At 34.6% G+C, this 136,604-nt stretch overlaps 20 protein-coding genes and 3 long non-coding RNA genes across 30 annotated transcripts in view; 4 read left to right on the plus strand and 19 right to left on the minus strand.

The window, feature by feature from the left end:
* Positions 1 to 2,646: 2,646 nt before the first annotated feature.
* On the minus strand, positions 2,647 to 28,864 carry LOC124444294 (SCO-spondin-like). Its single transcript, XM_046994874.1, has 57 exons — positions 28,783 to 28,864; positions 26,656 to 28,584; positions 26,391 to 26,495; positions 25,982 to 26,104; positions 25,698 to 25,796; positions 25,573 to 25,635; positions 25,285 to 25,464; positions 24,763 to 24,939; positions 24,171 to 24,470; positions 23,896 to 24,078; positions 23,624 to 23,806; positions 23,275 to 23,457; positions 22,709 to 22,885; positions 22,275 to 22,427; positions 21,968 to 22,150; positions 21,564 to 21,746; positions 21,160 to 21,336; positions 20,806 to 20,985; positions 20,400 to 20,576; positions 20,102 to 20,278; positions 19,809 to 19,985; positions 19,451 to 19,615; positions 18,971 to 19,153; positions 18,560 to 18,736; positions 18,064 to 18,240; positions 17,771 to 17,953; positions 17,493 to 17,663; positions 17,090 to 17,266; positions 16,859 to 17,026; positions 16,587 to 16,755; positions 16,261 to 16,502; positions 15,820 to 16,005; positions 15,298 to 15,468; positions 15,044 to 15,211; positions 14,786 to 14,965; positions 14,226 to 14,567; positions 13,975 to 14,151; positions 13,741 to 13,908; positions 13,374 to 13,512; positions 12,930 to 13,174; positions 12,456 to 12,641; positions 12,203 to 12,373; positions 11,855 to 12,025; positions 11,452 to 11,601; positions 10,944 to 11,263; positions 10,395 to 10,656; positions 9,985 to 10,131; positions 9,186 to 9,743; positions 8,508 to 8,840; positions 8,282 to 8,428; positions 7,629 to 8,195; positions 7,032 to 7,154; positions 6,812 to 6,955; positions 6,170 to 6,723; positions 5,832 to 5,888; positions 3,855 to 3,980; positions 2,647 to 3,264 (listed from the first exon to the last, which is right to left on the minus strand). The coding sequence occupies exons 2-54, from the start codon at positions 26,807 to 26,809 to the stop codon at positions 6,710 to 6,712; spliced, it is 10,215 nt and encodes a 3,404-aa protein (XP_046850830.1). The 5' UTR covers positions 26,810 to 28,584; positions 28,783 to 28,864; the 3' UTR covers positions 2,647 to 3,264; positions 3,855 to 3,980; positions 5,832 to 5,888; positions 6,170 to 6,709.
* Positions 28,865 to 30,697: 1,833 nt separating this feature from the next.
* Positions 30,698 to 35,894, minus strand: LOC124444299. The gene is made up of 7 exons (XM_046994881.1): positions 35,476 to 35,894; positions 35,103 to 35,183; positions 33,746 to 34,936; positions 33,186 to 33,359; positions 32,822 to 33,010; positions 32,504 to 32,686; positions 30,698 to 32,290 (listed from the first exon to the last, which is right to left on the minus strand). Exons 2-7 carry the CDS (start codon positions 35,152 to 35,154, stop codon positions 32,175 to 32,177), a joined length of 1,905 nt encoding a protein of 634 aa, XP_046850837.1. The 5' UTR covers positions 35,155 to 35,183; positions 35,476 to 35,894; the 3' UTR covers positions 30,698 to 32,174.
* Positions 35,895 to 36,419: 525 nt separating this feature from the next.
* LOC124444295 (calmodulin-binding transcription activator 1-like) lies at positions 36,420 to 47,657 on the minus strand. Of its 2 annotated transcripts, XM_046994875.1 has the most exons (14): positions 47,240 to 47,657; positions 45,575 to 45,642; positions 44,968 to 45,013; positions 44,789 to 44,890; positions 44,616 to 44,687; positions 43,521 to 43,653; positions 41,653 to 41,684; positions 39,139 to 41,492; positions 38,831 to 39,009; positions 38,311 to 38,697; positions 38,175 to 38,239; positions 37,629 to 37,703; positions 37,076 to 37,294; positions 36,420 to 36,711 (listed from the first exon to the last, which is right to left on the minus strand). In XM_046994875.1, exons 1-13 carry the CDS (start codon positions 47,381 to 47,383, stop codon positions 37,076 to 37,078), a joined length of 3,876 nt encoding a protein of 1,291 aa, XP_046850831.1. In that variant the 5' UTR covers positions 47,384 to 47,657; the 3' UTR covers positions 36,420 to 36,711. The 2 variants fall into 2 exon arrangements, with proteins under 2 accessions (XP_046850831.1, XP_046850832.1); XM_046994876.1 differs by lacking the exon at positions 44,968 to 45,013 and having other exon boundaries at positions 47,240 to 47,278.
* Positions 44,146 to 44,391, minus strand: LOC124444302. The gene is made up of 2 exons (XR_006947933.1): positions 44,282 to 44,391; positions 44,146 to 44,223 (listed from the first exon to the last, which is right to left on the minus strand). It is a non-coding gene; the product is annotated as an uncharacterized LOC124444302 (long non-coding RNA).
* LOC124444300 (integrin-linked kinase-associated serine/threonine phosphatase 2C-like) lies at positions 47,610 to 51,122 on the plus strand. Its single transcript, XM_046994883.1, has 12 exons — positions 47,610 to 47,812; positions 48,247 to 48,372; positions 48,696 to 48,819; positions 49,017 to 49,123; positions 49,319 to 49,412; positions 49,677 to 49,764; positions 49,908 to 49,982; positions 50,058 to 50,101; positions 50,267 to 50,386; positions 50,631 to 50,712; positions 50,801 to 50,825; positions 50,934 to 51,122. The coding sequence occupies exons 1-12, from the start codon at positions 47,782 to 47,784 to the stop codon at positions 51,074 to 51,076; spliced, it is 1,059 nt and encodes a 352-aa protein (XP_046850839.1). The 5' UTR covers positions 47,610 to 47,781; the 3' UTR covers positions 51,077 to 51,122.
* Positions 51,108 to 53,368, minus strand: LOC124444301 (pre-mRNA-splicing factor SPF27-like). Its single transcript, XM_046994884.1, has 8 exons — positions 53,256 to 53,368; positions 52,755 to 52,847; positions 52,597 to 52,667; positions 52,420 to 52,521; positions 51,852 to 51,962; positions 51,659 to 51,701; positions 51,470 to 51,507; positions 51,108 to 51,392 (listed from the first exon to the last, which is right to left on the minus strand). Exons 1-8 carry the CDS (start codon positions 53,337 to 53,339, stop codon positions 51,299 to 51,301), a joined length of 636 nt encoding a protein of 211 aa, XP_046850840.1. The 5' UTR covers positions 53,340 to 53,368; the 3' UTR covers positions 51,108 to 51,298.
* Positions 53,369 to 54,753: 1,385 nt separating this feature from the next.
* On the minus strand, positions 54,754 to 57,887 carry LOC124444466 (opsin-3-like). The gene is made up of 4 exons (XM_046995088.1): positions 57,870 to 57,887; positions 57,589 to 57,757; positions 55,371 to 56,170; positions 54,754 to 54,880 (listed from the first exon to the last, which is right to left on the minus strand). Exons 1-3 carry the CDS (start codon positions 57,885 to 57,887, stop codon positions 55,410 to 55,412), a joined length of 948 nt encoding a protein of 315 aa, XP_046851044.1. The 3' UTR covers positions 54,754 to 54,880; positions 55,371 to 55,409.
* A 1,123-nt stretch (positions 57,888 to 59,010) lies between these two features.
* On the plus strand, positions 59,011 to 62,354 carry LOC124444303. Its single transcript, XR_006947934.1, has 2 exons — positions 59,011 to 59,438; positions 61,863 to 62,354. It is a non-coding gene; the product is annotated as an uncharacterized LOC124444303 (long non-coding RNA).
* LOC124444296 (rho guanine nucleotide exchange factor 26-like) lies at positions 61,026 to 71,464 on the minus strand. Of its 2 annotated transcripts, none has more exons than XM_046994879.1 (22): positions 70,685 to 71,464; positions 68,826 to 69,214; positions 67,635 to 68,706; positions 67,402 to 67,552; positions 67,188 to 67,252; positions 66,983 to 67,078; positions 66,282 to 66,352; positions 66,121 to 66,178; positions 66,002 to 66,052; positions 65,471 to 65,634; positions 65,313 to 65,369; positions 65,066 to 65,241; positions 64,670 to 64,745; positions 64,522 to 64,598; positions 64,100 to 64,229; positions 63,893 to 63,967; positions 63,720 to 63,812; positions 63,459 to 63,637; positions 63,103 to 63,252; positions 62,585 to 62,664; positions 62,115 to 62,219; positions 61,026 to 61,520 (listed from the first exon to the last, which is right to left on the minus strand). In XM_046994879.1, the coding sequence occupies exons 2-22, from the start codon at positions 69,165 to 69,167 to the stop codon at positions 61,360 to 61,362; spliced, it is 3,429 nt and encodes a 1,142-aa protein (XP_046850835.1). In that variant the 5' UTR covers positions 69,168 to 69,214; positions 70,685 to 71,464; the 3' UTR covers positions 61,026 to 61,359. The 2 variants fall into 2 exon arrangements, with proteins under 2 accessions (XP_046850835.1, XP_046850833.1); XM_046994877.1 differs by having other exon boundaries at positions 66,282 to 66,409.
* A 95-nt stretch (positions 71,465 to 71,559) lies between these two features.
* Positions 71,560 to 78,802, minus strand: LOC124444298 (protein SMG8-like). The gene is made up of 19 exons (XM_046994880.1): positions 78,686 to 78,802; positions 78,457 to 78,565; positions 77,906 to 77,941; positions 77,684 to 77,806; positions 77,509 to 77,592; positions 77,372 to 77,439; positions 77,180 to 77,294; positions 76,985 to 77,023; positions 76,860 to 76,910; positions 76,680 to 76,774; positions 76,206 to 76,330; positions 75,011 to 75,180; positions 74,797 to 74,930; positions 74,586 to 74,673; positions 74,390 to 74,479; positions 74,244 to 74,309; positions 74,001 to 74,153; positions 72,760 to 73,907; positions 71,560 to 72,632 (listed from the first exon to the last, which is right to left on the minus strand). Exons 1-19 carry the CDS (start codon positions 78,757 to 78,759, stop codon positions 72,194 to 72,196), a joined length of 3,207 nt encoding a protein of 1,068 aa, XP_046850836.1. The 5' UTR covers positions 78,760 to 78,802; the 3' UTR covers positions 71,560 to 72,193.
* Positions 78,803 to 79,959: 1,157 nt separating this feature from the next.
* Positions 79,960 to 82,908, minus strand: LOC124444618. 2 transcript variants are annotated; one of them, XM_046995233.1, is made up of 7 exons: positions 82,800 to 82,908; positions 82,473 to 82,535; positions 82,291 to 82,370; positions 82,090 to 82,220; positions 81,944 to 82,010; positions 81,764 to 81,861; positions 79,960 to 80,156 (listed from the first exon to the last, which is right to left on the minus strand). In XM_046995233.1, the coding sequence occupies exons 1-7, from the start codon at positions 82,871 to 82,873 to the stop codon at positions 80,145 to 80,147; spliced, it is 525 nt and encodes a 174-aa protein (XP_046851189.1). In that variant the 5' UTR covers positions 82,874 to 82,908; the 3' UTR covers positions 79,960 to 80,144. The 2 variants fall into 2 exon arrangements, with proteins under 2 accessions (XP_046851189.1, XP_046851188.1); XM_046995232.1 differs by lacking the exon at positions 79,960 to 80,156 and having other exon boundaries at positions 81,424 to 81,861.
* An 87-nt stretch (positions 82,909 to 82,995) lies between these two features.
* On the minus strand, positions 82,996 to 84,642 carry LOC124444617 (arrestin domain-containing protein 3-like). Its single transcript, XM_046995231.1, has 3 exons — positions 84,560 to 84,642; positions 83,867 to 84,273; positions 82,996 to 83,760 (listed from the first exon to the last, which is right to left on the minus strand). The coding sequence occupies exons 1-3, from the start codon at positions 84,633 to 84,635 to the stop codon at positions 83,101 to 83,103; spliced, it is 1,143 nt and encodes a 380-aa protein (XP_046851187.1). The 5' UTR covers positions 84,636 to 84,642; the 3' UTR covers positions 82,996 to 83,100.
* Positions 84,643 to 85,921: 1,279 nt separating this feature from the next.
* LOC124443480 lies at positions 85,922 to 86,772 on the plus strand. The gene is made up of 2 exons (XR_006947670.1): positions 85,922 to 86,157; positions 86,475 to 86,772. It is a non-coding gene; the product is annotated as an uncharacterized LOC124443480 (long non-coding RNA).
* Positions 86,773 to 86,903: 131 nt separating this feature from the next.
* On the minus strand, positions 86,904 to 88,509 carry LOC124443479. The gene is made up of 6 exons (XM_046993937.1): positions 88,173 to 88,509; positions 88,023 to 88,089; positions 87,897 to 87,936; positions 87,660 to 87,814; positions 87,476 to 87,570; positions 86,904 to 87,355 (listed from the first exon to the last, which is right to left on the minus strand). Exons 1-6 carry the CDS (start codon positions 88,353 to 88,355, stop codon positions 87,296 to 87,298), a joined length of 600 nt encoding a protein of 199 aa, XP_046849893.1. The 5' UTR covers positions 88,356 to 88,509; the 3' UTR covers positions 86,904 to 87,295.
* A 93-nt stretch (positions 88,510 to 88,602) lies between these two features.
* Positions 88,603 to 90,488, minus strand: LOC124443477 (26S proteasome non-ATPase regulatory subunit 10-like). The gene is made up of 6 exons (XM_046993932.1): positions 89,943 to 90,488; positions 89,712 to 89,835; positions 89,472 to 89,615; positions 89,202 to 89,383; positions 88,897 to 89,055; positions 88,603 to 88,799 (listed from the first exon to the last, which is right to left on the minus strand). Exons 1-6 carry the CDS (start codon positions 90,121 to 90,123, stop codon positions 88,660 to 88,662), a joined length of 930 nt encoding a protein of 309 aa, XP_046849888.1. The 5' UTR covers positions 90,124 to 90,488; the 3' UTR covers positions 88,603 to 88,659.
* Positions 90,489 to 90,564: 76 nt separating this feature from the next.
* On the minus strand, positions 90,565 to 93,885 carry LOC124443476 (ephrin type-A receptor 8-like). The gene is made up of 13 exons (XM_046993931.1): positions 93,567 to 93,885; positions 93,331 to 93,454; positions 93,080 to 93,147; positions 92,830 to 92,958; positions 92,670 to 92,746; positions 92,497 to 92,602; positions 92,332 to 92,393; positions 92,155 to 92,253; positions 91,961 to 92,065; positions 91,717 to 91,866; positions 91,562 to 91,606; positions 91,338 to 91,489; positions 90,565 to 91,124 (listed from the first exon to the last, which is right to left on the minus strand). The coding sequence occupies exons 6-13, from the start codon at positions 92,549 to 92,551 to the stop codon at positions 90,923 to 90,925; spliced, it is 870 nt and encodes a 289-aa protein (XP_046849887.1). The 5' UTR covers positions 92,552 to 92,602; positions 92,670 to 92,746; positions 92,830 to 92,958; positions 93,080 to 93,147; positions 93,331 to 93,454; positions 93,567 to 93,885; the 3' UTR covers positions 90,565 to 90,922.
* Positions 93,886 to 94,056: 171 nt separating this feature from the next.
* Positions 94,057 to 97,994, minus strand: LOC124443478. 3 transcript variants are annotated; one of them, XM_046993934.1, is made up of 4 exons: positions 97,336 to 97,990; positions 95,565 to 95,615; positions 94,629 to 95,195; positions 94,057 to 94,321 (listed from the first exon to the last, which is right to left on the minus strand). In XM_046993934.1, the coding sequence occupies exons 1-4, from the start codon at positions 97,409 to 97,411 to the stop codon at positions 94,107 to 94,109; spliced, it is 909 nt and encodes a 302-aa protein (XP_046849890.1). In that variant the 5' UTR covers positions 97,412 to 97,990; the 3' UTR covers positions 94,057 to 94,106. The 3 variants fall into 3 exon arrangements, with proteins under 3 accessions (XP_046849890.1, XP_046849892.1, XP_046849889.1); XM_046993936.1 differs by having other exon boundaries at positions 94,063 to 94,171; positions 97,336 to 97,994; XM_046993933.1 differs by having other exon boundaries at positions 94,063 to 94,324; positions 97,336 to 97,989.
* Positions 97,995 to 98,847: 853 nt separating this feature from the next.
* On the minus strand, positions 98,848 to 109,199 carry LOC124443474 (ephrin type-B receptor 1-B-like). Of its 2 annotated transcripts, XM_046993929.1 has the most exons (17): positions 108,820 to 109,191; positions 105,109 to 105,167; positions 104,176 to 104,767; positions 103,822 to 103,965; positions 103,417 to 103,740; positions 103,012 to 103,306; positions 102,767 to 102,798; positions 102,468 to 102,599; positions 102,253 to 102,332; positions 102,029 to 102,134; positions 101,534 to 101,595; positions 101,329 to 101,430; positions 100,961 to 101,071; positions 100,742 to 100,891; positions 100,265 to 100,309; positions 100,033 to 100,181; positions 98,848 to 99,947 (listed from the first exon to the last, which is right to left on the minus strand). In XM_046993929.1, the coding sequence occupies exons 1-17, from the start codon at positions 108,971 to 108,973 to the stop codon at positions 99,701 to 99,703; spliced, it is 2,784 nt and encodes a 927-aa protein (XP_046849885.1). In that variant the 5' UTR covers positions 108,974 to 109,191; the 3' UTR covers positions 98,848 to 99,700. The 2 variants fall into 2 exon arrangements, with proteins under 2 accessions (XP_046849885.1, XP_046849886.1); XM_046993930.1 differs by lacking the exon at positions 103,417 to 103,740 and having other exon boundaries at positions 108,820 to 109,199.
* Positions 109,200 to 114,317: 5,118 nt separating this feature from the next.
* Positions 114,318 to 117,044, minus strand: LOC124444210 (xyloside xylosyltransferase 1-like). The gene is made up of 3 exons (XM_046994796.1): positions 115,970 to 117,044; positions 115,437 to 115,777; positions 114,318 to 115,298 (listed from the first exon to the last, which is right to left on the minus strand). Exons 1-3 carry the CDS (start codon positions 116,091 to 116,093, stop codon positions 114,684 to 114,686), a joined length of 1,080 nt encoding a protein of 359 aa, XP_046850752.1. The 5' UTR covers positions 116,094 to 117,044; the 3' UTR covers positions 114,318 to 114,683.
* A 177-nt stretch (positions 117,045 to 117,221) lies between these two features.
* On the minus strand, positions 117,222 to 123,808 carry LOC124444209 (armadillo repeat-containing protein 3-like). The gene is made up of 25 exons (XM_046994795.1): positions 123,566 to 123,808; positions 123,346 to 123,463; positions 123,064 to 123,189; positions 122,923 to 122,991; positions 122,797 to 122,847; positions 122,604 to 122,692; positions 122,428 to 122,500; positions 122,226 to 122,315; positions 122,019 to 122,086; positions 121,573 to 121,644; positions 121,411 to 121,491; positions 121,312 to 121,342; positions 121,069 to 121,136; positions 120,859 to 120,943; positions 120,648 to 120,753; positions 120,421 to 120,530; positions 120,247 to 120,313; positions 119,952 to 120,161; positions 119,700 to 119,868; positions 119,172 to 119,272; positions 118,750 to 118,845; positions 118,280 to 118,480; positions 117,867 to 118,029; positions 117,679 to 117,771; positions 117,222 to 117,595 (listed from the first exon to the last, which is right to left on the minus strand). The coding sequence occupies exons 1-25, from the start codon at positions 123,611 to 123,613 to the stop codon at positions 117,482 to 117,484; spliced, it is 2,499 nt and encodes an 832-aa protein (XP_046850751.1). The 5' UTR covers positions 123,614 to 123,808; the 3' UTR covers positions 117,222 to 117,481.
* Positions 123,809 to 124,128: 320 nt separating this feature from the next.
* LOC124444123 (UDP-glucose 6-dehydrogenase-like) lies at positions 124,129 to 127,276 on the plus strand. Its single transcript, XM_046994708.1, has 13 exons — positions 124,129 to 124,423; positions 124,521 to 124,622; positions 124,748 to 124,783; positions 124,940 to 125,055; positions 125,158 to 125,206; positions 125,283 to 125,358; positions 125,430 to 125,551; positions 125,617 to 125,764; positions 125,830 to 126,055; positions 126,122 to 126,217; positions 126,471 to 126,511; positions 126,732 to 126,823; positions 126,917 to 127,276. The coding sequence occupies exons 1-13, from the start codon at positions 124,253 to 124,255 to the stop codon at positions 127,100 to 127,102; spliced, it is 1,461 nt and encodes a 486-aa protein (XP_046850664.1). The 5' UTR covers positions 124,129 to 124,252; the 3' UTR covers positions 127,103 to 127,276.
* On the minus strand, positions 127,185 to 129,743 carry LOC124444124 (prohibitin-2-like). The gene is made up of 11 exons (XM_046994709.1): positions 129,596 to 129,743; positions 129,230 to 129,311; positions 129,081 to 129,160; positions 128,865 to 128,989; positions 128,740 to 128,799; positions 128,340 to 128,414; positions 127,982 to 128,036; positions 127,795 to 127,898; positions 127,626 to 127,703; positions 127,475 to 127,551; positions 127,185 to 127,407 (listed from the first exon to the last, which is right to left on the minus strand). Exons 1-11 carry the CDS (start codon positions 129,720 to 129,722, stop codon positions 127,365 to 127,367), a joined length of 906 nt encoding a protein of 301 aa, XP_046850665.1. The 5' UTR covers positions 129,723 to 129,743; the 3' UTR covers positions 127,185 to 127,364.
* A 1,013-nt stretch (positions 129,744 to 130,756) lies between these two features.
* Positions 130,757 to 136,604, minus strand: part of LOC124443904 — a 6,247-nt gene continuing 399 nt past the window's right edge. Inside the window, exons 1-3 of one of the 2 annotated variants that reach the window (XM_046994452.1) lie at positions 134,125 to 134,642; positions 131,834 to 132,967; positions 130,757 to 131,603 (exon numbers count right to left, since the gene is read on the minus strand). In XM_046994452.1, the coding sequence (XP_046850408.1) occupies positions 131,301 to 131,603; positions 131,834 to 132,925 (1,395 nt within the window). In that variant the 5' untranslated portion in view covers positions 132,926 to 132,967; positions 134,125 to 134,642 and the 3' untranslated portion in view covers positions 130,757 to 131,300. Of the gene's footprint in view, positions 131,604 to 131,833; positions 132,968 to 134,124; positions 134,643 to 136,604 lie in introns of those variants that run through there. The other variant, XM_046994453.1, reaches the window with a different exon arrangement.

Genomic DNA, 136,604 nt, shown 5'->3' on the forward strand with positions numbered 1-136,604 from the left:
CTGTCTTTATAACAATGATTGTTCTTGCACCTGACTGGTTTTTCATTTATTGCTATTGTTGTTGTGAAAGTTTGATTGTTGATCTTAACGGCTGAAAGTGTCAAGCTCCACGACATGCATTATTAACCTGATATTCACATTATCTCATCGAGAAATGCTTCAAAACTACCAACAGATTTAGAAATTTGATTCTTTTCTTTACCGTTAATGACTTTACCGCAATTTTCTAAATCTTATGTCTATCGTTATATCTACCTTTATGTCTACTTTTATGTTTACCTTTATGTCTACCTTTATGTCTACCTTTATGTCTACCTTTATGTTTACCTTTATGTCTACTTTTATATCTACCTTTATGTTCACCTTTTAGGTTCACCTTTATGTTCATCTTTTATGTTCACCTTTATGTCTACCTTTGTTCACTTTATCTACCTTTATGTTCACCTTTTATGTTCACCTTTATAATTCACCTTTTATGTTCCACCTTTATGTTCACCTTTATGTTCACTTTATGTCTACCTTTATGTTCACCTTTTGTGTTCACCTTTATGTTCACCTTTATGTTCACCTTTATGTTCACCTTTATGTTCATCTTTTATGTTCATCTTTATGTCTATCTTTATGTTCACCTTTATGTTCACCTTTATGTTCATCTTATGTCTATCTTTATGTTCACCTTTATGTCTACTTTATATCTACCTTTATTCACCTTTTATGTCTACCTTTATGTCTATCTTTTGTCTATCTTTATGTTCAATCTTTATGTCTAACCTTTGTTCATCTTTATAATCCATCTTATGTTCACCTTTATGTTCCACTTTTATATCCACCTTTATTCACCTTTTGTCTACACTCCTTTATGTCACCTTTATGTTCCACTTTATGTCACCCTTTATGTTCACCTTATGTTCATCTTTATGTTCCATCTTTATGTCTATCTTATAGTTCACCTTTATGTTCACCTTTTATGTTCACTCTTTATGTCTATCTTTATGTCTACCTTTATGTTCACCTTTATGTTCATCTTTATGTTCATCTTATGTCTAATCTTCCTTATGTCTACTTCCCTTTACCACCTTTATATCTAATCTTTATGTCTACCTTTATGTCTACCTTTTATGTTCACCTTTATGTTCACCTTTATGTTCTACCTTATGTTCACCTTATGTTCATCTTTATGTCTATCTTTATGTTCACCTTTATGTCTACCTTTATGTCTATCTTTATTCTATCTTTATGTTCACCTTTATGTCTAATTTGGTCCACCTTTATTTTAACCATGGTGCCTTATATTTAATCTCTTATGTCTACCTTTATGTCTACCTTTATGTTCACCTTTTATGTTCACCTTTATGTCTACCTTTATGTTCACCTTTATGTTCACCTTTTATTTTCCCACCTTTTATGTCTAACTTTTGTAAACCTTATGTTCACCTTTATGTCTCCACTCTCTTTTCTCTGTCTACCTTTCTGTCTATCTTTATGTTCACCTTTATGTCTAACTTTAGATGTCTCACTTTTATGTTCACCTTGTTCTAATCTTTTATGTCTATCTTTATGTTCACCTTTATGTCTATCTCTTTTATGTTCACCTTTTATGTTCACTTTTATGTTCACCTTTATGTCTACCTTTGTTCACCTTTTATGTCTGATTTATGTCTACCTTTTTATGTCTACCTTATGTCCACTTTTATGTTTCACCTTTATGTTCACCTTTATGTCTACTTTTATATCTACCTTTATTTCCACCTTTATGTCTACCTTTATATCTACCTTTATGTCTACCTTTAATTTCTACCTTTATATCTACCTTCATGTAAACCTTTATGTCTGCCTTAGTATTTAATTTTATGTTTACCTTTGTGTCTATCTTTGTCCAGGTTTAGACCATCTTTATTTGCCACTTGCTCAGCAATTGAATGCATTGCTTTTCGTTGACAATTAATAAACAAATTTTCATTCATACTTTTCTATACTTTTTAAAATGTTTCTTCTAGTTGATGGATTCCATTTCTTGTTCAGTTGTTTTTATAGACATGTTAACAATTTTCATTGTGTTTCATCACGATCAATTACACCACCAATTAAATGAGACGTCTTTCCGTAATGAGCAAAAAATTAACGATTCTCGTGGTTAACTCCATTTAGCAAAACAACTTTCCGTTGCAAAACAAGAAATCTTTTGAATACGCTAGAAATTTTGCCTTTGATTAGTCTTGTTTAAGTTCATACGAATAACAAGTGTTTAATATGACGCTTGGTAGTTTGCAAAGTTTGTCCTACAAACTTGTAGTGTGAATAATAAAGCCATATGCATGGTGTTTTGCATATCATTATGTATTTGTTCCACTTGATTGTTTTAACCTTCATTGTTTGTGCTGGAACAAATTACCGGATGTCTATCAAAACTAATCCTAAGAACAATAATTAGTGTTGCTAAAAAGCTATATCATCCCAACATTAAATATATGTAAAATTCAAATGACAACTAACTATTGATTTATAGAATCATAATGAAATGTATTCAAGAGAGATGTCGTTTTCTTCAAAAAAACTGTTCATCGTTTTTAATCTTAGAATGAAAATATTTTTGTGTTCATTTACTGAAAAAAACGTATGAAATTAATTTTGGAGAATAATGAATAATTATTTTGCTGAAGAAGTAACCTTTATTGTAGAAGTAAAAATCGGGTTTGTATTGCCCTAGAACATTTGCCATAAAAGAAAATGTCTGAAATTTAGCTAAACATCTTTCTGCTATACAACATATTATTGAACAAGTTTGAATCAAAAGATACTTGTGGCGGTGATATCATTGGGAACCACTCTATTGAACAGAGCATGTTTTCTGATATGAATATATATCTATGTTAACTGAAATATAAAGATTACATTTCATTTTTAGACGTTGGATGTAAAATTATTTGTTCTGAGAACTAACCATGGAAAACGTTACATATGGTAACAATGCAGCATAATTTAAACAACAGTATAAAAGTAAACGTGAATTCTTAAAGATGTGTCTCGTATTTAGGTCACATAATCATCAATGGTTTTTGCCTAATCGTTTTTTGCTAAGATGTTTGACATATACATGTCTTTTAAAAACAGCTTTCCGACCTGCACTTGAATGATCGTTTCTCTTTTTCGACGTTTTTCTAATGACTTTGTGTATTCTTGAATAGTGGTGATGATCACTGCCGTGCTTTTCTGCCTTCAAATTTTTAGCCAAAACTTCAGATGACTCAATGATGGATCTTTTTCCTGTATCGAAGTTTAAAAAAAGTGTTGCATATCATCACCTTGATGTATATAGTTATAATAGTAATGCTTGTTTTATCTTTCAAACAACATTAAAAAATTTCAGTTTCATTGTTTTCTTTTTTGTTGAAACTGTCTTTGCAAAGCTTAATTTTTTCTACAAATAGTGTTCTCCGAACGATAAAAATTCGTTAAAAAACATGAATGCCAAAAACTTTTTGTGCCATTCCCATGAAAACACTAACTCGAATAGAAAACGATTCAGAGCATGCGAAATGCAATCTTTTCCTTGGGATGGCTCCTGAGCTAAAATATTTAGACGCATATGTAAAGGGAATATGTACAGGAGTAATACAGACGCTTCTTGGAGGAAAGGTATCAAAAAAATAAATAATTTCTGAAAATAAAAAACTATTGTTACACTTATTAGATTATTTTGATAACAACAAAAAAGACGTGTGTCTTTTTTGGCCTTTTCAATAGATTATTGGAAAATGAGCTATAGTAATGAGAGAAAATTATGGCAAAATTGCAAGTATATATTTACCAAAGTCCTGATATACAACAAGTTTCCACTGATCACAATTACTTACTTGAAAGTTTCCCGAGCAAAGCTTGTTGTAAATCTGAAGTTCCAGGGCGAATTAAATGTGTTATGGCGACTGGAGCTGCTTGATGTGTTGACAATTTTTTCACGTAAGTTGGTTGGAAGTTAGGAGCTAACAAAGTCAAGGTAAAAATGTTGATAAAGGACATCAAGAGAGCATAACATCAAAGATAGCAATAAAAACTGTTATCCTTTTCCAAAAACAATGCTGAAAACTATCAGCAACAATTAAACAACATCTACAACAACAACACCAATAACAACAACGAAATCAGCAACAATGAAACAACATCTACAACAACAACACCAATAACAACGAAATCAGCAGCAATAAAACAACATCTACAACAACAACACCAATAACAACAACGAAATCAGCAGCGATAAAACAACATCTACAACAACAACACCAATAACAACAACGAAATCGGCAACAATAAAACAACATCTACAACAACCACACCAATAACAACAACGAATCAGCAGCAATAAAACAACATCTACAACAACAACACCAATAACAACAACGAAATCAGCAGCAATAAAACAACATCTACAACAACAACACCAATAACAACAACGAAATCAGCAGCAATGAAACAACATCTACAACAACAACACCAATAACAACAACGAAATCAGCAACAATGAAACAACATCTACAACAACAACACCAATAACAACAACGAAATCAGCAGCAATAAAACAACATCTACAACAACAACACCAATAACAACAACGAAATCAGCAGCAATAAAACAACATCTACAACAACAACACCAATAACAACAACGAAATCAGCAACAATGAAACAACATCTACAACAACAACACCAATAACAACAACGAAATCAGCAGCAATGAAACAACATCTACAACAACAACACCAATAACAACAACGAAATCAGCAGCAATAAAACAACATCTACAACAACAACACCAATAACAACAACGAAATCAGCAGCAATAAAACAATCTACAACAACAACACCAATAACAACAACGAAATCAGCAACAATGAAACAACATCTACAACAACAACACCAATAACAACAACGAAATCAGCAGCAATAAAACAACATCTACAACAACAACACCAATAAAACAACGAAATCAGCAGCAATGAAACAACATCTACAACAACAACACCAATAACAACAACGAAATCAGCAACAATGAAACAACATCTACAACAACAACACCAATAACAACAACGAAATCAGCAGCAATAAAACAACATCTACAACAACAACACCAATAACAACGAAATCAGCAGCAATGAAACAACATCTACAACAACAACACAATAATAACAACGAAATCAGCAGCAATGAAACAACATCTACAACAACACCACCAATAACAACGAAATCAGCAACAATGAAACAACATCTACAACAACAACACCAATAACAACAACGAAATCAGCAGCAATGAAACAACATCTACAGCAACAAATAACCAATAACAACAACGAAATCAGCAACAATAAAAAACATCTACAACAACAAATAACAACAACAAAAATCAGCAGCAATAAAACAAATCTACAACAACAACACCAATAACAACAACGAAATCAGCAGCAATAAAACAACGTCTACAACAACAACACCAATAACAACAACGAAATCAGCAACAATGAAACAACATCTACAACAACAACACCAATAACAACAACGAAATCAGCAGCAATAAAACAACATCTACAACAACAACACCAATAACAACAACGAAATCAGCAGCAATGAAACAACATCTACAACAACAACACCAATAACAACAACGAAATCAGCAACAATGAAACAACATCTACAACAATAAACACTACTACCACCACTACTAAAATGAAAAAAATTAAATGACTTTAACAACTGCATCATCAATGACAAAGAAGCAGTGTCGTCAATCTTGAAATAAAAAAGAAACTAGAAAAAGCCGAGATTTGCACGTTAAAAACTCACTTGGTGGTGCTTTTGATGATTCTTTCCTTTCCTTGTTAACTGACGCTACAGGCTCAGCTAGAATGAAGGGATGCATGATATTTATTAATAAAAAAAAATTTACAACGTATAAACTATAAATCAAAAGAAGCAATATTACGTGGCGAAGTATCCTTATTACTACAATGTTACTGTTAATTCCTAATGCCAAAACATCGACTGCGTTTTTTCATCAATAAAATAACGTTATTAAATCCAGACATAAAGATAATAAATCATGATAATCAGGATTTAAACTTGCGGTCGTGTGTGTAAAAACAACTGAAAACGTACTTTTTATAAAACATTTGTTTACTTACCTTCACATGCACTTGTAGCAACAAGATATACGTCATTTAACAGATCATCAAATGAAACAAGGTGAAATGCACGTGATTTACTACTGGCAACCTTTGATAATACATCTCTAGAACTATCATCCATGGAACCAATGCCAATTATAATAATTTCAACACCAGTTCGCTTCAAAGCTTGTGCAGCGATTTCTGGATTTTCCTTCTCTTTGTTCTTCATGGACGACAGCAAGACCAGACCTTTAGCAACATTATCACGTGTTCCCGTAAATAAATTTGTCCTTGCCGCATCTAGAACTTTAGAAAGTGATGCTCTGCCTTTATTCTTGATAAGAGAGTTGATGGCCAAGAGTAAACTATCTTTATCAAACTGGTTGGAGAGAGGAATATCTTGAGAAACTTCACCACCATAAGTGGAAACACCAACACGTGTATGGTCTTGATGAATTTTAAAGGCATTTAACATATTTAAGACAAATGTTTTCTCGAGCATAAATTCTTTATCGATAACACCATCTGACGCATCCAAAGCAAAAACGAGGTCAATCACTTTTGACAATCTGTGATTAGAAGAAATGATGGATAGGAGCATTATTCAACAACAAGGAGTATGATTAATAGCTTTTATTTCTAAAAACTTTCTTATACCTGGACAATCCTGAACAAAACAAGCTTCTGTCTCCATCGATGGACCAGTACAATTAATTCCTGTACAAATACGTGATCTTGCACGAACCCCTTCACTACAAGTACGAGAGCATGTCTCCCAGTTGCTCCATTTTCCCCACTTGTCTGGAAATAACAGTCATAACATAACTGAAAACCATCCTGCATGTGATATTTAAGTCATAGCAACATCCTCACTTACTTGTGTGAGACGTAATCTCTGTCTTAGGTGAAGATAATTCCTTGCCTTGAGTAGGTGAAATCATTATTTTAGCTGTGACTGTCTTTGGTGAAACTGTTCGTATGTTTAATGTTTGATGTTGCGCTGCAAAAATATTAAAATGAACATTGAACATACTAGAAAACTGCTATATATTTTAGAGGAGATTTCCAAGGGTAGATCTACGGTAAGTCAGAATACGTTATACTGCATCATATTAAATTCAAAATACATGTATCTAAGAAATAAGTCTAAAGTAAATGGTTTGAACCATTTACTTTATTGCTCTGAAGATGACTACTGCTAAGGTTGTCGAAACGTCAGTCAACAACAACAAAAACATTCCTTCTCATGACTTTACCAACCTGGACGATTTACATTTAAAACATGTAGAAATAAATCTGTTGGTTAAAAAGTATAATTTTTAACCAAAATTTATAAATTTAAGTATAATTTGTTTAATGTATTCTGACTTGTGCCACTTCCGCTACTGGATACTTCCAGATTCTTTTACATACATACGATGAAAAGAATTCTAAGAAACTTCAGTAAATCAGCACAACAATAACGTTGACTCACCTTTACATATAGCTTTGACAACATCAGAGACATAAGTTCCCAACTTATTGTAGTCTGCAATCTTGAAATAATTTTCTTTCTTTCCCATCATAGACTGTAAGAGAGCATTGTCTACACCAGGTCCAACTCCAACAGCCATCACAGACACGCCATTTTGAGTCAGCAGATTCACTGCAGACGCTACATCTTTGGTTCCCTCAGTTGGGTTTCCACCAGTTATAAGAAGAAATACTTTACTTTTATGAGCTCTAAAACCTCTCGATTTTAAAGAGAAAAACTCAGAATTAGCCATTCTCAACGCCTTATCGATTCTTCGTTGTTTTCCTAGTAGTTGTTGCATATTGTCCAGAAGTTGCGAAATGTTTGATTTTGAAAGCTCTTCCAAAAACCGTGTTTCCAAATAGGGGACTGAGGAAAACGACAAAATGCCAACGTGCGTTGCTGGCTTCGAGATTAGAAAGGCGTCCACGATGCTTTTCATAAATGATTTTATCTTTAGCCAGTTTTCTTTTGGTACAGCAGAAGATGAGTCTACGGCCATTACAAGATCCACATTGTGGTTGCAAGCTAAAATTCACAAACATCAATAAATATGTACATCACTTTCTTCTTGGACATCATGAGAAACCACATTCACAATATTAATAACTCACCTAGACAATCTTTCATTTTACATAAAGACGTTTCTATTGGCTGCTGACCACTACATTTTGTAGCATTGCATAAACGAACTCGTGTTCTCTTGCCCAGTCCACAAGAGGTTGAGCAGGCACTCCAAATGCTCCAGTCTTTCCACATGCCTTCAATTAACAATGAAAGAAACACATTATACATGAAATTTCGCTGATTTTATCAACCGCAACTTTAAGAAATTACAACCTGTGTCAGGTGCTTTTGCTTTAGTAACTGGCTTAAATTTGCTTGACTTCGTTAGCAATGACGTTACATCGGTTCCTGGCATCAGCTGATCAACCTGGTTAAGTAAATTTGAAGTGATACTTGATTCAAAGGCAGGTGAAATCACATCAGATTTAACTTTAGGTACGGTATCTGATGATGGATGAGTAAATATTTCTTTGATTTGATCCCTTTGAGTTTTATCACGTGGCAACGTCTTTGAAACACGTGATACTGTTTTTAGGTGCAGTTTTGACACGCCATGTTTTGAAGTATTTAGGAATGGCTTCAAGGAAAGGCCAGTATAGACAGACGCTACATGAAGAAAATTTCGCATCAGAACTGAGTTGTACATCAAGTCAACTTAAATCAACATTCATCTACGTTAACGCAGAGTTCGCTGTTAAAATTATTTAAACAAATTTAAAAAGATTTTAAGCCTTATGTGAACGTGGATTATTTGTAGAAATAAACTTTGAAAAAGTTTACTCAGTAAGAATGGAACTACACAAGATGATAGATCACAAAAATTAACTAATAAGTTTTCAGTTTCTCAGATAAAACATTTTTTATGGTTTTTTGAAACATTATTAGAGAAACAAGAAGGTAAAAACAAAATTTCACATATTGAAACACAATGTTTAAGTTATCAAGTCTTACCTTCGCACAATTTTGCCGAAATAGCGTCTAACTTTGATGCCAGATTAGCAAAATTATTAGACGAAAAATAATGAAAGGTGCTGGACCCTCTTGGCGCAATCGTTTTAGTACCTATGTCTCCAGTAACGAGCGGTATGATAGTTGTTCCATCATTTTTTAGTGGAGACGAGGCTGCAAGCAAATTCTGACCTGTGACATCACCATAAGCGAGGAAGATCAAAACTTTCGGTACGTAAGCTCGAAGTCCATTGGCTAGTACGAACATATCAGACTGGACTGCTCTGAATGCAGAATCGATGTCTGTATTATTAAAACCATCAACGGTATGGATTGAAGATAATGCTCGTAATATATCATCTTTATTATAGAAAGTATTGAGTTTTAGTTCAACTCGTGGATAATCAAAATAACCAAGTAGACCAATATGGGCTCCCTGTGGTGATATGTACAGACCATCGATAAGTCCACGGACAAATTTCTTTGCTTCGTTAAATTCCTCTTTGGGAATACTATCAGCAATGGGAATTGCAAAGACGACATCAAGAATTGATTTACATTCTGTAAAAAAATGAAATGAATCATTTAATGCAACAAATACTACCATTATTCATGTATTTCTTTATCACCAAAACGAGGCAGATTAAACGCTCTTCATAAAACAGACCAAAAGAATGTGAAACTTGTGAATACATATGCAACATCACAAGTATCAATAAAGCAAAACTTGTATTTCCAAACTTGTATGGCACAATTGTAAAAACGAAACTCATTTCAAAAAGTGTAATGTCTAAGACCTTACCCGGACATTTTTGTAAGATACATGTCATCTCCTCTCTATCATTTCCACCACACTCATTACCAGTTACACACGATCGAGTTCGATGACGAACACCAGCATCACAGAGACGGGAACAAGAAGACCATCGACTCCACGGACTCCATTTAACTTAAAAAAATAAAACAACCAAAATCATAATCACAAAAATGTTGCAACATGTTTCCATGACATCATAAGGCTCCGATGCAAATCTAGAAATCAAATCATCATAGACAGTGGAAAGTCCTGATTTAGAGAGCATATGAAAAATTATAACAGTTGTAACAATTGTTTTACTTGGTTACGGAAAGAATTCTACGGTCAATATTTAAAAATACTCCATGCTAGTCATGCTTTGTTCATAAACAATATAAATATGATGATGCTCTAACCTTGAGGAGGCGTTGGCTTCGCCAGGCATGTTGCGTTGGCAACAGTTGCAATTGATGCAATGGCGTCATCTAAGGTATCAACTAAAATTGCATTTCTTGGATCATTTACAATTCTCTGTAATTCATATGGATTCACACGGTTACCAACGCCAACACTTATTAAAGTAATTCCTCTTTCTTTCAGATCCTGTGAGCTATCATTGTACATGGTAAAGGTATTTACTGGTCCTTCTTCAGTCAATATGATTGCAACATTTGGCACCTAGGAAAATAAGGTTTCTTTAAGGTTTATTGACAAAAACAAGGATGATTACTGTTGCTATCACAATTATGCAAGGCTGAAAAACGACAGCAAGTGTTAGAACTAAGTTAAAGGTTTTCCTCATACATTATGGTCATTTAAACACACATTAACGATGACATTATGACTTAAGTCTGTACTTCGTCTTAACTAATCAAATATTTTGGCAGCGTCAAAGTAAGAGGTTTCAGGAATCAAATTTCATGGCAATATACAATCCATTAATTGTTTACTAATACACAACTAACATTGACTCTCATGCCAGCACTAGGAACAAACAATTTATCATTAGCAAGGGCCAAAGCTGAGTCGAGGTTTGAGGTGCCGTGATCGCGGGAGACTGTTTCGAGAAAATCGAAAAACTCGTCAACATCATTCTTCTCGTCAAATTGAAGTTCGAGTTTAGGTTGCGTGGAGTACGTGATCAATCCCACGCGCGTCGTGTCATCACTAAGGAAGAATGCATTTGCCACTCCACGCACAAAAGATTTTAATCGATTCCAAATGAACTCATCTGCAGCAGTGGACCCATCCATAATGAAAGCAACATCAGCAGAATTAGAGCATTCTTTAATAAACAAGAGAATTTCTAGAATATACCAGCTTAAAATGAAACAGTGACCACATTTTCTTTCACTTATTTGTTACGATACTCGTAAAAAATGAAAAGAAAATATCTTGGAGAGTGATAGAGAAAATAATTGTCCATTTATTTGTGGATAAATATCCAATATTGGCAGCCATTACAAACATTACCTGGACAGTCTTGAAGTAAGCATTTTGTAGTCTCGTGTTTTGAGCCTTCACACCGCTGACCACCATGACAGGTCCTTGATCTTGTACGAGTCCCTCCTTCTCCACATGTTTTGGTACAATCACTCCAGAATGACCAAGCTCCCCAAACACCTGCAGGTTGTTGTAAATGTAGAGTTTTCATCACATAACAGTAAGAGAGGAAATAATGACATCGAATTTAAATAGTTTTCTTTGTAGAAATGAGCCATGTAAGCTTTCGATAAATGAGTTAAAATACTAAAATATTAGCGTTTATCATTTGGCTAAACAATTGAACGTGAAAATGCTAAAAAATACACTTTGATTACAACTTTCATGAAAATATCTTAAAAAAGCAAAAAAAAAAAGTTCATTGACATAAAACCTGGACATTCTTTCTCCACACAGTTCTGATATACAACTGAAACTCCACTACAAGGTTCACCATCATAAGCAGGTGAAGGATTGTTACAATCTCGTTTTCTAGACTGCTGACCAAATCCACAAGATGAAGAGCACTGGGACCACGCAGACCATGCAGACCAACCACCAAATACTTTGTGAAAAAGGCAATTTAAATAATGCACTCTTATATCAATTTCATACGAGGTATACACATTGAAAAGACTGACTCAAAGTTATTTCTAAAAACTTCAAATCAACAGACAGAATGTAACACAACTGTTCATTTTTAGTTTGTGATTATAATATGTAAACAAATAACAAATAATACCTGGACAATGGTGATGATTGCAAGAAACAGTTTCCAAATCTCTACCCAAACATTTTTTACCATTAAATTGTGCTTCAGGGTTATCACATTGTCGTGATCTTGTTATTTCACCACGACCACAGGTGGCAGAACAAACACTCCACTTTCCCCAGTTACTCCAACCACCGTCAACTAAACAAAAATGCACATGACTAGAGTAAAATATACAAGTTTCAAAAGAAACGCAGAGACAGACACAGACAATTTTACTGACCAGGACAGTCATTTTCATAACAGTTTTCGACTTCTTCATCACTTCCCATGTTATAACACCGCTGACCACCAAACGAAGGTGCAGGATTCGTGCAAGAACGCCAACGATAACGCGATCCAATGCCACATGATGACGTGCATGGACTCCAAGATGTCCAAGAACTGTAATTACCGTCTACTGGCTGAACTGGAAAAGAAATAGACGCCTTATTCATTAAATGTATATATAAATAATAAATTTGAAGTTGCTTTTTGCAAGATACAATTATCTGTTTGCTAAGACATGCTACGTATATCACTATCAATCAGAAAGAGATGATATTGCTTAATGAAACACAAAATAAACTTGTTAAAAATCCATTTACCGTTCACGATGAGAGTGAATGAACAACAGCAAATGGGTGTTTTCGCAATCAGACTCACCATAGGGAGTGTATAATTTAGATGATTTTAGAGATTTCACAAGTTTCATTACCTTGATCAATTGTGTAAACAAAATTCGTGTTTTTTTTGCCAACACATTTCAAATTTGGTTGTTTACATTGATTTAATGATTCATCAACACAACCAACCCAAGGTTGAGCATCAGGGGGACGTGTAAAATCTTGACGAATTCCTTGGTCACCATAAGTCTTCCAACTTTCTGGTCCTGAATAACACTCTCCGTAATGCTGGATACCAAAATATTTGTATTGTTTATCACGGGTTTCTTGCGCACAACTAAATAAAATAAAAAGGACACAACATTAAAATCATCATCTTCTCTTGAAAAAGAGCATAAAGTTCATCGAAGTTCTACAACATCAAACATTTTTTGAGTTTGTCAGAAGCACAACGCAAGAAGGATAAATTCACAGTAAATTTACGTGATATTTCCCTAAAACAAATAAAGTAATGATGTTAAAAGGTTGCTATTTACCTGCATATCATATCTGATATGAAATCTTTCCAGTTCTTCCATGATATCTTATCTCGATCACTGAACAATAACTCAGGTAAAGGCCGCGGTGCACGCTGGGTATCTATATAACATCCAACATCTTCGTATGGTATGTCACCTGGAATGAAATAAAACTTCACAAAATTTGTTTTGTGGAAACATAAATTGAATACTCAAACAGTTTAGAGTCGAAAATTCTAATCATAAACATTGAATCCCAGCAGAGTGACTTTCATTGACCCATTAAATACCTAGGTTACAATGCTGGCCTTTCATATTTCTACTTCAAATATTTCAGAAATAAACTTAAATTTAACTTGTTTTGATAAAGGTTATAGCTACTTACAGCAATCGAAGGTTTTGCAAGGCTTTGCTTCTTTGGAATTTCCAGAGCAAGCTTTTCCACCAAACTCAGGAACAGGATAGGAACAGCTTCTTGAACGAGTAGAGAGTCCCAGACCACAGGTTTGGGAGCATGAAGACCAACTTGTCCAACCGGACCAGCCACCGTCAACTATATGGAAATACACATTAGCTGCTGTTCAAAAATATCTCGTTAATGTACAAAGAAGAAGCAAACCTGGACAAGGATCATCATTACAAGTGAGATACTCGGTCTCTGGCCCCAAGCTCGAGCAGTTTAGGCCATCAAATTGAGGTTCAGGATTGGAACAAGTTCTTGACCTTATCTTGTGTCCAGATGAACACGTTTTATCACAAGAACTCCACAAACTCCAGCTGGAATAACCTCCATTGACTAAAAAACAACAATGATATTACAACAAAGCCTGTAGTTGAAATCTTCTTAATAAAAATTTCAGAAGGACTCACTTGGACAATGATTCAGGTTGCAGTCACTATATTCCTCAGCTTCACCTTCACAGCCCCGTCCGCCATGTGCAGGTGGAGGATCAATACAGTCACGTGTACGATATCTCGTAGCAAGACCACAATCACTCTGGCAGTCTGACCACTTGGACCAGGCTCCCCAGTTTCCATCAACAGGACAATCAGGCATACTGCATACGATTGTTTCATGACCTCTACCCACACAAGAATCCCCACCGTAATTTGCATATGGATTGTTACAAATACGATCACGTGTTCTAATACCAGGCCCACACTTGGCCGAGCATCGACTCCAGGAAGTCCACGAGCCCCAATTTCCATGAACTAAGATACAGAAAGAAAACTTATTCAATCTAAAATAATTACCAACAAAACATATATTACAAAAACAAAGTCTAAATACGTTTAACAAGAAAAAGATTTAAAAGACGTATATTAGTTTTATCGATAAGATAATCAACATATGACACCATTCAAACTCTTTCCAAACCAGAAACCATGCTATTTAATAAGAAACGTTTGAGTAGCAACAATAATCTTACCAGGACATGGATTTCCATTACAATGAATCTTTTCTTTACTTGGACCCAGTCTCTTGCACGACTTGCCACCAAAACGAGGTGAAGGATGAATGCATTTTCTTCTTCTTATTTTATGTCCTCTTCCACAGGAACGTGAACAAACAGACCAACTGGACCAACTATCGTATCCACCATTTACAGCTGAAGAATATATTTCAAATTAAACTGGTTCTGAACGAGGCAAAAATGTTTAAACAAGATATGATATGAAGGACTCACGACAAGGTTTGGCTACACAAGGTGAGGCCTCCACCAAGGGACCTGTGCACATTTTCCCGTTCTCCGATGGAGCAGGACTATCACAATATCGAGTTCTCAATTGCACGCCAAAACCACAGCTTACTGAGCACGGCTCCCAACTTAACCAGTCTGACCATCCACCCTTGACTGCAAATAAATAAAAGATGTTTGGATAATGTTTCTTTAGTTGATCAGGTTAGTTCAGCATCTTCTTGTAACACATTTCAACATACTCGGACAATCTTGCTTGATGCATTCAGCTATCTCTGTATCTGGTCCGTTGCAAAAATCTCCGTCATTTGAAGGGGGTGGAATCTTACATCGTCTGATTCGTGTCCTTTTTCCAGTACCACAAGAGGCCGAGCAGTCACTCCAAATAGCCCAACCACTCCAAGCACCGTTGACTATGAAAGAATACAAACAGAACATGGCAAAATAACACTGTATAAGAAGTTATTAAATCAAAAAAGTGCCTTTAATTCCTTTAGCAATATCACAGCAGACATAAGCACTTAGTTCACTTAGTTCTAAAGAACGATTATCGATACAAACGGTTCCCACATATATCAAGAAGTTTTTATGGATATCATTGAGTTCAAAGAGTTATCAATCTGTAACAATCTGAAGCCCAAATCAAGTGATGAATGGTTGAAAACAATACCTACAAAAAGGTTATTGTTTCGATATTTCATCGAAACATTTATACCATGAACTATGAATGAAGCCATCCGCCAGTTAGAATAGCTAAAAAATACCTGGACATGCTTTAATAAAACATTCTTGTGTTTCTTCCTCAGGTCCAATCTCCTCGCAATTTTTGCCATCATAGAGAGGTCGTGGGTTGGTACAACTGCGTCTACGTGAGGTTATTCCACGACTGCAAGTCTTTGAGCAAGGTGACCATGCTCCCCATGAACTGTAGTTACCATCCAGTGGAGCAACTTGAAAAAAAAATAAAAATGAAATTAAAGAGTAGAAATTTTTGCTCATATAAATGAGGTGATTCACAGAAGCGTAGTCAGATCATGATTTTACTCTCAAAATGCAAATATATTTTTTATTAATGAATAATAGTATTGGTTTAATATTTATAAAACGAGAGTGAAAATTTAAGTTAGGTACACAATTGATCATTTAATGAAAATTGTCAAAAATATTTACATGATCAAACAGATAAATACAAGAATCGCACTTACTATTTTTCAATCCATAAACAAAGTTTGTTTCATCTTGACCAACACAATTTAATGATGGTCTTTTACATCGTTTTCTATCTTTACCCAAACAACCAACCCATGGTCTTGGACCTTGGTTAGTAAATGTAAGACGTGCACCTTGACTGGCAAATGTATCCGAAACATTGAAACCAGACATACAATCACCAATGTTCTGGATGCCAAAATGACTGTAACCTTTTTCATTGGTAATTTGAGCACAACTGAAGAATAAAATAAATATGTATAAAAGTTTACAAATGCACAGCACCAACTAGTAGTATCACTTTTGTTTATAACAAAACTACCGGCAAATCAGGTTTGAAACGTAGTTGTTCCAGTCTTTCACTCCACTTTTTACGCTAATACCGCTGTAAAATGGACTGTCAGGATCTACATCCGTTTCAAGTAACTCGGGCATTGTCGATTGACTGCCTGCATTGACAAAGCAACCAAGATCTGCGTAGGAAATGTCACCTTGAGGAAGTAACATGAAAAAAATTATTGATATTTTGATCAGTTTTCCAGTTCATATTATACAATAAAATTGCTTCAAAAAACAGGGTAAAAATTCACTCACAGCAATCTCGAACTTTGCATAATTTATGCTGACTAGAAATTCCAGAGCAATTTGCACCACCATAGGCAGGTTTTGGATCGTCACATAACCGGCTTCTAACCTGTTTTCCCTCATCACACGTTTTACTGCATGTGGACCACAGAGACCATTGACCCCAAGATCCATCAACTAAGAAAATCATCAGCATAATTTAACTTGTCAATTTTGCAAATAATCAGAAAAGCAGCAGACCTTTGCATGCTTTCAGAAAACATGGCCTTGACTCCGAGTCAGGCTCATAAGCTGGACATTCTCGACCGCCAGCAAAAGCCATCGGGTTTGAGCACGATCTCCAACGTTGCTGAAATCCTCTGCCACATTTCGCATCGCACTTAGTCCACTTGCCCCAATTTGTGTAGTTAGCATTTACTTTATGAAATAAAAGTAAAAAAAAATTGCAAATGTGATCTTCATTTATGCTCACAATTTCTAAGTCCGCTGGCATAAGAAAAATTTTTGAAAATGAATATTTTACAGCATATAAGCAAAACATCGTATCACAAACATAAAGCTAGGTAGGCCATGAGTACAACTCACATGCAAAATTCATTGTACCGTTTGATACTTTTTAAACTGAAAATATAATGCTCCACACCTGGACAGTCTTGTAGGCTACAGTGTTTCTGTTGCGTCAGCTGACCAACACATGGTTTTCCACCACCAACAGGTTTTGGTGAATCACATTGACGCGAGCGTTCCATCATACCAGGACCACATGTGGTTGAACAATAAGACCAAACAGACCACGCTCCCCAACCTCCACTTTCTAAAACAGCCACGTAAATGATGATGGTAATGTTTTGCAAAAGTTGTTTATAGGGAAAAAATATAAATCTTAGATTCCTACTTAGATTTACAAAACAATAAACATACTGGGACACGATCCAAGATTACAGCTTGTGCTTTCAACTGTATCACTAAGTTTATGTACAGCACATGCCTTCCCACCAAAAGCAGGTTTTGGAGCAGTACAGTATCGTTTTCGTTGCTTCTTTCCCTTGCCACATGTCTTTGAACATTCACCCCATGCGGCCCATTCCGTGAATTTGCCATCAACTGAGAAAAAAGCGAGACAGTTTATACGATGAGTTATATAATCACGAAAGGTTTTTGATGCATTCCAGGAATGGAATCTATGATTAACACACATTAAAACTTCTCTTTACCTGGACATTCAATTATCATACAATCTTGTACCTCACTTGATTCGCCTAAGTCTGTACAATCCTTACCACCACGTGATGGTTCAGGAGAATTACATTCCCTGTCACGTGATTGATAGCCCCAACCACACGATTTGGAACATTCGCTCCATTCAGTCCACCGAGAGTAACCACCGTCAACTGACAACATAAAGTAATGGCATCAGTAAACTATCCAACACCCAAAAAATCCGTTTAATACAACGGTCAAAACATTGCTAAACAAATGTAAGCAGGTCATAACAGAGGAACAAAAAACCAGCAGTTAACCAGCTTACTACCCACGAACGTCATGAATTGGTGATTCATTGAATGCTCTCATCAATATTTGATGTAAGCGTACAAAAAGAACTTGTTAAAACGAAAAGGTTCTTTATGAATGGTTTTAGAGACCATTTAGTTATGTAAACATGGATTATTTCCACATCATTACAGACATTTCTTTCACATCCATACTAACCTGGGCAATCAGCAATAAAACATTCAATTGTTTGTTCATTGGGTCCATAGTGATAACAGTCCGCACCACCACTAACGGGACGTGGATTATCGCATTCACGATATCTTGTTTTCAGTCCTATTCCACATGTCGATGAGCATGCACTCCATGGAGACCAAGACCCGTAATGTCCATTTACTAAAAAAATATGAGGAACATTTGTAAATTTTATGAAAAACAGAGGGAGGTGATAAACTTATAAAGTGATCAACCAATCCTCTGATAGATCTTAAGTAACACTGCCTTTTTCAGATCTTTGAAATCCGTGTAAAAATCTACAATGTTCTTTCCCTTCAGCCTCACTCATAAAGTAATCTTTCGAGCCATTTTCCCTTTCTTAGCATGCTTTTCATAGGAAACAATCTAATTTACCAGGACAAGGCTTCATAAGACAACCCACGGTTTCAAAATACTTCCCAAGACCTGCTTCCTCGCAAGACCGGCCACCAAAAGCAGGAGTGGGACTATTGCAAAGTCGTCTTCGAGTTTTGTACCCGTGATCACAAGTGCCAAGGCAATTTGTCCATTCCGACCATTTGCTATAACCACCATCGACTGCGAAAGAATATTGAAAGGTAATTAACTGAAAAAACATCGATTTTTTAATGAAATAGATTGTACATTGCTTCACTAGAAAATTTACTGTTTTAAAATAACTTCAACCAATAAATGTAAATTTTTCAACTTTCGTATTTTATTAAATTCACTATCCCGTTCTTTGTCCAATTATTATTTTATATAAAATTGAATGTCTGAAAAAAAAATAACAATCAAACACACACAAGACATCACAAGACTTACTAATTTTACGAATGTAAAGACATTTTTTCATAAACAATGTCAGAAACTTACCAGGACAAATATTCAAATTGCAGAGTTGACTTTCTAGCTCTTCTTTTTCGCAAGACTCGACTCCTAACTTAGGAGTCGTACACTGCCTCTTCCTTGTCTGAATACCACCGCCACACGAACGTGTACAGTCGGACCATGTCGTCCAACCACCACATGAACAAAGTTCTATGATAAAAAGAGCAAAGTAATCCAATAATCTTGAAAGATTTTAGTTTTAGAGGCAGATCCATTGTATAGAAGAGCGATAGAGTCTGCCTTTTTGTAAATCTCGTGTATATACTTGACAAACATGATTGAGGAAACACTCCATGAGCAAATAAAATGGATGAAGCCAACTAAATCAAATTAAAACACTTACGAGGACAGGCTAATATCAAACAATTTATTTGCTCAGTTAAAGATCCCAACGACGTACAGTCCTCTCCACCATAACTTGGTGTTGGATTGTTACATGCTCTTGATCTTAGCATAACACCATTACCACAAGAAGCTGAACAATTTGACCAATCACTCCATTCACTGAAGTTACCATTTACTATGTAAGCAATAAGACAAATATGTTATGAGCACAAACTTGAATTCAACAAACAAGAAATTGTAATTTTAGGATAACAATATACCGTTCGATTTTTAGATAGCTTTACCACTTACTGGGGCAAGATTGTGTAGAACATTGTTGAATGTCCTCAGCCACTCCAAGTAGTGAGCAATCCTTTCCACCATGTTCAGGTGAAGGTCGCGTGCAGGTTCGTGTTCGTTTCATGTATCCAGTATTACAGGTTTTAGAACATGGTCCAAATTCTGACCACATTGAATAGCCTCCATCAACTATACAGAACAGAAATTATTTAGTAGATATTATTTCATAAAACGTGATTCCCGATGGCAACATAGAAACCTTTTAAATTATGAAAATTACTACTAAAAGAAGCAACTGGCTTCGTCATACCAGGACAAACGTTTTCAGCGCACGACTTGATTTCAAAGGCGGCCCCAATCCTCTCGCATCCTTTCCCTCCATGCATCGGTGTTGGATTGGAGCAATTTCTAAAACGACTCATGGCACCTCCACCACACGTGGCAGTGCACGCTGACCAAGCAGACCACGGACCAAAACTGCCATCAACTATATAAATGAAAAAGATCATTTCTTTTAAAGAACAGTAACAAGTCATTTATGTCCTACGATAAATATAAACAACAAAATTATTAGTTTTTAAAAACAGCGCAACCTATCGTCAAAATAAAGTTATCACATAGAAAAATTTGACTTATTAAACTGCATTAAGCTCACAGGAATAATTAGTGACCTCCAGTCAATATGTGGATTTATAATACTACAAATAGTTAACAACCTGGACAAGATCGTTCAAAACACCGTTCTGCTTGCTGAGAAAGACCCAATTCCTCATTATTGCAATAGTTGGCACCAAATTGATATGAACCAATACATCTACGCATGCGTTGCCTAATACCATAACCACATGTCTTAGAACAACTAAGCCAAGAAGACCATTCTCCAAGTTTTGCTGTCACTATAAGCACATAATGGTCAAAGAGATATAGTATAAAAAAATGCATCATCAAAAGTGAAAGAGCAAGAGTGTAATAAAATGCATCATCATTAAAAACATTTGACAAGCTTATTAAAGCTAAATGCACTCTCTACAATACAAATTCTCAAATTAAGCCAAGTAAATCTTTCTTACCTGGACAAGGTCCTTCATTGCACGATTCACTTTCTACGTCATTTCCAAGTGCCTCACAATTTTTCCCACCAGTTGAAGGTTCGGGGTTATCACATGCTCGCCTTCGGATTCGAGAACCATCACCACAAGTCGCCGAGCATGCAGACCAGAACGACCATTCATTATAGTTTCCATCAACTAAATAAAACAAAACCAAAGTTACATCAATATCCATGTCGACACACAGATGTACGACTTTAATGTCCATGTGTATCTTTAACCCATCACTCATTAGTAACCGCTGAACAAATGTGATCACGTCTTTCCTGACATAACAGTAAACTTTCCTATGTTCAAACATAACTAAATGCAATGTTCAAAAAGTGCAAGAAATGGCAGTCAGATTATCTATGAGTTAAATTTACCGGGACACGCCATATTAAAACAAGGAATAGTCTGTACACCAACACCAAGGTTTGTGCAATCTTTTCCACTTCCCTGCTGACGTGGACTATCGCAGGCTCGGTAACGAGACATCATTCCAATTCCACAGGATGTCGAACACTTGGTCCAAGGAGTCCAATGGCCGTAACCGCCATCATGTGACACTAAATGTTAATATATTCCTCACGTGAATAAAGCAAATGAACGATCACGTGAATAAAACAATGAACGATCATGTGAATAAAACAATGAACGATCACGTGAATAAAACAATGAACGATCACGTGAATAAAACAATGAACGATCACGTGAATAAAACAATGAACGATCACGTGAATAAAACAATGAACGATGACAAACAAAACGTATCTACAGAAACACTAACATTCACAATTATAGACACTACACTTTTGTTGCTCTTCACTTGGGCCCAGTCCAAGCTGTGCACAACTTTTTCCTCCAAACTTTGGTTTAGGATTTTCACATAATCTTTTTCTAGACGAGATTCCTTCTCCACAAGTTTTTGAACATAAAGACCACGCAGACCACTCACTAAAACTGCCATGAACTAAAAAATCATGAAAATATATTTACCTCAACATGTTCATCGTGAAAAGTTAAAAGCACAGATAGAGTTCAAAAACTTTACAATGATGTAAGCATAGTAATCAAAGTATACTTTGTATAAATACCTGGACAATGATAAGCATTACATAGTTGAATCTGTTTGCTATCCCCATGGCATTTTGCTATGTCCTTGCATTTTCTCGAACGGGACTGAAAACCACTACCACAAGTAACAGAACATTTGCCCCAGTTACTCCATAAAGTCCATCTTCCTGATGCTAATGGAGTAAAAATATTTCAACATGTTGGAACAAAGGACATGATTGAAATATTGCGGGCTCAAAATTACATCAAAAAAGCTGTCTGTCAAGGATGTTTGGGGAGTAGATGCAAAGAAGGATCTTGAAAATTCGAGACGATTTTAACGAAAAATTAAATAATGGTATAATCAGTAAATATTACCCCATTAGAGGAGAGCGTTTCTAGGGAGAAGTGATATATGCAAAAATTGATTTCTAATTATTTTTTTACGATTGTTGAAAGAAGCAGTAAGCAATACCTTTACAATCCTTAAGAAAACAAGACTTCTGTTCAAAAGCTTCTCCAATGTCTGAACAATCTTTACCATTGAGTGAGGGAAAGGGTTGAGAACATGTCCGATGCCGGGATGTGATACCAGGTCCACAACTCCGAGAACAAATCGACCAATCTGTCCATGAAGTATAACCACCATTGACTAAAACAAAGCACCACGATAAAATCAAAATATACTCGTGAATATTTGGATTAGCAAAGACAGCCCTTTTTTACACTCCTAATGCAAATATTTTCGTGTTCAATCATAGAAAAATCAATAAATGGAATCAATTTTCTGAAGAAATAATTTTATTGAAAAATTTTGCATTGCAGGAGTAAAAGTGCGGAATTGCTTTACCAATGAATGAGTAGAAAAATAAATATCTTTCAAATCTTTAATATCTTTCAAAACGTTTCACTCCTCTGTGAAATTCAAGTCACATCGATTTTCAATCATATCTATGGTTTTCGTCCAATCAGCTATAATATTATCATATATTACCATGTTTGTATTATAAAAAAACGTTCTCTAATGTATAAACTACATACTTGGGCAAGGATCGATATTACATTCCTTAGTTTGCATGATATCACCACTAAGACTACAATCTTCATCATTGACACTTGGTAGAAGATTTGCGCATGCTCGTCTTCTAAAGCTCACCCCACCACCACATTTCTTGTCACAATCAGTCCACTCAGACCATGGCGTAAAGAGGTCTGTACCTAGAACTAAATGAATGAGCTGCTTTAGACCAACGTAGTTTTTCAGCTGGCCATTTTACGTTTTAATGGGAAATGTGACCATGTTGTGATCTTCTCACAAAATAAAATTAAATAAACCAAGGCAACGAGCCAAAAAGAATTCAGTGATTGACAAGACAAGCTCAAACAATACCTCCACAAGCAAAATCATTACAAGTCTTTGACTCAATAGTAGGTCCCAGGCCTCCGTCACTGCAATCTTTGCCGCCATAACTGGGTGCAGGATTATCGCACATGCGTGATCGGGTGGTAACTCCACCACCACAACTAGAACTGCATTCAAGCCAAGGACTCCAACTGCTAAAACCACCATGGACTGAAAAAGATACATCGCACGTTCAGTGCTTTTGTTATTTTCTGAATTTAATTTAATCAACATAAGATTTAATATCAATGAAAACTTACTAGGACATGGAAAATTGTTACATTCACGTGATTCTAGAGCAGGACCAATATGTCGACAGTCAAGTCCACCAAAGGCAGGAGTTGGATGAGAGCATTTTCTAAATCTCTCTTGTACACCACCTCCACATGTTGCAAGACACTTGCTCCACAAAGACCATTCCGAATAGCCACCATCCAACGGATCTACCATGTTTTGAAAATAGTCAATGAAAAAAGATTGAGTTGTAGGTGGATATTAATCATGTTCCGTGATCAAACTCAATAGCAAAAGATACCTGGTTCAACTTTAATTTTGTTTTCACTTTCTTCGTTTCCAAATATCCTTAAAATTTCTTCTTCCTCTGCCTCTATTTCTTTAGGCGAATAGCTCAGGTTCGCCAAGGGCACAGATTCAACTCTAGAAACACTCTGACTGGTGTCAGTTTTTGTCTTGTTAAAAAAGGGCTTTGATTCTTCGCTTGGTTTTTTGTGCAGTTTTGTATGATGTGTTTTCTTTTCATATTTTTTAAGGTATTTCTTGTTCCGAGGTTTCTTTGTTTTGTAATGTACGATTTTTCTTGTAACCTTTTGTGGTTCTAATTAAAAGATGAAAGGTTATTAAAGTAGACAAACTTTTCAACAGAACGTTATCCTGTTGCTACATCAAAACATTAAGATCAAAACATTGTTTACAGGCATAATTTTTTGTATTATAATCAGTGTCACAGCTGGGGTAAACATGTTCTAGTTCTATTATTCGGTCGCCTCGTTTCTAACGATATCTTCATTCTTTACAAATAATCGGTGATTATTTCTTCATTCAGTCAGCGTGTATCATTATTTTTGTAGTTCATTAAATTAAAAAAATGCTCTAGAAGTCAAACATACCAACACAACGACCCCATTCTCCATCCAGGTCAAAGTTCTCGGTCAGAGAACACCACGGTTGATCATGATCTTCCGGGGTACAAGATTCGTACTGCACACCTTTGTAGATGAATGGCAATACACAGCACGACAATTTTGACGTTCCATATGCAAACGCTTTCACGCAGCTTCCACTATCTTAGAAAAATTCAACTTGATTATGCTTAGATAACTCTTATGCAACAGTATGATTCAGGTAGTATAACAACTTGTATCTAGTATCCATTTTTCATTTTTATTTGAATTCCTGCTGAAGTGTAATCGGCAATAAAATACAGACAAGCAAAAATTATTTTTATTGAATCATTCGTTCTGAAATAGTACAAAGACGTATGATTGATCTTCTTAGTCCTTAACTCAAACAAATCAAGCAGAAAAGACGCAAGGATTACGACAACTAATAACGACCAAAAGGTCACTTTGTACTTAACAAACTAAAGCATATCAAATTATAAAGAAACTATCATAATAGATTATTCTTACCTCCGTATTCACATTCAGGACAACAGCTCCACCTTTTTTTCACCTTTTTATCACAGGTAAGCTTTGGGCATTGAATAACAGAACAATGAACATTACCATTAACACAAGTGCATTGAGGTGAGCAAGGACCTGGTGACCATTTGCTACCGTGGTCATGTGGGATTCCGTCGTAATAACATACTAAATGATTATTTTTATAATGGAGAAAGAAATATATATGTTAGAACTATATTGACTTCTTCTTTGTGTTGACCTATAAAAACGCTAATTTACGATTACACCATATACCTTTATTGAAGTCTTTTTGTCCAAGCGTGGAATTCGATATTTCAGATTGTGGTAGAATGCTCTCTGCAACGAGAAATCAACATGATAATATTTTTTATAAATTTCCAACGTGCAGAGCATAATACCTTTACACAAGCCACATTTTGTACGACAATTTTTCCTCATCCAGTGATTATTACACGACGAAACGTCATACTCGATGCATTCAACGTGATCTTTGCAATCTAAATGAAAATAAATACAAGTTATTCAACACAGACAGAATTCTCCATTCGAACTTTTTGTTGTACTGCATTGTACCCAATACAAAGAAAAATAACATTGTGATAAGAACAGAGATATGAAGGTGGAAGAAGTCAAACGTTATACTGTAGAACACTTGACATGGGTTTAGAACATACTAACATACCTTCAGAAGTGACCAGTTTTGACGGTAAAGTAATGCGAATATCTTCCATATATTCCTTGTTGTTCACTTCTTCAGGCAGAACAACGCTGATCTCTTCATTTGCACTGCTAACTACTGTAGTTCCTGAACAATTTGACATTGTTACTATTAAATACGTTAGCGGTCTTTCTCTATAATATGTCTCAAAATATTTTCCCCATATTTAATAATGCTAGCTATCACTTTTCCTTTGAGCTTTTAATCGACTAATTACTACGTATGAAATCTTCAATCAAGTTCAAACAGCAAACTATGACATCTTAAGTTTTCTTTGATTATTTTTCAACATTCAAACTGTTTATTTTCTATTCATACCTCCTTCACCATTCAAAGAAATCAAGACTACATGCATAAAACTTTACAATTTTACCTCCACAAATACCGCATCTCTTCGGGCAATTTAGCTGCATCCAATCTTTACGGCAATCAATTTTATTAATTGTTAGGCATTCCTCGTTGTCTTTACACCAATCATCTATTCGAACACAAACAAAAGAGAATAAATAGTCTTTAAAAAGTTAAGAACAAACCAGCAGAACAAAAGCAAAATGCAAAAGCATTAAAAAAGAAATTTTAGGACGTGAGACCTACGTTATCAACACTTATACACCAATGATTGAAGGAATAACGCTTACCTTCTTGTTGGAATAAGCCCTTCTTCTCGTTTGTATCGACATTGGATAAAGTAATATTAATATCTTCTTCGTCAAGTGGAGGTCTTCTGCGAACTTTAGATTCATCACTGTCTCCATTCAACAAATTTATCTGTGGCAAATCCTCAATTTGCATTGTATAACTGTAGTGTAATTTATTGTCATCGCTATCGTTTGTTGCCTGGGATGCAGGAGTGGTTAAATTCAGTGGAGTTGATGTTTCATCATCAAACTTGGTAGATGAAGATTTAAATGACTCTACAGCGTTATTGCTAGTTGATAAGATATCGTTAGAGTGTAAAAAAGCCAGTTTATTATCGGTTATTATATTTGCTTGCTTTATTTGTGTATCGTTGCCTGTTGTTTCTTTCTTTAAGTTTTCAGGAGTGGTGGAAGAAGAGAAAGTGTCCCAGAAGCTGTCTGCTGGAGTTGCAGTTTGTCTTTCAGGAGCAGTGACAGTTGTGTTAGAGGATGTGTCCCAGAATCTGTCTGCTGGAGTTGCAGTTTGTCTTTCAGGAGCAGTGACAGTTGTGTTAGAGGCTGTGTCCCAGAAGCTGTCTGCTGGAGTTGCAGTTTGTCTTTCAGGATCAGTGACAGTTGTGTTAGAGGCTGTGTCCCAGAAGCTCTCTGCTGGAGTTGCAGTTTGTCTTTCAGGAGCAGTGACAGTTGTGTTAGAGGATGTGTCCCAGAAGGTGTCTGCTGGAGTTGCAGTTTGTCTTTCAGGAGCAGTGACAGTTGTTTTAGAGGATGTGTCCCAGAAGGTGTCTGCTGGAGTTGCAGTTTGTCTTTCAGGAGCAGTAACAGTTGTGTTAGAGGATGTGTCCCAAAAGCTGTCTGCTGGAGTTGCAGTTTGTCTTTCAGGAGCAGTGACAGTTGTTTTAGAGGATGTGTCCCAGAAGGTGTCTGCTGGAGTTGCAGTTTGTCTTTCAGGAGCAGTAACAGTTGTATTAGAGGATGTGTCCCAGAAGCTGTCTGCTGGAGTTGCAGTTTGTCTTTCAGGAGCAGTGACAGTTGTTTTAGAGGATGTGTCCCAGAAGGTGTCTACTGGAGTTGCAGTTTGTCTTTCAGGAGCAGTGACAGTTGTTTTAGAGGATGTGTCCCAGAAGGTGTCTGCTGGAATTACAGTTTGTCTTTCAGGAGCAGTAACAGTTGTATTAGAGGATGTGTCCCAGAAGGTGTCTGCTGCAGTTGCAGTTTGTCTTTCAGGAGCAGTGACAGTTGTTTTAGAGGATGTGTCCCAGAAGCTGTCTGCTGGAGTTGCCCAAATTTGTCTTTCAGATGGAGTTTCATTCGTAGAGGAAGTCGTTATGTTAGAGCTTTCTTCTAGAGTTGGACGAGTCCTGTATTTAAATGCAGATTCAACATAGCTAGTTCCTCCGGGGTTTGGGTTTTTGGAATAAATGACATCCCTGGATTGGTTAGAAGACTTCTGATACGCAGTGGTTTCAGATACATCCGAGCTTATACTATCAAAGTTAGCAGAAGTATAAGCTGAGAATCCAGAATTTTCATCTGGGTTTAATGTGGCTGTGGTGCCCAATGGCAAAGAAGCTGTTGTTGATTCTTCGGTAACTTTTTCCTGACTATTCAAAGCAGAAACAGTTGAATTTGAGTTGCCTAGAGGCACTTGGCTAGAGCTCAATGTAGCTGATGGATCAATTTGAGAAACTCTGCCAATTTCCTGGTCAGATCTCGAGTTTTGTTGGCTATTTGACGATAAAGTTTCTTTGTTTAAGGTATCCAAAATGCCGCCAGTAGAATTTCGCTGACTTTCAGAAAATGGCTCTTCAATGGTCGTACCTTTTACACTTTTTACATTCGCCAAGTTTTTTTTGGAATTACTTTCCTTGTTTAAATAAGGCTGGTTGTATGAGCCAGTTGACGTACTGCTGGGTGAGCTGTCAGCGGTTTCTGAATTTTCACAAACAAGAGAAATCAAGTAAAGTCCAATTGTGCATGATTCAGTTTCACACATTGCGAGACAAATTGCTTCAAATCAGAGTTTGGAGCAGAAAAAAGAGGTCAAAAGAAGCCAATTTAAGCGACAATGCTATCAATTGTATTTAATATGAACCACCAGGAAAGTTGCAGTGACTAACTTATTTTTACCTGGTTGAATGTCGTTTTCTTCAACCCACAATGAACTGCCGTAACCGTCGATTGTGAATTTTCCAATGAAGATACATTGTTTTCATACGAGTTTGTCTGTCGTTTGAATTTGTGTCGATGTTTACATCCTGAATGAACAACAAATCAAATCAATATATCATGTCATTTTGTAACATTAAGGTGTGTAAAAGATGCACGCAGGGTGACAACTCTTTGCAGCAAAAATAACAACACTAACAATACTCTACAATTGCCATTTAACTGACATACGTTAGTCAACAACAAGAGACCCTTTTCAGCCTTTTTCCAACTTATTTGATGTATTTCTTTTAATGACAATCGTCATGAAAAAATGACAGCAATATACGTAACTGAGTTTATTAAACAGTTGAAGATTTTGTTGAATAAAATCTTATTAAAATTTACCTCTGTTTTTACTCTGTAGATGATGTTTGGCCAAAATTAGCGGCAACAAATATAAGACAATTAAAAGATAGCTGTGTTTTGTAATCATCTTTGCTGGTTGCTATTGTCCCGCTCTTTGCCTCCTTCAGATCTCTCTACCTCCTTCTAAGATCTTGAAGAAAGAAAGGATCAGATATCCATGTATTACATTGGCAATTCTCGAACTATAATGGTTATCATTACGAAAAACAAAATATCTGCTGGGTGCAGATAATAGATAGTTCTCTTACACATGTTCAACAGTTGTAAAGATAAACTTGGATGGTTTAGGGTTCTCGTATAAATTTTATGTTGGAGAGAATGTTTCAATTGACAGAGGAAAAAGCTGAAGCAATTAAAACAAACTTTTTGGAGTGGAGGAAACGAAGAGAATTTCCAACATCCTATGAAAAATTTTGACATCATAAGAAAAATTTACAAATCATGTGAGCGATCAAATGACCCTTCGATCTTTATAGGAGGAATAATTGTATAATTTTCAGGATAACTCGCAAAAAGTAAAGATAAAAGCAGACGAAAAAAGCATATTAAGTAATTTAACTTCAAATTCCTATTCTACACGACATTCGACTTTCTATAGGGACGACAAAATATTATCAAGTTATCAGAATTGTTGAACAAAGTTATCTGCTCTGGTGGTAAAATATTTTCAAAAGAACTTCAAGCATATTTCAAATTTACATACAATGAATATGCAAACACATAAAGAAAAAGAGTGTTGAATATTTTGCAAAAATGTCACAAACGTTCAAACAACGCCACAACAACGCCACAACACAAAAGAAAAACTTGGTTAAACTACCTTCTTTTTCTGTTTCCGATCATATCAGAACCTGAAGGAAAATTTCAAAATTTTTAGAACAAATACATAAGCTTCCACTCCAATATATCAAAATGACAGTTTCTTCTTAATGTATTCATGAAGATCATTGTCTAAAGAGCGGGTCCTTCCATACAAGTGCGCATGCGTAGCATGGTGGCAAACATTTAACAAAAGATGAAAAATCAATGCTACATATAAACACAATGGACAACCTGGTAGAAACGCTAGACAAAAATGAAAAGAATATTAGTATTTTCTTGGCTGCAAAAATTTTTATTGCTTATGATATACTTTCAAATAGAAATTCGTTTTCGGTGGAGTTAATAAGATTTTGATATTAACTTGGTATTCTACCATAACATTGAATTTGATTTAAACTACAGGATAACATGAAGTCACTAACCTATGTTAATAAAAATCCATCAACATGCAATAACAATGCAATTTATTTCCGCGAATGAGTTTATCAGAGTCACGAAAAAAAAATTAAATTTAAAGATGGCAAGGGACAATAAAAGCTCAGAGACAAATAAAACATTTTCAGACGAAAAATTAATGAGTGAACATAAGTTTTTGCATATACATAGTTATGTCGATGAATGAGAGCATAATAAATAAGAATCAAAATTGACATCTTTGAAATTTTATTGAGATAATTTCGCGCACGACCCTAAATTATTGTACAAATATTTGAAAAAGTATCCGGTACACACTAATCAAAAAGTGTGAATAAAAATTTAGGATTGTCTGAGTGTTGATTTGAGTTTTAATATATAAATATGATAGTCCAGAGTATAATTTTCCGTACAGCCATTACTATTACTTTCATACGGCTAATTTCGTAAAACTTTATTATAAATAACAAGATTGCGTATACATATTTCTATCAAAATTTTTCCTGGCAAATTTCTGACCATAATTTATGATAAATATAACTATAGATTTGCAACAGTAATTTAACTAATTATCTAGAGTGAAAGTTTCAGGACAGTTGATAACGTACTATTCAAAGCAGCAAGTTTGGAGTTTTACAAGTAAAGAACTCAAATAAAAATAACAAATCATACTCGTATATCCATATTGATTCAATGAAATCACAAACCATTCCTGGGGGATAGCAGAATCATTTATGTCTCATTTCACATCACGTATTTGAAGATTTATCATTATCATATTGAGCCGTACTTGCATTCGGGTTCATCTCATATGATGTCTGCTTCTCTATCCCATTGGGAACCGTGTTGTCTGTCGTGTCTCTTGCTATACCCTGTTCATAATTACCATCAATTGACTGGTTATGATATAAACTTGATTGATAATCAGAAGATTCATTTAAATCATGACTGGTTGTTGTTCTTGGTTGTGTATAGTTCAGCGGTACCGTACTATCTGTCGTGTCCCTTGAAATACTCTCCTGTCCATAATTACCATCTATTGGCTGGTTATAACGTAAACTCGACTGAAAATCAGTAGATTCATTTAAATCATGACTGGTTGTTGTTGTTGGTTGAGTTGAGTTCAGCTGAACAAGATACGAATCTGGTTTTGTAGAAACATCAGGGTTAGAGCTGCTAAAGAACGATTGAACACTTTGTAAAGATTCATTTCCATATGGCGGAGTAGTTTGGTTTGAGGTAAGACTAGGATACGGGATATTATTCCATTGAGAAGTAGAACGTGACAAATCTTCAGAAAAGTACTGTTTGTTTGGAAATATTGTTCAGTTTTTAAAGCGTACGACGAGTTCAATGCTGTATTCGATAAAGTTATTGTGGAGGAAGAATTTCTGGCGTTGCTGTCGACGTAATTTAACGGTTTCTTTGCATCCACCACGTCATTTACCAGAGAAAAATCATTTTCAAAGTTTTTATAATAATCATCTCGAGAATCATTCTTCCAAACTGCATTTTCATGTTCCTGGTTTGTTCCATCAACACCAAAATAATCTAGTTCATCATTCGTCGCCGATTGACCATTCTGATCTTCATTGAAAGATTTGAAGTCAACGATTGACCATTCTGATCTTCATTGAAAGATTTGGAAGTCAACGATTTACCATTCTGATCTTTGTTTAAAGAATTTGTTAGGTTCTTTAGCGCATTGGTCACTTGATTGTTTGTTGAGTCTCGCCATTTTCTGCTCTTGACAGCTGTGGTGCTAAGTTAGATGCAGCTTTCTCATTTGTCTCATCTTGATTCTGGCTAGTGGCTGATAATTTAACTGTTCAAAAAGTTAACAACTTTTTATGAATCTTAACGTCTTGCCATATTGTTATTAGTGCTTTGCAAACATGTGCTTTAAATATTTACGTCGTATTTCGATTAACGGCAGTCTGGTCTCTCACTGTTATAATGAAGTTTATTTTGCGAACAACACATCCGTAGGTCAGTTGACGTCAATTACGTAAAAACAAAACGAACATATATTACATACCAACACAATTTCCCCACAAGCCATCACGGTCGTAGTTACGCGTAACCGAGCACCACGGTTTTTCTGCGTCAGTGGTTGTGCATCTAAAATAATCGACACCACGATAGTTGAAGGGAAAGACACAACAAAAGTTTTCTCCATTGCCACCGTTCGTTTCCACGCCACATCTAACAGAAGAGGTCTCTGAAAATAGGGGGAAATGGGTAAAAATGTTTACGCTGCCGTATAAAACATCACTGTTGAAATACAATATTGTCAATTTCATTTTCTTATTCAACACCGACGTTCTTCATTACAAGAAATGTGAACAATGCATACCGTTGCCTGAACTGGGTAAACACTCGGGACAGCATTTCCAGCGTCTTTTTATTGGTCTACCGCAATTTAAATCAGGACATTCGAGTTTAGAGCACTTTATATCGCCATTATTGCAAAGACATTTTGGCACGCAGGGACCAGGTGACCATGTCTCACCGTGTTGATGAACTATACCGCTGTACTTGCAATCTGAATAGAAAACAATAATTTATATCTCCCCAAATGAAAGTATATATGTGATTAAAATGGACAAAACGATGCATTCTCAAGCTTAGTACAAGCAGTAAATCTTGCGTAATGCAAGTAAGGCGGTAGTTTCTATAGTAAGACGAGTGAAAACGATTTTTTATTTAATAATCCTTACATTTTTGACGAGAGGTACTGTCTGACAAATATGACGACAATGACATTTCTTTATCGAGATTATCCGGTGCAATACACAATCCACACATTTTCTTACAATTATCTTTCATCCAGATCTTGTTACACAAATTTGGATTATAGTATCTGCATGCATCCTCATCATGACACAATTTATCTGTACAAAAGAAAACGATGCACTGTTCTTTTCTCCAAAAAAAACCCCACCACCATAAGTATAAAAATGATATATAAATCTTAAAATAAGTTTCACTTTCTTTTATTTTTCATTCTCGCAAAATAAATTTACAGACTATAGCAATGACAATTCAGTGCAACCAAAGTACAGCGTACCATTAGATATAAACTAACTACAGAATTCATTAAAATCTAAGAAAGGTCTTATAAATATCACTTATATAATGAATAAGAAACTTTTCAAAAAGATGATATCATTCATAATTGTTCCATTGCTCGTTCCCAGGCTTACAGTGCAAGAACTTGATGTATTGGTACTTTCCTCTTACCCCGTGGATTGACCTTGGTAATGAATTTGGTACTGACCTTGGTTTTGACCTTGATGTTGATCCTTATCGTAGTCAGTTTCAACAGCAGTCTGAACATCTACTTCACCCTGATCTTGGTCTGGATCACGTGTATCCTCGACGTTTAACACTTCTTGATCAATGTGGCCTCCTTTCACTTCAATCTTCGGTTTCATTGGAGCGTCAGAATTACTCTTAGGTACAATTACATTAATATGCTCCTCCGTTGGATGAGAAATAACCTGCTTCAACAAGATTAACGGTTCACGTTTGACTCCATTGACGTCAGGAGGCACAATTGCTATTTTCTGTTCAATGGGTACATCCTTCTTCTTTGGAGCAATTTGGACAAGATATTTAACCACAGCCGGTTTATGAAGAATCTTCGGTAGCTCGAGGTACGTTGTCGTATAATTTCCATCGAGTGTCGCTTCCTTATTCGTCTCAGTTAACTTCCTATTATCGTCCACACGATTGGTGTCTAGAATGTTCGCTGTTGCTGATGACGATAGGTAGACTGATGCCGAATCATTATTTTCGGTTGTATATGGGTTGGGAATGTTTGACGTAGTTGTACCTTGAGGATTGTCCTGGTCCAAGTTGTATTGTTGAGAATTTTCGATGTCTTGGTTAAAATTTTCGTTTTTATAGTAGTCATCATACACATTGGAAGTGGATGAGTCTTGAGCAGTTGTCTGATCTTCAGTTGATGCACTTTCATCATATGAACTTGTCTGTTCACTAGAAGCATCGGAGTTGGTTTGTTCAGTGGAGCTAGTTTCGTAAGAAGTCACAGAAGGTGATTGGCTGAGTGCCTGTGACGAGTCGGTAGTTGTTTCAGTGGTTTCACTCGCATATTCATAAGACGGAGATAATGTTGTTTCTTGAGGTAGAGAGCTTACGTCACTCTGTATCTGAGTATTTTCAGTTGGTAGTTGTGTAGTTCCAGAGTCAGTATGTTGACTATTTTCACTTTGAGCATTAGATGAATAGCCTTGATCAGTTAAGGGGTTTTGGTCGGCAGCATAATTTTCATCGCTCGCTGATTTCAGATCGTACGTATTGGATCCAGAGAAGCCAGGAGTGTCGGTGAATGCTTCTGTCTGATCAGTTGAATAGTTAGGTTCGGATGTTGCTTCTGGGTAGCCATATGGTACGCTTTCTCGTTTCCTTGGTTTGTTGTTTTTATCAGGAGTTGGTCGAGGAAGTCCTAACGAATAAATGGATGTACTTCACTGATGCAAAAATTACCATAATTGGTGAGAGTGCAAGCAGTTTTCTTGCGTTTAGAAATAAATTTCGGTAAAGTAAACATATGTTGTCAGTCAGAAACACAACATGTAGAAAAATGCAATTGTAGCAATGGATGAACAAACCTTCTACGACGAGAAAAACTGCAAAAACTCTCCAGATTATGAAAATTTTCATTTCTTTGTAACTAACAATATATGTACAACCTAAAATGTTATGTAAGTGAGTAAGTTAGGAGTGTGGTACCACGAAAATGATTCACAAAGCTGTTCTCTCTTCATTTTTGTACTTAGTGAACAACGTTTGATAACTTTCAACGGGCGATTTTGTTCAATTGACAAAATATAACAGAACACTTGCAAAACAAATTTGATTTTATCAATGGTGTTTACAAAACAAGTTTATTAATCACGAATCTATACATGATTATACATCTAAAATTCCATACAATAATTAACTGTAGACAACAGCAAAGTAAATATCATGTAGCTGGGATACCTTGAAAATATTTCTTTTGATTTTTCCAGGGAGATGTAATCACTGGATTAAAAACATCTGAAACAAATTAAAGAGAGACTGACAAGCTTTATTGAACGGGTAACACGTGTAAAAGACAAAGAAAAAAGCAACACTTACCTGTTGGAACTTAATATTAACAATAGTCTAAAAAATCAACAACGACATAGCAAAATACTTTAGGCGAACAATAAACGAGAAAAAGTGTAAAAGATTCTTACGGTAAATTTATCAAAATATGAACACGAAAACACTACATATGAAAAATACACATTTAGTTGAAGAGATCTATGGTGCCACACCCCCACACATCTGTTTTAATCTTTTAGCTTTGCTGGTAGTGGAAAAGCATATTCTCGGATATATTTACATCTTAAGACCTTAAAAGCAATTCGATTGGTCAAATTTAATTTTTGTGAATTCGTGATCAATGGTATTGTTAAGAAGAAATTTTTGATTTAAAATTTAGAAACTATAATTTCTTTTCCAAACAACCACCATGAAGGTTTACTTAAAGCCGTACTATTACTACTATAGTGTCACGATTAGTGTGTATTTTCGAGATTCACAGAAAATACCAAAAAAATCTTTGAACAAATGCTCCACAGAGATCATAAAAGGAAATCAGAGCAATAATTTTATCATCGAATATATTGGAAAGAAAATAATCGTATTTGATTATCGATTAGCGCGTAGATTTAATTAGATTTTATCTGCTCAATATGTAATTTTAGTTAATTCAGATGGTACATTCATGGAAAATTTTAATTATCACAATGTTTGTGATATGAAAAGTTTGGTTTTATTACAAACGTTTATCTTTTTATGGCGATATAGCCAACTTTTGTACCAGTAAGCTCTAAAGTTGATACAATATTTTGCCACCTATAAATAATTGTTAGTTACTAATGCCATTTAAAACACACTTAGCAACACACAAGTTAAATGTTTAATGAAGTAATATACCTCAATAATTATTTTAGAATAATTACTATTCACACAATAAATAAATTTATGTCAACACAAATATCTGTACCATATACAATACCAATAAAGTCGATATGTACATTAAATTATTTGATAAATATATAAATAGATAAGCATAGAAATACCTACATTTCAAAGAAATATTTAACATACTTAATTTTTGTACACACAGGTCTGAAACATTGTAAGCAACACATCTTTTTCATGATTGAAATATTTCACAAATGACGCCTAAAAACACGGAAAATAAAGTGAAATTACTGTAAAAGGAATCTTTTTATCAAATATCAAGGATTATGATTAATTAATATGAATACTTTAAAATCTACAAAATCAACAAGAACACAACAAACGGTTAATTTTTAGCTAACATCATTTGTTGTGGTTACATAGTTTTAAGGTTTTTCGTTAAATCATTCAATAACCTTGATAATACGATCACAAAAGTTAAGAAGAACTTTGCATTTGTCATGGCATTCATTGTCATAATGTACAGAAAGGACATGCATACATGTATGATTATAACAGCTGTAACAGCGTTTAAACGCATTTATTTGTTGAGCATCACGTCAAGTCGTCGTTTTTGTATACGTACCTAACTATTGGAGGATGATTTTCTATATTTAGTTTCCAGTCTCTTGAAAGGCGAATCTTCTTCTGCATGTCTCTGCTTTCTCTTACGATAATCTCTAAAATACGTTTGTATGACGGATGCTGCATGTCGACTACGTTTAAATTGCTCGTGTTCTTTGCGGGCGCGATAACTGTTCTGAATGAAAACTGCCGCTTTCGTCATTTTTTTATACAAGGCAAACTGCAAAAAAATTAACAACATGAATTACTTCTTCACACTCTATATTAGCAATCATCATTGTGGAAAAGACGTGGACATTGCATCATGGTAAAACTAACAAATAACCAGGGTCCAACGATAGTCCAAAGTTTCAAAAAACAAGGCGTTTTGGCACGTAACTTGAATGAATAATAAAATGTTTCATACATTTATTTCATTACTCCATTAACTCCAATTTAATTTTGAAACTTTGCACTAGAAACGCATTAAAAAATTTGACCACTTGATTTCATACAATTTCACCGCAATACAAAGCATGTCGAGCTTTCTTGAGGTAGACTTTACGAGAGTTCACCTGTTTATAACGACGATAATAACTTTGAATGAGAACAGCCGCTTCTAACTCGTCAATGTGTTGTTTCTTACGAATCTGAAAATAAAACAAACGCACTTTAACACAAGAAAGTCCAATCTGGATTGAAAATTTCAAATGAACGTATAAGAAATGACACAAATATTACAATGCAACAGATGACTGTACACATGCCATTAAAACACATGGCGTTAATTAAATTTTTAGATAATAAAATAGAGACTTCATCGCGGCGACAAATTTAAAATTATTTTAAAAGGAGCAAATACCATTGAGAATGGTCAAAATAATAACGGAATAGTTCTTAATTCCCAATTTTCCTAATAAATGACAAAAGTGCTATTACGTTATTATTTTTATCATTCACTATGGTATTTGCTCTTTTTGAAACAATTTTTAAATTTTTAGAAGTTAATCTGTTATACGCGTTTATTTGATATAGGGGTTTATTCATTACAGGCATCTATTTGAGAGAGGCGATTGCTTAAATAACTACGGTGATCGTGTTTTTCAAAATCATCACAGTACCTTGAACTGTCTATAAGCATTTTGAATAACTTTGGCTGCTTGCAAAAGTTCTTTTTGTTCGACATCTGTAATTTTCATTCATATAATGATTTTAAACACAAAGCAACAAACAAAAAAAGACGAGCCACATACATACCAGTTAGAGTTAACTCGGAGAAATCTCTTTCAAGGAAATGTCGGGGTTTACTTAAGAACTCTTCGAATTCAGAGGTATCTGTCCCAGTTGATGAAGATGAGCTCTTCATAACTGGAGAAACAGGTGAATGACAAGACGGCGTAAGTACTGGGGATGAGTCTATTGAAAGAGTATCGAGATGTTGCACATGGTGCCTAAATTCTGCATCTGAAGCAATACATTTGTCTTGATTGTGCTCATCTTGTTGTACATCGGGGAAGTGGGAAAAGGTAAGTGAATAAGGTGCAGATTTGGTAGAGGTCTGGGGAGGAGATCTTGACCTTTCTTCAGCCTGTTCAATAAGGGTGCGAATTTCAACTAGAACTTTGCCGAGGGTATTAGGTCGATCTGAAAAAAAAACGTGCGTTGAAATTCCTTAACACTTTAACAATGTTAGCAATTAGTTAAAATACTTTTGGCTGTTGTGAAAATATTGTTTGTAAGTAATTTTATGTTTTTAAATATCATTTTGGCAACATACCGTCTGATGTCACATTGGCTGCTTCAAATCCCTCTGTATTCTCAGATACTCCATCAACACGTTCACATGTCAATGAATCAGTGGACATTGGCGACAGAGGCGTTTGCTCGTTTGGTGAGACCGAGCGATTGACGTAGGAGCTCCAGGGGGACTGGGGCGAGTTCTCCGTAATTAGTGAACTGAAAAAATAGCAAATTGAAAAAACTGAATTCTTAACGACATGTTTTACAAAACATACATTTGTCTTAAAATACATAACACCAACGGAATGAACTGTAATACATTACATGTCAAATTTAATGACTCACTTCATGTCTTTTTTACACATAAATGTATTCATTTTCTCCACCAAAGCAATGTTGCCCAGTTTCTCTGTGATCGTTTTAGCAGACCAGCCAAACTGATCACATATAGCATAAGAAGACGGTTCCCATTCTAGCAGCACCAAAGCTGCATCTTCATGACCACGAGCGCAAGCCCACATCAACGGTATTCGGCCAAAAGAATCTGTAGTGGTGGGTGACCACTCGGTAATATTTCTATTAAACATTGTAGACTTGTGAGTGGTTCCTGCATTTACCGCCAGCTGGGACGATGAATAAGTTCGGAGGAAGTGTATAAGTTTTGTATATCCAAGACCAGCAGCAAGATGTAATAATGTTATTCCATCGTTAGGTAAATCAGAAAGCTTCCTAGCCTCTGGTTTTCCAAGAAGCGCACGACATATTTCAAACAACCTATCTTCATACGTTACATCTTTTTTCATCACCACTTCTCCATCAACATCACCAACTATCCCCAACATCTTTTCAAGTCTCTCAATCTGCTTGAGTATCGTCTTTGTTAAATTTTCTTCACCTAAAGTCAACCAATCAGAGGCGGATGTTGAGGCACTTTCGCGCAGCCTATATTCAAATACACAAGTGTTACTGATGATGATGCCATTCCACGCGACTTGAAGAGACACAAGTCCAGGTTCATGCGGTGGACAGAAGCAACGCAAGACACCAGACTGGATTTTAGTTGCTGCTACAAAACAACCGTCAAATAGACAGGAATATGTGCCATTTTCATGAGACCAATCACCCAAAATTAAAACTTTACTTTCGCCTTCGCAATACGACCAATCCGGAGAATAGTCAGCAATTAGATTTTGTGAAAAATTTGGAACAGAAGATTTTGCAAGGTCTTCACCAAGTTGGGATGAATTTACGTTATTTGCATTTGAAAACTCACCAGGGCTTGGCAAAGACGCATCGTTTTTTATCAGTGAATCGTCCAAGTTCAATGTGACAGTATCAAGAGAGGTGTGAATGAGATCATTGTGAGACGAGCATGGGACTTCATTTGTTCCGTCAACACAAGAATTAACTTTTGAAACACATTCTTCCTTTCTTCCACGATCATTGCCAAGAGCTGTAGAGGTACATTGATGAACATCAGTAGCAAAACTATCCTCTACTTCCGTGAAATTTAATAGCGAAGGGGGACTGGGACTCATAAAATTGCCGAATGCCTGACAGTCAGTTGATATAACTTCAGTGGGACTACAAACAGTTCTGCCCACAACATCACTGCTGCAGAGAGTTGAATTTTTTGCAGAACCTTGTGATATTGTATTATTTCGAGCTGGGAATTGAGGAGTGTTGCAGGCGGTGATAAGGTCACGTGATATGACAGGCGAAGAAAACGTATTTGATGACGAAGAACATGAGATCACGGTAAGGTTATTTTTTAAGTGAGCTTCAAGCTCTGGAAGATTAGCAGGTGCGAAGTTCAGAAATTCATTTTCAAATATATTAGCATCGTTAGCGCTTATCAATAATTTATCATCAAATTCGCTACGACCTTCGTTGCTTTGAATCAAATTCATTCCATCGTAATCGAATACAATTGAATCATCATTCAACATAACGGTGTTTGCTTCCGAAGATGCTTGATCACTACTGGAATAAAAACAGCACGGGCCATGATCGAATTGTAAAGAACAATTTTCGTTATTGTTCGTCAATAAGCTTTGATCGCGTGTCACAGGGTAATTTATCAAGAGATTTTGGCCAATCTCATGGCAATGTATGTTACTGGACGTGCTTATTATTTGCTTTCGGGGTAGGTTGTAGTCAGAACGAGGAAAGCGATCTTCTGTACATATGTTTCCAGACGACTGCAGAGCAAGAACCTCTTGATACTTATGCATGGAATGTGACTCAGTTTCAGAGTTAGGCAAGCAGTCTCTTTGATCTACGATCACAGCACTATCGTCAACAAATGAAGAATTTTGTTGATGAAAAGTCTGTCTTTCAGAAAATGATTTTTCTTGGCCGGAAATACGTGATGTTGGCTCCAAAAATGTGTCAATTGAACGATTTGCTTCACGTGATTTTACACGTGAAGTCTGTTTGTTTATAGTAACTGCTACATTGGTTCGCGGATAATTAGTCGTCGTATACACGGAATTAGTCTCTGCGTAGCAGCTGTCACATTTAGCACATTTGTTTAATTGAGGAGAATCATGGAATGAACGAGTTGCTGTCAAAGACGCCGACTCTTTCTTCGTAGTGTTTCCCGACACCTTTTTATGTGTCCGTCTTGTTTTCGTTTTTCGCTCTTTATAGTTTTTCACCGATGCTACAAGCTTATTCACATCAAACAAAACAGTAATCTGAAAGACGCAACATAGGTTATAAAACATTGACTTAAGTCAGGGGTACAAAGAAAATGGTAACGAATAATTTTTCTACACTGATACAAAAATTGTTTTAGAGGTAACCAAATCTTAGTTTTGACAATTTTACAATGTATGTAAGCAATAAAAAACTCACAGGATTAGTTTCCACATCTCCTCTGACAGCCACTGAAAATCACAGAAACGATACAAGTACAATTTTAACATATAATATTGAGTGAACGTAGACTTAATGAACACAGAGAATCAATAACTCGATCAATAAAAATAGACTCGCTGAACTTTAGAGCTGAGCAGTTGACCAGAAAAAAGGTTCTTTGTTCATTTTTTATTCACTGAAAAGTTTACAGTCCAAAGAAACGATAGCTTGCTCGCTCAGTCACAAATTAATTGAAAATTAATCATAGAAAACGTAGCCAACTGCACCAACTCTCCAAATTCATGGTCATGGCAAAGACCAACTGTATGTACTAGTATCGATTATGGAGTAATTAGCTCGCTCAGTCAAAAAAATTTTCAGATAAATTAACTGCGCATGCGCAGTCTGCTTGAGTATGCACAGTCGACTTCACCAGCTGCCCAAGTTCGTGGTCATGGTAACGACTAACTGCATCTACTAGCACCAATTTTGAAGTAAATAGCATGCTTAGTAACAATTTAAAAGAGAAATCATCTGCGCATGCGCAGTCTGCTTGACCAATTGTTCGAGTTCATAGTCAAGAAACGACCAACTGGATCTACTAGCACCAATTTTGAAGTAAATAGCCTGCTTAGTAGCAATTTAATAGAGAAATCATCTGCGCATGCGCAGTCTGCTCGAGCATGCACGTTCCGCTTGACCAATTGTTCGAGTTCATAGTCAAGATAACGACCAACTGGATCTACTAGCACCAATTTTGGAGTAAATAGCTCGCTTAGTTGCAATTTAATAGAGAAATCATCTGCGCATGCGCTCGAGCATGCGCAGTCCACTCGACTAATTGTTCATAGTCATGGCAACGACTAACTATATGTACTTGCACTACATTTGTGGCAATTAGCTCACTTAGAAGCAAATTATCAAAGAAATCATCTGGGCATGCGCACTAGTGACATTAATAATACCACAACTTTCGTAAGCCTTTAAATTTTGGTATATATATATATAAAGCTAAAACTTCATATAGTAGATGTCAACTAGCAGTGGAAGCTGGGTGCGATATGTATGCAGTGGCTTAGGGGTCCAGACGTTTCGGGTCGCGACCGCATTCTCCCTGCGTACCCTGAGCAAAGCCTATCGCAGGTGATCTCAGGGTCTGATGGGCGGAAGCTTGCTATTGCATCTCCCAAGTAGGATAGCGTGGAGGGGCCGAAATCTCCTACCGAAACGTTAACATGCGGCGTTCTAGTGCCTTACGCTTAACAAGGTATCGGGAAGCATGGCCCGAAAACGGGGTTTTTTGCTTTCGAATTTTATCTTTTTGTTCTTCTAATAAATACAAGAGTTCTTCCAATAAAATAAACCAAGCAATGTTTCAATTAACTTCTTCTGACACTGTGCCTTTTTCTGACACTTATAATTAAAGACAACCTCAAACATGATTAATACAATTTTTATTGGTTCATATCTTTCTGATTAACTCTCTCGTTTACTGTTTCTCACGAGCAAACCATCCATGGGCTTCATGTATAAAAAGGATTATCTGGTTCCCTCAATTAAATGCTCAACTATCTCGGGGTATATGGAGGCATGGACCGAAAAAGGGATTTTTTGTTTTCAAAATTTGTCTTTTTTCTTTACAAGAATTCTTCCCATAAAAACTACAACATCCAAAGATACTGCAAATGTTCAAACAATTTCTGCCTTTTTGACTTATAATCTAAACCAACTTTAAGCATGTTCATGTTTATACGTTTTTTACTTGTTACTTTTTACAAGGTAACTCGTAAAGAGCGAAAATCAAACCGTACCAAACCAAATTGAATTTGTGCGATTGCATTTATTTAAGTATTGCATTTACTTACTAATTGGTTGCAATTGACTCTTCAATTCTTGATCACTCAATGCTTTGTAAGGTAGCAAAGACACAACAAGATTGTCAAAAGTTATATTTTTATCAGGTATATTGAGATAATGAACAAGAACAATGTCAGGATTCTAGGAAAGAAACAATCCAACAATAAGCAAGTACTCCTTAATAATTGTTATTGGATAATTTAAGTCCCTCGTTGCTCCTTGTTCCTACGTGGGAGCCTTGGGAGATAATCATTTACTGTATTAACCCCTCACTACTCCTTTATCTCCACATGACCTTTGCCTTTATGTTCACTTTTAGTTATTAAATTATCAACCCTTCCCCCCACCTTATCTCCGCATGGCCTTATATTCACCTTTAATTTTTACAGTATTAACTCTTCACCCCACCTTATCTCCGCATGGCCTTATATTCACCTTTAATTTTTACAGTATTAACTCTTCCCCCCACCTTATCTCCGCATGGCCTTATATTCACCTTTAATTTTTACAGTATTAACTCTTCCCCCCACCTTATCTCTGCATGGCCTTATATTCACCTTTAATTTTTACAGTATTAACTCTTCCCCCCACCTTATCTCTGCATGGCCTTATATTCACCTTTAATTTTTACAGTATTAACTCTTCCCCCACCTTATCTCCGCATGGCCTTAAATTGACCTTAAATTTTACAGTATTAACGCTTCCCCCCACCTTATCTCCGCATGGCCTTATATTCACCTTTAATTTTTACAGTATTACCTCTCCCCACCTTATCTCCGCATGGCCTTATATTCACCTTTAATTTTTACAGTATTAACTCTTCCCCCACCTTATCTCCGCATGGCCTTAAATTGACCTTAAATTTTACAGTATTAACGCTTCCCCACCTTATCTCCATGGCCTTATATTCACCTTTAATTTTTACAGTATTACCTCTTCCCCACCTTATCTCCGCATGGCCTTATATTCACCTTTAATTTTTACAGTATTAACTCTTCCCCCCCACCTTATCTCCACCTGACCTATAAGCCATGTAAATAATAACATTCACGTAGACAGGCAGACTAATATAAATTTTGCAAGAATACTATTTCTTAAGTTACCTCTAATAACCAATAGCACCGTCGATGAAAGGTGGGAACCAGTGCTGAATGCACATATGAACAATAAATACACTAGCAAAAGATAATTTAAACTTTTCAGACAAAAGAAATAATGCTCATCAAGTATGTATGTAAAACTCTCTCTACCCACTTCATGTCTATAAAAAACTGACCTCAATGCCTCGAATACGAAGACTTGAATGATCAACTCTAGCTGAAGACTTGCTATTTTTTCTAGTTTTCCAAAAGTATTTGTCATTTTGATAGGATTTCGTCTGTGTAGATAAACAATAAAAAATGTGACATGTTTTCAAGGAGATTGAAAATATTAGTCAATAATTGATTGTTAAACCTTTAAGTTACTTCTGTTGTATAATAAAATTGAGCCATTTGGAGGCCTAGGGAGAAAATGAGAAAAACAACCACTGGTAACCATGAATGTTTATCACACCAAAGATAGAAAAACAACCACTGGCAACCATGAATGTTTATCACACCAAAGATAGAAAAACAACCACTGGTAACCATGAATGTTTATCACACCAAAGATAGAAAAACAACCACTGGTAACCATGAATGTTTATCACACCAAAGATAGAAAAACAACCACTGGTAACCATGAATGTTTATCACACCAAGGATAAAATGTTAACTTGTAGAATGTTGAACATAAGTATTTGCCATCAATTCAATATTAAAAAACCAAGATCAAGAATTTCACTCATATCACTAATGATTTTATTCAATCAGTTGAGGGAAAGGACTGAAATATTAATTTTAATTCACAAATTTTCCTAAAGTACTCATGCTCACAGTAACATTGAAGCAAAATGCACTCATGAGTCTATAGACTCAACCATTTAAGCAATGTGTGACAATACAACAATCAAAAAAGTTGAGAGTTGATAAGAAAGTTACTTATAAATTTAAAAATTGATCATAAAAGTATTTGTGGTTACCTTATTTTAACCTCATTTTGAAGCCAGTTATTGTGATGTTCCAAGCTTGTAAGAATAACAAATACTTCCTAAAATATGAATATTATTTTCATTTTCTGATAGCTGATTTACTACATTTGATAAAATGCATTTTTTTCATAAAATGTGCAAAATAAAGTCTAAGATTTTTGGTGGGGTACATTTCACATTAAATGAAATTTTCATAAAAATTTTTCCACTCCATGAACAAAAAAAAAACAAACAACATACAACAAAACTGTACAATAATTATAAAATAAACACAAAACGTGTGCGGTGACTGGTCAATAGCAGTGCTTGCCTTTGCTGGTGCAAATCAATCTGAACTCAACGAATCAAATCAATGAATCAATCAAAGAGAATTTAAAAATCAATTATGAATTCCTTTTTAGAAGAAAAGTTAAAATGTTTGTTTGAAGTTTATCTGTTTTGCGATATTTTAATTTTATAAAAGAAATAAAAGATGTTTTTTGTGTGCTATTCTTACCTTGGAGATGTTTGTAAGAACTCTCCAGCAGGTGCAACCCTTGACCTTTCGTCTAGGGCTTGCACTCATCAGCTTAAAAATTATCTCAAGTCTCCTCAGTTTGCATAAGCCTATGCAAACACAATAAACATCTTTTATTTCTTAAATATTATTGAATGTTAAGTTTGTGCTACTATTTATATCTAGTTCTTCAACAGGCATATTATCATAATTGTTTTTTATAGTATGTCAATTATACTAGAATAAAAAACGCTTTATCTATGAGTACTTATATCATAATGCTTTCACAAGCTGTGAAGTTTTATAGCAGTGTTTTCACACTACCATCTAATAAAAGGTCCTTTTGCCTATTGGACAAAAGCAGTTAACAATCTTAGTAAAATTGTTTGGTTTGCCTTGTTGTATTAACAGATAAACGTTCAAGTTGACATAACACAAACATCTTATCTACTATAGATAGTGAAGTGCATTTGCATCACAGACAGGAAAACGCAGTTAGTTATAATTGGTATGAAATACAAAAAAATACACCTGTTCTAAAAGCTTTGGCAACGATAATTAAAAACAAAAACATAGAACGCTTGGCTAAAAAAAAAACGCTAGCTACTCAAGTCATTTGAAACTTTAAACTAAATGCGAAACGGTCAATTTGTTTTGAACGTAAATACGTGTTTTCATAAAAATAATGTTAGAGATATCGTAAAAGACCATTATTTTTGTAGTTGTTTTGCAGGTAATCTATTTATAATGAAAATAGAAAGAAATTAGATAGAAATTAATTCTACATTAAGACTCGTGTCCGCCTATTCGTCATTACGAGCAATTTAGATTTAAATGTTCTACAAATTCGAGGATAAAACAGCGTTACAAAAATCCATAACCATAAGTAAAATATTCAACTTTGTTTATAGTCATTTACTTCTAAGAATCGCATCGAAATAAGCAACTATGAAACAGCTCTTGTAAAGAGGGCTATGAACAGAACAGAACGACAATTAAAATTACTATGCTTCTATGTAGTATGTATTAAGATGTGTAGAATGAACAGTTCCTTTCTTCGCCATGAAACAAAAATAAAACACTAATTGAAACTAAGCACAATGCAATACTACTGAAGGCAATCACATATATCAAAACCGTCGCCCATATTCTACACTTACTTCGTTAGAATTCCATCGAAATTGATATTCTGGAAGTTTATCAACCGTCCCAAGCGAATTCAAAACTCCAGAGAAGCTAAACGTCGTCGATTTTCGTTCGTACTCTGATGGACTTTTTCCATGAGTAGTCGATGTTTGCAGCATTCCAAAAAAATAGATGCAAGTTAACAAGCTTAACTTTACGTGGCATTCGCTTCCCACGTCGTTTGATGGTTTTGACTTCTTGCTTCATTCATCATCTTAGCCGTTCAATAGTAAAAACCCACATTTTCTTTCCAACACTTATAAATTTTTTATAAGTAAACAGAAACCTTCGTTTTCATTCCCAACATGAGCATGAGTTCCCTGAGACGACTGTAGCCATTGTACAGCGGTCCCTTTCAAAACGACATGAGTTCGACCGTCAATGATAATGACTATAAATATCATTTGCTGAAAAATAAGAAAAAGGTTATTTGTTTTTGTATAAATTATGGACTGTTGTGAATCGAAGAAATAATTCAACGGTGGTGTAGTAAACATTTCTTGTTTTAAATTCAAATATGGACTTGTTTGAAGATTTACCTCCCCCAGGTAACATAAATAAAAATAAATACACTGTGCCTATTTAGCCGGCAGCCTGTCAGTAATGCAAATGTACCAAATGGCCGGCATGTTGGTAGTACAAAACCATGCGATTTTACATTTTTTCGGTGGTGGCTCGTTTGGCCTAATGGATAGTGTGTGATGAACATACGTCGTGCTTCCTCGCTTGATTCCCGCTTGGGCCTCGTTTATTTTGTGATCATGTTTTCTCTCTCGAAATCAATTTATTTTTTTAATAGAATGTGGTTAGGTGTAGGGTCAGGGTCAGGCTTTATTTTAGTTTTGAAACATAAATAGCGAACAAAAGAAACTGCCAGTCATTTAGTACATTTGCAATACTGACCGGCTGCCGGCCAAATAGTGCAGGCAACAATTCCTACTGCTAGGATTCTTCATATATATTCTCGATTTGTTGTTACTAGACTCAAAAATCGCAAATGAAGATAGCAGCCTTTTTGGTAATCTTCCAGAGCTCAAAGCGGTAAAGCGAAAATCAGAAAGTGAAGATGAAAACCAACCTAGTCAAAAGCGTAAATTACATGGCAATGGTAAATTTTTACTTTAACTGGTGAAGTGTTGATATTTTATAACATAAATTATTTAATTCCATATTCAACAGTGATGGTTCTTACTTTCAAATGAACATGATCATGCATTTGACTTTACACAATAAAATATATAAAATAAATGTGTGATATTGTTAGTATCTAAGATCCACTGTCCGTGTTAGCCAAACAGGAAAGTTTTGTAAACTGTACAACCAAGATTTGATATATCTATTCATAAAAGCCTAGTTTTCTCAAATTTTCTCAAGTGCACACTACAAACTTTCCAGTCTTGTATGCTTTCTAAGTTTTAGTATTTTATGTAGTGAAATTTCAGCTAAAAGGTTTTGTAACAGAAAGAATGGGTGAAAGAGAGGACATGCAAGATGCTCATGTTGTCTTAGATGATTTCACAACAGAATTTAAAGATCTTGATATACCATCTGATATGTAAGAATTCTGACTTTATAGGACATGTATGAAAAAAAAATCTCAGTTAAATACAATGTTGTATGTTATAAACTATGACTAATAATGTCATATATGAAGTTAGCATTATCTAGACATAAATATTTACTACCTTCACAATGCTTATTGCTTGTACAAGACTCTACATATTCATGATGATTAATCTTTTGTCATTTTAGTTCCAGACTTGCTTACTACGCAATATTTGATGGACATGCTGGTGCAGAAGCAGCCAAATTTGCAGCAAATAATTTACACAAGAATATTGTTCAAAAATTTCCAAAAGGTTGAGCTCCTGAAAGTGGAAAACGAAAAGAAATTTTTCACTGTCCTTATAAAGAAGGTCCAGCGAGACCTTCATTCTTCAATTTGACACTGTTCATTTGTTCAATATTTCTGAGCGTTAATTCTACCTGTATTGATATGAATGTATTAACATTAGGTTTCGCGACAAAACTGTTACATTGTTGTATGTTTTTAGGAGACGTTGTGAATAAAGATAAAGAAATTAAGCGGTGTTTGATAGACGCGTATCGTAAAACGGACGAAGAATTTTTGCAGGAAGCAAGCAAACAGTACGTTTGGCTAATAAAGGGTTTACCCATTATATTGGTTAAAAACATGACCATTTACTGGTTTGAGTTTCATTGCTTCATGCAACGTCACAACTTTACCTAGCAACGTAGCCGTCATGACGTCACATGAATTAGAAATAGTCTAAAACAATACTTTCAACTTACCATGAAATCGTCAAATCAAGTGAATGTGTATCCTGTATTGTTCTTATGGGCTCAATGTTTGAGATTATGTCAATTTCTATAATGAAACGATTATTCCAGGAACCCAGTATTAAAAGATGGTTCCACAGCTGTTTCAATATTGGTGATCAATGATATTCTTTACGTGGCAAACCTGGGAGATAGTAAGGTAAAGTTCTATTGAAAAGACTGGTGGGAAACCTGGGAGATAGTAAGGTAAAGTTCTATTGATAACCTTGATGGGACAATGGGAAGCCGAGCACTAGTTTTACGACAAAAGACCTTATCAAATATTTCATAAACACAAACTAGGCATTGCTTTGTCGAAGTTCAGAAGAAGGAAAACACAGCGTTCTTTCTCTGACAAAAGATCACTCCCCAACACAGGTTAGTAACCTACTGAAACTTTCCCATAAACAACTTTTCAGAAAATATAGGGCGATGATATCTTCAATTTAATAGTATGAAGAACGACTTCGCATCCAAAAGGCTGGTGGAAATGTGCGGTAAATATTGAGTTGTTGTTTTTAGTTATTCTCGCCATACATGGTCTGAAACAAAAAAGTAACTTCGTCAAGGTCTATCAATCAGGTTAAAACAAAGTTTAGCATTTGCACGTACCTTATGAGACAATCCTAATGACAAAGAGCAAAACATCGTTTGTACTTTAGAGATGGACGAGTGCTTGGTATTCTTGAGGTCTCGCGTTCTTTTGGCGATGGTCGTTTTAAGGGATGTGGTGTTATAGCCACGCCTGATGTTTTGAGATGTTCTCTCACAGAAAAAGACAAGTATAACAAGACATATAAAATAAAATGTGATTTCCTATGAACGTAAACGTATTTCATCGGGAGTGTGGGGAAAGGGAGGGTGATAAAATCAAGGCATCTAGAGGTTTACAGCGAATTTCATTTGTCGATGCGTTCACTCTATCTTCGCTCATATTAATGTCGTTATTTTACAACTAAATTCATAAAGTTTGATTTCTCTTTGACAAAATCATATTCTTTTGATGGTTTTCCTATAATCTTAAAGGTTTTTGTTATTGGCATGTGATGGATTGTGGAAAGGTTTTGAAGTGGACGAAGCTTTGAAGTACATCAATAATATTTTAGAGGTTTGGTACAAATTGTGAATTTGAGCTTGTTATAAAGTTATTAAAATTTCTCACAAGTTATCATCGAATTTGTTCTTACACCGAGTAGAAAGAAATGCCAAAAGTTCCAAACGGTAAGAAGTCTCTTTAAATATACATTTTTTTCATCTTATTTGATGCTGTTCTGATTTTGAGAGCAGTTTGAATTCACGAAAAACAAACACTTCTAAATCGTGTTTTAGCAACATCTGAAGAGGAAGAAGAAACAAATGTTTTTGAAATTGCGTGCAGTCGTATTGCTGGTGATGCCATAAGGAAAGGAAGTTCAGACAACGTCACTGTTATGTTGGTGGAAATAAAAAGCAAATCGAAGGAGTTAATATAGAGAACAAATACTTTGAATAAAATCTTCTAAATTTTAAACAAAAAAATAACGAGTTTAATTTCTCACCATCCGCAAAACACAAAGACCTTTACGCACCATAACTGCATCACTTTCACACATCATGCATTAAGGTGCTTACATGTCCGTCCAAAGACTGTTACTCATGGAGTTGTACAGTGTTTCTTAGGAAATGGCTCAAGCCAACGAATTGTTCAAAAACATTTAGGATGCTGCCATCTTTATGTTTTCTATCTCTGCTTCAAGATCTGCACAAGCTCTCTCAATTTCATAATTCTTGCTGACAAGTCCATTCCAGCTAGTGACAAGAATAAACATATATTATTTTCATTAAGATGAATAAATGTATACAAATGTCTGCTTTTTCCACTTTACCTCTCCTCTAAGCTTCGTAAATCCCTGCCAGCAGATATCTTTAATCAAATAATTGAAAATGAATGTCCATTTATTGATGAATTCTTGAACATGATTAAATATTAATATCTTATGTATAATGTAGTTTCTGAACATTGTTCAAAACCTGTGTGATACAAGCAACAACAAAAATTATCTAGTTTTCCTCACTTGATCACTTTTTCTTTGCCAGTTGATTTGTTGAATTTCTTTTCTAAAAATTAAAGAAACCATCACATGATACTGGTTATTTCTTTACTATAAATAAATTAAAATTGGTTCATTTCTGATCAGAATTTCTCATTACATTCCTGAAGGAACCACCAATGTAAACTATATAAATCTGTCAATTTCAATGATTTACCTTATTTCCAGTAACTTCTTTTGTTGTTCCTGCACCATTTCAGCAATTGTGTCATTATGTAATCTCCAAGACTGACTCCCGTATGTTGATAAAAGCTCCAAATTACAAATTCTGTAATTTTAGATAAGTAATGAAAAGGCAAAAACACACTCCAAAATTTCACGGAAAAGACCTATGGTTAAAAATTATTTCTTTATAGAACATACAACTAGGGATCCAAGATTAATGTAGTCATGTATCCTCATATGTAGTCATGTATCCTTCTCATATGTAGTCATGTATCCTTCTCATATGTAGTCATGTATCCTTCTCATATGTAGTCATGTATCCTTCTCATATGTAGTCATGTATCCTTCTCATATGTAGTCATGTATCCTTCTCATATGTAGTCATGTATCCTTCTCATATTAATTTGTTTATTATACACATATCAATACCAGTACAGCAAACTTTGCACAAAAATCATGCTTGTTTAAAAAATCAAAGCTACACTTATAAGTTTGCATGCTTACACATTATTCATCATTCCAAAACACCATATCTTAGTTTACAAACAAGTCACAATTACCTGGTAGCTTGATGCTCTAATTGAGAAAATGAATTGTTGACAGCTTCTTGCCAAGCAGTTAGATCATTTTTTTGAACAGTAGATGGAAGTGGAAGCTCATATCTACATTGTTCAAGTGACAAGTGTAAACATTAAACTCCATCTTCTCTACACTATTAAATAACTACATTTTTATACCTTTTCATGCTGAGTAAATCCATTGGTTGCCTCTTATTTATTCGATCAAACTCATTTTTTAGGATAGGAGTCTGTTTCAAAGAAATACAACATGAAAACATACAATATTACTTTGCAAGCAAAAGCATTTTGTTAACAATGATTTTAAGTTTTCTTACCAAAAACTTGTCAAGTACAACAGGGGGTAGATGTTCAAGATACTTCTTTGATCCCCTGTATCTCTTTGTTTCTTCATCAATCAATTGATTCACCTACGTATGTAGAATTCATTGTAAAAGTTAGCTCAACCATTTTAATGGGCTAAATGACATAAATTAGATCATACTCCAAGTAAGTACATCAACAGCATGCTGTCTGCTGTGTGAATGTGTCACATGACAAAGAAAATCTTACAAGTGCGGAGTGAACAACTGCTTTGATGCCAATTAAATGATTTTAGCAGTTTCGTGAGTCATAGAGGGAGATTCAAACAATATAAAGCACATGAGAGATACATAAATAAGTAATACAACCATTTCAATTTCTGAATTTCATAAACCATACATAATAATAAACCAAATTTAACCATGTATTTGTCGTTGAAAACTTCTCCGCTAACAAGCTGTTTCCAAACTAAAACAGCTATACAATAAAACATAAATTTCGTATTTGACTCATACCATCTCTCTCACTTCGGGTCTTTCATAACCTTGATCGTAGTAAGGTAAGGCATCTGGCGTTACTTCGTGACTAATCGTCGCCATGTTGGAAGTTAAAACCACAATTCACATGCACAATAACAAATGGCAATGACGTAATATACATATATAGTATTTTATATCTGATTGTATTTTAATGAATTATTATTATACTATTATTATATTATTAGTATTTATAGCTTGTGTTTATAACACCAAATAAGATTAACATTTCTATTTCATTCAGCAAGAGATTAAATACTCATTGATTAAAGACACGGTTCCAGCATTTCTACCATTGATATCCAGGTAAAAAATACGGTATTCAAGGCTGAAAAATATTGATCCAGCATCAACTGAACACTGCTAGCAAGTTCACACATGCGCATACTTGCCTCGTTATAAGAGCGTTTAAGCATGATTGATTAGACATAACATGATTTTCGCAAAAAAGATCTGGAGTAAAGAATAAACGACCCAAAATTTGCCTCAGAAGCCATTTTTATTCGAATTCGTGACACAATGTACTCTGAAAAAATTAAACCTGTCCCTAGAGTAATGCAAAAACAACCCGTATAATGAAAGCTAACTCCCTACAAAGAAACGTTCGCTAAAAATGTCTAAACCACCACCCATCTAAATATTTTTCTAAATTTTCTAAGGTAAAAATTTTCTAAATATTTTTCCCTAACACAATAAACTAGCTGCTTCGAAAGAAGTTCATGGCTTCAATACGATAATAAGCTCCTTTCTATGTTTTACAATCTATTCCCATCGATGTAGAACTATTTATTCACATAGGTACTCTTTGATTGATGCAGTTTTTTATATGTTTGTAAATGTAGATCATCCAGGTTGGTATAGTCCTGAGAAGGACTGTTTTTGTTGTTGTTGACTGACGTTTCGACAACCTTAGCGGTAGTCATCTTTAGAGTCAAATGAGGAGTAAACGTCAGTTTTTTATGTTATTTCATTGTCTATATACTGCTCGTCTTGACGTTTTCGAAAATACTGTATTTAGTTGTTACTGAATTTAGTAAATACTGATTGGCTACTCAAGCAGTCAGTAAATAAAAAGCTACTCATTAAAAAATCTTAGGCTTAATTTGTGAAACATAGCTATAGCTATGTTAGCCAGTTTTTTGACTTTGTGAAATATTTTCCAACACAAACATCGAGATCAGTAAAAAAATTTAAAAATTTAAAATTATAATTAAATGTTGATACACGTGAGTCAACGTGTGATGTTTTTTATGTAACTAATGAAAAACAAACGCCCGTATTTTACCAATTATGCAGTAATTGCGACTATAGAGCATCAATTTAGTAGTCCCATGGTAACTGATTATTGAATGTTAGTGAGACGTACCAAGTTGTTTTTTCTGAATACAAACAGATGTCCAAACAAACAACTTGAAAAATAGCGGCGGACCTATCACTTTAATGGCATTGTAGAGATTTATGTGCGATAGTGAAGACATTAAAATAACTACAAGCATTTAATGACTCTCTATTTCTGTATACACATTTTGTTGACAAGTTTTCCCTGATGGCGTAGAGTTCTTGAAATAGCTGCTCCTATCTTTTATTTTATTTATTTATTTTATCTACAAAATAAATTTAAAAAGATATTAGCTTTTTGAAAAATTTCGACTCAACTAAAATTTCCCATAAACATTTTAGATTTGCAAGTGTTGAGAAATTAATTAAACGTAAGGTAATGGTTGAAATAAGAAAACGTGTTTTATGTGTGTCGTACAATAAATATTCCATGGAATTCGAAGTTCGCATGAGAATTCGAAGTTAGCAAAAATGATATAATCTACAGTTCAAAAAATTACTTATTCTGCAGCATTTGGCTTTTTTTTACACATTTCTTTCAAAAAATCAAGAAAGATGTGCAGGCTTTATTATTTAAACTCATGGACTTGTTCATATAGTCTTGCTAGACTACAAATTGTCTCCATTCTCAATTAACGATACTTATTGTAACTAGATTCAGAATTCTTTTCAGCATTATGTTTAAAACATGAAGAATATTCGATTTGCTTCGTTCTTTTGGAAAATGAAACAAGTGCGCATAATTTCTCATTTTACCTTGATAAACAGGTCGTCCAAAAATATTCCAGATTGCTTTCATGACGATGAGCCAAATTGGAGTTTAAGCAACTGTATGGATTTTTTTCGAAATCGTTTGAAGGTAAAAAAGTATATAAGAGGATTATAAACAATAGACATTTTGGCAAATGTTGCGGGCAATACGCTATCCTTGTCGTTAGGTTCAATGACGTGGGTTACACTGAGAAAAGACATCAAAGCATATGGTGTCCACGCAAATAAAAACATTCCTGTGAGAATAAAGACTTGTCGTGCGACTTTAACTTGAGCAATGTAACTTTGTCTTGTAGCCATATCCTCGTTACCCCATAACGCTTTAGCTTCACACGATAATCGTCGTACAACCAAGTATACTTTGGCATAAAAGTAAATGATCATACTTAAAGGAACCGTGAAAAATACAACAAGTAAAAATGAACTGTAAGAAGCGTAATTCAGTGACGTTTCACTCCACATTATGGAGCAGTGTAAGCCTATTCCTTCAACGTCGTATCTGGACCACCCCAAAAGTGGAAAAAAGCTTGCTAAACCAGATGCCAGCCAAGCAAACGCAATATATGAGCGAGTGTATCTTTTACATGTATAAGCCCATCGTAAATCTGCGTGTGCCAACGTGAAATAACGTTCCGCTGCAATACCTGTCAATTGGAGAATCGAGGTCAAACCCATCCAACAAGTAATAAATCCATACCAAACACAGCCTGCTCTACCCGTTGACCAAGATCCGTTTATAGACGCAGCTATACCAAAAGGTGTTACTAGAGCTGCTGTAAGGAAATCTGCAAGAGCCAAAGAGAAAGTTAAAAAATCCCGAGGCGTTTCGAACATTTTACGACGCCATTTTAGATAAGTAAGCATAACAATAGCATTTCCCAAGGTGCCAAATAATGCAGCGAATATGTTTGCTGATGCTTGTATAGCTGCATAGGTCTTACAAATAGAAATTTCTGAATATGTGGAGCAATTTGCAGCCATGTTCCATGAATACACGCGTTGTTAGAACTGCACGTGAAATAAAGACGGAAACACTTGAAATGGACCGTACGATGTGCCGAGGATCGTAAAACTAAATCGTTGTAAACAAGTTATATATGTCCAAGTGAGAACACTTGCCGTGGGTGGGTACTTCATGAAATATTAATCACGATTCGTGTAATTTAATGAGCTATTCCCAGATGAAACTGTGAAATGTAAGACATCACATACTCGAGACAAATACTGATAAGGCCACTACTCTAGAGAAATGAGACGTAAGAATCAGTCCGCGATACGTATATTTAGAAGCGTTGTGATCATGTGAGCCGATATCTTCAGTTAAATGCATTGATCAAGATAGTAGCTCAAATGACTTCTTAAGTGCGTTGTCCACCAAGTTCCGGATACTTGTGGCAATCGTTTCGCCATCATAATCAGAATCACAGCTCGTTAAACGAGCTTTTATCATAAACACAGAGCTCCTAACTGAAATTCTATTTTGTGCTCATCATATGCTGTTGTGTGCAGTCGAAGAACTATAGTTGAGATCGGATTTTGACAGAAGACACAGTTCATGGAAACGTGTGAAAAAGTACTTGTTTGCATTCAAAAACTACCTTTTTCATTCTATTTTCTTGTACTTCCTACCTTTCAATAAATATACTATTAAAGACCAGCCTTTCTAAAAGTGTATAATAGCGAGGAACAAAATAAATATTTATTAATATTCGTTTTTCAACTTAGTTTGAAAGTATGATGGTGAGAGATTATACTACCCTTGACATGAGTAAACAAGATAAAAATGGCCAGTTGTTTACAGCAATTCTACGTCTACGCAAATTTTATCACTCGGTAAAACCTTTCGTTTGTCAAATACTATCACAGCTGGAGATTTTTCCCCATCTCTAATAAAAACGTCATCGGGATTTTTTTAATTCAAGCGGAATGAAATAGATTTAGTGCATATTCAAAAGGTTGATTGCTGTCTATCCAGAAGTGAAGTCGAGTCATAAAATTGGCAACTTTTCTATCTCAGTAAACGTGCTTTCCTATTGATTATAATCTTCAAGGAATTCAAATCAGGCCGGCTGTTCTTGTGTCCACTCGCCAAAAATATTCTCTTTGTCGACCACACAGCTATGATTCACGGACAACTCACTGGACACTGTGTTCGAAACAGTCATAACATCCAAAAAATGCATAGCTATACACTGTAACTTACCCTTTTTTGACTCACAACGATCTGGTTGGACTAGACAGAATTTCAGCGATGATTGGCGAGCGGATTTATGAATCGCAAGCAACAATAGGCATAAAACGTTACTCGTATTGAAAAACGGACTATTAATTATAGATGAAAAGATGCAAAAGTAATACACAGAAACACAGCACTAAACAATTTATTGCAATATATATTATTAATTTTTAAATGTGATTGAGCTTTCAAGAAAATGTTCAAGTAAATCATAGAACAAGGACCATTTTCATATAATCTTATCATACATCAACTGCTGATTTCATGTTTTGCCACTCTGTACTCAAATATTGCACGTGTTTTTGAAGGAACAATCTTAAATGGATTGCGAATTCAAATAGAATTTTGTAATATACTCATATTAGTGATCACAAAACTTCCTTAGATGATTGTCGCATAGATTGTCATCAAATACTGGAGCGTAAACCTCATACAAGAATAGTCTGAGAGTAGACCAAGAAAAAGTGTAAACATCCTTTCACATGACGTAGGTAGTACATTGAAGGTCACCATTGACAGACGTTCTTTATGCAAAGTAAATCCGTTTTTATGAACATCATGTTGTGATATTTACATTTTAATTCTTATTTGCTGCTATCGAATTTTGTAGAACGCTAACAACGACAGGAAGTCATACAGCTGATATGTGTACTGTCATATTGAAAACCTTTCTTCGCCACATAAGATCCATCATTTGCACAAAGAACACCTAACAGCTGAAAAGTCTTAGTTGAAAAATAGTAATTTTAGAAACATGCATATATTAGCATTTATCGTTCTTGTTGTTAACTAAAAATGAAAAAAACCTCGTTATTAATCTCATTTCGCTTTGCGTACCCAGTCTGAAAAGAACATACTGAATGATTCAGGGCATTTCATTGTAATCTCAAAATACTTTCAAAATGATATGACTTTATTAAACCACATTTTACTAGAGCTATACAACGTTGGTGATATGCGTGACCTGCATTAACTATTTGAGACAAGAGACAAGACAAGACTGCAGATGTTTTATTACAAATTGCGTTGTTGAATTTTACGTGTTTCAATTTGCTTTTAGGAGAACATTTTAAAGATATAAGATCTTTTAAAGGTGATACTTCAGTGTGGTGGTCCCACCAGAAACTGGAAACATATTTGGGAAATTTTTCTCCAAAAGGAATTGATAAGTGTTAGTCGAACAGCAAAATCTTTCAACACCTTTTAGAATTTTCAAAAAAAACATAATTTAACTCTAAATTCAAAGCGGGAAAGGAATTCAACAAATATACTATCCCTCCTCACGCCTCTTCTGTACACCGCCTACTTAATGAATAACACCTTGCCAGATGGTCGGCATGCTTTACAGTCATGCAACGGTTACGAGTTTACAGCAGCGTGGCACGTGCATCAACCAAACGTGTGCGTCTCTGATTACACGGGCTCTTTTCGTGGTTATCATAATTTTCATTCCTTGTAATATTGTGGTCTATAATGACCTACTTTATGTTGTGTCAACAAATTCATGCTCAACTGCATAGAATCGTTGTCAGAAAGCAAAGATATAGAGAGACAGTGTGGATTAACGGTAGCTATGATAATCATTAGACATTCTTCGTTCCATTAGCAAAGCAAAAAACACGATGAAAGACAAGATTTTATCGTTGCAAAATATCTATTCAATGAAGATAATATTTAAACATCTGCCCAGAATACAAGAAATTTCATTTTCTTGAGTCGAAAATATATTTGAAGCAAAAGAAACTTTTTTATCAAGGAAGATCTACTTTGTGTATCAAAGCAATGAAAAATTTCCTTTTTCCGCATTTCTATTCCAGGTAAAAGACACTATTTATTCAATGGATAACACATACGGGATCAATTATTACAGCGCGGTTAACAAAGTGTAATGCAAATGCAGCTTCTTTTAGTTGAAATGATGCGAGGGTAATTTTGTCAACAACGTCGTGAAAATGAACGATTTCATCTTCACAGTGTATCTAAAACAACTAAAAAAACTTGTCCATCAACAAGTAATTTGCATGAGGATTTAGAAATTGATGTTGTCATGACTGATCGAAGTTGTTCCAATTCGGAATTTCGCCTAAAGAATCCTTTCTTTCATCAACAGAGCATGACTAATCTGCGTTGTTTAATTTTCAAAATAGCAACTATTCCAACTCAAAACAGCAGGTTGCAGAGCAGGCAATTAGAAAAAACATATCGAAAATTGCGATGTGTAAATTGCTCTTCTTCACTCGTCATGCCACACACCAGCCCTCGCCACACCTTCCATGCATAAATTTTCTCTTTTCAGATACGGCACGTGTGAATAATAGCAGGGGGTTGTTTACAGTGTAATCTTCTTTTTTGCAATCTATTTTGAGATTTTATCTTGTGTAAATTTAGACCATAAATTGAATGTTATCATGTGTGAACATCTGCCAAGTATTTGTAACGCAAAGAAGAAAGAAGCAATACTCTTCCATAAAAAACTGAGTGAAGGCCCTCACAAATGTGCATTAAGTTGTTCTAAAACCAGAAACATTTGTGCAACATTCTCATTAGTGAGTTAAAATTACTAACGTACCCTTCAATTTACATTTGCCTAGCACTTGTTTTTTTTTGCCATACATGACTTTTCCATGCAGAAAGTTAAGAGGCTGCACCTATGATCGCTGTGAAGTAACGTTTCTTTAGACTTTTGTTGCCAGAGTTTATATAAATAAAAATATATGCTCCAACAAAAATGATATATGTAGAGAACTTAATGTAAATGTTTACAACATGTAAAACTAATGGTCTGTTTGGACCTTGTTGCTTATGTCTACCTATAAAGCAACTGCAGCAAGACAGTGTGAATGAGTGAAATGAAGAAATTTTGTTTGTAGTTACATAAAGTAATCACAGCAACATCCCGCCATATTAAAATAGCCACAGCAAGAATGCTGTCGTCACAATTGAAGATAAAGTAAAAACGGGGCAATTTATCATCTAATTTTTGCCATTTTAGTAGATGCCTAGGGCGCATTCGACATCAACACGAAATAATCGCCGCTTTCTAAACAAGTGCTTCAATAATTAGCACAGATTATATTAATATAAATGCTAATTTTCTGGGATAATCGAAATAAAATACCAGCCAAAAAGTGAATGATCTTTAATTGAATTGCTTGGAAAGCAAAAACAACTCTCGAAATAGATCAAAATTATGGCTATAGTCTTTTAAAAGCTTATGTAAGTTGTAGTTATACGTTATTAAAATTGATCAGCAGCTTAGCAGTTTAGCCAACCAGCAAATAATGTTTCTGGAAGCGATGGGTTAGACTATTTTGGTGAGGTTTAAGTGACCGAAAGTGACGGTTTAATGAAGGTATGCCAAAATATTGTTCAACGAACTAAAAGACATTACTATAGTTCGATCATTACAAGTTACCATTTTGATTTTATTGTTTAAATTAAGAAATAATACATTATACGTGGTAAAAATTTTGGCATTAAAAAAATACATATGTAGCTATATTAAAGTAAACAAAAGCGTTTTAAATTAATAATGGAAAATTTACTGCGCAAATCATAAAAAATTACTAAAGTATGTCATAATCATATATACAAATATATTAAAAAGTAATTCTTAAAATGATTTAGTGTCATAGGAATTTCCGAATTTGTTATTGATAAAAGTAAAAGAAAGAAAAAATAAAAGTGAAAATTGCAGTGAGGTGACACACTGACCTCAGTATGGTATCTGTACTGTTGTCACCTCTTCTTGGTGTCGAGAAACGCTGTAGAGGCAGCCAATAATCGATATCTTTGATGGAGATTTCTAGCACGCACGTGTTCGTTACGTATTTCCTCTGTATGATTGGCGGGAAACCAGCCACACACGCCATCACGAATGCGCTCACCTTCATACCAACCTGAGATATTATAAATGACATCATTAGTAAAGTGACGTTACCATGATGAGAATGTAAAAAGAACTGAGTACAAATCTTACTATAGTTAACTGGTACAAATTACTTTCCTTAAAGGAATTAGTCTTAGAAAGAATGCTAACACTGACATTGGTATAGTATCAAAGTTAACAATTAATTTCAATACTTTGATAATTTGTCGACAGCTCATAATGGATTTTAGAAACAGTCGTCAACAAAATGGTTTAATCAGTCACATTGACAATTGACCACATTTTATAATTTACGTAGAAATAAACCACCTCAGCAATGATAGCTAACATTTTCATGGAGTCTTTTTTCTAGTTTTAGTGAATGAATGTTGATGCTGTTACTCTTATTAAAATCCATCTACGGAATGCATGAAAATTCATGGAGCCTTAAAGTCAATTTTAGCTATCACTTCTACAGAATGTGGCAAAGTCAGTCTGTTGGAGACTCCCCAATGTTTCTATATCACTCAGTCAAACTGTAAATCTAAGATTAAAGTTCTTCGTGACAGACTAACGTGATTAATGACATGAATATACTGGAGAAGATAAATATTAAAAATTTTACCATCAGTTAACTTTCTTAGAACGTTCACAACATCACCAGGGACAAGACTAAGTTCATCTGATTGCTGGGCTTGATAATTATGAATGACATTCACCTGAGGGCAATCTGAAAAATACATTGAAAGTTTTAAATCGTAGATAATTTAACAAAGCGTTTTGTACGATATACTAAGGGGATGACTCATGTTTTACTTGCAACATATGGAAGGAAATTTCTAATAAAATTATATTACACAAAGTATCTCTCCAGAGTAGAATGTGTACACAAAATGCTGTTTGTGAGGACGATAATGTAAAAAATCAGAAAACAACGACTACGCATCAATTTCTTCGTTATAAATTGAAGTGAAGAAAAAATTGTTGCAAATGTGATAAGCTAAGAATATAATTGTTAATCAGACCACTGATTTATTATGTTTTGCCAGCTGAACACTAATTTATTTCATCTTGACCACTGACCACTAATCTTACCCCATGATCCGTATATCGTCTCGTCATCATTTGATGTTGATGGGGGATTAAACGCTTCTTTCCAACGTGTCAAATCTGTCCTTATAATACAAATAAATAAATCATGGATAATTTTTTGAATTCTAATTGTTTCAAGGCAATAAGTCTATTTTCATATAAGAACAAACTCCATCAAAAAAGTTTTTTATTCTGCATGTCGCTATATGAACTTTTTGATGTTTTGTGATTTAAAAACGTACTAAACGGAGATTTAATGTCATGTGAGAATCATCAATGTACCATTAAACCTCCCTCATTTTATGAGTAAAATATAAAATACAATCAAATATAAATGCTTTTTTGTCAATATTACCAGAGCAGTGAAATGGGGTTTTTTTTTAGTCATTATCGTCCCACTGGACGATGATTTTGTGCGATAATCATTCAAATCTAAATTTTTCGAAACGACTCCGGACTATAAACGACTTTGTATTATAAAAAGGATTCTGGATTAAAGCTTCCAATGAATAAACACTCACTCGTTGTCCGCTCGTACACTCAGTTCCTTCGTTTTCCTTTCTAAATTCTCCAGGAGTACCAGCAAAAATGCATTAGTTGCTTTCGAGGTGCTTTCTTGTACACGAATCATGCTTCTTTTGGCATAATCGATGACGCTGTATAGTTCGTCTCTAAATATAAAGCCAAGGATGATTAAGAGATATTTTCAATGATAAACAATCACACAGGTGTTAGCAAGTCTCCAAATATACAACCAGACATATAAAAGAGCTATCGTCAACGACAAAAAATATAACAGATGTTAATGCCTAACAAAATATAATGGCGGATGACGAGGAGCTACATCTCCAGCTTTTTACAATCACATGGTTCTTACGTCTTCTTCTTCGTTACTATAAGGAGATCATTGAACAGGAAAAGATAGATTGGTTTGACACGGTATTTCTTAAATCTTCCACGCAAGGTATTGGAAAAAGTTGATTTCTTTTCATCCTCCAAAAGCTGTAAGGGACCACGACGTAATAGCCAGCGATCATCAACAATTACTCGTATTGGCTATAACACAAATTGCATGAGTTTGCGAGAATGTGACGAAATCAAGATAGATGCCACGAACAGTGAAAAGCAAAAAACATACACTAATTCTTATAAACGCAATAATTTTGCTAATTTCTATCATCTCGTCCTTTCTTTCTTCCTTTCTGGCACCTTCATTACACTTGTGCACAACCTGGCCGAAACACAGACACACATATAATAAAGAATAATTCATTTTCTGTGACAGTCGGTCAATGTCGAGCTTATAAGAACCTGATTCACAGCTTTTAAAGCAGTATCCGTTTTGTAATACTCCTTGTGACCAGGTTCACAGCGACGTACAATGGCCTATAAAAGAGAAAAAAAGAAGATAACTATGGGCATATTTCGAAAAAAAATTCATGAACATTGAGCGATGATAGTCTTGAAATGCTAACAGCCTCAACTTCTGAAAGTCATCTATCTTTGCAGTTTACATACATCTACTAACAAAGGATAGCGCGTCACCCTCTGCATTGGAAGCACAAGAAATGATTGTAGAGTTAGACCCAAAACACATGGATCTCTTTCTAACTTTGACAAAGCTTCTGCAAATCTCCAGTTTGTTTGCCTAAAGAGAGAATAGAAAATTTCTTTGTTACAACTTTCAAATGATCTTTAAAAATCGCCCTTCAAGAGAAATCTTTCGTGTACAATGAATATTGAGAATTTTCATTGCACAAATGTCAGTTCTTACGAGGGCTATACCTTTTTGCAACTCTTATAGCTAAATATTATAATAATTTAATTCATTCTTTTCTTCTAAAAAAATGTTGTTCAAAATACCTGCCCAAATTCTACAGTTCAAAAATTGAGAGATGTTTTCACTCCGTAGAGGCACTGTATGCATGACATATACTTACTTTAAATCAGTCAATGCTCTGTCTTGTTTATACTGCTTGGAGCAGTATGTTACATAGGCATCGAAATGATTATTTGCCTGGTAAAAGTAAAGAAAATTATTTATAGCATAAATAAGCATGATGGAGAACTGTTTATCATTGAACTAACATGATCTGTTACAATATCGCTAATGCTGTCAATAACAACGGACTCTCTCTGACGTGAACGTAACTCGCCAAGAAATCTAAAATACAAGAAAGTGACCGGCATATGAGATGGTGAAACGAATGTGGGATTTTAGCTTTAAAGTCATAGAAAGTTATACGTGTACAATCCTTGAAAAAACAATATAAATAATACGGTAAAAAACATAAATGATGCGGTTGTCGAAAATTTTCCACGCTCCATATCGTTGTAAATAATACTAATGATTGCTTTTGCATACAAGAAAATCTACAAACACAAGGCCTTATAATCCTGCATTTCTGCAAAGTCTTTCAATTCTATACCTTTGATGCAGAATTATACAATCCTAGTTTTATGTAGAGCCTTATACGATCCTACCTTTCGCTGACTTTAACAATTTCATAGATATTGGAGATGAGTTCCGAAACTTGAAACTCGTTCATGATGGAATCATCAGAATCGATTGAAAATAGTGGTGATTGAAGAAAATGTTCAACGAGGAGTTTCAAACTTTTCAAGTAAGAAACCTCAGATGACAACACTTCAAATACGGCCTGCAAACGATAAAAAACATAATCCTTGTGACTTTTGATCCAAATCTATTCAAATAGTTGCATCTGCCCACCTCTTGGTATTTTCGTTGTTCAATTGTCATGTTCTCCAACAAGCCACTGTTTCGTACCTTAATAAAAGTCATGGTGGACATGTTTGAGACATCCATGATAAACACTCGTACATATTACTATGTAAAAGTAAAAATAAGAAACAAATGTTTTGACATACATCTGGTAATTGTGACCACAGCATTTTACCACCTCGCAGTGTTCCATGACCTAATGTGTACGTCTGCTCACTTGATTTTCTTTTTGGGCGTTTCAAGCTCAATGTTCGTTCTTTCTTCAGCGCTACTGCTTGATAAACTTGATACAAAGGCTCCCCTTCAAAATCTATTGAAGAATTTAGCAGATTAAAATAGCTGCTAATCTATAAAAATGTCGTTGGTTGATTCTTTCTCTCCAGAGAATACTGCAGTCAGTGGCAGACTTAGAGTACCTCAAAATAAATTACTGCAGCACATTTTGGCGTATATTTAAATTTCTAAACACCTTAGAGGCAAATTCATTGGCAAAATTATACTCTTTAGAAATTAAAAACCAATAGTTTTTCTTTATTATAATTTGAATTTAAAATTGAGAAGCTATAATTTATTTTGAGGTACACTGGTCCGCCACTGACTGCGAAAGTACAATATAACACCTACAGGCTTTGTTATGTTCTGTTACACAATTATCAATACACTTTTTTTCCACCAACCTTCAAAATCGTCGTCGTCAAAATCATCGTCAGGTTCGTCATAACTTGCCACTGAATAAATTATATGAAAATTAATGCAATGTTTGAAAAATAACACAATTAAAACACAAATTTTAAACCTGAGTCGTCACTTTCACCCTCATAGTCCCATTCAATCACCTTTTCCTCTGACCAGGGCTAAAGATATGAAAGTAGAAATTCACAAAGTCATACTCATACTCATAAAGAGGTGTCTTTGAGCAAATATTTGAGTAAAAAACTAAAAGCCATATACTCAAACCTTGAATTGATCTTCTTTTGTGTTTGTGCTACTCGAATCGTTTTTCATCACCTCCTCAGACACAGGAACTGCTTCAACGTAAATATTCGAGCCTTGTGAACTTGAAGTACTCGTCGGCGAAGGGGTCACTTTAACAGAGAATCATAAAACAAGTCTATGATTCACTCCTTTACGCCTACCAGTTATGCTATTTATATTCATGACTTTAGTGTCAATCGCATAAAGAAAAGGAGAGGAAGTTATGTAAAATTGCCATCCATTAATGTAGACATTGCATGAAAGACTTGCATTTGTTCTCATTTGCTAATTAATGGTTATCAGCCGTATGATTTACACATCTCGGGCCGGTTGCAGTAAGCCTAGATAGCGTTATCCATTGGATAGCACAAATTTTTTAAATTTGTAAAAAAGGTGTTTGTATTTATCCTACGACAAAAGAAATTTCGTAATCTCCGAAACAATATTTTGCTTCAGTGATTGCTCCTTTCGAATCTTATATTTTTTACTTTTTAAGGTTTTATAAAAGTTTCAAAAAAATTGCCCATCAAATGGATAAAGCTATCCAGACTTCATGCAACCGGTCCTTGTCTTTTAAATGATTGAAAACACCACTATCTGCTGACTGCTACGATACATATAACATAACCCAAGGAGACGGGATGAATTATTGACTGTTAAGCTAATAATATACAGCTATATACCTGTACTCAAATGTGCCGCTGACCGTTGAAAGATTGGCTCAACATATTCATGCTCGGAATCATCTGAGCTAGAAGAATACGTAGTAGACGCGACTCCTGCAAGATAATCATGAAAAAAATTTCCAACAGTGAAAAATCCCAATGTTTCCTACGTTAATAATTCTGACAACCAGTAAAAGTGAAATAAAAGAAAACGGTTTCCTACTTTCTGATTTCTTTGTTTTTTCAACTTGTTCAAGATCAGTCTTGTTTTTCTGATTTGACTTCATTCTGGATGTATGATTAATTACAATTAACACTATGGTTGAGAAAGTTATGAAAATTTATAAAAACTTCAATTGCGTGAAAATTGAGCTTTGAATTTGCATGTCAAAGAATAAAGTTGTAAACATTTTTCAAGCAAACCTTTCAATACTCACTGAGCAATTTGGCTGCCACTATCCATTAATTCTTCCTCAAATTTATAATCCACTTGTTCGTAGTCACTCTGGTCAACTTCGCCCGTTACGTTAGCTGAAACGGCAGGTTTCGGAGTTGTTATAAAATCGTCAGTTTCGCAGTACACTGTATCTAAAAAGTGAAATCAAACATGGCATAAGAAAAATAGTAAATCTTTATCGACAAGAGATGATGGTAAAGATGCATGTACAACCGTCATCGCTGTCATCACCAGCAATATCTTGTGAGGAAACTGTTCGTCGAATAGATACCATCACATCGGCACTGACATTGAAAACGGAAACCGGACGATGACTATTTGGTAAAGGTGGGGGGGCACTTGACCGTTTACTTCCTAATGATGGTTGTTTTGGAAGACTTGGTAGCGGCCTTGACGGTGGAGACCTATCTATTAAAGGTCGAGGAGGTGGACCAGGAGGAGGTCTTCTAGGTTTGTTGTTTTTTATAACCATACTTTTCTCCATTTCATCGACAGAAGATTTTTCGCCTTGATTCCATTTGCTCACCTCATTCCCTTCTAGCGAAGAGTTGAGTACTGCTTGATTATGTTGTGCATCTACCTTTGTAATTAATGAATTGTCATTTGTATCTTTATTAGGTGACAGGGAGGATATTTTTGATGAGCTGTACGGTAATGCCTCATGACACCCAACACTGTGGCCATTTCCATTTTTTGTATCTATTTTTACATTGTTCTGTGAATGTTTGTTGGAATTTGGTAATGGTGGCCTAGAAACAGGTTTACGTGGCAATGGTGGAGTTTCTCCGGCACTGCTGTTAGTTCTTTTTACAAGTTTTACATGCTTACTCGACGTCATATTTGTTGATGATGTCACCTGGTCAGGTGACTTCTCTGACTCGATGTCACGTGTCACGTCATAGTCATCTTTATCTTTGGATTTCCATGTGGTCAACGAAGCAGGAATGTCTGGTTTTTTCTGTTCGTCGATAGTTAATTCGCTTTCTGTATTGAAGCTTTCGTTTTGGGCAGACTCCACGTAAAACTGGCTGGTGATTTTTGAATTGTCGATGGACTTTCGTAGGAAATTTGGTTTACGAGGTAAGGCCGGTATGTTTTTCTGGACTATGTTTGTTTTAAAAGACAAAATATCTCCATCTCGGCTCTTTTTTTCTTCATTGTCATTAACATCCAGTCGCGAGTCGTTTGGAGGAAGTCTTGGAGGCTTTGGTGGCAGTTTATTAATTGCTTCCGTATGTGTTTGCGGCTGAGATACGTTGTTTTTTCCACCGAGCGATGAAATAACCTTACAATACAAAGAACAAAGATACAAGATACAAAGTAGAGATGAAGAGTCAGAGAAAATACAGGTTTGTACTGTTAGTTTAGTTAGTACAGTTTTTAGAAAGTACAACTATATCTTACTTTATTTTCGCTATTTTTTGACCCATTTTGAGATGACGTGCGCATACTCTGTGCGTTGACCGAAGGGCAATTGATTTCAGCAGCACCAGTATTCTTGCTTTTCTCAGAATTTGAGGGAGACTCAACGTCTATATGTATATCAGCAGTGATACTAACCAAACCTTTGTTGTTAAATTTGAGTTGTTTATATTTCGCAGGTTTTGGTTTTAAGGGTGGTTTTTGAACATGGGCAGATGAGGAAATGGGTGGTTGGTTGGTTGAATGAGGCAGACTTGATGGTGAAGATTTGTTACGATATCGAGGTTTAGGTAATGGTTTGGTTTTAGTTTCTGTCATATTCATGGTAGCAACTTTCGGTTTTATGGCTCTTGCATTTTGCTTTGAAATTTCTAGAGAGCATGAAAACATGAAATTTATAAAATAATCAATAACATAACTTAAAAAGCGCACATGATTACAATGTTTTCAAAACAATGCTGCCTGAATCTGGTGTTATCAAAAATATTGACCATTTGGGTTAGACAAGGTAGATAAAAAAGATACGTATAGTTGGGTTTTTGTCTTCATGATAAATTAATCAAAATACAACCTGATCTATTATTTAGTAGAATTTCATTGAACTACTTGAACCAGGGTTCGTTCATTTAGTATGTATTCAATGAAGGGAGGGGGGGAGGTTTGTGATCAATGCAAACATATGTGTATAAAGAAAAGTGAGGCTACTAAAATGTTGTTTTGTACAAATGACATTTTGAAATCAAATTTTGGTTGCCGACTAAGTATGCTATTTGTAGATTTTCAAAGATTCATATCACTTGCTTGATTAGTCAGAGCACGCAGGTATTCAAAGATAACAGAAATCAATAAGCATAGCTTGGTTTCAAACATAAAAGCTGACTTTTGCCACTTTCAAAGTTATGCTAATATAAAGTAGCAAAGCACATTTATGTTTGATGGGTAGGCGGTAGGGGGCTACCAAATAATTGTGCACAAAAGAAGAGAATTTGGAAAACTTTGAGTATGTAGTATATGAACGACCTCTATAAAAATTGTTTTTAAATATAAAACATTAAACATAAAACTTTTAATAAAACTTTCAAAAACTTTTAACAAAACTTCTCAGAACTTTCAATAATTTTTTCAAAGTTTTATGTTTGGCATTGGCAATTGTATATATATGCATTTTCTGTAAGGCATTTTAATAATTAAAGAACCAAAGAGTCTTTGGAGAACCAAAGTTAAAGAACCAAAGATTGTTTTGTTCAGTCACTGTAACTGTCGCTTGTGTACTAGGGTCAAATAAATAATGATTTAAAAGCGGACGACTGACTTCCATGACACTTTGTCGTTGATTAAAACGAGTTTCTGTTGAATATAGTCACATAATTCTCCCCAAAAGAAACTTTTTCAATAGTAAAATATTAATAGTTGAACAATAAACACATCGTATAAGAGAAAAGACTACATAAACCACGACTGCGTTTGAACAGACAGACCGGAAAAAGTTGTTACAAACATAGAGGTTATGCCATTACATGCCCAACGGTTTTATAAACACGATCTAATATCGAGTCTCAGAAATGGGAAACATTTTTGTTTTTTATACGTGAAATACACGAGAAGTAATTGCTATTTTACCTATATTTTGATCATAGAAATAGAAAATGATGTTAAAATATGATAACACAATCGAATGCCTTTGAACGACATTTGTGTAAACAATAATGCGATTCTGTGATTAAAATGACGCCGTTTGGTGCAATGCGAATCTTTGCCATCAATTATACGTCAAAAAAAAGAAGAAATCCTGTTAATATAGCAACTTTATGGTACATTTAAATACACAGTATTAATTATACCTTTAAAATTGCTTTCGATCGCTGTGTCTTGCTGCACATTCTTTGTTGTGATCACGTACGAAATTTAGCTTCAAAATTTATCGTCTATTTTTCATTTTGATTCCAAATTCTTTATACTAAACAATTATTTCAAATTTCTCATTCGACGAGTTTTGAAGAATTCTGGAACCATCAACAGTAAAAATATTACAGCGAATGACTTCTCCAGGAAGTGTCTGGTTCAACATATTTTCACGAACGACCGGGTGTTTAACCCTTTCAAGGCCGAAACTGCCGGAAGACTCTCCAGTGGAATAAATTCACTTGAGTCCTTATACGGTGACAAATATTTGTATATATGCAAATATATAAGGTATACATGCTAACATTTGATCACTGTTTTTGCAGTACTTTTCTATGTTTTCAATAAGTTTCTTGAAGACATAGCCTCCACTTATTTTTCAGTGTATTCAAAGATGTTGAAGATCTTGATTGTTTATTAGCACATCAATTAATATACGTTGGCAGTAAAATGATGCGTCTTTCGGTAGTAAGATGAAAAATAACGATACTTGTTGTCTACTCCAATTAAGGCACCAAGTCATCAACTTTGCTTTCAACATCCACAAGTGTTTTGAATACGTTATACCTGTTTCGTACGAGCGACAAGTTTTTACCATGACGCCTCCAAATTCATAAGTGCCAAAAGCTTGAAGTGAATAATACTTTTTGCATGCTGTAATGCATATCATTATGTATGTGTCACGTCATTTCATTGTTCGTACATGAACAAATTACCAGACGTCTAACAAATCTAATCCTAAAAACAATAGGTGGTGTTACAAAACAAAAGAGCTATGTTATCCCATCATTAAATATACGTAAAATGCAAACAATTGACCATTGTTTTATGTTATTACGCAAATAATAAACATCAAAATTTACATTGCTTATCAAATAAAGGAAGCCTTAAGTTGTTCGCTTAGCCATAGAAGTGTTGAGATGTTGTTGACTTCAAATTTTGGCACTTAATAAATAACGTTGAGGCGTTATGGAAACGGATGTATATCACTATAAACTTAAAGATGACTATTCAAAGTTGATAATGTTGAAATAATCCGAACATTTACGCCTTCGTAGTACGTTCGGTTAACAATGAGTGACATAAGTTCATCGTTATTTATGCATCATGTTTGTGATGTGTAAGCAGACGATCAGATACAAAGGTCGATTATGACATATCTAACCATGGATTTCCTAATGCACATTATGTATGTTGGAATTCATGGTAAGCAAAATAATAGAGATCGAATATGCTTGCTCATTGCATGTGTGGTGTATTTTATCTACACGAACGAAGGTCACTAAAGCTTTCAATCCAAGTGTTACATCTGGTCCACCAAAGGAAGTCATCCAACAAGTGCCATCTAAAAAATTCTGAGTTAAGAACTCAACCCCATGTCCTTTTTCTACCAGCATATCTCAGCTGGCGATAACACCATAGGTAACCCGGATTAAGCATCCAAAAACTCAACTATCCCCAGGTGTCCTTTTTTCCAATATTCGCTCTGTGGCCATAACACCATACGTCCCTCGGAGTAGACGCGAATTCATCAGAGGTTGATTATCAGCAGGATGCGAGATGGGTCCTTGTAACCCGACATACACGAAAGGTAAACGAAGAACGCACAAACTAGCAGGCGGTAGGGTAATAACTGAATTTACACCCGTATAAAAGATTGGACACGGTGAAGGAGCAGGTTGTACGCGTGGATTGAGAGTGACTAGTATGGGTGACTCAGGCGTCACGATGAAAAGTCTTGTCAATTGAGCAAGGAACGGTTTCGTTGTACGACATGGGCACGGAAAATATAATGGCATGTCTGAATCGACTAACCGTATTCCACTTTCCTTTACGACACCAGAACTGTTGGCCTTTACCATTTTATCTTCAGCAGAGCAAATGAATCTGGAATAAGAGATAGAAAACATGTTTCGTTGATGGGAAAAGAAGTGTTGACAGATGAAGTACGATAGTACATTAAAAACTTCATTATAACAATGGCAATGTATGGTACAATTACATCTACACATACCTATGGCCACGAGCACACTCGTATTCATTTCCAATGTATGCTCTCACGGTGGGAAATTGACGTCGCTGCGCTTTAGCAACATTGCTCTTCGTGGTGATTTGTGAAGGAAGGCATATGGGCAACGGATTGACTTTATAGTCTGTACACTGCCGAGATGCATAAGCGAGGGTCTGGTAAAGAGGCAGGCCAGTACTGCTGTTTGCATTTAGCAATTCATTGGGTGCAGGCCACGCATCAACACCGGCAGTCTTTACTCCCGGGTGTTTAACATTTCCATCAATAAAGCTACTAAGTCCCGTTTGGTTCTCGTTTAACAGCGGAATGTCCCATGGCAAGAGAAAATTACTACCAGGAAAAAATCCCGGCTGCTCAAGACCTTTCGACACTTGATAGCTACTGGCGTTTCCAAGACGACAAAGAGACCAGCTACTATATAATGGCAATCTAGTGCCAGTGAGCTCGTTGCTGAGCATACATTCCAAATGATCAGTAGATTCAATTAAAGAATTTTGTCTAGTTAACCTGTTCTCTTCAGGTTCATTCGTGTCACTGCTCATCCGATCAATGGCCGCAGGAGAGCTGTTGCCATGATATCCCGAAGACGTGGTGCTTTTATGATAGTTTGACTCAAGTCCAGACAATGACGGGAAACTTTCACTCAACAATGAGCCGGATGGAAAATTTGGATTGCTAGACAAATTAATATTGATTGGTGGACTCGTGATGCCTGACGAATTCGACACAGTTTCGGCATTCGAAGTTAATGTATTTTGGGTACTCGTGGAGTTAGGAGGATGAAATTCAGCAACAGGACCTGGCACATCCGTAAGATTTGAAATAACCGTTGCATGTGTGGCATCAGAAGCAGCCGTGGCAGCTCCATTATTTAAGAATCCAGGTGTAAGGCTACCTATATCCTTTATCTTTGCAAGATTGGATACAAACTCTTTAGCGTCTTTATTCAACCGTACTGTGCTCGTTGCATGTGTTGTTTTTTGAGATGACAAGGACGTTAACTTCGATGATGAAGGCGTTTGAGGAACACCTTGGGATTCTACTGGTTTTGGTGGATGACAGGGGAAAGAGAAATGAGGTAATGTAGAGCAGCATTTCTCCTCCATTGCTTGAAAGAAATCGTAGTTAGCTGCCTACAAAAGGCAAAAGAAATAAATTCAAAATATTAATATAATACACGAAGGTGGATTACATGAAAAGAAACATAACTTGCTACGGCACATTACCTTCAAATCAAAGGGGTCCTCCCGCTGAGCCTGCATTTTTCCACAATTACAAGCACAGACACTTGTGATACGACTGGAGTGTGGCTTACAAGATATATTACTCTTATCAATGAAAGGACTGTCGACAATCTGTTGTCCAGGGACGATGTGGAACTATAATGGATAAAGTTATCAAAAATATAGAGAAGGTTAGAAAGTGAAAACAAGATAAAAAGCTACATAGTACCTATTTGAAAATCTTACCGGATAAATGCAATGTCGACCTTTGAGACTGCGAACTTCACACAGCTGCCTTCCATTCAACCACATCTAAGATGGAAATTACCAGAAAGATATGAAAACACTTTACTCAACAAAAACTATATCAATTCAAGAAAAAAGCCGCTGACCTTGTTGCAATCATCTTGTAGCTGGAGCACATATTTTTCATACGCAGGACCTCGGGCGTTCAATGCAAACACGTGAAGTGCTTGGTTTAGCTAAAACAAGAAAGCGACAAAATTGATTTATGCTTCTATTTATGTAAACTGGTTCAAAGAATAAATAGCTCAACAGTTGTCAGTTAAAGGTTTTTGTAGTCATTACCTGACTGATATGAACACTTTCTGTATAGTGAGAGGGTAGTTTATCATGGTACGCACTTGTGGCTAGTGGCAAAACTTTACGACAACGCCTGAAAAAAGTTGACAAAAGTCAAGTCTTTAAGATGAATGAAATTCTAGGCTAAAAGAGTTCAATTGAACTAATGAACAACATCGAAATATTTCATGATATTTTGAAGTAAATTTCAACTTACGCTTCCGAAAATTTCATCTCAAGATCCAAGTTGGCGGCTAGAGACATAAGATGGCTGTTCTCGTCACTACGTTCGCTCATAAGATATCCAAACACGGCTACACACACCTTTGCCCACTGCCTGATCGTAGGAACCTGGGAAATATAAATTATAAGCGCACAACGAAGTCCAAGAAATAAATTATTTTTAAAATGCAATCAAGCCCGAAGTTTACCTCAACGTGAGTGCCTCGACGTCCTTCCGCCAAACCATCACGGCCATCACCGGTCATAAGGTTATCAATTTGTTCCCTCAAGAAATCTCGGAAGATCACGTGACCGGAGTCGGCGTTCGTTTCTGTTAAGTCGGAATTGCGTTTGCAAAAATGGCCAGAACTTAGACTTTCTAAAATAAGCATATAGTTAATTCATCATAATAAAATATCTTTGCATTCCTTAATAGAAAAATGCTGAACGAATGGCCACAGAGAGTATGGCATTTTTAATTAAATGTTTTTCAAGCTTGCTCACACTTCAAAATCCGTTAAACTGTTCATCTCCATGTCTCCACAATTTGCAACAAGCAAGAAATATGTGCAAGATTTATATTGCTAAACTTTGCAACTCAAGCGAAAAATGCTTTCACAGCGACCAGAACACAAAAAAGAAGAGAGATGGAAAAAAGAAACTGTGGATTGAAGGCATTTAAACATACAAGAGAAAAAGATAAAGGACATTACTGAAGAATTTATAGTAGAGTCCTTCTTCCTCCTGAAAACAGTTTTTCCAAGCAACCACGCCTAAGATGTAGTTGCATGGAAGCAGTGGATGTAGTTGCATGGAAGTCAAGAGTAGGAAGATAAAACTGTGTATCAGAACACAGAATACGTGAAAGGCGAGAAATAAATCCACAGGATCCAGGAGAAGCATTTTGATGTTCTGAGACAGCAAGTATCTCAAGTAAAAATACCGAGGTACAAGTTCCTAAAGATAACCTAAAGAGTTGTAAAAGTCTCACGTAAAATTTTTCAATTTTGACACTTTGGCAAGAAAACGACCGTAATAAAGCAACAATTCTATAGGCCGACATCGACTAACGGACGTCTTCCAATAGTGAGAAACCTATAAAATCTGTTAAAAGATATCAAAGCATGCAACAATAACTAGAGCTCCAATTCAGACTTTACTAATGGGAGAAGAGCCATTCTCTGGAATAACAATGGATATTGTACGATCGCTTTGGAGTTTGTGCCAATGCATGCTACTCGATATCCAGAAGTTACACAAAAATGTAGCAAACGAGCTTATCAAGCCAATCTTAAGAGTTGGAATATGTAACTCCGTCAAATCAAGGTTACTCCGTGAAATCTGCGCAAGCTTTTTAAAATTAAAGGTATAACAGACATTTGCAATTGAGGAATGAAGACATACCTGGCAAATCTGGAAACGGCAACTTTTTAAGCAAAATATTCAAGGTGTCTGCGGAGCGAGAGATTTCTGTTGCTTGGACGTGCACGAAATTATGACTTGAGGTGACAGTAAATAAAGAACTTGAGCTATAAATTAAAGAAGAATTTTTAGCTGCCTTTGATATGTACCATGAAAATATATTTATTAACCATGAAATGTATCAATGAATAATTTAGTGCGTTTTCACCAGTCCATAGATATAAACATATAACAATACGATAAACCTGCCATGTTGCTGGTGATTCCTTTATTCATCGTTCAAAATCTAATTAAATTTAGTTTCAAACATGATTCTTGAAAACTATAATATTTTTCAAAAACGACGTCGTTCCAAAATAAAACCTTAAAACGTTTTATTTAATACAACAACAAAGTGGATAATAATGCTATTTTCTCATGACGCAGTAAAAAATTGGCTCAAAATATTCAAACTACCTTAGGCTTCCCAGCAACCGACTTTTTCTCATGATACTGTACACTTGGTCTTCCAAAGCATGTTGAAGATTGATCAGAGGGCTTTTAGTCGAAGCCTTTAAAGATAAATATTAATCTCAAAGTCATAAATTTCAACAAAAAGTAGATAACTGCAAACTATGTGTTGAAACTTCTCATCACCTGAGACTTAATCTTTGTACGGCTAGCATAAGAATCTGGATTTGACCCCATCTGCAAGAAAATTTATGCTCAATGCATTTTAAGTCAAATGAGTTTGAGGGAGGCAATGCGATAAAACCTGATACCTCTTCAAGATTTCTGCATGACAGCTTCGAGTTTGTGTTCTGAAACATGAGTTACATGTAAATATCCTTTGTGCATTAAGCAACAAGTGGCAAATGTTTAAAGAGGTGAATATCATTAAGTTACAACCAAGGCATGTATGATACAGTTGTACATGACTAGAGAAGCAGGTGGTAAAGACAAAAAATAAATTTTACCTGTTGAAAGGACAGTAAGAGTCTAGGTATGCATGGTCGTCCTGTTTGTTTCCATATATCATGAATTTCTTCAACACAGCTCAGCTCTTGGCTTAGTATTGTTATCAACAATTGCCTAAAATGTTGAAAGAAAGTTGAAAACCTTGAACAAAATCTACTGGTTCTCATTTTTTCAAACTAAGTTGTTAATACCTTGTATTAGCAATTAGTTTAAACAATCTGATGTAGGTAACGTCAAATGTCTGAGTTGGATGCATCAACTGGAAGAGCAAACAATAGAGTTATGATGTACTCATGGTTTGAAACTCAACAAAAATTAAAATCCTTACCACCATGATGTGGCAAACAGAAAACATGAACAACAATGCTTTAGCATATTGATATTCATGATGTTGCCAAACTTTGTGTGTTTCCTATGAATAAAACAAATACAGTAATGCCAATGTTCGCTAGCTAAACATCACTAAGTCAAGAATGTTTCACATGTTACTTTAAGGCACTCACACTAAATGGTATATTTTGATGCAGTATATTGCATAGTTTATTCAACATTGCCCCATCATGTATTGTTACAAGATGTAAATACAATGTCCTTTGTTCCACATCATGAAAAATTTCAATTTCACACTATATTAAAAGAGAATTTGACTACTTCATCTGAATATGATTGTAACTTTCCATCCCACAAAGAGCATGTATGCACTATTGCAAGCCTTTGGTGCTTACCGACTGTAAGTTTGTCATCTTGAAAAAATTTTCTCCCTTCAAAATGAACATAAAAGAAAAGCTAGTAATATATGTAAATTTTTCATTAAACTCGATAATTTGGAGACCTAAGAAACATTGTAAACAGATACATGGATTGCCAGGAATCTCCAAGTTGCATGGATGGTCAGAGACAAATTACATGAATAGTCTGGGATCTCCTAATTACATAAATGGCCAGAGATCTCCATTTGCATCGATAGTCATTGACATCAAGATTGCATGTATGGTCAGATATCTTCAAATTACATGGATGGTCAGAGATCTCATTATTATCATGAAAGTCAGAGATCTCTAAAACTAAGTGGAATTTAGGGATCTTCTAACTGCATGGATGGTCAGGGATCACGTAATTAAGTGGATGGTCAGGAATATCTTAATTGCACGGATCTTCAGGGATCTCCTAACTATATTTATGGTCAGGTATCTCCTGAATATATGAATGGCCAGGGATATCCTAATTACATAGATGGCTTTGGTCATGTAATCAAATAAGTTAAGAAAAAACTGACCTGAAAGACATTTCGTTCAACTGCTGAATTAGCATAAAATGCTTTGCCTTGCACTCCTGATCGACCATTTCCAAATAAACCAACAACACAAACTTTATCATCGGCAAAACTAGTAAGTTAAATAAGCCTGCCATTGGAACCAAACTCGCAGAACCAAACAATAGAAATTACAAGATGAGTAGAAAAATGTACAATCCCATAAAATTCTTACAAACAAGACGATACTCACCATTGTTTGCAGCTAGCTAACTCACTAAAAGAATCTATACTAGCAACAGAGTAACCTTGTTTCCAAAATTGCATCGCAAATGTTGAAGACAGTTGAAGATGTTTTAATCCGCCATATTGTATCCGAGCAATTTGGACTTCGAAGCACTGGGTACGAAATACAAATAATGGTGCACCAGGTAAAAATTGACAAAGATGTTAACTCACCATACTAACATTAGCGGAAAAAACATTCCGCTAAAAATAATAAGCTAGAATCATATGCAATTTGTAAATGTCAGATGCTATTTTTTGAAGGTTTTTTCATCAAAATGGGATTAAAATCCCAATTTCAATTAACATGCTCTAATTAATTCAGTAATTCATTTCTTCTGTCAGTTAGTTTCGTCATCGATTTGAGTTAGCTATTGCCATGTAATTTTATAACCCTTTTCTTTCCTTGCATATTGTATCATAAACAAGAATTATAGAACGTAGGATCCGGACTCGCTGAGTTTCGAGCAATTGCCTTTTTTTCACATTGCTCATAAGCCGAGTTTCGGGTGAATTATGCGATTGAATTGTAAGGTAATTATCTGAATTAATTACTCCTGTGGTGGTGCATTCCTCAGTCTTCTTTAGCATTTTTACAAGAAATCGACTTGCATTCGACGGCGTTGCATCATTCTTCAAACTAGAAAGAAAATTGTTGATAAAGTTCTCGGGTAAAGCAACTTGTTTTCTTCCCACGTCTTTCTTTCTGACCTCATAGGTGTTGGACATTGCAGTGAATTCATTATCATCCACATTACATGATACTGTATTCCTGTCCACAGTTCTTGATGTCAACAGGTTTTGAGTCGTTTTATCATTTTTTAAATGAATGATATTGTTGGGAAATTTATCTTCATTTTTAGAAGTCGATGAAAAAGGGCTAGAATTATATCTACTCATTTGTTCTATTTTATTAGTGCTATATTTTTCTTGTAATGAATCATTTGCTGTAAGTGTTGTTTTCATATCTTGCTTACACATGTTTTCATTATCTTCCATATTCCAATAGAATGCGAATCGACGTTTCATTGGTGAGACAGACTTAGTTTGTTGCTCTCGGCTTCTATATCCGTTCAAAATGTCCTCAATGCATTCTAGATCAGGTAATTTAAGTTCTTCACAGCTAAGAGTTCTTCTCAGGTTGTGATTGGTTCTCAACTGAGTTTTGTATCTCTACCACAAGAAGCAATCGGGCTGTTTGATGCTGATCGTGTACACGACTGCTTGTTTTATTCTTTTCAATATCAAATGTTGCAGTAAGCCAGTCTTTTCTTAGAACCGCCAGTCGTTCGACAGTGGGTAAAAACGAGAGAAATTGGCTCTTGCGAAAGTTGTACTCATCTAATGTTTGATGTCTTTGCTTTTCAATATGCTCAGTTCGCTTGACAAGAAGACGCTCTTCATAAGCGTTTTTTCTCTGCACTTTATCATTTAAGGCACTGTCAATTGGAAGATAATGAACTTTATGTTTTGCATCTTGCATTAGAGGCAAAAAACCTGCTTGCATTTTTCAGCATTTGCTATAGTTCTGCCATTTAATGACACAATTGACTGTGAAATTACAAATGACTGTGTACCTATTTCTTGTTCCTAACATATTTCAAAGGCATTACTATTGCATGACAAGTTAATACATAAATTAGTCGAGCAACAACATTTGAGAACTTTTGTCAAAGTTTTGTTTACAAAAGAACAAGATTATGATTTATGTTACCATAGTTGAATTGTGATGCATGGTGAAAGAAATTCATTTTATGGAGCGTTTATGGGAGATGGAAGAAATAACCAAGTGAAGACTACAAATTTAGTGATACAAGATGCAATGAATATAACTGAAGAACAAACATGTTATGTGAAGATCAGAGGGTCTGAAAATGTATTATTCCACTTTTGAAATGCTCATTCTGTTAAAGACTATAAAGTACCATAATAAATCTGCATCGACATTACAAGAAATGTGGTCTATCCGAATCGTCAATACATTTGTTGTCATACTTGAGTATTGTTAATAAGTAGGCGCTGTTTTATTTGACAATGGTAATCTTTGTAATATGACGAGATTAAGGATTTAAATTCCTATCAATCGAAAAGAAGGAAAAGTTAAGTTCAACAAATTCGTAAAGAAATAAACTGAGTTAGCGTTAAGATGTCATTTAACAAAAGATTGATTTCAACTTTTCCATTAAGAAGCGCGTTACCAGATGTGTATTTAAGAAAAAACAAATTTGAAGAAAGATTGTTGCAAAAAAGGAAAAAGTCTTTGGAAATTGTACAGAAGAAGATAATTGATCGATTAGCAAGAGAACAGGAAGAGTATGCTATGTTCAGTTGCCTTTCTATGAGAGCTGAATCGACATTATGTAGAACAGAAGAAAGCACAAACATAATTGGGAATCCTGAAGTTAAAAAGAAACTAAAGAGATCCACATCGGATACAGTTCTTCAAACGTTATCTCCAAGACCAACGTCAAGTTGTATTCAAGACAAAGTTAACAGGAGCAAAGAGAGCCAAAATGTAAATGTTACAAACAGAAGAAAAGAACGAGCTAAATCATCATCGCGTGTACGTGTAACATTTAGTGGTCGTGATGGTCGTCCAATGACACTTACACCAATCATGGAAGCGTTTGGTAAACTTTCTTTGAACACTAATGGACATACAAGACTAATTTCTGCAGGCAAACAAATAAGAAATTTACCCAGATCAGCTCAAACACAATTGAGAAACACTGTATACTTCCTATCGCAGCATAAGATTCAACAAAATTACGAAGTTACAAAAATACGTGAAGCTCGAGCTAAACTAGCTCGCAATACATCCAACTGAAAAAAATAGATTACGATCCGCTTGACAATTACTGCTCTGAAAACTGGCTCACAGAAGTACCAGAACCCAAACTTTAGGAATCATAATTTGTCATTCATTATGAACAACTCAATATACAATATTTACATGTGATGAGATGGATTTTTTATAAAACAATTGATCACGTGAAGAATTTGGTTTGTATTACTATATATGCCAGAGGCATGTGCAGCACTTAACTGGTTCATAGCACATTCCTCTTCTTTCTTTTCGACTCAATACCGAATGAGGAAAGAAATAATTGATCAACCAAAAAGGCAACATCATCAATAAAAACACTTTAAAAAAATAGAAAGGATAAATTTGGACATTGTACCATTGATTGAACAAAATGTATATGGCTTTTAAGTTGAGAAATACCTGTGGTCAATATGGCAATAATACTAAATGACAATGATAAGGAATACAACTCTGGAGTGTTGAACCACTACAAATGAAAAGATGTTTAAAGATGAAAAATACTTCAATAAATAGAAAAGCAAACAGACTCATGATCAATCACATACACAATCATTAGAGGACATTGTTGAACCAAACTGCACAAGACCCATGAGGAAAGAAGCAAAACCAAAAAAATGGAATGCAATCTTTAGTTGCCAAGGAACAGGTTCCATCATTGTGAAGAGAATTGTAAATGCTATAGCAATGAATTATGATTTGTTTCTTTTTATGCCAGGAAAAAAAATTCACATGATATTTTCGACTACCTATCATGCCAAACGTAAAAATTAGAGAGGCGACAGCTATCTCCAAGAGGGGTTGATCACAATACCGTGTTGTTTTGTCCCTAAAATTACATACAACCATCTCCAATGATATATTATTAATAAGTTTTTTGACAAGAACAAAGTCCTATTTTTAAGCAGAATAAAGACACGATTTTACTTACAACATCAGGACATACACCTGTGGTACAATAAATATCAGCGAAAGCAGAACCAAAGTAATTCGTCTAGTAAAGCAAATAAATGAAAAAGATAAACTTTATTAAATTTCGACGAAAGTTCATCTTCGTAGTTTAAATCTTACGAATTCAAAATGAACGAGGCTGTCAGCAAAAGCAGGGGTAATAATGGTTATATCCACTAAATGTAAAGGCGACATGTTTGTTGCATTTATTACTGGAGTGAACAACTGAGGAATTTGACGATGTGTTTTAATAAGGATGTAGATCTTCCCTCTACATAAAGCTTAGATAATATACTTTATTACTCACATTCTTTGTCGATCATCTTTTGGAAACCATCTGGTTAGATGGTAAGCAACGTGCGACATAAAATAAAACCACATTGTTGTGGTCGCTGCAAGTGGCGTTCAATGTTTCCGTAAAACAATAACATAGCAACCGTAGCGAAGTATTAAATATCACCAGGACAGATCATTAATTTTCACATGGATAATGCCAACATGATGAGAGAATGATATTTTTCAATGAAATACAAATTATTAATGTAAAGAAAGTTGTGCTATTAGGATAGACTGAAATAAAAACTTTGAAAAAGAACACTTTAAGTACTTTACTTTTCTTCAGTTTGGTATGAAAGAGGTACATCCAAGGTCAATGATGCTGGTTGTTGGATTACAGCTGAAAGAGATGGAGGGGGATATCCCTTTGCAGATGGAAGTATTGAATGAGGAGCATATGCTGTACTTGATACATCTATTGACATAGGTGAAGGTTGAACAGAAAATGGGCCACTTGAAATTGTTATTGGAAATGAGACATTTGCATCAAAGTGTGCTTCTATGTCTACATTCACAATAAAATAATAATCTAACTGTAAGCACTTGCAATTTTGAAAATTTGGAGTTGTATCTTTCGGGATGTTCAGAGTGACATTCCAAGTATTTTTATTCCTTGGCGTCATTCCATTACACAGTTCAACAGAGGATTCAGCCCATTCATTTTCATATTTGACTCTAATGTTACTTGTTGCTTTAAACTTTGCCATCAGTTTTGCCTCAATTGCTCTCAGAGGTTGGTCTGTCTCCTTGTTGTCAAGTTCAAAGGAAAGCTGAATCTGTTCCCCAGGAGTAAAAGCTTGCTTTGGAATGCTACCAATAAGCTTTATAGGTCCAGATTGACAGCACAGGCAGCAAAGAAACTTCTCTTCTGTAATAGTAACAGGCTCAAGTAGGTATCTCATTTGATCCAAATTTACTGGAGTTGCAGCAACCTTCAAATTGTCAAAAAGCAAAGATGATATAGAATATTATGACAAAGATTTACATTAAAACATGTAACATAGACAAACAATGTCCTTACCACAGATTCCTACCAACCTTAAATGGCATCTTTTCTTCAACGTCTGACTTCAGACGGTAGGAATCAACATGCAGTTTCACCTTAACGTAGTATTTTATACCACCAGTCACATACGGCGCATCTATAGTGGGAGGTAAATTATCTGGCAGTATAAATTGAAATGGATAGAAAAATTCCCCGTGATCAAGAATTATATCAGAGTTTTCATGAGTTGGTTCTGCAAGTGTTGACGTTTTTTTGAAATATTCTTCGTTGTTTGTATGTGTTTTCAAGTCATGGCCACGTTTAGTTCCAGTCGTCCACGAAATGTCACATTTCCCTTTAAATTTCAGCGTAATTTTCTTACAAGTCATGGTCAAAGAGTCAACTTTCACGATTATGTTACCAACAATGGTTTCTCCCGGGTAGAAGAATTTCTTTGAACCTGCAAATTTTACATCAAACCTGGGCATTATCACAATAGCTTTTTACATACAGTTGAATTTTTTCCACGAAAATCGACAAAAACGCCGAAAATTGAAAAAATTAAAGTATTTTATGTTTACTTATCAAACAGACAGAATATTTGGCGCAGGTCAAAGGTTACTTATGGGAGCAAGTGCACTTCTCATATCCGCAGGGAAAATCGTGTGAAGTGAAAGGAAGTGAATGCAACAAAATGTAAGAGATGGGAGATAGTGTTGTGATCTATCTAGGCTAGTGTCATTTACCTGTCATAACTGAAATGAACAGGGAGACTAACGTTTGCATTAAGCACCATTTATTGTCACCTAAAGGACAAAGCATCAAGGAGGGTGATAGTCTGGACGTCTGCTCCAACGCACATTGCAGTTGTTCTAGTACGGAAGCTGTTAACTAATCTCTTTACTGATATAATTACTGTCGTTGAACGTGTCCAAACCATTTTAGCCAGCTGTCTCTCAGTTTGTATCGAAAACATCTGACATGTGGTGTGCCTAAAGAAAACCTCAATATCTTCATCACAGGACCTCCACTCATACATTCTCTGTCTTTTCGTCAGTGCCACCCTCTCTATTCTATAAATAATCGTTTGTTTAACTACCGTCTGGCAATCTTTTCCTTTCATTCTGGCTGATACTATTTTGTCACACTAACATCTGAAACTATCCACCTTTCCATCCTCCTTTCTAACTCTACGGACGGAGGCCATGCACATTAATTGAAAGCTAAAGAATAGTTCATGTGCCAACAACAAGCAACTGTTATGAAAATCACTGTAAACTACTCACCTCAAAGGTGGTCGACTATTGCGTAACTGCCGGACCTTATCCGCAATATTAAAAAATGTTAATCAAATAGTGAGATAAGTGTTTCCAACAGGATTTGTATATTTTGCTGTGCTATACTTTGTGTTGCATAAATATCTATTATGCTATAATATACAATTCATATGTTATGCTATTTTTTTACCTATTCAAGTATGATGAAAATAGCCTTAAGTCCCTTGGACATGTAAAGGCAAGGAGTGACCGGACAGCATCAACGGAAAGACAATGAGACAAACAAAAAGTCAACGCAATACCAATATTCTTCATGGTTGATAGATGCTCGCCCACAAATGTAGTTTGATCCGTTACACTTAGTTGATGATCTGCTGTGACGATTTAAAAAGCCAATAATGGCAACTTGCAAACAGCTGGCCGAATCTTTGCAAAGCTTGCGTGGGGATAATTGTTACTTGCTATTTGTAAAACGGAGATACTGGTCCATTTCTTTAATGGAAAATTTAATTTTAGCGAATATCATTTGCACATGTTACAAGATGAAAACTCTGAGAGTTGTTCATTCTAAGAACAGGTTATCTTGAAAATTTAAAAAAAATTCATTAGTAACATGAAATTGCATTACCTTAGTTTTGTTAAAGATTACAAAAAATCAAAAGCGCGCGACACAAAAGCAGGAAGATAAACAAAAAGCACTTTAAGAGATCCTAATAGCGATATTTTCTTCCGATATTTGCACAGCTCAACACATATTGGAAACACAAACGTGTATCAGTTAAAAAGGATGATGAGGATGTGAATTTGATAACAAATTGCCATAATGGTAATTTGAAATGAATAATGCAAGATGGAAAGCTTATATATTGGCCAACAAAGAAAACAGCAAGTAATTGTAAACTTCTATCCGTGTATTGACGACAGAAGACAATAGTGGCCAAGAAGCTCTTACTATTTCGAAAATGCGTGCTAAATTCTTCTCCATTTTAATGATTGTTTGTTGCCTCATCTGTATTGCTGAAGGGAATAGCAAAAGAAGAAGCTGCATTGGGTCATGGTGTGGAAAGGTAGCTAATTGAATTTATTCTGCTAAAATGTGCGGTACTATAGTTTTGTGCCAATGAAAATTGAGAAAAGATAGAGTCTGATTCATAGATGAATGCATGAGATTTTTATGTAATTGTAAAATGGAAAATTCATGAGTTGTGGTATTATTGTAAAATGAATAACAGTTTTTGAGTTCTTTACACAAGTGTAATAATTCATTTACCTTTCGCATGTTCTCTTTTTAAATATAAACGCATTTCTAAAACTCAAATTTATGTGTTTAACAATAAACACTTCTCTCGCTTCATCTTAAAGTTGTATCAATGTTTTTCTTCAGAGAACATTACAAAAACACGGGAAAAGAATCTATGAAGATAATTATCCAAATTGGCGTCTGACCAAAGAAAACAGTCACAAAGATTCGTACCAATCAGAGGACAACATGAATGCGAATTTATTAATTGAAAGACAATAACTTAAGTATAAAGGATCATTCTTTTTAGCTCAAAAAAAACCTTAAAATACAATTATATGAAAGATAGTCAAAGAAGAATCAATGAATGCACTTAACACCTGCAACACTACATATGAATGTATACAAAATATATATGAAGATTACAAAGCTGTGATAAGAATATTGTGTCGTTGATAATAACGTGTTTTCAACATTTGTATAGGTTTGCAATTGATTGAAATTCATAAAGGCATGTAATCTTTTCAGAGATCTACAGAAGTTTAAGTGCTTAAGTAGATTTCACAAACTAAGTAGTCTACAATGAACATTTATTTATGAACTGTCAGGCAATATAGAAAAACAAGTAGACAAATATCATCATACACTTTTACATCTAATAAGCCTTTTTGCCAAATGTTCATTGGCAGTCTATGTTGTGGATTGATCAATCCGAACATTTCATTGACAATGGATTGTCAAATCTATGAATAAAGTCTCAAAATTTTATGACAAGAATATCCTAATTTCTTTCCAAACTTTTCAAGGCAAATTCTTGAAACAGTTTGTCAATATTTTTTTGCCATTTAATTGACATGGTCTTCTTTGATTAAGGATGTCTTTTTGGCTAGACAAAATATTTTAGCAGTGCAAGCAGTAGTTATATACAGCAGTATTTTAGCAGTAAGTTTATCTCAACAATATTGTTATTGCTCCTTCCACCATTTTGAAATGTTTTTGAAATGGTCACTTATAAAATTGGAAATCTGTGAAAACAACACAAAAGAATTGATTTTTTATTACCTAAAACTAATTTTTGCAATAGGTTTGTGATATAATTTGTGAATCCTCTAAGTTGCCAAAAATTATTGATTTGATCATCATACCTGCACAGCCTTCTCTTGAGGATGACAATAAGATAAAATTCTTTCAATCATTCCATACCCACTTGACATACTTTTTTTAATATCAGCTAGGATTTCTAGAATTGTAATTATATTGTATTAAAAATAATGCCAATCAATTGCAATAGTTTCAATAAAACAATTGGAAGTAAATAGTCATACTTACCCATGCTAGCATAAGGATTATGGTAATATCGAACTATTCTTCCTTCCATATCATGGTATCTTTTACTCCAGTTTTCAGTAATTTTATTTAAAAGTCTTGGTGAGGCCGCTTCTGAATTATCTCTTGATACATTTCTACCTTTTACTGTTGATGAACTAAAAATATTTTCAAGACACAAATGCCAATATTGAAGAATGTTGTGCAAAATGTTGGGATTGAAAAAAATCATGAGCTCACCTTTCGAACTCATTTGACTTTTTGTCAATATTCTCTTCATCTAAAAACAAAATTTGCTTACTTTCTGATATCTTCTCGAGAAATAAACAATTGGGCAATAAGCCACAGAATATAGAAACATACTACCTCCCTCCTTTATGACAATCTCGATTCCAGTTGTAGGAATGTTTTTCACTTTTTTTGACGAAGTAAACTACAAGAAGGAATGGGTTTCAGTTCGTGCTACAATGATTCACAGTTCACTCATTCACCAATGTAAAAATGTTTACGGTTTACCTTGTTCAAACGCAGAATACTTATTCCCCTACATCTTCTTTTTTCTTCAGGATCTTTCCCAGGTATTTCTTTATAATCTTTACTCCAAAATCCAATGCAAGTTTCGCTCCATTTAGGTATTTCACCTTTCATTTTTCTCTGCGATTGACTTTCTTTAGTTTCTTTCTCGTCGTCTTCCGCCATTTTGATTTGCTCAACATCAGAGGGTCCTGGAATTATGATTGGCTAATTGTTGCCAATACGCTTGCGCAGTTGTGCTATCTCTTTAAAAACTTGTTTTATTTAGAGAACTTAATCAAATTATTGCAAAAATCTTTCGTCGCATTTTATTTTTATTGTATTTTGTATTCATTTAGTCAACCGCCAATTTTTCCATATCTGAATCATGCATTCTTCCATTCATTTTGTACAAAAGAAATTCCCAATTTCATTCAAGGCCTATTCTTTTTAATAACATATAAAAAATTACTTTAAAATATATTCAGATTTACAAAAATGCCGAATCATCTTCTATATATTTGACCAGACATTCAGGTAGCTTCAACTTTCGCAAATCCATTGTTTTTTTTCCTAGTAAATTTTGTCGCACATTCACCCAACACATATTTCGTAGCGTTCTTGGTGTACCTAATTTTTACGTCAAAGCAACGAAAAACACGAAGATTTGTCAGTGAATGAGCAAGAAAAATATAAAATGCAAAGATATAAATTACTTTATGCTTACTTGTCAATTGCATCAGGAGGTCAGCGTCAGAAGTGTTGTTTTTAACTATAAGTATATCTGTTGGAGTTTTGCATTTGTTGTCTTCAAGGCACATAGCTCCATAAGCAGCCAACTGCCTTATACATCTTGAAACAACTTCGCCTTTAGTGTCATTTGCAACTATAAGATTTTCAAAGTTTGTTAGAAACATGAGGTTGATAAATCATACCAAATTATTGTTTTGCTTGTGAAACATGCTTATAAACTGAGGATTTCTTCATGAAAACATTATGTAAACAGAATCCAAGAAATGCAAAAATAAATACCATGATGAAGGGCAGTTTGACCACAATTGTCTTGAATATTAGGGTCTGCTTCATAATCAAGGAGAAGTCTCATCGATTCAATATCACCAAGTGATGCTGCTAGCATCAAACAAGTTTGTCCCTTGGTGCTATCAGCAATATCAACACTGCTGTGACTTTTCAGTAGTAATCTTACCATACTTCTATCAAAAGAATAATCAATAGTCAGAGAAAGGTGATAAACTAGTTTTTTTCTTCATAAGATGTTAAATACAATCACTGTCTTCTTACATGTTTCTTTTTTCAATAGCAAGAAATAAAGGTGTTCTTCCCCAAGACTCTTGAACATTAACTAAAGCTCCAGCATTGAGCAAGCATTGACAACATTTTGTACGATTAAAATATGCAGCTTGATGTAAAGGTGTACAACCAAACCTAAGAAATAATAAATATGTACAAGGTTTAAAATAATTTTTAACAATTATTAACGTCAATTTATTGAAACTTTTACTAATACAAAAGTAGTAATACCTGGACGTAGCGTTAATATCAGCTCCGCCTTTAATCAAAGCAAGAACACATCCATATCTTCCATTGCAAACAGAAAGATGTAAAGATGTCAAGCCATAACTGTTACGAGCATCGACATTTGCTCCTGTAAGACAGCAAAAAGAAATGACTTCAGTTAAGAGTAACTTCTTTCAATGAAAGTTGACAGACAAGTGTTGAGCACTTGAACTGTGGACAAATTATGAAGAATACCTGCATTCAACAACAGCTTAACACATTCTAAATGACCTTTCGACGCCGCAAGATGTAGAGCTACTTCTTGCGTGGAATGATCTCGTAAGTTTGGTGAAACCCTCTTCTCGAACAAAACCCATTTCAAATCATCTATTCGGCCCTCTCCTGCGGCAAAGAAAAGTGTATGCTTCTGGCCCATCCGAAAAAATCCGAAGTTTCAATCAAGCAATTTGTCAACTATCCATTTCGTCTCCATATTCCTTGCGTCTCTGTTTACTTTTTGCTAATGTTTACATCACTCTTTAACATCCACCAGGTTGACACAACGTAATTGCAAACTGTCATACATCAAATGATAATTCATGATAGAAATTTCTCATGCTGTGCTGAGAAATTAGGCACCGGGACGCAATCAAAATTTTGGGAGCTTTTCTCCGACTTATATGAAATGACAACTTATTGGAAAAAACCCACTTTCTGAAATGATACAACTGGACGCAGCCCATGGACACTCCACAACTGCTTTCTTGGCTTCCATTGACTTAGACTAGGGCTCAGGAACAATTCCCTCTCCCCCCCCCCCAAACGGTCATGTTCTCGCATAATTTTGCCAATGAATGGCAGGACAATCCAAACAAACTATAGAACTACTGATATATTAACCAAATGTTATAAACTAATTACAAATATTAACATCATTGATCAATTATTATACAAACCAAAAATTTGAACTAAATAAATCTTGTCTTTGCCATTAAAATAGCACTTTTCTTAAGTAATTCTTCTTGAACCAAACAATAGAACAAAACAACTGTTGTGTTAAACACAAGAAATATAGCAAAAGCTATAAATTTGTCCACGTCAAATTTGTTTCTTGCATAAGTCTTTTATCCCACAAACTATGATACAGCAAATCTCGAATAACAAAAAAATGATAAGTAAATCCTCTTATTTTTCGTGGCGAGAAAAACTTGACTTAAAATTTTCAGAGCTAATTATCACGTGATCAATGGTATACTCTGATGTATCTTATGTCTATGACCAATCAGAGTGATTCCCATCTCAGTTAAATCCTGCTCAGTTAAGTTCATTATCTGACTTAATCGATCATATCCAGCGTCGTGAAAGTTAACTGCATACTTCCCCATTTTAATAGAGTCGAGCCAATCACTAATTGGCGACTGAATTTCTTTGATGTTTCTACAAAATGACAGATTCAAAGTTAAGTAGAGCCAAAACAAAACAAAGACAGAAACAAAAATATTGATGACGTAGCTCTTTAAATGAGAACTAGAATAATGCTAGTATAACATTGTTTTGGCTCGTTTTGAGAAATGAAAATGTAAAAATCTCCTTTCTCGTCTGTTGATATCTCCCTAATACTTAATAACAATAACGTCATCACCTACGTACTTTCTTAATTTTATCTCTGGTGAATAATGTACTGTTTCTGGTGAACGTATCCAATCATCAAGCCTCTCAATAATTTGTAAAAATGTTGGTCGACTTGTTCGCTCTTTTTCCCAGCAATCAAGCATCAGTGTATGAACTGACTTTGGACATTTCTATTAAAAAAACACCTTATAGTAATACATTTTAAAACATTTAGTTTAACTTATAAGAATTCAGGTACTTACCAATGGAGCAGGAAGTCTGTAACCATTTTCTAGTTCTTGTAAAACCTGAACAAGACAGTTATTTTAAATGTTGTTTTCATTTTTTCATTTCAAAAAATATTTTTGTGTTAGGTATCACATTACGTCACTGAAGTACTAATCACACTATCGCTTACACGAAAATTATCCCATTCCCAATACGGCCGCTGACCATATGCCATAATCTCCCATAAAACAACACCGTAACTCCAAACATCACTCGCTTTGAAAGACTTTCGATGTTTTATCACTTCAGGTGCTGTCCAGCGAATGGGAATTTTTCCTCCCTATAAAGGAATCGAATATTTGATTAATTACGAATCTTAGCAGTCACGACTTCATAATTTTTTTTGTTAACCAAGACAAAAATAAGCTGCTTACCCTAGTTTCGTAGTTCGATGTTTGGCAAATCTCACGAGTAAGCCCAAAATCAGACACTTTACAAATCATTTGTTCGTCAACAAGTATGTTTCTTGCAGCAAGATCCTAAAAATTTTACATAGTTGAGTTTGAATGAAAAAACAGAAATCTTTACTCTGGCTGCAAGTTCCCCTACAGTCTGTATAATTGCTTACTCTGTGTATGAAATTTCGTCCAGAAAGATAATTCATTCCGGATGCAATTCCACGAGCCATGCCAAGCAATTGCAAAAGAATTAGTTTTCCATTATTTTTCTAAATGTTACAAATGTGATGATTCACAAAAAATGACCAAAGTAAATTTCAACACTGAAGTAAAAACTTTTGTGTTACCATTAAGTAGTGATTCAATGAACCATTTGTCATATATTCCATGACAATTTTCACAGTTTGCTCTAGAGTAAATGAACTGATGATTAGCTCTAAAATACGTAGCTTTGCTTTACATGAAGTACAATTGACGAGTCACAACAAAACAGTCAAAAATCGAAGGCTTACTTTTGACAATAACACCATACAATGAAATGATGTTAGGATGTTTAAATTGTCCCATTACTGATGCCTCAGCAAGAAAATCATGACGATGTTTCGGTGACAAGCCGCTCTGCAAAATTAACAGAAATTTATCTGAGTCACAAGTTTTGATGGTCTTAACTGTCAACATGACTTACTCGAAGGCATTTCACAGCAACAGTTGTTTCATTTCTATTCTTTTTCAGAAATCCTTTCCAAACAACACCAAACTCACCTATGTATAAAAGAAAAAAATACTAACACTTTAGGTATTCCTTAGACGATCATTAGATAAAGACGATCATTTGTGCACATTACCTTCGCCAATAATGACTTCCGTTTTAAGATCTTTTTCATTCAATTGGATGGTAAATTTTTGCAAGACGTTTTCAACACGATCATAGTCAGTTGGATTCACATAGTGCGCTGTTATGTCTGTCAATGAAACTAAAAAAATACTTTAGCAAGAATCTTGAAGTGTGCATCAACTTTAAAAATAATACCCTGTGTAAATATGTTGTCACAGAAAAATCGTGTAAAGACGGTAAGAAGAAAATAAAATAATCACTTTCAGTTGCTGTCAAATATTCATCATTTTCATCATCAAAACCAGGAGCTTCTTTTCTTCGTCTCCATCTAAAAGTAATCAAGTAAAACCTCCCATTTACAAACTAACTTCAATTATTCACATGCACTTTTACAGTCGTTTGTTATCAACCAGGTTTAGGTTCCATCATTAATGGTTGGAATATGGGGTATTCTTATGTAACAAGCAATTTATGTATGAATCCTACTTTCTGGATGATATTTTGAACGAACCTGTTGTAAAAGCGGGCAACAAAAATCGCCACAACTAAAGTGAGGAGGAAAACTGATACACCAATGATGATATCGACAATGCTCACAGATTTTGAATCAAGCAAAATGGGCTCCTTAAAATCTGCTACAAAAACAAATTGCAACGTTATACTTTATTTTATTATCATTATTTAAGGTTATTAAAGTTACAAATAATGTTAATTAAATGTAATAAAGTTAATGTAGGCCGTATTTACCAGTATAATTGATTGCCACGTAATTCCAAATAATGTCTTCATACCATTCTGAATATTTGAGTGAGTTATTCTTTGTACGAACTTCAAAAATATATTGCAAGTCATGTTCGTTGAATCCAGAAATGATAACGTTGGTTTGGCGAACATTTTTCGATGCTGGTGCAAATTTTAGATGTTTGCATTGGTCTGGTGCACAAAACTCCGTTTCACACAGAATTTTGCAAGCAATATCATACACAACGGTTTGGTCGTGTGCTTTTCCACCAGGAATCCATGTTAATTTAATGCTTCTCTCCTTTAGCAATGTAAGTCTAAGATTTTTTACTTTTTGTGGTAAAGCTGTGAAAAAGAAATGAGATGAATGAGAGCAAACCATAAAACAAATATGAACAAAAATTGACGTAAACCAGAATATATAGAAAATTTCAACTTCTTTCTACATACCTCGCAAAATAACCGACGTAGGTGTTTCATTCCAATCTACTCGTTTGACATCCTTTAATTTTGCAAGGATGGTGAACTTGTATTCAACACCAGCTTTCAAGCCTTTAATAACGTTGCAATTTTACTAGACTTGTCCATTGTATTGTCGATCACATTAACCCCTGGCGGACAATTTTTATTGCAATATTTCCCAAAGCATTGATAGCAAACTATATTGTAAATAATGTTTCTCGGAAACCTTTTTTTCCATGATAGTCGTGCCTCCGTGTTTGACAATCGAACAACTTGCAGCTCGCTGACAAACGAAGGAACTGCTACATGAATAGATAAATATCACGTGGTGTGTTGAAAAAGTAGACTCCACGTATGCGTTAGAAGTAAAACGATCAAATTCAATCTTTAGGTTAATTTAGCTAAGACGAATAAACTTTATGCTACACTATGCTCCATGCAATATTTACTTTATAAAATGAAACAAAGCAGACTTGAGTTGATTCATATATAATGGCAACATTTTGTAAATAGAAATAAAGACTAAATACTCCCACACATGCATCTTGGAAACAAAACTTTGATATTGAGCAAGGTAACCAGGTAAATGAAGAGAAATATGCTTACCTGTGCATCGGTCTGAAATCATCACTTTTCCCGGAGCACAGTCACATGGAAACGTTGCATTGAGCCAATAACCTGCACTACTACAAAACGCCACAGCCTTATGTGAACTATAAATACAATGTCCCTGCACTCGAATGGCTGCAGCTCCGTGTGGGGGAGCAAATGTTTGTGGAAGTTTTGCAAATGATAGACGCTCTTTTTGTTTACAGTATTTATATGTGATTTCGACGCTGGAAACAAACATACAACTGCCGCCAAAGTTTTTTTCTGGTGCAATCCAAATACGAAGTGCTTTTGAATTTATTAGCAAAGGTGTAGTAGATATGTAGCTTTCATTAATCCATTTTCCATTAACCATAGAAAAATTGACAGGTGTTTTTATGGAAGCGTCCAGAGCGCCAAGGTGAAAAGCACTATTGTTCAATAGGCTTTTTGAAGTATTGTTTCGATAAACATAAACTACTTTAATGTAAAGCTCCTTTATGCCAGTTGTATTGAGCACTTTTTTACTTTTCAACCAATCTTCAGAATTGCAAACATAATACCTTGAATCCAACAAGCTCCACTAAATGAAGCAAAATAACTTTGATGCGAAGAAATAAATAACATTTTTTATTTCAGGTTATTTTTCATGACAGCTTTCCAAACTTTGTTAGCGACAAATACTAGTTTGTAACAAAATTATTAAATGAATTAAAGCTTCAAACGTTGCAGTCAACCAAACGTGATTGAAAAAAATAGCTAAAACTAGGATTGATTTTACCATTTTAATTCAAACAAAATAAAAGCATGTCTGCCGTCGCATTGGTGTACAAGACAAATATCTTTTTTGAACATTCGTAATTTTTTGCCAATCAAACAATCTTCGGACGCGCTGTGAAAGTGTTTTGAAATGAAGTTAATGAACTGTATGAAAACCATAAAACTGTGCCTACCTTTCGTTATGTGGTTTGAACGAGGTCTTTACGTCTTTGTCCAATAAATTTCCTTAAAGACATAAAAGATTTGGGAGATCAGAAAATGTTTAGTTGAATCATGGAACATTGAAACTATTTTTATAATTAAATATAGCAATGTGGATCCTCAGAGCTAACACAACATAGAAAAAAAAAGTGGTAATAGGCAAATAATCTTTTCATTATTCCTTAATACGCGTCCTCACAGTCATACACGAATACCACTTGGAAGATTATGATTCTCAGTCAAGAGAAAATTACACCAATATTAATTACAATTAATTAAAAAGCTATGTAAATTTCATTAATGAGGCAATTCCTTAGGCAACAATAGGTATACTTAAAAATAGAAATGATCAGCTGCTTGAAACGAAATGGCGTTAAAACATTGCCGGCAAACGATAATCAAACTCAGTGAAAATATAAAAGAACGATTGCAATTAGCAAATTACGTCAGGTGGTACCTGTTGAACTGAGAAATGTGTCTTTAAACAAACAATATGTTTAGAATACAGATAGAATACAAGCTCATAAAAACAGTTTATCTTTCCTACGCTATTAAGATCTTACAGTTTAATTTAAAATTTTTCATAGAGTCAAAATCTTTGGAAATTTGCTTTATAACTTTTGGAAATAACCTTCTGCCTTTAACTAACACCTTCATCAACTTCTGCGCATATGCTTTGCTAAATTTTTCTATCCTGTTTTCATGTTCTGTTTCCGCACATTCATGTGGAAAACTAGCTAAGTCATATGAAAATATATTTTTACACAACGAAGCAGACAAGCTTTAAAAAACTCCTAATGGCTTTTCAAACCCCCCGAAGCTTTAAACATGACAGGTGGACTTGTAGGTCCGCTTTTCCTTAATAGAATGCAATTATTGTGTTCGATTTATTTTGTCAACTGCTTTGTTTCCTTCGTAGCATGTAAAGAATATAATTTCATACTCTACTGGGAGCGATTGCAGAATAATGATAAAATGAATTTCAATAAAAGTCGACAGCATGTTTATGACTCATCGTTCAAATCCAAAGCCCATAAACCACACAATAGCATTGAAAATAAAGGCAGTGAAAAATAATTTTCAAAGATAGCATAGACTGTCAAATAATAAAACATGCAAGTGGTGCAGGAAAGAACTTGTGACATAGATATGAACAGAAATGCTATCACGTCGAAAGCAAGCAGCAATTTGAATAAAACCATTATTACTTCTTAAACACAACTTGTTTGACCAATGACTTTCCGTCTTAAAGCAACCTATTTATCTTTCGAGCTGTCACAAAGCAATTTTGTGCACTTTTTGATAAATCCCATGTTTAAAACGTAGTAACGTATTGATTCGTTGAATCTGAATCCAAACGACATAGACATTGTCGAGGTCATTATATCTTTAATATCATCAACAACTTAAAACTCAAGTCTTACTTTTTGTCTATTTCAACTTGAAAATGTACGATAAAGACCTTTGTTGGGCTAACGATGAAATTTGTGGGTCACGGAGCTTGGAGCATTTAAGTACTTCTCATCAAAGTTGCATTAAATTCGTTAACAAATCAAACATTTAAGTATTAGCGTCGAGTTAATTTTCATCAATAAGTCGTATAAAAAGCCTATAAATAATTCTTTATAATGCATTATAATACAACGAATATTCGCCTTGTTCGATCTATCGAAAAGATTGTACGTTATTTCCCTCTTGCGCATTCCATACGTTCAATCACAAAGATAAAAATTACTATTCTTACCTATTTCGGCTGATGAACGATGGCAGGTTATTAGAATGATCTTTATTGTTGTAAATATCCAAGCGCCATGTGCCATCTTTCGCTGTTATCACGACAAAGTGCTGACTAAACGCAGACAATGAGCCTTATTACCGAATGACTGCCGGAGTTTTGCGATGCCTAATTATTATTACATATAATACATTTCATGCCGTATGGTAATGACAACGAACAGTTTTTGATCAACGAACGAGCCTAAATGATAACTAACAACATATTCCTTACAAGTACTTAGCTCTTTACACGACAATGTTAATCAAAATATTAGCCTATGGGGAAGTGTAATTTGAGCTGTAAGTTTCCGCCTGGTATTGATTTGTCAAAAAAATTTTCTTTTCTAAAAATTGCGTGAAATTGCTAACGTCCTTAGAGGATTATCAAAGTTTGTCGTTAATTAAGAGATAAACTATTCTTTGTGTCATTAAGATGTATTGAAAAGCGATCACAAAAGACCAAATACTCCCTCATCTCAATATTGAAACGCGCCTCAGATAATCGTGACCAGACCGCAAAACTATGGCTATGACGTCAAATATCAAACCAAACGTCATAAGGATTATGGTTTCTATTTTCTTATCAGTATAGCCATGCCCAGCCACTGGGCCTTGCATTCAAAACGTTTCCTATTAAAAAACATGCAACAAGCAAATACATATCTGTTAAAATAAGAAATCAATACCATAAGCGCACTCTGTTCATTAAACGTTAAACAACGTGAAACAAAGTTCGGCGAATGAAAACATGTTTTGTCGTGCACCGTGAAACAAATAATAAATTTAACACACATGCCGTCAAAATCGGAGTAATTCATTTGAAATTTGAATCTCATTGCAAACTCATTCTTCCTGCTGCGATTCAGTATTTCACCAAGTAGGACGTTTCTACAATGACGTATATACCTAGGCAGTAAAACATGTCGTGTTTTTAACACAAAAATGGCTATTGGCTCTTAAAGTGTGCTGTGCCACAAACTGTCGTCATCCAACGTCAATGTGATGAAAAACATATATTCAAAGGTAAAAATAAAGGTAGACACAAAGGTAGACACAAAAATAGACATAAAAGTAGACATAAAAGTAGACATAAAGGTAGACATAAAGATAGACATAAAGGTAGACATAAAGGTAGACATAAAAGTAAACAAAAATGTACATATAAAGGTAGATACATTAGTAGAGACAAAGATAGACACAACGGTTCGCATAAAAATTGACATAAAGACAGACACAATGATAGACATAAAGGTGAACACAAAGATGGACATAAACGTGGACACTTACTTATTTAAAAGGTAAACTCGAAAGTAAAAATATAGGGTCGAGAAAGAAGGTTGAAAAGACAACTCTAAAGAAACGACTTTTTTAAATGTTGTTTTCTTATCCTACGACATTACGGTTTCCTTAAATGTCGTCACCTGCCTTTAAAGAAATTAGGGGCCCGACCCTGATATAAACAATACGTATATGAATTGAATTAAGGTACGATAAACAGATATTTATTATGTATGAAATATTCTTTCAATAAATATCGATAAATACAACATTCAAAGAAAAATAGGAGCTGATATTTTTTAGACAATAATTTATGTTATTTAGCACGTTAACATAATTTCTTTTAGTTTTTAAAAGCCAAATGTTTAAAATAAAATTTTTTTCTCCGAAATATGTACAATTTAAGGCAAAAAATGACCTTCTTCAGTTTAAAACTGTTCTCAAATAAGTCTAATCTTGACTAAAAGAGGCCTGCTCCAACTATTTAAATAACAAAACATGATAGGTATGGTGATGAAAACCGTTGACATTCTTTAACCTAACATTAAGCTATAAGTCAATCACTAATCAGATCCTCATTTAAGCCATCCTATCTTTCAACTTAAAAAAGGTAAAAAAATAATTTTAAACTAGAAAATATCGGGAGCTTAACACAATCAGGTCAGGCCCTAATCAAGTTTATCGTTCGTTTGAAAAATATAAATAGCAATCTGTACAAGTTCATTACAAAAATGTAAAGTGTAAACTTTTCTAAAAGTAGAATAACACCAATACAAAACTAAAAATTGTCATTCTTTTAAGCTGTACCGTCAAGAGCTGAGATCATCCATGAAAGGAGTCTTTCGTCGGTTTCATCATTCTTCTTTTCACATATTTTTTAGTACTGACAAACATCAGATAATGATGACTTTCAAAATACTCCTGTGATACCATCACATTCAACCAAGTCCACTGAAATCGGTCGAGACAGTTTAGGGAAGCTAGAAGCCATTTTGGGTTCGATAGAATGTAAAACACTGCGCTTATTATGTACAATGTGATTCGTAGGGTAAGTTTCAAACATCAACAGGTAATGGTAACACCAATTCTTTATCACCACGTATGCTTTTTATAATTTTATTTCTATGCCCTACAAGCGGCACACCAATGTTCACCAAATCATCGTCCGTAATGTTATATAGCTGATGTATCTCTGTGTAGCCGAAATCGATAAAATTATCAATGTATCGTTCCATTTTGATGGCCTCAAGATGTTCCCGAATGGATTTCGCCACACAAGACTTTCTGTCAGCCATATGATCTCTTAAGAACAAAGCATTATGTATAAATGCTTTGAAATCTTCATTTACTTATACAAGACAATTGAAATAATTTCACTCAAACATACTTCTCTGTGACATAAAGATAATCTTTGAGCAGGTAAGGATTGCGAATCCATCTTTCAAGCATTTGAACAATATCGGAGAAAGAAGGACGTTGATTTCTCTCTTCTTTCCAACATTCCATCATCAATTGATGAACAATTTTTGGACAATTCTGAACATCAAATGAAAACATAAAAAGTAAGAAACTTATTATAAGTCCAATTAATCCAATATCAAAAACATTTGACGACTTACAGTTGGAGCAAAAAGCCTGTAGCTTGCAGTAACTTTCTCCATAACCTGTGAAAAAAATTTTTTATACGTAAGATTTAATATAAACATGTCTTCTCACACACAACTGGAAGCTGCTGCAGCAAATCCGCCGTAAGCTTGACATTTATTTCATTCATAAAAATAGTTAATACAGCTACCATTACATCGGCTAAGCGATCATGCTCATAGGAGTCGCACCCCAAACTCAACAGTCTTAGTTACCAATATACATATGTCTTTAGTGTTTCATCCAGGTGGGGTGACTCTAGTCAAGCTGTGCGGATGCAAAAACAAAATGTGCTTAATTTAACCTACACCACCCGCCACACCGAGTCACAATCGGGCTGCTCCCAAGGGTGTGTAAGAAAACATTTTCCGCTTTTTTCGTTCCTCGGTCGGCGGAAAATACATAATGGCGATGAATCAGAAAATACATTATGAAATATTATTAAAGCTTACCATGTAATTGTCCCAGTCTCCGTAAGGCCTCTCAGCGTAGGACATGATCTCCCACAACACGATACCATAACTCCAAACATCGCTTGCAGTCGTAAATCGTCGATGTTTGTAGGCCTCGGGCGCCGTCCAACGAATAGGAATTTTTCCCCCCTGAAACAAGAAAGAGTTTAATCGTAACAATAGCTTGATAGGAATGTTTGATTTTCACAAATCAAATACCTGTGTCACATACTCTCCTTGTTCAGAGTCTTCCAGTTCACGAGTTAAACCAAAATCAGCAACTTTGCAAACCATATTTTCGTTAACCAACACATTTCTCGCAGCAAGATCCTAAAAATATGTTTATAACTTGTTAACGTGAGTATAAAATACGTTTTTTCTTCACAAAGATTTTTTGGCAGAATATCAGCAAGTGATACACTCACATATCACATAAAAAGTACATGCACCACAGAAAAAGTAGCCTTATGCAAAAGTACATTTTACTCAGACAGCCCAGTTTGTTCTAGCTACGTAGTAGACAAAATATTTTTTGATACTTTCGCAAGAAAATTTCTATTGTCTAGAATGTAATTATTAGTTCTTACTCGATGCACAAAACGCATCCTCGCTAAATATTTCATCCCTGAGGCGACTCCTTTTGCCATTCCAAGTAACTCTACGTCTGAAAAACGGTTCAATCGTCGCCCCTAAGAATAGACCATAGAGTTTTGAATAAATGTACAATCGTGGTACCATAAGGACAAAATTATTATCAAAAAACAAATAATCAAATAACATATGAATACATACAACAAGAAAGTCACTGAGAGCTCCATTGTGCATAAACTCTGTTATAATCATCACTGGGTGACCTGAAAACAAACAAATTTCACGTTCCATAACGGTCATCATCAACTTATCCTAACCAAACCATTAATCCAAAAATTAATGACCAAAGAACAGCGCGAAACTTTCAAAAGAGCACAGCATTTTGACTCGTAATTTGAATGAACCATAAAATGCTTCATGTATATATTTCATTTTTTCATTAACTCCCGTTTAATTTTGTTTTGTGTATCAAGAAGTAAACATTACAGATAAAAAGAGTTTTAATGAAACATGTCACAAGCTGTAGGATAAACAACTACTTATTGTCTCTGTTTTCCATAGTTTACAAGTATGTTATTTTGTGTATTGCCCACTTTGGTTCCAGGCATGGTATGGCAAGGTCAGACAGATAACTAGTCATTGAGTTGACGTGTAAATGCATTGGCAAAAAAAAATCATTGCTAATTGTAAACATACTTAGAGTCACTACGCCTTCCAAAGCTACGATGTTCAAATCCTTAAACTGGCCCATAACTGCAGCCTCAGTTAAAAAATCTTCACGATTTTTTGGAGTGGAGCCCGGCTAAAACATATGAATAAAAAAAATAAAGAACTACTCTTCAGTATAAATATTAGAGATTAAAAAATTCATCGTAAATATGTAACTCTCGAAAGCTTTCATAAATAATCGCTTTATTCACCTTGAGTATTTTTACAGCCACCGAGACAGAGGGTTCGTTCATACGTGTCAATGTTCCCTTGTGCACTTTGGCAAATTCACCTGGAAAAATTTAGAATTACTTTCAAAACACAAGCTTGCATTTAATGATAAGCACAGACATTTTGATCATGACACAAAAAAATTGAATAAGACTGGCTACCCACAGAAGTAAAAATGATTCATTATTTCACTAACCTTCACCGATGAGTTCAGATAATTTTATCTCACGGCGATCAATTTCCTTCGCAAATTTTCTTACAGCTTTCTCAGGATTGCCGTATCTTGAGGGATCAATATAAGTCTCCGGACATGAATTGAGAGGGATAGCTGAAAAGAAACCTGTCGTGTTAGAATCAATATAAGTCTTGGGACAAGAGTTGAGAGAGATAGCTGAAAGAAATCCTGTCATGCCAGCAATGATGTTGAAAAAATTCGGTGACCTCACCGTCAGAGTTTGAAAAAAATAGAGATTATTAGTAGCTAATTTATATTACCTTCAATATCAATGTCCTTTTTGGCACGTCTTCTAAAAAGAATGTTGAAGTGTCTTTGTAAATTTTCATCAAAAAACAAGGCATGTAGTAAATCTTAAATCTGAACATAAGATATATGAAGAAAAATGTAATAGGCATATTTTTAATATCCTAACCTATTTCCAATTATAAATCAGCAGTAACATATGTCCAGTTAAACGCATCTCATCGAGGAATTTTAAGAAATTATTAAGAAGAAAACACACCTTCTTATAAAGACAATCACAACAATGATTATCAAAATGACTGGAATTATGGCGATCCCTATATAAGGAGCTAGTTCTGTATTTTTATCTTCTGGATCAACAATTTTGTTATTTTCATTTTCATGAGGGCCAACGGTAGGTGATGTCATTTTATTGATGACTGCAGTAGAGACAAGTTCTTTGATTGTTGGCTTATCAGTAGATGATCGACTGTCATTGTCAGCAACAACTGTGGTTTTCGATGTTTTTCTTTTAAATGTTGAAGATGTGACAACGCCAGCAGTTATACTGGGAACTTCAAAATTAAAAGAGAGTATATGATTATTACACAGAACAGATTCAGAACAGAACGGCTAATTGCACAAATATAAAAACTACATGGAAAAATGTGAAAGAAGAAATTACAGCGTGTCGTCTGTGTTGTTATAGCTTTACTTGATAAAAACACGTTCAAACTTGCATGTTCGCCACTGATGTCATTGACAGAAGCAACTGTGAATGTGTAATTAACATTTTCTTTCAGATAATCTATTTTAAGAAACGTTTCGCTGACATTTTTGCCTCTGACATCGATAGACGAATTATGACAAGGAATCGAAAGAGTTTCGGTCAGTCGTTCAGAACATTTTACATGAAAATGTTTTATGCCATCTGTTACATTCCAGCGAAGCAAGATTACGTTGTGCGAAAGTTTATCATATTTGAGATGCTGAGGTTTCTTTGGAATAACTAGGGATAACGACAAAAATCACATAAACACTTCATTTGTCAGTTGTAATATTCATATTATACAATTCCTTGCAATCTTACCCAGACAAGGACCAATATCTCCCTTACGATAATGATTTTCCTTACAAACACAAACTGTTTTGTTCGTATTACTTAAAGTGTTCTCAGGACATTTCGAACAACCATGGATCCCACTTTTCTCTTTATAATAACCGTTTTTGCACGCTACAAAACATAAAAGTAAGATTAGTGTAGAAAAAAATATAAACTTATCTCAAAAAGTACATTTTGTACTTGCACACAATAACGTAGATGACAACTTTAACACTAAACTGGCAAATAGCATGAGAAAAATTGATAAAATGAAATGGTTTAAAAATCTGTTTGGAAGTAAGAAATGATAATTTGTCTAAAAATAAATCATGTTTCACTTACCCATACAAGCAGAATTAAGAGGTTCAGTTCCAGGTTCACAATTCCTTTTACAGCCATCTTTATTTGATATTTTCGTCCATTTTCCATCATTTTCACATTGAGCAACAACCACTGATCCATCATTTCCATCAACATTAAAGTCACAATTTACTGTTGCATTAACGACACCTGTTGATGGCGCCACAGTTCGATTAACCATCAAAGTTTTATTTTTCGGACAGACATAATAATAAACTCGAATAGATAACACTGTGACACAAACTTTTCGAGCACGAAGAGTTAAATTCAATAAAACTTCCTTTTTATCAACATCGTAGTGAAGGGTTTTCTTTGTACTTCCATTAGTGGCAGTGGTTCCAAGTACATCTGTTCTCTCAAATCCCAACTCACCCTTCATTTTCAAAGCCTTCCCATTACGAATGAAATTTGAAGATATCCGGAAGTTACTGTTGGATGAAAGTGTTTTATCTATTTCATACTTGATCTCGACAAACACCCTATTGGCATCTTGTGTCTTTAATCGTTTAAGATAAAGACTTGTCGAGACTTTTGAACGAGAGCAGGACAAGGCTGTCTTCTCTTGGATAATCCACTAATAAAAGACGAAAGTGGTTGTTTGAGCCTCTCTCACAATAAAATGAATCACAAAAAAGTGTTTTAGTTCAATTGACTGGGTCTTTCCACACACGTCTGGTTATGAAATACAATGAAAGCTATGAAACTCTTTGGTCGCCACCTATAGCTGTTCTTTTGGACTTTGTTCATGTACAAGAACAAGTCACAGAATATCTGCGAGGCGAGCTAATGGCTGTCTGATTGGTTTAGAAAAAAATGACATGTACATACTTCTGGAAGATTATGAAAAAAATCTATAGTTAACACAGTTATGACAGTTAACACAAGTAAGTCTTTAACATATATCCACATAAATACCCCTGAGTCACTTGTAATACTTTCACTGTCCCAAAATTCGTCGCTCTTTAACAATGGTTCTAAATTAAAAAAGTTGAATTTAAACGAATGCATATACTGATTGTTTGTGTCATGGAAAATTTACTTTACTCTATTTTGAATTAATATATTCCTTTACATAAAAAAGTAGCTTTCTTTCATTAACACAGAATCACTTATTTGCAATAATTCAAACTGATATGTTTATCATCAGCACAATTACAATACAAAATAACACCTACTATACATTAAGGATAAAAAACAAGAACTACTTATGGAGTATCATGTGTAAAGTGGGAACAAAGAGCGACAGTTCTTTCTATTACAAAAATTATACACAATCATAGGCCCATATTGATTTCAATGAAAAAATTAATTTGTCACTACAAATATTTCTCTATTGCCTTTACTGAGAAAAAAATTCAACAGTTTAGCCAAACGTATTTCAAGAGAAGAAAAAAGGCTAACCGTCACAATATACGTAAGAAAACTGTTTGAAATACAAGTCGACAGCCAAGCAGCTGCCAATCAGAGACACATGCATCTCATTGAGAAAACTTTAATACTTTTATTTTTTTATAAATAATTACTGCATACCGCAATTAAAACCCAATTATAAATTGAAAAACAAAATGAAAGAAGTTTTACAAATACAAGCAGAATTTTTCTTAATTATAACATTTTAACAACATACAAAGTGTTGAATATTTGCAATTCAGCGTCGACTCTCCTCCCAGCCACCAGCAGTTCCAACACATTGCTTTTTATGCAAGTACCGTTAAAGTACTTTAAAGCTTCTTTGAATAGAATTTTTGGGAATAATATTCAAAGTAAACAAGCGAATATTTCATAACAATAATCCAGCCATGTAGTTTTTACTTTCACTTCTAAGGAAGAGAAGTTACAGAAACGAAAGGGACAAAAAATATTGTCAAAATATTGACTCAGATGGCATAATATTGGAATATGAACCTTTTGACAACGAAGACCCCTATAGATACCACATTCAAAAGAATAAAAGAAATAAGACTTTGTATAAGCATCATCAACATTACTTAAGAGTTTAGATGAATAAACTCAACAAACTAATTTGCCAACAATACAACAAATGCCGACGTGGCAATGAGTTTATCAACAAGATTTTTTGCTGTTTTTCAGTTTTCGTTGATGAATTACAAAGGATTAATGGATGGATGATCAATAACTTTATCATGGATAACAGAAGTCGGAAAATATATTTAAAATGAGCATTGGTAATACAAAACTAAGTTGTATAAATGATTTACTCTCTTTGCGTTCATATGCCGCTAAATGTTGCAAACTTCTATGAATTTATAATTAAGAGTTTGGAAAATTTCAAACGAAGCAGCAATTTTATGATAATTTGATACAATCTCGTGAAAGAATGATTCGGAAATAGGATGTTATAAAAAATATTTTGAACGCCCAGTTCTTTTAACACTTTAAAGACTATGAAGAAATTAATAACAGAAATTTTTAAACAGATGCAGATGTAGATAATAAGAGATCATTACGAGTTGCTATTTTCAGAAATAGTAACAAATATGTGAAATTGATGAAGTGTCAAATATCTTATCGTAGAGAAGATTATCGTTTCCAATTAGATCATACAGTTTTACAAAATACTTAATTTGAGAATAAAAAGCAGAAGTCACAGTTTCTCGCAAATTCCTCAGACGGAACGCCGGAACTATTCACGATAAAAATAACAATTACTATTGAAGAAAGCAATTGTAAGACCACGCGAAACCGCTTTGACCGAATTGATTTTCAAAAGGAAGGTCAGGATGGTCAGGATGCTTATTAAAAATTTATGAATATTTCACAAGTGGTGTTTTATTTGCATCGCTGTTGGTGGTGTCAACTTAAAAATAATTCTTTTAAACGTGTACTTATATTAATATGGCTGAAATCTTTCTCTAAACACCATCGAGACGACCGTTAATTAGAACTTTGATTATAACCTAACATTTATCAACGAAATACTATCGAACGACATCGTTGCTTATCAATAGAAACATTAAAGAACAGTTTTTATGGAGCAGTATTGGTTGACGTCGTTTAGCATTTATAAAACCGCCACTCAATCAAAACTAATTGGGCATAAATGCCATTTAAGAGGACTAAATGAAATATTCACATTACTATATCTTCTCCAATCTATTCGGATGACATTCGAAGCAATTTGTCTCGTTAGTAAGGAAGAAACGCCAAACAATTGCCAAATAATATACTCCTTTGTTACAAGGCAAGGTCAGGCATTCAATTGTAGCACAAAAACATGAACTTTAGTCGCTACAAACGTCTTATAAAAAACGTAGTCTACATTTGACTTCAAACACTTCATTTGAAAATGTTCAATTCAATTCATTCAACTGAGTTCAAAAATCTCCGTGGCCAACCATTTAAACTAGTCTGATGAAAGATAATTTTTTCTGGGCACCAGCTGAGTCAACATGACCAAACACATAAAGCTAACAAAACGGGAATTTCAAACAACGTTTTATCGTTAATCATTTTATCAAAAAAAGTTTACAACACACTAAGAGTAGCAAACCCTCGTGCACACATCAAAATTCAGTCACCATTATTAACCCTGTTCAATGTTTTGCCATATATGTACAATTTTTAACAGTCAGCAAATTCCACGTAAAGTAGGACTGTGCGTGTCGAAGTCTAAGTATTCTTAAAACTGTAGAGTAAAATTCAAATGCCTCTAATGCCCCAGCTTTCTAAATACAATTGACAAGAGCAATTATATATGTAAAATGGAATGGACACTTAAAAAATCATTGGTACGTTGCAGTCAGTTCATAAAAAAATGTATTAATGTCATTCACGTCATCGATAACAACAAATGAAGATAACTATATGGACTATATACAGTATAAACAAAAATATCAAATAAGAACAGTATCAACAGAAACAGATAGCTGTTTAAGAACGCGTAAATGTGATTTGACCAAGAGCTGCAAATATACTTATAACTTGTAATTCAATTCACGACATACTTCACACACTAAACAAACAACATGCTTGTCAAAGATGGTTTTAAAATTATCCTACATAGAAGCTACTTCGATAAAATTGAAAGTCTACATCGCAATAAGTTTGAATGTAAAGCATTTTAGCTGTGTTATTTGTTGACATAGATCTCGCGTACGTTTAAAAATATACAGTATTATATTCATGATTTCCGTTTGCGAGGGTATCTTGCTTGATATTGGCTTTGGTGGTATTGAGTGCTTCATAGTAGAAGCAATTAAAAAACATAAATCATATTGGCACAGTAGAATTGTTACCTTTCACTAACAATAAACGCCATATTCGGTTTAAAATGTAACAAATATCAGTCAAAAATATTCGATCTAAACACGTGCATTGTCTATCAATGACTTCAGCCCGACTCTGTTTACTCTGTTGAACATATTTTTCATTTAACCGAACGAATACACATACTAATCATATATATAGCTTAAAATCGTCAAGAAAATAGTTAAATAGAAAGAAAATACGACGAAGTTAACATACATGAATAACATGACGAATGCGTTCGATTTCAATGTGTTACAATTACAAATATATAATAGTTATATTACGTCGACGGTATTTTTTGAAATGAAATATATCGTTAAACGTCAATATATGAGAGCAAGAATAATTCAAAGTTACCTTTGTCGGCGAAGGAAACACACAGAAACGTGGAAAGAAGAAACAATACAGCCATAATACTGCCGAAAAAACTACCAGCAAATGGACATCCCATGTTCAGTCTACTTGGTTGATTGACTTGATTCTCATGCATCCCAGAGAGAGCCACGCACATTCCAACAATTCTCAAAAGTTGCTGACGCAAGCGCTCCTCGCGAGATGCGTGAATGAAATTGACAGAGGACAACGCCACGTAATCAAAAGTACTGAAATTTTTAAAATTTTTTCATTAAAGTGTTTCCTTACCGAATCAACGCAATATGGCCCTAGCAACAAAATCGACTACAAAGCAATACAACACATCAAGTGCGAATGAACAAGTGTGCTGTACAATACACGCGACAACAAATGACTGGCAAATAGCACAGAACGCCAGAAAGAGCTCTTAAAAATTTAGGCCTAGGCAAACAAATGAAGCTTTAGTTATGCCGCTGAGTGCTATCTTAATATCCTCGACAGAGCACATAAGATCTACCTAACAAAGAAGTTGACGATTAAAAGGATTAAATTTACATCCGCCTATTTGTTTGATAAACCTGTCTTTTTCCTCCTGTTTTTATTGAACGGAAATTGGAAAGGCAAATTCTTCTTTGCAAATAGATTTCTTGTCAAGATTGAGTGCCGCTGGGCTATTAAAAATTGGTCGGTGGTTTCATAATTTTGTTCCAACAGACTCCAGTATGAAAAAATCAGTACTCCGCCCATGTTTAAAGTCTTCTTTTCAGATAGTGTGAAAAGAAGGCTAGTGGCAAAATTTCCATGTGAAATTAAAAAGATAAGCAAGCACAACAAGAAACGTATATTTCATCGGTCAACTTAGTCAAACTGTTTAAAAAACCGCCAAGACTTTAATGATTTACCACAATTAAAAATTTAGTGAAAACCTAACTACTTAAAAAAATCATGAACCATGATTAAGAAAAACGACTGTCCATTTTCAATTTTGTGAAATGCACGATTAAATATAAAATTGTTTTTGTACATACTGTAAGTTGAGTGCAAAGGCTCTTTTCACGCCTCACTTTGTGATAAAAATCTCCGGAAACTAACAGCGACAGACTTAAGCACTTTTTGCTACTAAGTTTTATCACGTTATATGGTTCACATGTTTATTATGGACAGAAGTAAAGCAAATGTGGGGATAGTTGGTAGCTAATTGGTTTGTCGATAAAGTACCACTTATATGAATACCTAGGTACTTATCATTTTAGTATTAAAATTTGCAGAGTTGAGCTATAACTCACTACCTGGCGTGGTCACTGAGACAGAGCAAAGTACCTCAAAACATCTCGCATCAAGTTCATTTTGTGCAATAAAAGGGCATAAAAAAGCAACATTTAAATTAAACGTCCCTTTTCATTATGTTATGTGTATAACCAGCGACTGTGAGGTGCACGCTAGCGAACTAGCTAATGGTTTGATTTGACTGAAAAAAATTAGACAAAAGACTTTGGGCTTTCACCTTGGGTGATATTAGTTCTTGATACACGGGAAGTTTGAACGTGACTAAGTCCATCCATTTAGAATTATTATTAATCCGGTTTTCCTTCTATTATCACTTCAATATCATACATGAAAAGGATCTGTTCATCAGTACAATTATCTGCTGCTGCATCGATTGAAGTTCATTGAAAATTGTCGTGAGATTGAAATCCATAACAAAATTGAACGGAAAATCAACAAGACGCTAATGACTTTCTAAAAAAGTAACTACTACTAGTCTTTAGTCAATTTTTCATAGACACGAAACAATATATTCAGCAGTATATAACAAACAAATAATTTATCATAGTCGAATCTCGGTAAAACAGTTTCACAGTCGTGTAAAAACCTGCATGTCAAAGGCTATATTTACTTGACTTGTATATTCTCTTAATCCTCTAGATTATCGTTTGAGAAAAAATAAAAAATCCATCGATAATTATACCACACACAGGTCAATTATAAATAGTTGTCGAGCTTACAAGTAGACTGATTTTGTAAAAAGTTAATGTTTTATAGAAACCCAAATAAACAACTAAGGAAAAACGTTTATCATACCAAGAATTCCAAACCCAAATGCTACGTTTTCTATTAAAGTCGTAAAAGTTCGAGAGTAGAGAAGTATATGTTTATGTTTCTAATTTAATTATTTCAAAATGTATTTCATGATAATGTTGAAAGAAATGAAAATAGAAGTTGGAATGGGTATAAAGCTTGAAAAGTTCACATTCTTCAACTAAAAGCTTTAATTAAGAATTTTAGGCCACGGCCTTTTTTTATGGTAACATTTATGATGTTGATTTAGACACCCTAATTTTTGTAAATGTCTGTACAACTATATATAGTTCAGAAATTTGTAACAAAATACGAACCATTAGTCCATTTCATTACCTCCTGGTGAATTATTTTGGTTACTTTCACAGGCAGACGCGTTCTGTAAATTATTATAGTGCCATTCGCCAAAAGTGCGTAAATAAAACTGAACTGTGAAATAAATAATTATATATTTCTCAGCAGTTACAAGTAAATAGACTAAACAACATTGTAATATATTTCATTTGCAATGCTTTGCAATAAAAAGCGCAAGTTTTCTATAGAATGACCGACGGCTGATTGATGGTTAGAAGTTCACTTAAAACTGTGAGAATGGACAAGCACGCCTTGATCAGAATGTTATACACTACATTGACACCTTAAATGATAGTGTTTCTGTTGGTGGTGTTTTTCTAGCAAATCTTTTGTTCATTGGAGACGACAACACTGATCGCTTATCAGTCCTTTTTTGACGATTTGTTTTCTCAGGTTAAAGGCGTTTTAGTGTGGGCAGTAATAGCTATAAACTGGCAGACAGTTTATAGACAAATGGACTCATTAGGCCAACATTGTAATCATGAAAATAAATAAATATCAAAGCACTTTGTTCTGTTTTTAAGACGATGTTATTGAGATCATGAATTCCTTTATCTGAAATGGACAACAAATTTTCATTCACTTTCTAAAATTTTACGAGTCACAAAAACAAACATTAATTAAAATTATTGCAAACAGAATGTTCAGCAAGATCTTAATTGCGACAGAAATCTAAATTATGAATTGTACTATATTCTATAATATTAGAAATCGACTCTGAAATGATGTTATGTCAATTTTGGATCAATTATACATCGCTCATTTATTCAAATTCGAAGAAAAACGGAGCGAATTTTGCCATATAGAGTCTCACCAAAAATAGTCATAAACAGAGAATTTTAACGAAAAAAGGAATTGATTTTTATAAAATTTCACACACTACGTGGGAAGGCGGGCGTGCCATATGAAGTTAACCAAGCCGACTGTTGGCAACAAAAGCACATGTGCAAAATAAGTAGATATTTCAAGTATTTTATCGCTGTGTTAAAAAAAAGCATAGTTGATTGATTTGAAGCAAGAGCGGAAATGAGGTTATAAAATGTGAATGAGTGGGTGTTATGGGAACAGGTGTATGTTCAATGACAAAGCTTGAAATATTAATAATTGATGTTTTATTTCTGCAACACTGAAATATTCGTGTGTCTGTAAAAAATAGCAAAAAGTTGCAAGTATGGCTGTGTAAGCTCTGAAACTAAATATGTACAAGTCATTTCTATCTTCTCACTTTCAAGAAGATGAATTACATGAAACATGAACGAATGATGATAAAAATTAAAATCATTAAAAGTGTATGATTATAATGTCAGTGTTTATGTGTCTTCTTAGTTCTTATTTATTGTGTTGATTGATTTGAGCAGTATCGAAAGAGCTTTCTTTTAAAAGATGATAAGTTGTGATTGTGAAGGGCTGTCCAAGAATGCGATGAAAAATTGATATAAGTTATAATAACTCAGATCATGTAAACTTTCTCATAAATTAGTGGACAATTATTGTAAATTATTGATGTCGCCAATCGTCTCCTCTCGGTTCTTATATTGAGATGAAATATGAAATAAAAAAAATAAAGTTGTGTTATAAATGAAATCATTGACTAACAAATGCTTTAGTTTTAAATATTATTCACACATTTCATCTATACACCAATACATTATGGTTTTGCCTAAAGCAATGATTTTTTATCTTATCAAATTAAGCAAAGCCAAAACAAGCATAGCCACGTCAGAAATCCTAGCACTTATTTTGCATTATTGCCATTCCAAGCGTTCCAAGATCTTTCTTATAAATCAGAGGTCAAATCGCGTATTTTATCAGAATGCAGAATGTGTAAAAAGCATCAAAACCTGATCTGAGTTATATTGCTTCAACATAAAGCTCGCCTTCAATATCTGCACGAATCAAACCAACAGACATTATCGCAGTTTTTCATCAATTTACAGCATCGGATAAAAAAATGTAGACAAGTTGCAGAGAAGCTCGTCTGCTATCAAATTCTTATCAAGAAAAGGAGATTTCATTTATGTTATCACGTAGACAAATTATCTTGCTCCTTAAATGGTCGCTTAACGTGTTTTAGGAAATAAATTTCGTAACTGTGTTAAAGTTAAGCCCAACTGAAAAGATGAAATGTTGATGAAGACACGGAAACTAAGCTTCAATGACAAATATGCAAACACTATTGAAATCAAAGATGTTATTGTTAGATTTACAGAGTCCACACTTTCTTAAAAGCTTTCCTTTTTCATCCATTATCAGATTATGTAAGGCTTATGCAACTGAAGTGCTTCGGCAACGAAAACAATGCCACAAAGCGTCAAAATAAACAAGAAGATTGATTTGCACAGCGAAAGATTAATTCACTAAAAGATTCATTACAAACAAATGTTTATTGCAATCTGCAGTGTACACAAATTATTTCTTTCTCAAGAACGATGCTGATTATTTAAAACATAGAGAAATAACAGTGGTTTTAGGCTTGCTACTTCTGGGAACCTCGTGATATATTTTGCTTACATGACGTTTGCCTAACATGCTTGGTTAGCACTATTTTCCACCCAGCAAACCGCCCTTTACTTTGAAATATAATATTTTACACAATATAATGTTTTACACAATCTAATATTTTACACAATATAATATTTTATATAATATTTTACACAATCGTCGAAAAACGACATATTTTCCAGCCTGGATTATAAGTTTATAACTTAAGGTGGTTGCATGAAAATTTATACTGCAACATTTATCTGTAAATATTTTCATATATTGATATTAAAAACTGTATTATAAAAATATAAAATTACTCGCCATCTCAAAACGACCTAGCACCAGTGCATGCATGGTTTCCTTTTAGCTTTTGGTTCTTTCCCATTAGCCGCCATCTTTAATTTATTTCCGATTGTGTAAAGTAAAGGGCGGTTTGCTGGGTGGAAAATAGTGCTAACCAACATGCTTTCGAAATGTAGACTGAATCACTAAAAATTATCCTTTAATGGAGCAATGAGAACATATGGGCAATGTATTAGGAAAATGCAGTGTGAAAATAGAAATATCATATAAAATACGACATATAACAACGTGAATAATGTAACTCCTTAAAAGAACATTCCAAGCTTGCAACAAATGTCGCTCTAATAACTTCATGATATTCCAACTGCAAATGGCTCTTCATTCCAGAGAAACAGCGTCTCTTAGTAAAGGCCATAAAGAAAAGAGAAATGGGCATAGATCACTCAAAGATTTTCCACAAAAATACCCTGGGGAAAGAATACTTACTTAGGGGTAAAGACCCTTGATAAAAACCTCGCATAAAGACTCCTAGGCAAAGTAACGCAATTAGAGAAACAATTCCATAATTCTGTCTAATTTTGCATGTTTTCGAGATTGCAAAAACCAGCACTAGTTTTTTCGCTGTCAAATGGAACGAGAAGCTTGCATTAGTCATAAGGTATGGCAGTTCCGCAGTTTCCATGATACAAATTAACATATCCATCACACTTGTGGTACATATGAAATACCTCTCGATATCCATTATCTTTCCACCATGTACATAACTGTCTGTTCCAAGTACACGGTAAGACATAAAAAATATCTGGTTGCTCAAAACCAAGAAGAGTATAGAAATCCTGGTCACCAAGATGTCCTTTGAAGTAATATTTCTCACAAAGAGATCGTATCCGAGATGATTGAGAAAGATATTCTCTGTACATCGCAGAATTTCTCATTCTAGTCAGATCTAGAAGAATAACACCACTGTTGAATCCAGGATTTCCTTCAGGGGGTGGTGAGCCAATATTTGTCTTAGGATATTGTTGTCGATATGTGTTTAACACGTGACGATATACCGGTTGATGTTCATAACTTATGCCAATCATATTGATTGCAGAAAATTTTTCAAATTGACTCCAAAGTTTCCGAACGTCTGCTCGGAATTTTACATCAGCATCGATAAAAATCAGCTTTGAGAGTCTTGGAAATAACTGATGACTTACGATAGATAAGAAGAACAATGCTCCGGAATAATATGATCGTGATCCAGCTGTGAAAAAGGTCTACAAAAAATATGTTGATCAGTACCACAGATACACGGAAATTCTTATCTTCGTATTTATTCATTGTTTTGTCAAGATGACAAACATGTTTTCTAGATTTACGAGAAAATTAATAATTTGATTAAATAAGAGTTCTACCTCAAACACTTTCATGAGAGACGGTTGAATCTGCTCAGCGAGTACTTCGATGTCGTGATATTTCACGTTCAGTATACCTTTGCAAAAATTCCTTCCCAGACCTCTAACAACATCACTCACTTTTGCTTTACTTTTCATATCAGTGACTATATGGAGTGTTATTTGTATGCTGCTATAGTTACAAAGTGAAGGCATACAAACCCTCATATCATCAAGAACGTTTTCATGTTGGTCAAGGTTGACCAATGAAATCATAACATGAGCTGTTGAGACGCTTGTGATGGCATCTCCTTCCTCTATGTTAGAACGTTTCTCATCATTACACCAGAAAAGCAAGTTTTCTTCAAATAGAACCAGGTCATGAAATAAATATTAGTAGGATCACTCATTTGGCTTGAATAAGAATTGCAATTCCATATAATTTACATGACTACCCCCGGTCTAGTTTGTTGCATAAACTGAATACATGCTGTTAATTTGTCACGACAGTTAATTGTCTAAAGCATATTATCATAGAATTTTGTAATGCTTACCGTCTCTGTTGTATACGCATTTTAAAAAATCTTTTCGCTGTGAATACGCGAGCAAGAAAGCCATCAAACAAAGAAAACAAAATATCTTTAACTTTCGTTTGGATTTACAGAGCAACGGTGACATAATTCTTCATTTGAAATTTCTAACTAAAGGCAATAAAGTGAAGGCCAAGGGTTATAGAATTTGAATTAAGTAAGATACACATTTGCCTTCATTGCTTTGCTATTTCTTTGATTTTCGTATATTTACATAGACTTTGACATGGTTAAAGAACACATTGCCCATAACAAAATCTATTTCAAGAAGCGTATTTATACATATGCAAATTAATAGGCACATCACAACAGGAGTGATGACGAGTATTGTCAGGAAGCTATCTTGAAATTAGAAACCATTTGTATGTGGGGGCAGTGATGGGGCAGTGCAATTGATTAATGATTTAAAAATACAGAAATCCAACCAATGCTGTTTTCTGTTGTTTCAGCTTGAAGGTTCTTATTTCGCCATTATTGCCTTGAACAAAATACTTTTTTTAATGGTAAAGCATCTTGATTTTCATCTTTTAGCTTCCCATTCTCTTTAGTATTCGTATGTTTTACCCCTGTCAAGTTTTTCATTTTTGGTAAACGTTTCTTTCCATTTAAACTTTTAAACTTTCTCTCATAAAGATGTTTCTCAAAACTGTACTCTTTTTCCAAAAGACTTTTCTCTGTATCGAGTCTGTCCAACTCGTTCTTCAAAGACTTTTCCCAGCGAAGACGAACGAGTTTCAAAAGTGTTCTATCCTTACGAATTGTCTCTTTAGTCCCAGGTAATTCTACTTGATCATTGGTCCTTATAATTTCTTTAGAAAGAGATCGAATCATCTTGACATAGCCATGAAATAACTTTTAACATCATACCTTTGTAACGTATTTAAGACTTTGTGATTATTGCACAAACGTTAACAGGATCGAATAAATCACATAATTATGATATATTTGACACAAGCAGCACTCAGAAAATCAGCTCGTGAGAAAATTAACAAGTCTTTGAAATCGTCTTGAGTTTAATAATAGAATTGTCGACTTCGGTTTATGATAAAGAGCCATAAATATTGACGCTTATAGGTGAGCTCCTATTCCAAGATATTGATAACTTATTTTTAGACGATCTTATCGTGTAATTATCTTTACTAAAAACAAACGTTTACTGGAACAAAACATTTTAAATCTGCATTTCTCAATGAGTTTTAAAGAGTAAACTGCTCAGTACAGCGGCTACGTCAAATATATTTCGTCAAAAACTATAGATGTCTTTGATTAATTAAGTTAGTGACTTTAAACTCCATATTTCACAAGGATATTTCTATATCCATTAACAAAGGCATGGTTAAACAACTACTGAAGCCAAATGACATTAGCAATGTTTTATAGAAAAAAGAATTTATCAGATCAATATGATTAGAACTAGGAAAAAAAATACAGAGAAAAAATGCACTTTCTCATGAAGAGAAACGTCAAAATAACTTTTCATAACCTTTTGTATCCGTCAGCTTCAGGAGAATTTGCTGCCATTAATGTCCCTGGTTCGTGCATCAAGTCCACAATGTATGTACGTGATGGATAAACTATCTTGTCATTTTTCTACAAATATCAAGGGATTGTTTCATCATTAAACCAGTCAATATGAAGTTGCACAAAAAAAAGAAACATTGTGGGTTTTATACCTGAGATTCTAAACAAATCATAACTTCATTCCAAGCTCTGTTATATTCACCACGAACCAATGAACAAGGTATACATAAACAATCTGCTAACACCTAGAAATAGTAGTAACAAACAATCTTCCAACATGACGTATCACACTAACGAAGAAAATCAATTGAACCAGCCTATTTTTCGGAATAGATCTTACCTTAAAAAGTAGAGCCCTATGGTAGTAGATCCCAGCCTTAACACATCCAATAGGTATAAGATTAGAGTTAAATTCCTTTTTCAAATTACTTATATGAAGTTCATAATTAAACGACTGTAGCCAATTTTTTTCACAAGACCCGCCCATGGTCTCGCTGACAAATCTAAAATTGTAATACATTAACTCTTTTGAACTAATCATTTTGTACAAAGGTCAATGTATCCGCAATTAAGTTGACGGAATTTATTTCAAGTAAAAAGAAATCCCTTTTTCCCTTTTGACAGAAGCTGTTATACCGAAGCTGCATGAAGTTCTTTACCTCAACACAAACAAATGGGTACACAGTGTCATCTGTTGGCTGCGATGATGTCTTTAACAATGTAACAAAATAAAATTGCTTTAGTTCTCGTTACCTGGCAAGTTGTGCAATTTGTTCTTCAAGTGATGAGAGAGATGTCAATCTTTCTTTCATTGTACTGATGTAATACGGTAGATTAGGATCACTTGGCGGTTGCCAAGGTAACGATTCTTCAGGGTTCTGCATGCTATCAGGAGTTTTCCACCCTTCTTCACAAGACTCGGCAGTTTTTTCAAACTGTGCTTGACTTTTGCTTCTGTAGATTGGACATAGAATATCACATTCATGTTTGGAAAAATATTGACTAACCTCTATCAATGGCGGATCCACCTTTAGTCAAAATTAATTCCATCAGCTCAATGTAACTTCAAAATACTTTAATAACAATACAACTGAGTATGAATTGCCAAATGAAATTTCACCAATTTTCCATTTTGTTTGTATTATATTTGATACACCTATCTTAAAATCGTCACTTGTTTTCATCATTTTTATTTTCATACAAAGCAAATAAATTTAACTGACCTTTTTGTTTCCTTTAATGTCAGCTTGCTTGTTTTTGTGAGTTTTTCAGAACTTCTCACTGTTAGCACTTCAACCTCTGCTTTTGGTGACGACGTACTTGAAAAGATAGTATAAAGGTGAAACAGTTTCAATGTGTGTTGTGTCAGTTGTCTGATAGAAATTTACTATACACGTGCTACTTCCAATGTCAATTTGAAACAGAAATTGATGTACTTTTTACTAAATATTTGCTCAAAACTACACATTTGGTAAAAGGAATTATGAAGGTCATGTTGGAAACAAAATTGAACCAAAACTCTTCCATTTTTGAAAAACCCCCCAAACTTTGAGTTCGTTAGAGTAAAAAACCAAATTATAAACAACATAACTTGAACCACATAATAAACCCAGTAACTTTGTGTTGCATCACATAGTTAATATACCTTTCATTTATGGTAAAGTTAACATAAAACACAGGTCTTGATGTGTTCAGAGGTACACGAGAAAGTTCCTCCAATGTGAGGATCTTGTCTTCAGGACGAATCTGTACAAAAACCAACAAAGATAAAGTTTTTCAAGCACAGAATTTTGTTCTCAGAAGGAATCTAGCCAAACAACAGCAAAGATTCTATTTCTTATGCACAGAATCATCTATCATCAAAGAGATCTATTTTGACCATTCAAATACATATGTACTTAAGGATTGTGATGTAGTTGCACCCAACAATCCTTTAAGGTTGCTTGACCCCTCTAGGACATCTCAAGATTGCTTGATCCCCCAAGGATCCCTCAAGGTTGCTTGATCCCCCTAGACAGCTCAAGATTGCTTGATCCCCCAAGGATCCCTCAAGGTTGCTTGATCCCCCAAGGATCCCTCAAGGTTGCTTGATCCCCCTAGGACAGCTCAAGGTTGCTTGCCTACATATGTATATTTTTATACATATAATTTCAACTCTGCATGAGTTACAAACCTTTCCTCTGTCAAAGAAACCATGTCCTGTGATATTAGACGAAGATAAATAGCCCTGCATACTGTATTTGGCGGGCAAATTACAGTCCAGTAAACGCGTAAGTGCAACATCGCTGAATCCAGACTTACGACTTCCTGACAAGGCAATGGTTTGAAGTTGTTCCATGGCTCTACAAGGACAAATATTACGTTAAAATAAGGACTTTGCATGCTTCCCCCCACCTCTCAACAACAAGAATAAGACCTCACTTACCCAAGGGTGGTGAGTTCTGTTGCAATGGCCGGATCACTACCACAGACTACCATAGCCCATGATGCAGCGCGACGAACATCACTAACGTTTGATGAGAGATAGTTAACAAGTGCAACCAAGCCTCCTTCCTCACGAAACTGGGTTTTTGCTTTGACATCACACAAAAACGAGGCAACTGTCATTGCTATTTTACACTGTACACTTGGATTACTGAAATCGAGCAAAGTGAAACATAAAGTAGCATAGCCAAACATTAATTAAAATTACTTAGATAAGTATCATAAAAACAACTTACGATGAATCGAGGGCATTGACCAAATTTGGTATAATACCATAGTTGTGTATTTCCATTCTCCAGGATTCTATAAAATTTATAGCATTTTAACCAAAAGGTCAAAAGAAAAGCGATCCGATCCATAAATAAATTTTTTATTAAAAAATAAAATATCTCATTAATAGTTGGACTGACCATTACGTGCAAGGTTTGTTAGACAGACTGATGCATTAACTTGAGTTCGAGGTTTTGAATCATTCAGCAAACGTACTAAAGCTTCAGCTCCACCTTTTTCCATCAAAATACTGAAATAAAACAGGTGAACCACGCAAGGTATTTACGACAGACATGATATTTTTTTATTCCGATGATTGACCCACTCATACAAACGCACAAAAAAAACCACTTCTTTCTTCTCCTACCTTGCATTTGAAGTGGAAGACGAAAGATTAGCGAGAGCCAGTGATGAAAAATGGCGAACTTCGGCATCTTCAGCCTTCAATAAGCTAACCAAATAAGGTATTCCATCTAAGAAAATAATTTGTTTTAAGATCGAATACAAATTGAATACATTAGGACGTATGTATAGAACATATGAATCCACCATATACAACGTGATGTTCTAAAACTAACCTAGCTTTCCTATTTCTTCACGAATTATCAAACTCTCTGACATGACGGCAAGAGCTTCGGAGGCGGCAGCCTGTACCATTGATGACTGAAAAAAAGAGATAAAGTGAATTGTAAAGAAGTGTATATTGGTCATCAGGTAAGAATGGATATCTAATGAAAATAAAGTGAATTTCCTACCACAAAAAGAATATGATCGAGCAAAAACTTTACCTCATTTGCGAGAAGACTTATGAGTGTTTTTTCACATTCTTGCTCATGAAGAATCTTTCGCGTTTCCTCTAAACAACACCAGCAGAAAATTTGCATCAAAACACATATGAAAAGCCTTTTGGGGGAGTTTTCAACAAATAACATGTTGTACTGTACCATGTCATCAGTATAGTACAACATTTACATACAGTGAAAAGAATGTAACATTTCAAGTCGAAATTATCAGAACATTGAAAAGCGTACCTCTTTGAGCAGCAATTGCCAATGATTTTGCCTTAAAAAAAAGTACGGATTTTCAAAATTTGTTGAAAAGCTTTGTGAAGTAGATATTATTTTGTTTACCGCGTGCTGTTGCACCTCTGGAAGAACGGACTCTGAAGCAAATTTCAACATTTTTTGCAAGCTGCCCGATGATTGTATTATCTGAATGAAAGACCATTTACACAGAAAATGTGAGAAATATTTCTCAATTGTCGAGTTATGGAACATTTTGTATTTTTAAACCTTCATGCTTTCAATATCTTGCATACAATTGGATAAAACTTGAATAGCTTTCACATGAAGATCATCGTATTCCTGAAGAGAGAAACACAATGAAAAATTTACAAATATCCTATGCAAATCGTTTCAAATTTGATTTTTTAATTGCATCTGATGTTTTGGCAAACACATTTCCGTTATCTTTTGAGAGTTTTCCATTTTATTGTGAATAAAGAAAGTTTCTCGTAATTATTTATGATTTGAAACCAAACAACATGAGATGGACATAGAGGTGATGTTTTGCCTCATGTACTGAGCCATAAGATCTTGTAGGTGTTGGTTAATCATGTTTGTTTAACTGATGCAACCACTTAGTTCAATCATACCACCCATAATATCCAGAGTTGGGACTGGGGAGGAGAGGCAGGAGAACATCAGGAAGTAATTCACCATAGTTAGTTATCATTTACCTTGATACCAATAAAATTAATTATTTTTTGAAGACCTTCTAGCTGTCGAAGTTCTTCACGATTTTCAGCTGTGATAAAATAAATAAAAATACCAACGAACATTGTTAAAATCTAAGATCTTTGAAAGAAAGAATATTTTCTTGAAAGGAAATGATCTCGAGCGTGCGTGACACGTGCAAAAATATCAAAAATCAAACTTAAACTGACCTTCATAAGAACAATTCAACAGTGTACTTAATGCCAAATCTTGAATGATGGCATATTGAGAATCAAGAAGGGCAAGAAGAGGTTCAAATCCTTATAAGACAATATATAAATAAATTGTAACACATTTGGTAAAAATCTTAGAGCAAAGACCAATTGCAGGTCAATATGGTAAGGACAAAATAACTCAAACAAGATGTCGTACCATTGAGTTTTTTAATGGCAATGCGACTCTGGTAATCTTCGACCAAAAGTGAAATACACTCCACGGCATTTTTCTGTAAAAATATTATCGTCAAACGGAAAAAAAGAATAGTTTATGAATGCAAAATTAACTTTATAGAGTCCAAAATGTAGCAAGTTTCATTGTAAGTTGTTCACCTGTATGTCACAGTCTGTCGATGTAAGTAGTCGAATTAAAGACTCAAGACCATGTTTTTCAAATATTTCAACTTTGTTGCCAAACTTGCCTGGACAAAAAAATTAATCATAACTTAATTGTTTGCTAGTCAAGATTCCCCATCAAAAATTCAAAAAACAAAATAATTGTTTTCAGATACACTTCATAACACACCGGCTAACATTGTTAACGCTAAGCTTGCAAACTCGTGACACAGTGCTTCCTCTAAAGTAGAAATAAACACATATTGGTGACTTTGTTAGTACCATAAAATATAAAATTATTTTTGATAATAAGTACCTTCAGGTCGAAGAAGGATTATCAGGGATTCAATGCAATTAAGTTTTCGCAATATTTTCCTTACATTTACTAGATAATATTAAAATATATTGTTAAATGTAGTCATCAATAAAGACTAAAATAACAACATGTGTCAATAACCATTTTGACTCAAAGTTCCAAGGCACATTATCGAATTTCGTTTGATGATTTTGTCTTCAGACAAAATATGTTTGAGTAGCCGTTCCAAAACTCCAAGATTCAAGAGCGTTTGTCGATTTTCTTCACCTGAAAAATAGACTCAAAATCAAAGCTAATCTCTATAAAAGTTGAGTAGATACTAGAAGACTGTTGATGATAGGTTATAAGATTATAGACCTACAACTACAGGTCATTGAAGTCAATAGTTTGATTTGATATGTAATTTAACTTTACAATACTTACATTTCTCTGAAAATTTGTACAAAGCTTCACAAGCAGCCTGTAACACTGTCTCCTCTTGAGAATCAAGCATCAGCACAACTGTACCAGGACTTTTACTCACAATTTGCAAAGGATCAAACTAAAATGGCATTGACGAACATTTGCATTCATTTTGATCGAAGGTAAAACTACGATAGTTTTATGACCAATATTATAAATGTAAATGTAATAAAACGCAAACCTCGTCTTTCGCAGGAGGCTCGGGCTCTTTTGCTTTCTTTTTACCCATTTTAATTCACAAAATTTCCCATAATCATCGAAAATTCCACAACATCAAACAAACTTGAGCTATCAAAACAAAATGGCAATCACCATGACAACGAAACATTAATCACCGACTGGCTCCTAATTTACGGAAAACCCATCATTTGAAGGCAGGGAAAAACCTTTGCTTTTTGTAGTCTTGTTAAGAAAACTGAAATGTTGAATGAAAGCTAGTGTTTTTATAGAATAAGACTAGGTTATACTTTTTTTCCAATGAAAAAAAATGGAAATTTGAATAAAAAGATTGCTAAAATTTAAGACGTAAACAAAAATATTACACAATGGGCTCCAATGTTTTTCGTAAAGACAATTTTCCTACAAGAAACACTATAATCTTGCCTGAATTTGATTGCTTTTCAAATACCAAGACTTTTTTATTGCCCTAAAGATTAACTATTTGTTTAAACGTAAACGAACCCAATAACGAAATATTTCATACATACATGTAACATAACAAATGTTTTGTTGACTGGGGTCCATGCCAGATGCCACGTGGACATTTAATATTATATCATTATATCAACGGGATTCTAAACAAGAATACATTGTTGGAATTATTGTCTATTCTGTAATCGTTTTTAAGTGACAATATTTACGCACAGCCATGGGTACGAGACAGGTAGTAAATAAAATATGTTGTATTGGTGCTGGCTATGTTGGTGGACCTACTTGTGCTGTTATTGCTTACAAATGTCCTGAAATAACAGTGACTGTTGTTGATCTCAGCAAATCTAGAATTGACGCTTGGAATTCCAGTAGATTACCTATATACGAGGTGAATATACATTCATTCAGTACATTTATTGAAACTGTTAACTTTTGTTTTCTGTATTAGAAATTATAAACAAAATATTCTTAATTGTCGTTTACAGCCCGGCCTTCAAGAAATAGTTGAACAATGTCGTGGGAAGAATTTATTTTATTCTACAGATATAGACAAGAGCATTGTCGAAGCCGACTTGATTTTTATATGCGTAAGTTCAATTTGCGAATAATTTCGACGATTTTTTATCAAGCTAACCAAATCAATTGTTGCAACATATTTTGCATTATTTGTTACATTATATTACTTGACGTACCCTTGTCTGTTTACCTTAAGGTGAATACTCCAACAAAAACATTTGGTCTGGGCAAGGTTAGTTTTTAACTACATGGATAATTTAATGTTCCTTTTGAATGAAAACTATTCTAAAATTCTTCGAGGATCTCTACCCTTGAAAAGTCTAGTTTTATATAAAAGTATAGCGGCAAAATTTTTAATAATCTAAATTCTGTATTCTTGGAAATTAAGGGAAGAGCTCCAGATTTGAAATATATCGAATCAGCAGCTCGACATATTTCAAAAGTGGCCACGACGCACAAGATCATTGTTGAGAAAAGCACTGTTCCAGTTAGGGCAGCAGAAAGGTACTTCATCTTCTGACTAATAAAATAATTTTCATTATTTATTCTCCTCCCTAATTTACGCTGAAAGCTTGTTCAAAGATGTAATTCTCAATTCATTTTTAGCATATCAACCATTTTAAAAGCCAACAAACAATCTGGTACATTGTATGAGGTACACACGATGCTACAAACCAATACTACATGTATACTCAAAAACTGTTTTATCACAAACATTTATCATTTTTAAGGTCCTGTCAAACCCAGAATTTTTGGCAGAAGGCACAGCTATTAATGATTTATTGCATCCTGACAGAGTCTTAATAGGTACACTTTGCAAACATAGCACTGTGAATTAGCATTAATGTGCTAAGGTAGCTTATTAAACAACATTTAAGGTGGTGAGCAAACAAGAGGAGGACAAGTTGCAATAGATACACTGGCATGGATTTATGAGCATTGGATTCCTGAAAATAGAGTTATCAAAACAAACACATGGTCTTCAGAATTATCAAAATTGGTAATGGTAATCATGATTATGTAATTTGTCCCCGTTCATTTGCAAATAATCACATGATAATTTAGGCAGCCAATGCATTTCTTGCTCAAAGAATTTCCAGCATAAATGCATTGAGTGCAGTATGTGAAGCCACTGGTGCTGATGTTGCAGAAGTTTCAAATGCCATTGGCAAAGACTCTCGAATTGGAAGCAAATTTTTACAAGCATCAGTGGGTAAGGATAAAATTTACCAAAATAAGAACGAATCATTTCCCAGGAAAGCATGTTTGTATATTTAGGTTTTGGAGGCAGTTGTTTTCAAAAGGATGTTCTCAACTTGGTGTACCTATGCGAAGCCTTAAATCTCCCCGAGGTGGCTGCATACTGGCATCAGGTTGTCTCAATGAACGAGTTCCAAAGACGGCGATTTGCAAATAAAATAATTCATGCATTGTTTAATACGGTCACGGATAAAAAGATTGGAATATTAGGTTTCTCATTTAAAAAGAATACAGGTGATACCAGGTATTATATATCATCTGGTAAAATTTTGTTATCCTTGTCACACTTTAAATAGCAATTTTTTTTAAGGGAGTCAGCAAGTATATACATTTGCAAATACTTGTTGGAAGAAGGAGCAAGAGTGACAATCTATGACCCAAAAGTTGAGGAAGAGCAAGTCTTCACGTTAGTTATTTAGCACATTAGTCACATTAGTTATGTACTGGCAGATTGCATGTAGCAAATAACCCGACTTGCCAAATTCTCCTAAAAGCATTAGATGATTATTTGTGTCTACTTTTCTTTACTACTTCATGTAAACCCCCTTTTCAATAAGATATTTTACTTCAATCAAACTTTATCTAATAATATGTTTTAACTTCATTTTTATTTATAAAGTCAATCTAAAAGTTTAAAATTGTTTTGTTAAATATTATAGAGAACTCTGCCATCCAAGTATATCATCAGATCCAGAGAAAGGTAATTGATCAATTGACTACTAATTTGTAAGTTAAAACATTACTTAAACCTGTCTATTGCTAGTATACTCAATACAAGTATACTTACCCCTCTTCTTTCTTTTTGCCTGTATCATATTACTACCAAACACCCAAACTGTTTACAATCAATTGTTGATTATTGCACAATAAAGCATTGAATAGAAAAGTTAAGTTTCAACTTATTGCTTCATTATATTAAGTGAGAAAATTGGTGAAAATAGAAAAGGATGCATACAGAGCACTGGAAAATGCACATGCATTGGTTGTTTGTACTGAATGGGATGAATTTAAGGTGAGATGTGTGGATACATAATGTTGTCTATAAACATATGACAATGAATTTGTATCTAAGTGTTAAAGCTGTGATGGTGTTGTTCATTTTTAGACATTGGACTACAGGCACATTTATACAAATATGTTGAAACCAGCTTTTGTTTTTGATGGAAGAATGATATTGGACCATGATGGTCTTGTTGACATTGGCTTTCAAGTTGAGACAATTGGTAAAGTTGTAAAGAATTCAATACCCCCTGTAACACCTCCAATACCACCAAATACATTCTTAAGTTAGTAACTAGTAGTTAAAAATCTATAAACAACCATCTTACAAATAACAGAATGACTGACTAACACCCCACAAGCTGCAAATAATGTCAATGTGTTCAGACATTTATTGATAAGAAAACAATAGTACCATAACATTACCATAGCAATTCATACAATAAAGAGAGATTATTTTGGATAAGTGCGCCTATATTTTGTCTGCTTTATCATCTGGTCCAACACGCTTTTAGATCTTTAATATTTTTATAAAATTAACTGTTTATATTCACTCATTTCTTGGCCATTAGCAAACTATGAATCTTGAACAAATTCCTTGAGTAAAAACATAGCTAATTTTAAACAATTTAAACAAGTTGTATATTATTTGTATGAAACTTACTCGTCATTTTCAGTCTCTCGAAGGTTCAGCAAAAGATTGTTGGCATTAAGATAAACTTTGTTTCTTGAATTAGCAACCTATATCAAACAAAATTAAATTATCAATTAACTATGGGTTTCTGTAAAAAAATAGGTGCAATATTTCTTCTTACAATGTTTGCAATTTTTCTAGCAGCGGTAATCTTTCTTAGTTTCAAATAACCAGGATTATCTTGCATGGCATCACCAAGCTAAGTTAGCAAGCTAAGTCAAGGATTTTTCTTTTCAAAATAAAATGAAACCTAAGACTCAGAACTTTAAATTTCTGTTTGAAAAAAATACAAGTTTGGCAGCTTTGGCTTCTCCTTCAGCTTGAACAATTTTCTGTTGTCTTTCTTGTGCTGCTCTTTCAACCAAGAATGCAGCCCTTTGCGCTTCCTGCTGAGCTGTTGTAAAGTTATTGCAAGAGCTGTTATTGCAACTGCACATCAACAGCACAACTTTGTCATATATTTGTCAACTTACTTACCAACTTGTTTGGCTTCCACTGCAGCAGCATACTCTTTACCAAAACTTAAATCAGTCTAGATAAAAGAACCAAATGACTTTTAACAAACACAAACACATCACATTTTTGAATAATAGCAGCACAATAATAGTAAAGTAAATAAAAGCCAAAGAGTCAATAAATTATGTGCACATCATTTGGCCAAACTGGATCAGTTGTTTAATTGTCATCATCAACACAAGATAGCTTGAAGAATGGCAGGCAAACCATTCACTACCATGGTTTGACAGGCGCAAATTACATCATCACATCCACTTGCCAAATTAATCATCTACTTATCTCATAGTACTATACGAAAGCTTGTAACAGTTAAACATACAATGGACACATCATCCAAAATTATATTGAAGTCCTTTGCTCGCTCTGTTAACTCTTGTCGAATAAGAAGACTGACCTAAACATAGTAAATGCTCATGAAAGAAATACTTAGGAACAATTTTGAATTACTTTACAGCAGGTTTCAGTGAGTTGATCAGTTAAAACATTGTCACCACCAATGAAAGCTTGCAAAAACAAACAGCAGGCAAACTGTTCATCAAGCTTTCATGTCAGGCACAAATTACATCATCATTTCATCTAAACATCAAGTAATTGTGACAATTGACACAATTTTAAAATATTTAAGAAATGACTAAAATGATTTATCACTTTTCTTGGAAAAAAAATTTCATCACAAAATACAGCAAAAATCGAATATTAGATTAGACAATTAGACATACCTCTTGTCTCATCGTAATTAATTGTGACGCATTAAATTGAGCAACAACACTTTTTAACACCTGAAATAATTTAAGTTATGTTTTAATGTGTTAAGCAATAATAAAGACACTGACATTGCTATTACTTCGTTCATGATGGAAGGGAGAACTCGCTCATCATAGTCCAATCCTAGTTTCTGGTACATCTTTGGTAAATTACTTGAAACAGGCCTTGCCAGTACTCTCAAACCAATATTAACCATTTGGAGGTCTACAAAGCATCCAATGGGTTTATGAGATGTGATAAAATCTAATATTTTTCCAGTCACAAGTTTAACCACTAAGATGCATATCTTCACTACCTTTGCTACCAGTGAGGGATGTAATCCTTCTTGGTCGTGACCTTATGTCATAAATTATTGGATATTGAAACCAAGGTATCCTAAAAATGTTGAAATAATGATTACATAACAAGAAAAAACCAACAGATCTCATAATTAAATTTTGCTACCTGAAATGGAGTCCCTCGGAATATATTTCACTTTGGATGCCACCAATTCGACTAAATATGATAGCTCGTTGACCACCTTCAACTGAAATAAATCTTCTAAATATCAATTGACTTTTAATAGAAAGAAAAGTTTCATATTGTCTAATTGCATCAGAAAGGATAACTTTTATTCGGAAAAAAAACCACGTTTTTGAAGGATAATGTAAATGCATCTTCGCCTCTGAAGTACTTTTCATATATTCGCATGAAAATTTCAGAAAACATTATCGCTTGTATTGTCATATAAAACTTGTTTAAAATGTGTTGAAATATCTAAAAGAAATATAGATGTATTCGAGTAGAAATTTTTACTTAAATATGGCTTACCCGTGTAAAGAGATTCTTTAATACTATATCCTAAAACGGCTGCTCCAGCTAACAGCTTAAATCCTAGTGAAACTCCTTTAGGAGCATTGCCCATGCGGCCAGCAAACTCCTTCACTCTGTCCGCCATGATGCAACCAAAATCTCGAGATTGCAGGTTTGCATCTCTGCGACCACGTGGTTCGTCATGAATTTATGTATGAGCATGACCTTTACATTGAACATGACCTTCATTAGCATCATTGACGACCATATACAACTACAACCATAGATTTACAGGTATGACGATGGGCAAAGTGGAGTGTGTATCGTTAGATTAATCAATACCCACATAACACAACCTAAATAGTCAAAGAACATAAAAAATAATCGCGAGTTTTAGATGGCAGAAAACTTTTACAACTACGTCATACAACAGTTTTACAAAGATAGCGTACTGGTTTTCGTGGCCGAAAGTTTTGGGGAGAGGTATGGCAGATGATACACCCCCAATCTTCATGGTCTCGTAGGGTAAATTACAGGAACTTATGGGGTGAATTTTTAATGATGAAACAAAAATAAAATTTGATGTACAGCACGATATATTCAAGGCAATACTATCAAAATGTTATATTGTTTCATAGTTTACCAAAAGTACATCAGGTAGGATGCAGTACTTCTACAAAAATAGTAAATTCTCCACATTAAACTTACTTATCCAGTATGTTTGTATCTCGTATAATTATAAACGTTATTATTAGTTCGTTCAGTGTGAAATTTATTGTGTCCTAGTTATTATGAAGAAATAGTTACTTGTATTTACTTAAAATGATCTATGAGAATTTATGTCATGACTGTTGAACAATATTTCTGATTAGAATAAATGGACTGTAAGGTTTATAAACGTAATTTAAGAAATATAATAAAAACGATAGGCGAGATAAACACCGTTACATAAACATAAAAATTTGAAATCCAAAATATTTTTTTCGAAAAATCAAACAAAAATCTTGCCCTTCATCACGTGAAAAGGCTTTCTTTTAAAAAGGGAGCGAGTTTTTAGGGATTTCATGTTTGGTATCCTATTTATAGAAACAAAAGTAGAAATGTTTGCTAAAACCAACGTTAATATAGCGTTAATGGAGCAGATAAAAATTTTATATTATCAATAAAAAAACAACTAGCTAATGAAGCAAAATTTCATTTTACTAACTCTTTGCCTTTTCTTTACCTATTTTTACAGCATGAAGCATTTATTTGATCCAAAGAAAACAGTGTGTTTTTCGGCCTCAAAGCCATGGCCTGTTTTTCATGGGCAATATACAACAGCCTTCCTTGGGCGCAAAACACAATGTTTCCCTTGGCTACCGTAAACAAAACATCAGTATGTTGGGTACTGTTCAGAAAGTATAGACTGCATCTATTTCACTCAATTGTATAATTTTCATATGCAAATGTTTTATAGAAATTAGTCGTAAGTCGTAGGAATCCGTCACGAAATGCTTTGCTTCAGCTTCGCTTGGGCAGATAACATTGACTTAATTCATCCAATGTTTGTTTATTATTGGTTGTTTATCTTGTTCCTAACAACTTGTATATTTTAGTATTTTCAAAATTTTTCGAGCAAATCTACAGCCACACCCTTTATGTGAGGCACAATAGTCCGTCATCCCCCAAGGTTTGTACCAAAGTTGGTACCAAAGTTTTGACAATGCTGGTTTTATTACTCTTAAGTTTTACAACAGTCTACAGATATAGATTTAGGTATATCATTCGTTTTACAGTCTATTTTCCACACTTGATTCAATGTCAGTAGCCGTTTAAAATACAAGACACTTTTCTTAGCCCAAAACCATAAGAAAATTACACCCAAAATTGAGCCAGTGCAGCCAAGGACGTAGAACACAGTACAGGCGGTAGAAGTACAACCACGAGATGCGTCTTTTATCACGGAAAGCATGTTTAGAGTCAGTAGAATGAAAAACGACATGAACCAGATCAATGGAACAGGTTTCTCTTCAAGCAGGCGCCACTAAAACGACAGAACACAATATAAGATGTATGGCAAAGTCAATATCAACTTAAATATTGTCATACAATGATGTCAAAATACAATAAAATCAGCTATACACTTAAAAATATTACACTTTGAGTAATAGATAAGTGGCAAAAAAAATTCATGTACAATAAGTACAAAAATATAGATAGTTTAAATAATTGAATCTTTAATTGTCAAGAATGGTTTCATTTTTCCGTTTATACCTCACTATATGGTTTCAACATCTTTTTTATTGGTACTTCATGTAAACACAGCTCGCATTTAGTTTTGATGGAGCTTTTAAACCAGTTTAACAAACACGTCTCGTGAACGAACTTCAATGAGCCAGTACATAAACATGGGCTGACTAAGTCATCAACATCTGTTTTACTGTGGCATATGCGACAGTAGATACCATCCTCAATGACTGAATCTTTTGCATTAGATAAACTGCGTTCACAAGGTACACCTGTAGTCATTGTGTTCATATCTGTCTGCGAACATGAATTGGTACGTTTGAAATTTGATTCATGAGCTTGTGAAGCAGAGGAAACAAGTTTGAGAGGCAAATTATCAACTTTTAAAAGTCGATCGTCAACAGGTTGTAACGTTACTTGACAAGATTTTAAGTTTGCTTGACAATCTAATAAAGCCATGTGACAATGAGCATTTGAATCTGATTTTCTCGTTTCTGAATCCATTTGGCAAGAAGTTGATTCAGCAATTTGTGTCTGATAACCAACACAATCTCTTCTGAGATCGGAAATGGTTAGAAACGTGTCTCTTCCATCCTTTGATAATGATGGGTGCATATTTGTGAGTGAACTCACACGATCAAAGTTTTCCCCAAAACTTCTTGTGAACGCATCATCTTGACGACATTTCCATTCATGATTGTTATCATTTATTTTTTCACACTTCTCCATTGCTCCGTTGAAACTTCGACTAATAAGGTTATGCTTTATTCCCCATTGATTTTGACGGTAGGAAACAATTCCCAATATTTTTGCGTTGGTATGTTGGACCACTGAGAATAGTTGGTTAGTAAAAATATTTATATTGGCGGTGGACAAGGACGTATTATCAACGTCTGACCTGTTATGACAAACGTTCTCAATATTTTCAATAGCATTTTGCACTTCTTTTTTCTGACGTTCAGTTTCAGTACACTTGAAGTGTATGCAATCTCTTCCATTGGATTGTCTTGGTAGACATTCAGCTACATGTTGTCCACAATCATAGTAACAAGAGTTACGAAATCTGTCTGTTATCATCACAGCACCGTTAAATTGGTTGACATCGAAAGTCTTCGCCATACTTCTTATTATTCTCAAACCACATGTTATCTAGAAAGATCCCTACAGTCGTCAGAGATAAGAAAGTATTATGTTGGACGTCAGGTTTTATAAAAATGGTTAAAAGGCAATGCCTTTTCAGTAACTAAAGTATTACAGCCTATAGAGAGTAACAGTAATCTGTTTTATTCTTTCTAATGTCAGGTTTTGGAGTGCAATGTATCTAACAATTAGAAGCCAATCAAGGCGACATTATAGTTTAGTCAAGTAAGAACACCTAGGTGACGAGATCGACAGGGGGTGAGATAGAATTCTTACAGCAAATTGCTGACAACGACAAAGACACTTTTTCTTGTGATAGAAACAGTCAGCAAGGCAGCAAGCTTTATATATAGGAACAAAAAGTTCCCTTCAAAAAGATAACGAAAACATCCTTCCATCACAAATGACCACATCAGATTTTCAAACCCAAGAATTGGTGAAATGTTATGTCCGTTAGGAAGAATGTCAACACTGTTTTGATTCCCTGTTTGATTTTTGAATTTGCTTACCATAGCTATTTAGCCGTGACCTATATCAATGGAGTGACCACTGTTATGTATTTTATCAAAATATCTCTGTGCTTCCGTTTCATATAGCAATATTAAATAAACTAAGACATAAAGTTCCGTGGCCTACAACTGTCCAACGAACAACAATGTCCTATAAAAATAGCAATCAGAGAAGAGCATCACAAGTCAATGTGTTCCCAGAGATTAACTATACAAGACCCCCGCAACTGAGATTAACTTATGATCACTGAGAAAACGTCACAGGTAGTAAATGTGAACATCAATATAAGATACGATAGGGAAAATTCTGTTGAAAAACCTGGCAAATATGTAGCTTAATCTTAGCTTCGACCGTTTTCAACGTCAAAAAAAAGACAGTCGTCGATTATTTTCAATGAAACAATAGTGGCAAACGACAAACTTTTCGAGAATTATCCGAAAATGAGTAGCGATCAAGAAAGGTCCAAATCATATCGAAATCATTTTGTAAATTAAGCCTGTAACACGTAGCATCTAAATAAAAATTTAACTGTAAAAATGTCATTTATCACACTTTAGAGCCCCTACAGGTAGAGATAATTTTTTTAACGCTTGCTGTAAGTTCCTCTAAACATTTTCAGCATTGAGACTCATACTTCTCGGCTATAATAGCCGGAATTAACATCTTACCATATTTACATATTTTGCGCACTATGTATACTTCTTATGTTACACGGAGAGGCCAGAGGACACAAACTAAATTTCCTTTTCGCTTGCCACGTACAAGCGTCTTCTGTAAACGCCAACGACGTTGAAATCGATGTGTAAGCGCGAAAACGCAATTTATGCTAATGACAAGCAATTAATCATAGACGATTGCCTTTGATCTGAGAAGCATCGAAAGGCGCGTAATAATCTGTCATGGAATGTTTGGAGTCAAAACACAACACGCCGACGCGGGAGATAGCGCATCTTAACGCACGAAACGCAAAAATCACGCAAATCTATCAGCTTGCGCAAAACACGAGATATTTCGTGAATTTTACCCATATTAGAAACAGCAAATTAGTTATTTTTCATTTGGGGCCACTAATCTGGTAAGTTCATTAGTGCGAAGAAGTCGGTTTTGTTTTCATAACCACCCAACGACTTTAAGTAATAGAGCACAATGTGGCTGTATTAAGTTTCAGCAACAAAATCATAAATCATGTTTACATTAAAACTAAATAAATATCAAACCTAAAAATGGAATAATCACAAATACAGGTCAAGCCAAGATATCTTGGGAAGCAATTCAAAATTATACTTCGCTGACAATAAAAAACGTCCGTCTTTGAAACAATTATTTTAAAATTTACATTAGCTAAGTTAAACTAAGAAAACAAAGATAAAATCATTTCACTTGGGAAAACCTGTAAAATTTACTTTACAAGAACACTACAGGTGACGGTGACGCCAAGATTTTATGTGTGCTTTTTCTAGTTGTTTTTTGATATGAGGAACAGTATGAAGACTGGTTTTCATACAGAAGTCGTAACTCATCTCGTTCTTGGGTGTTGCAAAGGCAAAACCGGTTACATTTAATCTGACAAACTTAAGATGATAACAAATGTTGGGAAAAATAAAAAGAATTTCGACAAAAGGCGATGTATTGCTAAAAAATCAGCTTTAAAATTCAATAACTGTTTTTGTCAATGCCATGGCAATTCAATCATAGCTACTATCATTGCATGTCAGTGTTTTGAAAGGTACTCACTAATTATTTATCAATTTTAACTACATAATGGTTTTATTGTGGCAATCTGCTTCCACTTGAAGAAGCAATAGTCATTATGTTTAGAAAAAACCCAACTAAAATGCGCAAAACATTTATTGACTATAATTACAATTATTTATTTTTCACAAGCAAAACAAAGATCATTAGAAACATAAAATCACTCCAAGACGCACGAAATAAATTTTCTCCATTTGGCAAACAATCTTGATTCATCGCTTTTTCAAAATCAACGTTGAAAAATCTAGTTGTGAATCAATAACATTTAATCGATCGCTAGGCGACAGGAAGCCAAACGCAGATGTTTTTATCATTGAACATTGAAAAACACATGAAGATTGATAAAAAGATTCTTTTTCATCTTCGTCATATTTGGATGCAATGCATTTAACGTTTGCGTAAACATTATTGTTACAGGAATTTAAATAATGCGTATGATATGAAGGCCGATAGAAAAAGAAATTTAACGATATTATCATACAAATTATAAAGATAAAATGGAAACGATAAGAGACGAGACTTTTCGACGTCAGTTCATATCATTTTAAGTGAAGAAAACAACAGTTCAGCAATAATCCAGATTAGAAAGCTCAGCTTATGCATCTAGTTTATCTCAGTTTTTCCAGTGTATCAACTCCGCATTACAGATTATCGAAAATATATCAAAACAAAAAATAAATACTGGTCGAGTTCAACTAAATGAGCTTACCGTTGTCACTAAGGAAAATCCATCTTACCCTTAATGACGAGGGGAAAATATTTAATCAAAATGGTAGATGTATAGAGCGTGACTTCTTTCATGTCTTTAATTGGGTATTAACCGAGTAAGGGTTGGGGAGAAGAGGGATCCTCCACTGATGATAAGGATTTTATAATGAATTTTTTAATAATGAATTTTTTAATAATGGATATTTTTGACGGTACAAAAACAATATACCCACACATGCGCAGATATTCTTGTAATAATTTGTGACTGAGCGCGCTATTTACTCCAATATCGGTGCTTATGAATACAGTTGGTCGTTGACATGACCATGAAGTCAAGAACTCGGACAGTTGGTCAAGATAACTACACATGCGCAAATGATATCTTTAAAATATGTGACTAAGGGCCTGATTATAGATAGCGAGCTAGCCCGATGATTTGAAGGGATTGAAAGGAGCCAAAACTTCAACGTTAAAAATTGCAACTGTTTGCGAAGCACCACACGTCACTCCGGTTTAAATTCTCAAATTATGGCAAATCGGTTGTTTCAATTTTAAATGTTTGAGAAATTATTTAATCAGAATATTGTGAATTTGCTTGAGAAGATTTATCTGATGATAAGTATTGAATCATTTCCATTTGCCAAAATCATTTAACGCTTGGCTGAATCTCGGCTACCGGGCTCATGTA

Source organism: Xenia sp. Carnegie-2017, unplaced genomic scaffold (genome assembly GCF_021976095.1).
Source record: "Xenia sp. Carnegie-2017 unplaced genomic scaffold, XeniaSp_v1 HiC_scaffold_21, whole genome shotgun sequence".
Taxonomy (NCBI): Eukaryota; Metazoa; Cnidaria; class Anthozoa; order Malacalcyonacea; family Xeniidae; genus Xenia; species Xenia sp. Carnegie-2017.

Bases quoted from the DNA above. Each gene is read 5' to 3' on its own strand.
- LOC124443479 (XM_046993937.1), bottom strand. From the start codon at position 88,355: ATGGCGGAAGACGACGAGAAAGAAACTAAAGAAAGTCAATCGCAGAGA. The intron at 87,815-87,896 runs GTGAGCTCATGA...AAATATTTTTAG, and splicing joins AAGTCAAATGAGTTCGAAAG to TTCATCAACAGTAAAAGGTA. The intron at 87,571-87,659 runs GTAAGTATGACT...TTACAATTCTAG, and splicing joins TAATCCTTATGCTAGCATGG to AAATCCTAGCTGATATTAAA.
- LOC124444617 (XM_046995231.1), bottom strand. From the start codon at position 84,635: ATGCTTTGTCCTTTAGGTGACAATAAATGGTGCTTAATGCAAACGTTA. The intron at 84,274-84,559 runs GTAAATGACACT...TAAAATTTGCAG, and splicing joins GTTCATTTCAGTTATGACAG to GTTCAAAGAAATTCTTCTAC. The intron at 83,761-83,866 runs GTTGGTAGGAAT...GACAATTTGAAG, and splicing joins AAGAAAAGATGCCATTTAAG to GTTGCTGCAACTCCAGTAAA.
- LOC124444618 (XM_046995232.1), bottom strand. From the start codon at position 82,873: ATGTGGTTTTATTTTATGTCGCACGTTGCTTACCATCTAACCAGATGG. The intron at 82,536-82,799 runs GTGAGTAATAAA...TTGCTTTACTAG, and splicing joins AAAGATGATCGACAAAGAAT to ACGAATTACTTTGGTTCTGC. The intron at 82,011-82,089 runs GTATGTGATTGA...TTTCATTTGTAG, and splicing joins CAATGTCCTCTAATGATTGT to TGGTTCAACACTCCAGAGTT.
- LOC124444294 (XM_046994874.1), bottom strand. From the start codon at position 26,809: ATGCAAATTGAGGATTTGCCACAGATAAATTTGTTGAATGGAGACAGT. The intron at 26,496-26,655 runs GTAAGCGTTATT...GTGTTCGAATAG, and splicing joins GGGCTTATTCCAACAAGAAG to ATGATTGGTGTAAAGACAAC. The intron at 21,747-21,967 runs GTTAGTGTTTCT...ATTAACATTTAG, and splicing joins TAGTGTCTATAATTGTGAAT to TGTCACATGATGGCGGTTAC.
- LOC124444301 (XM_046994884.1), bottom strand. From the start codon at position 53,339: ATGGCGACGATTAGTCACGAAGTAACGCCAGATGCCTTACCTTACTAC. The intron at 52,522-52,596 runs GTATAAAAATGT...TGAACAATGTAG, and splicing joins GATTTACTCAGCATGAAAAG to ATATGAGCTTCCACTTCCAT. The intron at 51,393-51,469 runs GTAAAGTGGAAA...TCTTGTCACTAG, and splicing joins TTACGAAGCTTAGAGGAGAG to CTGGAATGGACTTGTCAGCA.
- LOC124443476 (XM_046993931.1), bottom strand. From the start codon at position 92,551: ATGGGACAATTTAAACATCCTAACATCATTTCATTGTATGGTGTTATT. The intron at 92,394-92,496 runs GTAAGCCTTCGA...CATTTACTCTAG, and splicing joins GTATGGTGTTATTGTCAAAA to AGCAAACTGTGAAAATTGTC. The intron at 91,490-91,561 runs GTAAGTACCTGA...TTTTTTTAATAG, and splicing joins ACAGACTTCCTGCTCCATTG to AAATGTCCAAAGTCAGTTCA.
- LOC124444299 (XM_046994881.1), bottom strand. From the start codon at position 35,154: ATGAAAATTTTCATAATCTGGAGAGTTTTTGCAGTTTTTCTCGTCGTA. The intron at 34,937-35,102 runs GTTTGTTCATCC...TTTATTCGTTAG, and splicing joins AGTTTTTCTCGTCGTAGAAG to GACTTCCTCGACCAACTCCT. The intron at 33,011-33,185 runs GTAAGGATTATT...TTTTCTATTCAG, and splicing joins CAGTACCTCTCGTCAAAAAT to ATTGCAAGTACAGCGGTATA.
- LOC124444123 (XM_046994708.1), top strand. From the start codon at position 124,253: ATGGGTACGAGACAGGTAGTAAATAAAATATGTTGTATTGGTGCTGGC. The intron at 125,359-125,429 runs GTACACTTTGCA...ACAACATTTAAG, and splicing joins TCCTGACAGAGTCTTAATAG to GTGGTGAGCAAACAAGAGGA. The intron at 125,552-125,616 runs GTAATGGTAATC...ATGATAATTTAG, and splicing joins CTTCAGAATTATCAAAATTG to GCAGCCAATGCATTTCTTGC.
- LOC124444298 (XM_046994880.1), bottom strand. From the start codon at position 78,759: ATGCAATTTTGGAAACAAGGTTACTCTGTTGCTAGTATAGATTCTTTT. The intron at 77,942-78,456 runs GTCAGTTTTTTC...TTCATTTTGAAG, and splicing joins TTGAACGAAATGTCTTTCAG to GGAGAAAATTTTTTCAAGAT. The intron at 74,154-74,243 runs GTAAGATTTTCA...TATCCATTATAG, and splicing joins GTCGACATTGCATTTATCCG to TTCCACATCGTCCCTGGACA.
- LOC124444210 (XM_046994796.1), bottom strand. From the start codon at position 116,093: ATGTCACCGTTGCTCTGTAAATCCAAACGAAAGTTAAAGATATTTTGT. The intron at 115,778-115,969 runs GTAAGCATTACA...TTCTATTTGAAG, and splicing joins ATGCGTATACAACAGAGACG to AAAACTTGCTTTTCTGGTGT. The intron at 115,299-115,436 runs GTAGAACTCTTA...TATTTTTTGTAG, and splicing joins CTCTCATGAAAGTGTTTGAG to ACCTTTTTCACAGCTGGATC.
- LOC124444296 (XM_046994877.1), bottom strand. From the start codon at position 69,167: ATGAATATGACAGAAACTAAAACCAAACCATTACCTAAACCTCGATAT. The intron at 65,370-65,470 runs GTATGTCAAAAC...ACTTTTATTAAG, and splicing joins TGTGGTCACAATTACCAGAT to GTACGAAACAGTGGCTTGTT. The intron at 64,230-64,521 runs GTAAGTATATGT...TTCTCTCTTTAG, and splicing joins AGAGCATTGACTGATTTAAA to GCAAACAAACTGGAGATTTG.
- LOC124444124 (XM_046994709.1), bottom strand. From the start codon at position 129,722: ATGGCGGACAGAGTGAAGGAGTTTGCTGGCCGCATGGGCAATGCTCCT. The intron at 129,312-129,595 runs GTAAGCCATATT...GATTTATTTCAG, and splicing joins TAAAGAATCTCTTTACACGG to TTGAAGGTGGTCAACGAGCT. The intron at 127,899-127,981 runs GTAAGTAAGTTG...ACTTTACAACAG, and splicing joins AGTGGAAGCCAAACAAGTTG to CTCAGCAGGAAGCGCAAAGG.
- LOC124443477 (XM_046993932.1), bottom strand. From the start codon at position 90,123: ATGGGCCAGAAGCATACACTTTTCTTTGCCGCAGGAGAGGGCCGAATA. The intron at 89,384-89,471 runs GTAAGAAGACAG...TTCTTTTGATAG, and splicing joins GCTATTGAAAAAAGAAACAT to AAGTATGGTAAGATTACTAC. The intron at 89,056-89,201 runs GTATTTATTTTT...AAAATCTTATAG, and splicing joins TCAAACTGCCCTTCATCATG to TTGCAAATGACACTAAAGGC.
- LOC124444466 (XM_046995088.1), bottom strand. The intron at 56,171-57,588 runs GTAAGTTACAGT...TGGCTCTTGCAG, and splicing joins TCGTTGTGAGTCAAAAAAGG to ATTTCCTTACAGCAGCTCTA.
- LOC124444300 (XM_046994883.1), top strand. From the start codon at position 47,782: ATGGACTTGTTTGAAGATTTACCTCCCCCAG. The intron at 47,813-48,246 runs GTAACATAAATA...TGTTGTTACTAG, and splicing joins TGAAGATTTACCTCCCCCAG to ACTCAAAAATCGCAAATGAA. The intron at 49,983-50,057 runs GTTAGTAACCTA...TCAATTTAATAG, and splicing joins AAGATCACTCCCCAACACAG to TATGAAGAACGACTTCGCAT.
- LOC124444209 (XM_046994795.1), bottom strand. From the start codon at position 123,613: ATGGGTAAAAAGAAAGCAAAAGAGCCCGAGCCTCCTGCGAAAGACGAG. The intron at 122,087-122,225 runs GTCAGTTTAAGT...ATTTTATCACAG, and splicing joins GTTGAATTGTTCTTATGAAG to CTGAAAATCGTGAAGAACTT. The intron at 120,314-120,420 runs GTCAGTCCAACT...TAAATTTTATAG, and splicing joins AACAAACCTTGCACGTAATG to AATCCTGGAGAATGGAAATA.
- LOC124444295 (XM_046994875.1), bottom strand. From the start codon at position 47,383: ATGCTGCAAACATCGACTACTCATGGAAAAAGTCCATCAGAGTACGAA. The intron at 38,698-38,830 runs GTATGTTGCCAA...TTTTTTTTTCAG, and splicing joins AGCCAATGTGACATCAGACG to ATCGACCTAATACCCTCGGC. The intron at 37,295-37,628 runs GTGAACTCTCGT...ATTTTTTTGCAG, and splicing joins ATTATCGTCGTTATAAACAG to TTTGCCTTGTATAAAAAAAT.
- LOC124443478 (XM_046993933.1), bottom strand. From the start codon at position 97,411: ATGGCACATGGCGCTTGGATATTTACAACAATAAAGATCATTCTAATA. The intron at 95,616-97,335 runs GTAAGAATAGTA...TATGTCTTTAAG, and splicing joins TCGTTCATCAGCCGAAATAG to GAAATTTATTGGACAAAGAC. The intron at 94,325-94,628 runs GTAAGCATATTT...CTATTCATGTAG, and splicing joins GATTTCAGACCGATGCACAG to CAGTTCCTTCGTTTGTCAGC.
- LOC124443474 (XM_046993929.1), bottom strand. From the start codon at position 108,973: ATGTGCGTGGCTCTCTCTGGGATGCATGAGAATCAAGTCAATCAACCA. The intron at 102,333-102,467 runs GTTAGTGAAATA...AAATTTTTCCAG, and splicing joins ATCTGAACTCATCGGTGAAG to GTGAATTTGCCAAAGTGCAC. The intron at 101,072-101,328 runs GTAAGAACTAAT...ACATATTTTTAG, and splicing joins GGATGCGTTTTGTGCATCGA to GATCTTGCTGCGAGAAATGT.